The sequence below is a fragment of the Dama dama genome, chromosome 29, assembly GCF_033118175.1.
Source record: "Dama dama isolate Ldn47 chromosome 29, ASM3311817v1, whole genome shotgun sequence".
Classification (NCBI taxonomy): domain Eukaryota; kingdom Metazoa; phylum Chordata; class Mammalia; order Artiodactyla; family Cervidae; genus Dama; species Dama dama.
Window position 1 is genome coordinate 8,539,229 of NC_083709.1, and position 143,353 is coordinate 8,682,581.

Here is a 143,353-nt window from a genome sequence, read left to right on the forward strand (position 1 = left end):
GACTTGAGAAAGTGATCTTCGGTTTTCTCTGGAGTGCCATCAAGGAAATCAAGGCTCCTTTCACGTTTGATGTGGAACACGGAATTGCTCTGCACGCCGTGCAGGGGAATCGGACCTCATCTCATGGCGAGGGGCAAGTCTCATGGTTTTTCTCGAGTTGCAGCAGGAACCTGGGGTATATTCTCAAGTTAGGACGGGGAGGGCCCTTCCAGACACGTGTTTGTTCAGCGATGTCAGGACTCCTGCCTAGGTGCGAGGGACACTTCGGGATTCTCCTCGAGTCTTGGCATGGCAATTGGGACGCGTCTCCACGTGAGGTGGGAGACCCAGGGTCCCTTTGCACGTGCCACAGGGATCCTGGGACTCCTATCCAATTTCAAGAAGAGTCAGGCATCGTCTCCTTTGGAAGCATTGATTTCCGCAGACCTCTCGAGTTTTCAAAGGATGTGAGGCCTCCGGTCGTGTTGAGGCGGAGGACCAGGTCTTTCTCTGTCGTCTCCACAGGGGATTCAGACATCCCTTCGTCTTGGGAGATGCAAGACGAGCCTGCATTCAATTCACTGCAGGGATATCCGGCCTTACTTTGAGTCAGAGCATCTCGGTGTCCATTCCACTTGAGGCCACAAACTCAGGGTCCCTCTCACATACCTGTAGCTGAGAGAAGCCTCCTCTTGAGGTGCTTGTGGAAAGTTGGTATTCCTCTTGAGTCAAAGCCAGGGACTTGGCTCTCATCTCGAGTTGATTTGGGGTCCACGGAGCACTTTCGTGTTGCTCCAGTGACCTCAGGATCCCTCTAGACTTGAGACAGTGATCTTGGGTTTTCTCTGGAGTGCCATCAAGGAAATCAAGGCTCCTTTCACATTTGATGTGGAACACGGAATTGGTCTGAACGCAGTGCAGGGGAATCGGGCCTCTTCCAGCGGCGAGGGGGAAGTTTCATGGTTTTTCTCAAGTTGCGGCCGGAACCTGGGGTATATTCTCGAGTTACGACGGGGAGGGCCCTTCCAGACACGTGTTTGTTCAGCGACGTCAGGACTCCTGCCTAGGTGCGAGGGACACCTCGGGATTCTCCTCGAGTCTTGGATGGCAATTGGGACGCGTCTCCACGTGAGGCGGGAGACCCAGAGTCCCTTTCCACGTGCCACAGGGATCCTGGGACTCCTATCCATTTTCAGGAGGAGTCAGGCAGCGTCTCCTTTGGAAGCATTGATCTCCGCGGACCTCTCGAATTTTCAAAGGATGTGAGGCCTCCGGTCGCGATGAGGCGGAAAATTAGGTCTTTCTCTGTGGTCTCCACAGGGGATTCAGACATCCCTTCGTCTTGGGAGATGCAAGACGAGCCTGCATTCAATTCACTGCAGGGATATCCGGCCTTACTTCGAGTCAGAGCATCTCGGTGTCCATTCCACTTGAGGCCACAAACTCAGGGTCCCTCTCACATAACTGTAGCTGAGAGAAGCCTCCTCTTGAGGTGCTTGTGGAAAGTTGGTATTCCTCTTGAGTCGAAGCCAGGGACTAAGCTCTGATCTCGAGTTGATTTGGGGTCCACGGAGAAATTTCGTGTTGCTCCAGTGACCTCAGGATCCCTCTAGACTTGAGACAGTGATCTTGGGTTTTCTCTGGAGTGCCATCAAGGAAATCAAGGCTCCTTTCACGTTTGATGTGGAAAACGGAATTGCTCTGCACGCAGTGCAGGGAAATCGGGCCTCATCTCGCGGCGAGGGGGAAGTGTCATGGTTTTTCTCGAGTTGCGGCCGGAACCTGCGGTATATTCTCGAGTTACGACGTGGAGGGCCCTTCCAGACACGTGTTTGTTCAGCCACGTCAGGACTCCTGCCTAGGTGCGAGGGACACTTTGGTATTCTCCTCGAGTCTTCGCATGGCAATTGGGACGCGTCTCCACGTCAGGCGCGAGACCCAGGGTCCCTTTGCACGTGCCACAGTGATCCTGGGACTCCTATCCATTTTCAAGAAGAGTCAGGCATCGTCTCCTTTGGAAGCATTGATTTCCACAGACCTCTCGAGTTTTCAAAGGATGTGAGCCCTCCGGTCGTGTTGAGGCGGAGCACCAGGTCTTTCTCTGTCGTCTCCACAGGGGATTCAGACATCCCTTCAACTTGGGAGATGGAAGACGAGCCTGCATTCAAATCACTGCAGGGATATTGTGCCTTACTTCGAGTCAGAGCATCTCGGTGTCCATTCCACTTGAGGCCACAATCTCAGGGTCCCTCTCACCTACCTGTAGCTGAGAGAAGCCCCCTCTTGAAGTGCTTGTGGAAAGTTGGTATTCCTCTTGAGTCGAAGCCAGGGACTAAGCTCTCATCTCGAGCTGATTTGGGTTCCACGGAGCCCTTTCTTGTTGCTACAGTGACCTCAGGATCCCTCTAGACTTGAGACAGTGATCTTCGGTTTTCTCTGGAGTGCCATCAAGGAAATCAAGGCTCCTTTCACGTTTGATGTGGAACTCGGAATTGCTCTGCACGCAGTGCAGGGGAATCGGGCCTCATCTCGCGGCGAGGGGGAAGTCTCATGGTTTTTCTCGAGTTGCGGCCGGAACCTGGGGTATATTCTCGAGTTACGACGGGGAGGGCCCTTCCAGACACGTGTTTGTTCAGGGAAGTCAGGACTCCTGCCTAGGTGCGAGGGACACCTCGGGATTCTCCTCGAGTCTTGGCATGGCAATTTTGACACGTCTCCACGTGAGGCGGGAGACCCAGGGTCCCTTTCCACGTGCCACAGGGATCCTGACACTCCTATCCATTTTCAAGAGGAATCAGGCATCGTCTCCTTTGGAAGCTTTGATCTCCGCAGACCTCTCGATTTTTCAAAGGATGTGATGTCTCCGGTCGCGATGAGTCGGAGGACTAGGTCTTTCTCTGTCGTCTCCACAGGGGATTCAGACATCCCTTCGTCTTGGGAGATGCAAGACGAGCCTGCATTCAATTCACTGCAGGGATATCCGGCCTTACTTTGAGTCAGAGCATCTCGGTGTCCATTCCACTTGAGGCCACAAACTCAGGGTCCCTCTCACATACCTGTAGCTGAGAGAAGCCTCCTCTTGAGGTGCTTGTGGAAAGTTGGTATTCTTCTTGAGTCAAAGCCAGGGACTTGGCTCTCATCTCGAGTTGATTTGGGGTCCACGGAGCACTTTCGTGTTGCTCCAGTGACCTCAGGATCCCTCTAGACTTGAGACAGTGATCTTGGGTTTTCTCTGGAGTGCCATCAAGGAAATCAAGGCTCCTTTCACATTTGATGTGGAACACGGAATTGGTCTGAACGCAGTGCAGGGGAATCGGGCCTCTTCCAGCGGCGAGGGGGAAGTTTCATGGTTTTTCTCAAGTTGCGGCCGGAACCTGGGGTATATTCTCGAGTTACGACGGGGAGGGCCCTTCCAGACACGTGTTTGTTCAGCGACATCAGAACTCCTGCCTAGGTGCGAGGGACACCTCGGGATTCTCCTCGAGTCTTGGCATGGCAATTGCGACGCGTCTCCACGTGAGTCGGGAGAACCAGGGTCCCTTTACTCGTGCCACAGTGATCCTGGGACTCCTATCCATTTTCAAGAAGAGTCAGGCATCGTCTCCTTTGGAAGCATTGATTTCCGCAGACCTCTCGAGTTTTCAAAGGATGTGAGGCCTCTGGTCGCGATGAGGCGGAGGACTAGGTCTTTCTCTGTTGTCTCCACAGGGGATTCAGACATCCCTTCGTCTTGGGAGATGCAAGACGAGCCTGCATTCAATTCACTGCAGGAATATCCAGCCTTACTTCGAGTCAGAGCATCTCAGTGTCCATTCCACTTGAGGCCAAAGACTCAGGGTCCCTCTCATATACCTGTAGCTGAGAGAAGCCTCCTCTTGAGGTGCTTGTGAAAAGTTGGTATTCCTCTTGAGTCGAAGCCAGGGACTAAGCTCTCATCTCGAGTTGATTTGGGTTCCACGGAGCCCTTTCGTGTTGCTACAGTGACCTCAGGATCCCTCTGGACTTGAGAAAGTGATCTTCGGTTTTCTCTGGAGTGCCATCAAGGAAATCAAGGCTCCTTTCACGTTTGATGTGGAACACGGAATTGCTCTGCATGCCGTGCAGGGGAATCGGGCCTCATCTCATGGCGAGGGGCAAGTCTCATGGTTTTTCTCGAGTTGCAGCAGGAACCTGGGGTATATTCTCGAGTTAGGACGGGGAGGGCCCTTCCAGACACGTGTTTGTTCAGCGATGTCAGGACTCCTGCCTAGGTGAGAGGGACACTTCGGGATTCTCCTCGAGTCTTGGCATGGCAATTGGGACGCGTCTCCACGTGAGGCGGGAGACCCAGGGTCCCTTTCCACGTGCCACAGGGATCCTGGGACTCCTATCCATTTTCAAGAAGAGTCAGGCATCGTCTCCTTTGGAAGCATTGATCTCCGCGGACCTCTCGAGTTTTCAAAGGATGTGAGGCCTCCGGTCGCGATGAGGCGGAGAACTAGGTCTTTCTCTGTGTTCTGCACAGGGGATTCAGACATCCCTTCGTCTTGGGAGATGCAAGACGAGCATGCATTCAATTCACTGCAGGGATATCCGGCCTTACTTCGAGTCAGAGCATCTCGGTGTCCATTGCACTTGAGGCCACAATCACAGGGTCCCTCTCACATACCTGTAGCTGAGAGAAGCCTCCTCTTGAGGTGCTTGTGGAAAGTTGGTATTCCTCTTGAGTCGAAGCCAGGGACTAAGCTCTCATCTCGAGTTGATTTGGGGTCCACGGAGACCTTTCGTGTTGCTCCAGTGACCTCAGGATCCCTCTAGACTTGAGACAGTGATCTTGGGTTTTCTCTGGAGTGCCATCAAGGAAATCAAGGCTCCTTTCACGTTTGATGTTGAACACGGAACTGCTCTGCATGCAGTGCAGGGGAATCGGGCCTCAACTCGCGGCGAGGGGGAAATCTCATGGTTTTTCTCGAGTTGCGGCCGGAACCTGGGGTATATTCTCGAGTTACGACGGGGAGGGCCCTTCCAGACACGTGTTTGTTCAGCGACGTCAGGACTCCTGCCTAGGTGCGAGGGACACCTCGGGATTCTCCTCGAGTCTTGGCATGGCAATTGGGACGCGTCTCCACGTGAGGCGGGAGACCCAGGGTCCCTTTCCACGTGCAACAGGGATCCTGGATCTCCTATCCATTTTCAAGAAGAGTCAGGCATCGTCTCCTTTGGAAGCATTGATCTCCGCAGACCTCTCGACTTTTCAAAGGAAGTGAGGCCTCCGGTCGCGATGAGGCTGAGAATTAGGTCTTTCTCTGTGGTCTCCACAGGGGATTCAGACATCCCTTCGTCTTGGGAGATGCAAGTCGAGCCTGCATTCAATTCACTGCAGGGATATCCGGCCTTACTTCGAGTCAGACCATCTCGGTGTCCATTTCATTTGAGGACACAAACTCAGGGGCCCTCTCACATACCTGTAGCTGAGAGAAGCCTCCTCTTGAGGTGCTTGTGGAAAGTTGGTATTCCTCTTGAGTCGAAGCCAGGGACTAAGCTCTCATATCGAGTTGATTTGGGGTCCACGGAGCCCTTTCGTGTTGCTCCAGTGACCTCAGGATCCCTCTAGACTTGAAACAGTGATCTTGGGTTTTCTCTGGAGTGCCATCAAGGAAATCAAGGCTCCTTTCACGTTTGATGTGGAAGACGGAATTGCTCTGCATGCAGTGCAGGGGATCGGGCCTCAACTCGCGGCGAGGGGGAAATCTCATGGTTTTTCTCGAGTTGCGGCCGGAACCTGGGGTATATTCTCGAGTTACGACGGGGAGGGCCCTTCCAGACACGTGTTTGTTCAGCGACGTCAGGACTCCTGCTAGGTGCGAGGGACACCTCGGGATTCTCCTCGAGTCTTGGCATGGCAATTGGGACGCTTCTCCACCTTAGGCGGGAGACCCAGGGTCCCTTTCCACGTGCCACAGGGATCCTGGGTCTCCTATCCATTTTCAAGAGGAGTCAGGCATCGTCTCCTTTGGAAGCATTGATCTCCGCGGACCTCTTGAGTTTTCCAAGGATGTGAGGACTCCGGTCGCGATGAGGCAGAGAACTAGGTCTTTCTCTGTGGTCTCCACAGGGGATTCAGACATCCCTTCGTTTTGGGAGATGCAAGACGAGCCTGCATTCAATTCACTGCAGGGATATCCGGCCTTACGTCGAGTCAGAACATCTCGGTGTCCATTCCACTTGAGGCCACAAACTCAGGGTCCCTCTCACATACCTGTAGCTGAGAGAAGCCTCCTCTTGAGGTGCTTGTGGAAAGTTGGTATTCCTCTTGAGTCGAAGCCAGGGACTAAGCTCTCATCTCGAGTTGATTTGGGGTCCACGGAGCCCTTTCGTGTTGCTCCAGTGACCTCAGGATCCCTTTAGACTTGAGACAGTGATCTTGGGGTTTCTCTGGAGTGCCATCAAGGAAATCAAAGCTCCTTTCACGTTTGATGTGGAATACGGAATTGCTCTGCACGCAGGGCAAGGGAATCGGGCCTCATCTCGCGGCGAGGGGGAAGTCTCATGTTTTTTCTCGAGTTGCGGCCGGAACCTGGGGTATATTCTCGAGTTACGACGGGGAGGGCCCTTCCAGACACGTGTTTGTTCAGCGACGTCAGGACTCCTGCCTAGGTGCGAGGGACTCCTCGGGATTATCCTGGAGTCTTGGCATGGCAATTGGGACACGTCTCCACGTGAGGCGGGAGACCCAGTGTCCCTTTCCACGTGCCACAGGGATCCTGGGACTCCTATCTATTTTCAAGAGGAGTCAGGCATTGTCTCCTTTGGAAGCATTGATCTCCGCGGACCTCTCGAGTTTTCAAAGGATGTGAGGCCTCCGGTCGCGATGAGGCGGAGGACTAGGTCTTTCTCTGTGGTCTCCACAGGGGATTCAGACATCCCTTCGTCTAGGGAGATGCAAGACGAGCCTGCATTCAATTCACTGCAGGGATATCCGGCCTTCCTTCGAGTCAGAGCATCTCGGTGTCCATTCCACTTGAGGCCACACACTGGGGGTACCTCAAATATACCTGTAGCTGAGAGAAACCTCCTCTTGAGGTGCTTGTGGAAAGTTGGTATTCCTCTTGAGTCTAAGCCAGGGACTAAGCTCTCATCTCGAGGTGATTTGGGGTCCACGGAGCCCTTTCGTGTTGCTCCAGTGACCTCAGGATCCCTCTAGGCTTGAGACAGTGATCTTGGGTTTTCTCTGGAGTGCCATCAAGGAAATCAAGGCTCCTTTAACGTTTGATGTGGAAAACGGAATTGCTCTGCACGCAGTGCAGGGGAATCGGGCCTCATCTCGCGGCGAGGGGGAAGTCTCATGGTTTTTCTCGAGTTGCGGCCGGAACCTGGGGTATATTCTCGAGTTACGACGGGGAGGGCCCTTCCAGACACGCGTTTGTTCAGCGATGTCAGGACTCCTGCCTAGGTGCGAGGGACACCTCGGGATTCTCCTCGAGTCTTGGCATGGCAATTGGGACGTGTCTCCACGTGAGGCGGGAGACCCAGGGTCCCTTTCCACGTGCCACAGGGATCCTGGGACTCCTATTCATTTTTAAGAGGAGTCAGGCATCGTCTCCTTTGGAAGCATTGATCTCCGCGGACATCTCGAGTTTTCAAAGGATGTGAGGCCTCAGGTCGCGATGAGGCGGAGGACTAGGTCTTTGTCTGTGGTCTCCACAGCAGATTCAGACATCCCTTCGTCTTGGGAGATGCAAGACGAGCCTGCATTCAATTCACTGCAGGGATATCCGGCCTTACTTTGAGTCAGAGCATCTCGGTGTCCATTCCACTTGAGGCCTCACTCTGGGGGTCCCTCAAATATACCTGTAGCTGAGAGAAGCCTACTCTTGAGGTGCTGGTGGAAAGTTGGTATTCCTCTTGAGTCTAAGCCAGGGACTAAGCTCTCATCTCGAGGTGATTTGTGGTCCACGGAGCCCTTTCGTGTTGCTCCAGTGACCTCAGGATCCCTCTAGGCTTGAGACAGTGATCTTGGGTTTTCTCTGGAGTGCCATCAAGGAAATCAAGGCTCCTTTCACGTTTGATGTGGAAAACGGAATTGCTCTGCACGCAGTGCAGGGGAATCGGGCCTCATCTCGCGGCGAGGGGGAAGTCTCATGGTTTTTCTCGAGTTGCGGCCCGAACCTGGGGTATATTCTCGAGTTACGACGGGGAGGGCCCTTCCAGACACATGTTTTTTCAGCGACGTCAGGACTACTGCCTAGGTGCGAGGGACACCTCAGGATTCTCCTCGAGTCTTGGCATGGCAATTTGGGCGCGTCTCCACGTGAGGCGGGAGACCCAGGGTCCCTTTCCACGTGCCACAGGGATCCTGGGACTCCTATCCATTTTCATGAGGTGTCAGGCATCGTCTCCTTTGGAAGCATTGATCTCCGCGGACCTCTCGAGTTTTCAAAGGATGTGAGGCCTCCGGTCGCCATGAGGCGGAGATCTCGGTCTTTCTCTGTGGTCTCCATAGCGGATTCAGAAATCCCTTCGTCTTGGGAGATGCAAGACGAGCCTGCATTCAATTCACTGCAGGGATATCCGGCCTTACTTTGAGTCAGAGCATCTCGGTGTCCATTCCACTTGAGGCCCCAAACTCAGGGGCCCTCTCACATACCTGTAGCTGAGAGAAGCCTCCTCTTGATGTGCTTGTGGAAAGTTGGTATTCCTCTTGATTCGAACCCAGGGACTAAGCTCTCATCTCGAGTTGATTTGGGGTCCACGGAGCCCTTTCCTGTTGCTCCAGTGACCTCAGGATCCCTCTAGCCTTGAGATAGTGATTTTGGGTTTTCTCTGGAGTGCCAACAAGGAAATCAAGGCTACTTCCACGTTTGATGGGGAACACGGAATTGCTCTGCACGCAGTGCAGGGGAATCGGGCCTCATTTCGCGGCGAGGGGGAAATCTCATGGTTTTTCTCGAGTTGCGGCTGGAACCTGGGGTATATTCTCGAGTTACGACGGGGAGGGCCCTTCCAGACACGTGTTTGTTCAGCAACGTCAGGACTCCTGCCTAGGAGCGATTGACACTTCGGGATTCTCCTCGAGTATTGGCATGGCAATTGGCCGCGTCTCCACGTGAGGCGGGAGACCCAGGGTCACATTCCACGTATCACAGGGACCCTGCGACTCCTATCCATTTTAACGAGGAGTCAGGCATCGTCTCCTTTGGAAGCATTGATCTCCGCGGTCCTCTCGAGTTTTCAAAGATGTGAGGCCTCCAGTCGCGATGTGGCGAGAACTAGGTCTTTCTCTGTGGTCTCCACAGGGGATTCAGACATCCCATCTTCTTGGGAGATGCAAGACGAGCCTGCATTCAATTCACTGCAGGGATATCCGGCCTTACTTCGCGGCAGAGTATCTCGGTGTCCATTCCACTTGAGGCCACAAACTCAGGGTCCCTCTCTCATACCTGTAGCTGAGAGAAGCCTCCTCTTGAGGTGCTTGTGGAAAGTTGGAATTCCTCTTGAGTCGAAGCCAGGGAATAAGCTCTCATCTCGAGTTGATTTGGTTTCCTCGAAGCCCTTTCGTGTTGCTACAGTGACCTCAGGATTCCTCTAGACTTGAGACAGTGATCTTGGGTTTTCTCTGCAAGGCATGAAGGAAATCAATGCTCCTTTCACGTTTGATGTGGAAGACGGAATAGCTCTGCACGCAGTGCAGGTGAATCGGGCCTCATCGCCTGGCGAGGGGTAGTCTCATGGTTTTTCTCGAATTGCGGCCGGAACCTGGGGTATATTCTCGAGTTATGCCGGGGAGGTCCCTTCCAGACACGTGTTTGTTCAGCGACGTCAGGACTCCTGCCTAGGTGCTAGGGACACCTCGGGATTCTCCTCGAGTCTTGGCAGGGCAATTGGGACGCGGCTCCACGTGAGGCGGGAGACCCAGGGTCCCTTTCCACGTGCCACAGGGATCCTGGGACTCCTATCCATTTTCAAGAGGAGTCAGGCATCGTCTCCTTTGGAAGCATTGATCTCCGCAGACCTCTCGAGTTTTCAAAGCATGTGAGGCCTCCGGTCGCGTTGAGGCGGAGGACTAGGTCTTTCTCTGTGGTCTCCACAGGGGATTCAGACATCCCTTCGTCTTGGGAGATGCAAGACGAGCCTGCATTCAATTCACTGCAGGGATATCAGGCCTTACTTCGAGTCAGAGCATCTCGGTGTCCATTCCACTTGAGGCCACAAACTCAGGGGCCCTCTCACATACCTGTAGCTGAGAGAGGCCTCCTCTTGAGGTGCTTGTGGAAAGTTGGTATTCCTCTTGAGTCGAAGCCAGGGACTAAGCTCTCATCTCGAGTTGATTTGGTGTCCACGGAGCACTTTCCTGTTGCTACAGTGACCTCAGGATCCCTCTAGACTTGAGACAGTGATCTTGGGTTTTATCTGGAGTGCTATCAAGGAAATCAAGGCTCCTTTCACGTTTGATGTGGAACACGGAATTGCTCTGCACGCAGTGCAGGGGAATCGGGCCTCATCTCGAGGCGAGGCGGAAGTCTCATGGTTTTTCTCGAGTTGCGGACGGAACCTGGGGTATATTCTTGAGTTACGACATGGAGGGCCCTTCCAGACACGTGATAGGTGCGAAGGACACCTCCGGATTCTCCTAAAGTCTTGGCATGGCAATTTGGACGCGTCTCCACATGAGGCGGGAGACCCAGGGTCCCTTTCGACGTGCCAAGGGATCCTGGTACTCCTATCCATTTTCAAGAGGAGTCAGGCATCGTCTCCTTTGGAAGCATTGATCTCCGTGGACCTCTCGAGTTTTCAAAGGATGTGAGGCCTCCGGTCGCGATGAGGCGGAGAACTAGGTCTTTCTCTGTGGTCTCCACAGGGGATTCAGACATCCCTTCGTCTTGGGAGGTGCAAGACGAGCCTGCATTCAATTCACTGCAGGGATATCCGGCCTTACTTAGAATCAGTGCATCTCGTTGTCCAGTCCACATGAGGCCACAATCTCAGCGTTCCTCTCACATACCTGTAGCTGAGAGAAGACTCCTCTTGAGGTGCTTGTGGAAAGTTGGTATTCCTCTTGAGTCGAAGCCAGGGACTAAGCTCTCATCTCGAGTTGATTTGGAGTCCACCGAAACTTTTCTTGTTGCTACAGTGACCTCAGGATCCCCCTAGACTTGAGACAGTGATATGGGTTTTCTCTGGAGTGCCATCAAGGAAATCATGTCTCCTTTCATCTTTGATGTGGAACATGGCATTGCTCTGCACGCAGTGCAGGGGAATCAGGCCTCATCTCGTGGGAGGGGGAAGTCTCATGGTTTTTCTCCACTTGTGGCTGCAACCTGGGGAATATACTCGAGTTACGATGGGGGGTCTCTTCCAGACACGTGTTTTTTCAGCGAAGTCAGGACTCCTGCCTAACTGCGAGGGACAGCTCGGGATTCTCCTCGAGTCTTGGCATGGCAATTGGGACGCGTCTCCACCTTAGGCGGGAGACCCAGGGTCCCTTTCCACGTGCCACAGGGATCCTGGGACTCCTATCCATTTTCAAGAGGAGTCAGGCATCGTCTCCTTTGGAAGCATTGATCTCCGCGGACCTCTCAAGCTTTCAAAGGATGTGAGGCCTCCGGTCGCGATGAGGCGGAGAAGTAGGTCTTTCTCTGTGGTCTCCACATGGGATTCAGACATCCCTTCACCTTGGGAGATGCAAGACGAGCCTGCATTCAATTCACTGCAGGGATATCCGGCCTTACTTCGAGTCAGAGCATCTCGGTGTCCATTCCACTTGAGGCCACAAACTCAGGGTCCCTCTCACATACATATAGCTGAGAGAAGCCTCCTCTTGAGGTGCTTGTGGAAAGCTCGTATTCCTCTTGAGTCGAATCCAGTGACTAAGCTCTCATCTCGAGTTGATTTGGGGTCCACGGAGCCCTTTTATGTTGTTACGGTGACCTCAGGATCCCTCTAGATTTGAGACAGTGATCTTGGGTTTTCTCTGGAGTGCCATCAAGGAAATCAAGGCTCCTTTCAGGCTTGATGTGGAACACGGAATTGCTCTGCCCGCAGTGCAGGGGAATCGGGCCTCATCTCGCGGCGAGGGGGAAGTCTCTTGGTTTTTCTCGAGTTGCGGCCGGAACCTGGGATATATTCTCGAGTAACGACGGGGAGGGCCCTTCCAGACACGTGTTTGTTCAGCGAAGTCAGGACTCCTGCCTAGGTGAGAGGGACACCTCGGGATTCTCCTCGAGTCTTGGCATGGCAATTGGGACGCGTCTCCACGTGAGGCGGGAGACCCAGGGTCCCTTTCCACGTGCCACAGGGATCCTGGGACTCCTATCCATTTTCAAGAGGAGTCAGGCATCGTCTCCTTTGGAAGCATAGATCTCCGAGGACCTCTCGAGTTTTCAAAGGATATGAGGCCTCCGGTCGCGTTGAGGCGGAGGACTAGGTCTTTCTCTGTGGTCTCCACAGGGGATTCAGACAACCGTGCGTCTTGGGAGATGCAAGACGAGCCTGCATTCAATTCACTGCAGGGATATCCGGCCTTACTTCGAGTCAGAGCATCTCGGTGTCCATTCCCCTTGAGGCCACAAACTCAGGGTCCCTCTCACATACCTGTAGCTGAGAGAAGCCTCCTCTTGAGGTGCTTGTGGAAAGTTGGTATTCCTCTTGAGTCGAAGCCAGGGACTAAGCTCTCATCTAGAGTTGATTTGGGGTCCACGGAGCCTTTTCCTGTTGGTCCAGTGACCTCAGGATCCCTCTAGACTTAGAAAGTGATCTTGGGTTTTCTCTGGAGTGCCATCAAGGAAATCAAGGCTCCTTTCACGTTTGATGTGGAACACGGAATTGCTCTGCATGCAGTGCAGGGGAATCGGGCCTCAACTCGCGGCGAGGGGGAAATCTCATGGTTTTTCTCGAGTTGCGGCCCGAACCTGGGGTATATTCACCAGTTACGACGGGGAGGGCCCTTCCAGACACATGTTTGTTCAGCGACGTCAGGACTACTGCCTAGGTGCGAGGGACACCTCAGGATTCTCCTCGAGTCTTGGCATGGCAATTTGGGCGCGTCTCCACGTGAGGCGGGAGACCCAGGGTCCCTTTCCACGTGCCACAGGGATCCTGGGACTCCTATCCATTTTCATGAGGTGTCAGGCATCGTCTCCTTTGGAAGCATTGATCTCCGCGGACCTCTCGAGTTTTCAAAGGATGTGAGGCCTCCGGTCGCCATGAGGCGGAGATCTCGGTCTTTCTCTGTGGTCTCCATAGCGGATTCAGAAATCCCTTCGTCTTGGGAGATGCAAGACGAGCCTGCATTCAATTCACTGCAGGGATATCCGGCCTTACTTTGAGTCAGAGCATCTCGGTGTCCATTCCACTTGAGGCCACAAACTCAGGGGCCCTCTCACATACCTGTAGCTGAGAGAAGCCTCCTCTTGATGTGCTTGTGGAAAGTTGGTATTCCTCTTGATTCGAACCCAGGGACTAAGCTCTCATCTCGAGTTGATTTGGGGTCCACGGAGCCCTTTCCTGTTGCTCCAGTGACCTCAGGATCCCTCTAGCCTTGAGATAGTGATTTTGGGTTTTCTCTGGAGTGCCAACAAGGAAATCAAGGCTACTTCCACGTTTGATGGGGAACACGGAATTGCTCTGCACGCAGTGCAGGGGAATCGGGCCTCATTTCGTGGCGAGGGGGAAATCTCATGGTTTTTCTCGAGTTGCGGCTGGAACCTGGGGTATATTCTCGATTTACGACGGGGAGGGCCCTTCCAGACACGTGTTTGTTCAGCAACGTCAGGACTCCTGCCTAGGAGCGATTGACATTTCGGGATTCTCCTCGAGTATTGGCATGGCAATTGGCCGCGTCTCCACGTGAGGCGGGAGACCCAGGGTCACATTCCACGTATCACAGGGACCCTGCGACTCCTATCCATTTTCAAGAGGAGTCAGGCATCGTCTCCTTTGGAAGCATTGATCTCCGCGGTCCTCTCGAGTTTTCAAAGATGTGAGGCCTCCAGTCGCGATGTGGCGAGAACTAGGTCTTTCTCTGTGGTCTCCACAGGGGATTCAGACATCCCATCTTCTTGGGAGATGCAAGACGAGCCTGCATTCAATTCACTGCAGGGATATCCGGCCTTACTTCGCGGCAGAGTATCTCGGTGTCCATTCCACTTGAGGCCACAAACTCAGGGTCCCTGTCTCATACCTGTAGCTGAGAGAAGCCTCCTCTTGAGGTGCTTGTGGAAAGTTGGAATTCCTCTTGAGTCGAAGCCAGGGAATAAGCTCTCATCTCGAGTTGATTTGGTTTCCTCGAAGCCCTTTCGTGTTGCTACAGTGACCTCAGGATTCCTCTAGACTTGAGACAGTGATCTTGGGTTTTCTCTGCAAGGCATGAAGGAAATCAATGCTCCTTTCACGTTTGATGTGGAAGACGGAATAGCTCTGCACGCAGTGCAGGTGAATCGGGCCTCATCGCCTGGCGAGGGGTAGTCTCATGGTTTTTCTCGAATTGCGGCCGGAACCTGGGGTATATTCTCGAGTTATGCCGGGGAGGTCCCTTCCAGACACGTGTTTGTTCAGCGACGTCAGGACTCCTGCCTAGGTGCTAGGGACACCTCGGGATTCTCCTCGAGTCTTGGCAGGGCAATTGGGACGCGGCTCCACGTGAGGCTGGAGACCCAGGGTCCCTTTCCACGTGCCACAGGGATCCTGGGACTCCTATCCATTTTCAAGAGGAGTCAGGCATCGTCTCCTTTGGAAGCATTGATCTCCGCAGACCTCTCGAGTTTTCAAAGCATGTGAGGCCTCCGGTCGCGTTGAGGCGGAGGACTAGGTCTTTCTCTGTGGTCTCCACAGGGGATTCAGACATCCCTTCGTCTTGGGAGATGCAAGACGAGCCTGCATTCAATTCACTGCAGGGATATCAGGCCTTACTTCGAGTCAGAGCATCTCGGTGTCCATTCCACTTGAGGCCACAAACTCAGGGTCCCTCTCACATACCTGTAGCTGAGAGAAGCCTCCTCTTGAAGTGCTTGTGGAAAGTTGGTATTCCTCTTGAGTCGAAGCCAGGGACTAAGCTCTCATCTCGAGTTGATTTGGTGTCCACGGAGCACTTTCCTGTTGCTACAGTGACCTCAGGATCCCTCTAGACTTGAGACAGTGATCTTGGGTTTTATCTGGAGTGCTATCAAGGAAATCAAGGCTCCTTTCACGTTTGATGTGGAACACGGAATTGCTCTGCACGCAGTGCAGGGGAATCGGGCCTCATCTCGAGGCGAGGCGGAAGTCTCATGGTTTTTCTCGAGTTGCGGCCGGAACCTGGGGTATATTCTTGAGTTACGACATGGAGGGCCCTTCCAGACACGTGATAGGTGCGAAGGACACCTCCGGATTCTCCTAAAGTCTTGGCATGGCAATTTGGACGCGTCTCCACATGAGGCGGGAGACCCAGGGTCCCTTTCGACGTGCCAAGGGATCCTTGTACTCCTATCCATTTTCAAGAGGAGTCAGGCATCGTCTCCTTTGGAAGCATTGATCTCCGTGGACCTCTCGAGTTTTCAAAGGATGTGAGGCCTCCGGTCGCGATGAGGCGGAGAACTAGGTCTTTCTCTGTGGTCTCCACAGGGGATTCAGACATCCCTTCGTCTTGGGAGGTGCAAGACGAGCCTGCATTCAATTCACTGCAGGGATATCCGGCCTTACTTAGAATCAGTGCATCTCGTTGTCCAGTCCACATGAGGCCACAATCTCAGCGTTCCTCTCACATACCTGTAGCTGAGAGAAGACTCCTCTTGAGGTGCTTGTGGAAAGTTGGTATTCCTCTTGAGTCGAAGCCAGGGACTAAGCTCTCATCTCGAGTTGATTTGGAGTCCACCGAACCTTTTCTTGTTGCTACAGTGACCTCAGGATCCCCCTAGACTTGAGACAGTGATATGGGTTTTCTCTGGAGTGCCATCAAGGAAATCATGTCTCCTTTCACCTTTGATGTGGAACATGGCATTGCTCTGCACGCAGTGCAGGGGAATCAGGCCTCATCTCGCGGGAGGGGGAAGTCTCATGGTTTTTCTCCACTTGTGGCTGCAACCTGGGGTATATTCTCGAGTTACGACGGGGGGTCTCTTCCAGACACGTGTTTTTTCAGCGAAGTCAGGACTCCTGCCTAACTGCGAGGGACAGCTCGGGATTCTCCTCGAGTCTTGGCATGGCAATTGGGACGTGTCTCCACCTTAGGCGGGAGACCCAGGGTCCCTTTCCACGTGCCACAGGGATCCTGGGACTCCTATCCATTTTCAAGAGGAGTCAGGCATCGTCTCCTTTGGAAGCATTGATCTCCGCGGACCTCTCAAGCTTTCAAAGGATGTGAGGCCTCCGGTCGCGATGAGGCGGAGAAGTAGGTCTTTCTCTGTGGTCTCCACATGGGATTCAGACATCCCTTCACCTTGGGAGATGCAAGACGAGCCTGCATTCAATTCACTGCAGGGATATCCGGCCTTACTTCGAGTCAGAGCATCTCGGTGTCCATTCCACTTGAGGCCACAAACTCAGGGTCCCTCTCACATACATATAGCTGAGAGAAGCCTCCTCTTGAGGTGCTTGTGGAAAGCTCGTATTCCTCTTGAGTCGAATCCAGTGACTAAGCTCTCATCTCGAGTTGATTTGGGGTCCACGGAGCCCTTTTATGTTGTTACGGTGACCTCAGGATCCCTCTAGATTTGAGACAGTGATCTTGGGTTTTCTCTGGAGTGCCATCAAGGAAATCAAGGCTCCTTTCAGGCTTGATGTGGAACACGGAATTGCTCTGCCCGCAGTGCAGGGGAATCGGGCCTCATCTCGCGGCGAGGGGGAAGTCTCTTGGTTTTTCTCGAGTTGCGGCCGGAACCTGGGATATATTCTCGAGTAACGACGGGGAGGGCCCTTCCAGACACGTGTTTGTTCAGCGACGTCAGGACTCCTGCCTAGGTGCGAGGGACACCTCGGGATTCTCCTCGAGTCTTGGCATGGCAATTGGGACGCGTCTCCACGTGAGGCGGGAGACCCAGGGTCCCTTTCCACGTGCCACAGGGATCCTGGGACTCCTATCCATTTTCAAGAGGAGTCAGGCATCGTCTCCTTTGGAAGCATAGATCTCCGAGGACCTCTCGAGTTTTCAAAGGATATGAGGCCTCCGGTCGCGTTGAGGCGGAGGACTAGGTCTTTCTCTGTGGTCTCCACAGGGGATTCAGACAACCCTGCGTCTTGGGAGATGCAAGACGAGCCTGCATTCAATTCACTGCAGGGATATCCGGCCTTACTTCGAGTCAGAGCATCTCGGTGTCCATTCCCCTTGAGGCCACAAACTCAGGGTCCCTCTCACATACCTGTAGCTGAGAGAAGCCTCCTCTTGAGGTGCTTGTGGAAAGTTGGTATTCCTCTTGAGTCGAAGCCAGGGACTAAGCTCTCATCTAGAGTTGATTTGGGGTCCACGGAGCCTTTTCCTGTTGGTCCAGTGACCTCAGGATCCCTCTAGACTTGAGACAGTGATCTTGGGTTTTCTCTGGAGTGCCATCAAGGAAATCAAGGCTCCTTTCACGTTTGATGTGGAACACGGAATTGCTCTGCATGCAGTGCAGGGGAATCGGGCCTCAACTCGCGGCGAGGGGGAAATCTCATGGTTTTTCTCGAGTTGCGGCCGGAACCTGGGGTATATTCTCGAGTTACGACGGGGAGGGCCCTTCCAGACACATGTTTGTTCAGCGACGTCAGGACTACTGCCTAGGTGCCAGGGACACCTCAGGATTCTCCTCGAGTCTTGGCATGGCAATTTGGGCGCGTCTCCACGTGAGGCGGGAGACCCAGGGTCCCTTTCCACGTGCCACAGGGATCCTGGGACTCCTATCCATTTTCATGAGGTGTCAGGCATCGTCTCCTTTGGAAGCATTGATCTCCGCGGACCTCTCGAGTTTTCAAAGGATGTGAGGCCTCCAGTCGCCATGAGGCGGAGATCTCGGTCTTTCTCTGTGGTCTCCATAGCGGATTCAGAAATCCCTTCGTCTTGGGAGATGCAAGACGAGCCTGCATTCAATTCACTGCAGGGATATCCGGCCTTACTTTGAGTCAGAGCATCTCGGTGTCCATTCCACTTGAGGCCACAAACTCAGGGGCCCTCTCACATACCTGTAGCTGAGAGAAGCCTCCTCTTGATGTGCTTGTGGAAAGTTGGTATTCCTCTTGATTCGAACCCAGGGACTAAGCTCTCATCTCGAGTTGATTTGGGGTCCACGGAGCCCTTTCCTGTTGCTCCAGTGACCTCAGGATCCCTCTAGCCTTGAGATAGTGATTTTGGGTTTTCTCTGGAGTGCCAACAAGGAAATCAAGGCTACTTCCACGTTTGATGGGGAACACGGAATTGCTCTGCACGCAGTGCAGGGGAATCGGGCCTCATTTCGTGGCGAGGGGGAAATCTCATGGTTTTTCTCGAGTTGCGGCTGGAACCTGGGGTATATTCTCGAGTTACGACGGGGAGGGCCCTTCCAGACACGTGTTTGTTCAGCAACGTCAGGACTCCTGCCTAGGAGCGATTGACACTTCGGGATTCTCCTCGAGTATTGGCATGGCAATTGGCCGCATCTCCACGTGAGGCGGGAGACCCAGGGTCACATTCCACGTATCACAGGGACCCTGCGACTCCTATCCATTTTCAAGAGGAGTCAGGCATCGTCTCCTTTGGAAGCATTGATCTCCGCGGTCCTCTCGAGTTTTCAAAGATGTGAGGCCTCCAGTCGCGATGTGGCGAGAACTAGGTCTTTCTCTGTGGTCTCCACAGGGGATTCAGACATCCCATCTTCTTGGGAGATGCAAGACGAGCCTGCATTCAATTCACTGCAGGGATATCCGGCCTTACTTCGCGGCAGAGTATCTCGGTGTCCATTCCACTTGAGGCCACAAACTCAGGGTCCCTGTCTCATACCTGTAGCTGAGAGAAGCCTCCTCTTGAGGTGCTTGTGGAAAGTTGGAATTCCTCTTGAGTCGAAGCCAGGGAATAAGCTCTCATCTCGAGTTGATTTGGTTTCCTCGAAGCCCTTTCGTGTTGCTACAGTGACCTCAGGATTCCTCTAGACTTGAGACAGTGATCTTGGGTTTTCTCTGCAAGGCATGAAGGAAATCAATGCTCCTTTCACGTTTGATGTGGAAGACGGAATAGCTCTGCACGCAGTGCAGGTGAATCGGGCCTCATCGCCTGGCGAGGGGTAGTCTCATGGTTTTTCTCGAATTGCGGCCGGAACCTGGGGTATATTCTCGAGTTATGCCGGGGAGGTCCCTTCCAGACACGTGTTTGTTCAGCGACGTCAGGACTCCTGCCTAGGTGCTAGGGACACCTCGGGATTCTCCTCGAGTCTTGGCAGGGCAATTGGGACGCGGCTCCACGTGAGGCGGGAGACCCAGGGTCCCTTTCCACGTGCCACAGGGATCCTGGGACTCCTATCCATTTTCAAGAGGAGTCAGGCATCGTCTCCTTTGGAAGCATTGATCTCCGCAGACCTCTCGAGTTTTCAAAGCATGTGAGGCCTCCGGTCGCGTTGAGGCGGAGGACTAGGTCTTTCTCTATGGTCTCCACAGGGGATTCAGACATCCCTTCGTCTTGGGAGATGCAAGACGAGCCTGCATTCAATTCACTGCAGGGATATCAGGCCTTACTTCGAGTCAGAGCATCTCGGTGTCCATTCCACTTGAGGCCACAAACTCAGGGGCCCTCTCACATACCTGTAGCTGAGAGAAGCCTCCTCTTGAGGTGCTTGTGGAAAGTTGGTATTCCTCTTGAGTCGAAGCCAGGGACTAAGCTCTCATCTCGAGTTGATTTGGTGTCCACGGAGCACTTTCCTGTTGCTACAGTGACCTCAGGATCCCTCTAGACTTGAGACAGTGATCTTGGGTTTTATCTGGAGTGCTATCAAGGAAATCAAGGCTCCTTTCACGTTTGATGTGGAACACGGAATTGCTCTGCACGCAGTGCAGGGGAATCGGGCCTCATCTCGAGGCGAGGCGGAAGTCTCATGGTTTTTCTCGAGTTGCGGCCGGAACCTGGGGTATATTCTTGAGTTACGACATGGAGGGCCCTTCCAGACACGTGACAGGTGCGAAGGACACCTCCGGATTCTCCTAAAGTCTTGGCATGGCAATTTGGGCGCGTCTCCACATGCGGCGGGAGACCCAGGGTCCCTTTCTACGTGCCAAGGGATCCTGGTACTCCTATCCATTTTCAAGAGGAGTCAGGCATCGTCTCCTTTGGAAGCATTGATCTCCGTGGACCTCTCGAGTTTTCAAAGGATGTGAGGCCTCCGGTCGCGATGAGGCGGAGAACTAGGTCTTTCTCTGTGGTCTCCACAGGGGATTCAGACATCCCTTCGTCTTGGGAGGTGCAAGACGAGCCTGCATTCAATTCACTGCAGGGATATCCGGCCTTACTTAGAATCAGTGCATCTCGTTGTCCAGTCCACATGAGGCCACAATCTCAGCGTTCCTCTCACATACCTGTAGCTGAGAGAAGCCTCCTCTTGAGGTGCTTGTGGAAAGTTGGTATTCCTCTTGAGTCGAAGCCAGGGACTAAGCTCTCATCTCGAGTTGATTTGGAGTCCACCGAACCTTTTCTTGTTGCTACAGTGACCTCAGGATCCCCCTAGACTTGAGACAGTGATATGGGTTTTCTCTGGAGTGCCATCAAGGAAATCATTTCTCCTTTCACCTTTGATGTGGAACATGGCATTGCTCTGCACGCAGTGCAGGGGAATCAGGCCTCATCTCGTGGGAGGGGGAAGTCTCATGGTTTTTCTCCAATTGTGGCTGCAACCTGGGGTATATTCTCGAGTTACGACGGGGGGTCTCTTCCAGACACGTGTTTTTTCAGCGAAGTCAGGACTCCTGCCTAACTGCGAGGGACAGCTCGGGATTCTCCTCGAGTCTTGGCATGGCAATTGGGACGCGTCTCCACCTTAGGCGGGAGACCCAGGGTCCCTTTCCACGTGCCACAGGGATCCTGGGACTCCTATCCATTTTCAAGAGGAGTCAGGCATCGTCTCCTTTGGAAGCATTGATCTCCGCGGACCTCTCAAGCTTTCAAAGGATGTGAGGCCTCCGGTCGCGATGAGGCGGAGAAGTAGGTCTTTCTCTGTGGTCTCCACATGGGATTCAGACATCCCTTCACCTTGGGAGATGCAAGACGAGCCTGCATTCAATTCACTGCAGGGATATCCGGCCTTACTTCGAGTCAGAGCATCTCGGTGTCCATTCCACTTGAGGCCACAAACTCAGGGTCCCTCTCACATACATATAGCTGAGAGAAGCCTCCTCTTGAGGTGCTTGTGGAAAGCTCGTATTCCGCTTGAGTCGAATCCAGTGACTAAGCTCTCATCTCGAGTTGATTTGGGGTCCACGGAGCCCTTTTATGTTGTTACGGTGACCTCAGGATCCCTCTAGATTTGAGACAGTGATCTTGGGTTTTCTCTGGAGTGCCATCAAGGAAATCAAGGCTCCTTTCAGGCTTGATGTGGAACACGGAATTGCTCTGCCCGCAGTGCAGGGGAATCGGGCCTCATCTCGCGGCGAGGGGGAAGTCTCTTGGTTTTTCTCGAGTTGCGGCCGGAACCTGGGGTATATTCTCGAGTAAAGACGGGGAGGGCCCTTCCAGACACGTGTTGGTTCAGCGACGTCAGGACTCCTGCCTAGGTGCGAGGGACACCTCGGGATTCTCCTCGAGTCTTGGCATGGCAATTGGGACGCGTCTCCACGTGAGCCGGGAGACCCAGGGTCCCTTTCCACGTGCCACAGGGATCCTGGGACTCCTATCCATTTTCAAGAGGAGTCAGGCATCGTCTGCTTTGGAAGCATAGATCTCCGAGGACCTCTCGAGTTTTCAAAGGATATGAGGCCTCCAGTCGCGTTGAGGCGGAGGACTAGGTCTGTCTCTGTGGTCTCCACAGGGGATTCAGACAACCCTGCGTCTTGGGAGATGCAAGACGAGCCTGCATTCAATTCACTGCAGGGATATCCGGCCTTACTTCGAGTCAGAGCATCTCGGTGTCCATTCCCCTTGAGGCCACAAACTCAGGGTCCCTCTCACATACCTGTAGCTGAGAGAAGCCTCCTCTTGAGGTGCTTGTGGAAAGTTGGTATTCACTTGAGTCTAAGCCAGGGACTAAGCTCTCATCTCGAGGTGATTTGGGGTCCACGGAGCCCTTTCGTGTTGCTCCAGTGACCTCAGGATCCCTCTAGGCTTGAGACAGTGATCTTGGGTTTTCTCTGGAGTGCATTCAAGGAAATCAAGCCTCCTTTCAAGTTTGATGTGGAACACGGAATTGCTCTGCATGCAGTGCAGGGGATCGGGCCTCAACTCGCGGCGAGGGGGAAATCTCATGGTTTTTCTCGAGTTGCGGCCGGAACCTGGGGTATATTCTCGAGTTACGACGGGGAGGGCCCTTCCAGACACGTGTTTGTTCAGCGACGTCAGGACTCCTGCCTAGGTGGGAGGGACACCTCGGGATTCTCCTCGAGTCTTGGCATGGCAATCGGAACGTGTCTCCACGTGAGGCGGGAGACCCAGTGTCCCTTTCCACGTGCCACGGGGATCCTGGGACTCCTATCCATTTTCAAGAGGAGTCAGGCATCGTCTCCTTTGGAAGCACTGATCTCCGCGGACCTCTCGAGTTTTCAAAGGATGTGAGGCCTCCGCTCGCGATGAGGCGGAGAACTCGGTCTTTCCCTGTGGTCTCCACAGGGGATTCAGACATCCCTTCTTCTTTTGAGACGCAAGACGAGCCTGCATTCAATTCACAGCAGGGATATCCGGCCTTACTTCGAGTCAGAGCATCTCGGTGTCCATTCCACTTGAGGCCACAAACTCAGGGTCCCTCTCACATACCTGTACCTGAGAGAAGCCCCCTCTTGAGGTGCTTGTGGAAAGTTGGTATTCCTCTTGAGTCTAAGACAGGGACTAAGCTCTCATCTCGAGTTGATTTGGGGTCCACGGAGCCCTTTCGTGTTGCTCTAGTGACCTCAGGATCCCTCTAGACTTGAGACAGTGATCTTGGGTTTTCTCTGGATGCCATCAAGGAAATCAAGGCTCCTTTCACGTTTGATGTGGAACACGGAATTGCTCTGCACGCAGTGCAGGGGAATCCGGTCTCTTCTCGCGGCGAGGGGGAAGTCTCATGGTTTTTCTCGAGTTGCGGCCGGAACCTGGGGTATATTCTCGAGTTACGACGGGGAGGGCCCTTCCAGACACGTGTTTGTTCAGCGACGTCAGGACTCCTGCCTAGGTGCGAGGGACACCTTGGGATTCTCCTCGAGTCTTGGCATGGCAATTGGGACGCATATCCACATGAGGCGGGAGACCCAGGGTCCCTTTCCACGTGCCACAGGGATCCTGGGACTCCTATTCATTTTCAAGAGGAGTCAGGCATCGTCTCCTTTGGAAGCATTGATCTCCGCGGACCTCTCGAGTTTTCAAAGGATGTGATGCCTCCCGTCTCGATGAGGCGGAGGACTAGGTCTTTCTCTGTGGTCTCCACAGGGGATTCAGACATCCCTTCATCTTGGGAGATGCAAGACGAGCGTGCATTCAATTCACTGCAGGGATATCCGGCCTTACTTCGAGGCAGAGCATCTCGGTGTCCATTCCACTTGAGGCCACAAACTCAGGGTCCCTCTCACATACCTGTAGCAGAGAGAAGCCTCCTCTTGAGGTGCTTGTGGAAAGTTGGCATTCATATTGAGTCGAAGCCAGGGACTAAGCTCTCATCTCGAGTTGATTTGGGGTCCACGGAGCCCTTTCGTGTTGGTACAGTGACCTCAGAATCCCTCTAGACTTGAGACAGTGATCTTGGGTTTTCTCTGGAGTGCCATCAAGGAAATCAAGTCTCCTTTCACGTTTGATGTGGAACACGGAATTGCTCTGCACGCAGTCCAGGGGAATCGGGCCTCATCTCGCGGCGAGGGGGAAGTCTCATGGTTTTTCTCGAGTTGCGGCCGGAACCTGGGGTATATTCTCGAGTTACGACGGGGAGGGCCCTTCCAGACACGTGTTTGTTCAGCGACTTTAGGACTCCTGCCTAGGAGCGAGGGACACCTCGGGATTGTCCTCGAGTCTTGGCATGGCAATTGGGAGGCGTCTCCACGTGAGGCGGGAGTCCCAGGGTCCCTTTCAACGTGCCACAGGGATCCTGGGACTCCTATCCATTTTCAAGAGGAGTCAGGCATCGTCTCCTTTGGAAGCATTGATCTCCGCGGACCTCTCGAGTTTTCAAAGGATGTGAGGCCTCCGCTCGCGATGAGGCGGAGAACTCGGTCTTTCTCTGTCATCTCCACAGGGGATTCAAACATCCCTTCGTCTTGGGAGATGCAAGACGAGCCTGCATTCAATTCACTGCAGGGATATCCAGCCTTACTTCGAGCCAGAGCATCTCGGTGTCCATTCCACTTGAGGCCACAAACTCAGGGTCCGTCTCACATAACTGTAGCTGAGAGAAGCCCCTCTTGAGGTGGTTGTGGAAAGTTGGTATTCCTCTTGAGTCGAAGCCAGTGACGAAGCTCTCATATCGAGTTGATTTGGGGTCCATGGAGCCCTTTCGTCTTGCTCCAGTAACCTCAAGAAGCCCTCTATACTTGAGACAGTGATCTTCGGTTTTCTCTGCAGTGCCATGAAGGAAATCAAGGCTCCTTTCACGTTTGATGTGTAAGACGGAATTGGTCTGCACGCAGTGCAAGGGAATCCGGCCTCATCTCGCAGCGAGGGGGATGTCTCATGGTTTTTCTCGAGTTGCGGCCGGAACCTGGGGTATATTCTCGAGTTACGACGGTGAGGGCCCTTCCAGACACGTGTTTGTTCAGCGACGTCAGGACTCGGGCCTAGGTGCGAGCGACACCTCAGGATTCTCCTCGAGTCTTGGCATGGCAATTGGGACTCGTCTCCACGTGTGGCGGGAGACCCAGGGTCCCTTTCCACGTGCCACAGGGATCCTGGGACTCCTATCCATTTTCAAGAGGAGTCAGGCATCGTCTCCTTTGGAAGCATTGATCTCCTCGGACCTCTCGAGTTTTCAAAGGATGTGAGGCCTCTGCTCGCGATGAAGCAGAGAACTAGGTCTTTCTCTGTGGTCTCCACAGGGGACTCAGACATCCCTTCATCTTGGGAGATGCAAGACGAGCCTGCATTCAATTCACTGTTGGGATATCCGGCTTTACTTCGAGTCAGAGCATCTCGGTGTCCATTCCACTTGAGGCCACAAATTCAGGGTCCCTCTCAGATACCTATAGCTGAGAGAAGCCTCCTCTTGAGGTGCTTGTGGAAAGTTGGTATTCCTCTTTAGTCGAAGCCAGGGACTAAGCTCTCATCTCGAGTGGATTTCGGGTCCACGGAGCCCATTTGTGTTGCTACAGTGACCTCAGGATCCCTCTAGACTTGAGACAGTGATCTTGGGTTTTCTCTGGAGTGCCATCAAGGAAATCAAGGCTCCTTTAACGTTTGATGTGGAACACGGAATTGCTCTGCACACAGGGCAGGGGAATCGGGCCTCATCTCGCGGCGAGGGGGAAGTCTCATGGTTTTTCTCGAGTTGCGGCCGGAACCTGGGGTATATTCTCGAGTTACGACTGGGAGGGCCCTTCCAGACACGTGTTTGTTCAGCGACGTCAGGACTCCTGCCGAGGTGCGAGGGACACCTCGGGATTCTCCTCGAGTCTTGGCATGGCAATTGGGACGCGTCTCCACGTGAGGCGGGAGACCCAGGGTCCCTTTCCACGTGCCACAGGGATCCTGGGACTCCTATCCATTTTCAAGAATAGTCAGGCATCTTCTCCTTTGGAAGCATTGATCTCCGCGGACCTCTCGAGTTTTCAAAGGATGTGAGGCCTCCGGTCTCGATGAGGCGGAGAACGAGGTCTTTCTCTGTGGTCTCCACAGGGGATTCAGACAACCCTTCGTCTTGGGAGATGCAAGACGAGCCTGCATTCAATTCACTGCAGGGATATCCAGCCTTACTTCGAGTCAGAGCATCTCGGTGTCCATTCCACTTGAGGCCACAAACTCGGGGTCCCTCAAATATACTTGTAGCTGAGAGAAGCCTCCTCTTGAGGTGCTTGTGGAAAGTTGGTATTCCTCTTGAGTCTAAGCCAGGGACTAAGCTCTCATCTAGAGTTGATTTGTGGTCCACGGAGCCTTTTCCTGTTGGTCCAGTGACCTCAGGATCCCTCTAGACTTGAGACAGTGATCTTGGGTTTTCTCTGGAGTGCCATCAAGGAAATCAAGGCTCCTTTCACGTTTGATGTGGAACACGGAATTGCTCTGCATGCAGTGCAGGGGAATCGGGCCTCAACTCGCGGCGAGGGGGAAATCTCATGGTTTTTCTCGAGGTGCGGCCCGAACCTGGGGTATATTCTCGAGTTACGACGGGGAGGGCCCTTCCAGACACATGTTTGTTCAGCGACGTCAGGACTACTGCCTAGGTGCGAGGGACACCTCAGGATTCTCCTCGAGTCTTGGCATGGCAATTTGGGCGCGTCTCCACGTGAGGCGGGAGACCCAGGGTCCCTTTCCACGTGCCACAGGGATCCTGGGACTCCTATCCATTTTCATGAGGTGTCAGGCATCGTCTCCTTTGGAAGCATTGATCTCCGCGGACCTCTCGAGTTTTCAAAGGATGTGAGGCCTCCGGTCGCCATGAGACGGAGATCTCGGTCTTTCTCTGTGGTCTCCATAGCGGATTCAGAAATCCCTTCGTCTTGGGAGATGCAAGACGAGCCTGCATTCAATTCACTGCAGGGATATCCGGCCTTACTTTGAGTCAGAGCATCTCGGTGTCCACTCCACTTGAGGCCACAAACTCAGGGGCCCTCTCACATACCTGGAGCTGAGAGAAGCCTCCTCTTGATGTGCTTGTGGAAAGTTGGTATTCCTCTTGATTCGAACCCAGGGACTAAGCTCTCATCTCGAGTTGATTTGGGGTCCACGGAGCCCTTTCCTGTTGCTCCAGTGACCTCAGGATCCCTCTAGCCTTGAGATAGTGATTTTGGGTTTTCTCTGGAGTGCCAACAAGGAAATCAAGGCTACTTCCACGTTTGATGGGGAACACGGAATTGCTCTGCACGCAGTGCAGGGGAATCGGGCCTCATTTCGCGGCGAGGGGGAAATCTCATGGTTTTTCTCGAGTTGCGGCTGGAACCTGGGGTATATTCTCGAGTTACGACGGGGAGGGCCCTTCCAGACACGTGTTTGTTCAGCAACGTCAGGACTCCTGCCTAGGAGCGATTGACACTTCGGGATTCTCCTCGAGTATTGGCATGGCAATTGGCCGCGTCTCCACGTGAGGCGGGAGACCCAGGGTCACATTCCACGTATCACAGGGACCCTGCGACTCCTATCCATTTTAAAGAGGAGTCAGGCATCGTCTCCTTTGGAAGCATTGATCTCCGCGGTCCTCTCGAGTTTTCAAAGATGTGAGGCCTCCAGTCGCGATGTGGCGAGAACTAGGTCTTTCTCTGTGGTCTCCACAGGGGATTCAGACATCCCATCTTCTTGGGAGATGCAAGACGAGCCTGCATTCAATTCACTGCAGGGATATCCGGCCTTACTTCGAGTCAGAGCATCTCGGTGTCCATTCCACTTGAGGCCACAAACTCAGGGTCCCTCTCACATACCTGTACCTGAGAGAAGCCCCCTCTTGAGGTGCTTGTGGAAAGTTGGTATTCCTCTTGAGTCTAAGACAGGGACTAAGCTCTCATCTCGAGTTGATTTGGGGTCCACGGAGCCCTTTCGTGTTGCTCTAGTGACCTCAGGATCCCTCTAGACTTGAGACAGTGATCTTGGGTTTTCTCTGGATGCCATCAAGGAAATCAAGGCTCCTTTCACGTTTGATGTGGAACACGGAATTGCTCTGCACGCAGTGCAGGGGAATCCGGTCTCTTCTCGCGGCGAGGGGGAAGTCTCATGGTTTTTCTCGAGTTGCGGCCGGAACCTGGGGTATATTCTCGAGTTACGACGGGGTGGGCCCTTCCAGACACGTGTTTGTTCAGCGACGTCAGGACTCCTGCCTAGGTGCGAGGGACACCTTGGGATTCTCCTCGAGTCTTGGCATGGCAATTGGGACGCATATCCACATGAGGCGGGAGACCCAGGGTCCCTTTCCACGTGCCACAGGGATCCTGGGACTCCTATTCATTTTCAAGAGGAGTCAGGCATCGTCTCCTTTGGAAGCATTGATCTCCGCGGACCTCTCGAGTTTTCAAAGGATGTGATGCCTCCCGTCTCGATGAGGCGGAGGACTAGGTCTTTCTCTGTGGTCTCCACAGGGGATTCAGACATCCCTTCATCTTGGGAGATGCAAGACGAGCGTGCATTCAATTCACTGCAGGGATATCCGGCCTTACTTCGAGGCAGAGCATCTCGGTGTCCATTCCACTTGAGGCCACAAACTCAGGGTCCCTCTCACATACCTGTAGCAGAGAGAAGCCTCCTCTTGAGGTGCTTGTGGAAAGTTGGCATTCATATTGAGTCGAAGCCAGGGACTAAGCTCTCATCTCGATTTGATTTGGGGTCCACGGAGCCCTTTCGTGTTGGTACAGTGACCTCAGAATCCCTCTAGACTTGAGACAGTGATCTTGGGTTTTCTCTGGAGTGCCATCAAGGAAATCAAGTCTCCTTTCACGTTTGATGTGGAACACGGAATTGCTCTGCACGCAGTCCAGGGGAATCGGGCCTCATCTCGCGGCGAGGGGGAAGTCTCATGGTTTTTCTCGAGTTGCGGCCGGAACCTGGGGTATATTCTCGAGTTACGACGGGGAGGGCCCTTCCAGACACGTGTTTGTTCAGCGACTTTAGGACTCCTGCCTAGGAGCGAGGGACACCTCGGGATTGTCCTCGAGTCTTGGCATGGCAATTGGGAGGCGTCTCCACGTGAGGCGGGAGTCCCAGGGTCCCTTTCAACGTGCCACAGGGATCCTGGGACTCCTATCCATTTTCAAGAGGAGTCAGGCATCGTCTAATTTGGAAGCATTGATCTCCGCGGACCTCTCGAGTTTTCAAAGGATGTGAGGCCTCCGCTCGCGATGAGGCGGAGAACTCGGTCTTTCTCTGTCATCTCCACAGGGGATTCAAACATCCCTTCGTCTTGGGAGATGCAAGACGAGCCTGCATTCAATTCACTGCAGGGATATCCAGCCTTACTTCGAGCCAGAGCATCTCGGTGTCCATTCCACTTGAGGCCACAAACTCAGGGTCCGTCTCACATAACTGTAGCTGAGAGAAGCCCCTCTTGAGGTGGTTGTGGAAAGTTGGTATTCCTCTTGAGTCGAAGCCAGTGACGAAGCTCTCATATCGAGTTGATTTGGGGTCCATGGAGCCCTTTCGTCTTGCTCCAGTAACCTCAAGAAGCCCTCTATACTTGAGACAGTGATCTTCGGTTTTCTCTGCAGTGCCATGAAGGAAATCAAGGCTCCTTTCACGTTTGATGTGTAAGACGGAATTGGTCTGCACGCAGTGCAAGGGAATCCGGCCTCATCTCGCAGCGAGGGGGATGTCTCATGGTTTTTCTCGAGTTGCGGCCGGAACCTGGGGTATATTCTCGAGTTACGACGGTGAGGGCCCTTCCAGACACGTGTTTGTTCAGCGACGTCAGGACTCGGGCCTAGGTGCGAGCGACACCTCAGGATTCTCCTCGAGTCTTGGCATGGCAATTGGGACTCGTCTCCACGTGTGGCGGGAGACCCAGGGTCCCTTTCCACGTGCCACAGGGATCCTGGGACTCCTATCCATTTTCAAGAGGAGTCAGGCATCGTCTCCTTTGGAAGCATTGATCTCCTCGGACCTCTCGAGTTTTCAAAGGATGTGAGGCCTCTGCTCGCGATGAAGCAGAGAACTAGGTCTTTCTCTGTGGTCTCCACAGGGGACTCAGACATCCCTTCATCTTGGGAGATGCAAGACGAGCCTGCATTCAATTCACTGTTGGGATATCCGGCTTTACTTCGAGTCAGAGCATCTCGGTGTCCATTCCACTTGAGGCCACAAATTCAGGGTCCCTCTCAGATACCTATAGCTGAGAGAAGCCTCCTCTTGAGGTGCTTGTGGAAAGTTGGTATTCCTCTTTAGTCGAAGCCAGGGACTAAGCTCTCATCTCGAGTGGATTTCGGGTCCACGGAGCCCATTCGTGTTGCTACAGTGACCTCAGGATCCCTCTAGACTTGAGACAGTGATCTTGGGTTTTCTCTGGAGTGCCATCAAGGAAATCAAGGCTCCTTTAACGTTTGATGTGGAACACGGAATTGCTCTGCACACAGGGCAGGGGAATCGGGCCTCATCTCGCGGCGAGGGGGAAGTCTCATGGTTTTTCTCGAGTTGCGGCCGGAACCTGGGGTATATTCTCGAGTTACGACTGGGAGGGCCCTTCCAGACACGTGTTTGTTCAGCGACGTCAGGACTCCTGCCGAGGTGCGAGGGACACCTCGGGATTCTCCTCGAGTCTTGGCATGGCAATTGGGACGCGTCTCCACGTGAGGCGGGAGACCCAGGGTCCCTTTCCACGTGCCACAGGGATCCTGGGACTCCTATCCATTTTCAAGAATAGTCAGGCATCTTCTCCTTTGGAAGCATTGATCTCCGCGGACCTCTCGAGTTTTCAAAGGATGTGAGGCCTCCGGTCTCGATGAGGCGGAGAACGAGGTCTTTCTCTGTGGTCTCCACAGGGGATTCAGACAACCCTTCGTCTTGGGAGATGCAAGACGAGCCTGCATTCAATTCACTGCAGGGATATCCAGCCTTACTTCGAGTCAGAGCATCTCGGTGTCCATTCCACTTGAGGCCACAAACTCGGGGTCCCTCAAATATACTTGTAGCTGAGAGAAGCCTCCTCTTGAGGTGCTTGTGGAAAGTTGGTATTCCTCTTGAGTCTAAGCCAGGGACTAAGCTCTCATCTAGAGTTGATTTGGGGTCCACGGAGCCTTTTCCTGTTGGTCCAGTGACCTCAGGATCCCTCTAGACTTGAGACAGTGATCTTGGGTTTTCTCTGGAGTGCCATCAAGGAAATCAAGGCTCCTTTCACGTTTGATGTGGAACACGGAATTGCTCTGCATGCAGTGCAGGGGAATCGGGCCTCAACTCGCGGCGAGGGGGAAATCTCATGGTTTTTCTCGAGGTGCGGCCCGAACCTGGGGTATATTCTCGAGTTACGACGGGGAGGGCCCTTCCAGACACATGTTTGTTCAGCGACGTCAGGACTACTGCCTAGGTGCGAGGGACACCTCAGGATTCTCCTCGAGTCTTGGCATGGCAATTTGGGCGCGTCTCCACGTGAGGCGGGAGACCCAGGGTCCCTTTCCACGTGCCACAGGGATCCTGGGACTCCTATCCATTTTCATGAGGTGTCAGGCATCGTCTCCTTTGGAAGCATTGATCTCCGCGGACCTCTCGAGTTTTCAAAGGATGTGAGGCCTCCGGTCGCCATGAGACGGAGATCTCGGTCTTTCTCTGTGGTCTCCATAGCGGATTCAGAAATCCCTTCGTCTTGGGAGATGCAAGACGAGCCTGCATTCAATTCACTGCAGGGATATCCGGCCTTACTTTGAGTCAGAGCATCTCGGTGTCCACTCCACTTGAGGCCACAAACTCAGGGGCCCTCTCACATACCTGGAGCTGAGAGAAGCCTCCTCTTGATGTGCTTGTGGAAAGTTGGTATTCCTCTTGATTCGAACCCAGGGACTAAGCTCTCATCTCGAGTTGATTTGGGGTCCACGGAGCCCTTTCCTGTTGCTCCAGTGACCTCAGGATCCCTCTAGCCTTGAGATAGTGATTTTGGGTTTTCTCTGGAGTGCCAACAAGGAAATCAAGGCTACTTCCACGTTTGATGGGGAACACGGAATTGCTCTGCACGCAGTGCAGGGGAATCGGGCCTCATTTCGCGGCGAGGGGGAAATCTCATGGTTTTTCTCGAGTTGCGGCTGGAACCTGGGGTATATTCTCGAGTTACGACGGGGAGGGCCCTTCCAGACACGTGTTTGTTCAGCAACGTCAGGACTCCTGCCTAGGAGCGATTGACACTTCGGGATTCTCCTCGAGTATTGGCATGGCAATTGGCCGCGTCTCCACGTGAGGCGGGAGACCCAGGGTCACATTCCACGTATCACAGGGACCCTGCGACTCCTATCCATTTTAAAGAGGAGTCAGGCATCGTCTCCTTTGGAAGCATTGATCTCCGCGGTCCTCTCGAGTTTTCAAAGATGTGAGGCCTCCAGTCGCGATGTGGCGAGAACTAGGTCTTTCTCTGTGGTCTCCACAGGGTATTCAGACATCCCATCTTCTTGGGAGATGCAAGACGAGCCTGCATTCAATTCACTGCAGGGATATCCGGCCTTACTTCGCGGCAGAGTATCTCGGTGTCCATTCCACTTGAGGCCACAAACTCAGGGTCCCTCTCTCATACCTGTAGCTGAGAGAAACCTCCTCTTGAGGTGCTTGTGGAAAGTTGGTATTCCTCTTGAGTCGAAGCCAGGGAATAAGCTCTCATCTCGAGTTGATTTGGTTTCCTCGAAGCCCTTTCGTGTTGCTACAGTGACCTCAGGATTCCTCTAGACTTGAGACAGTGATCTTGGGTTTTCTCTGCAAGGCATGAAGGAAATCAATGCTCCTTTCACGTTTGATGTGGAAGACGGAATAGCTCTGCACGCAGTGCAGGTGAATCGGGCCTCATCGCCTGGCGAGGGGTAGTCTCATGGTTTTTCTCGAATTGCGGCCGGAACCTGGGGTATATTCTCGAGTTATGCCGGGGAGGTCCCTTCCAGACACGTGTTTGTTCAGCGACGTCAGGACTCCTGCCTAGGTGCTAGGGACACCTCGGGATTCTCCTCGAGTCTTGGCAGGGCAATTGGGACGCGGCTCCACGTGAGGCGGGAGACCCAGGGTCCCTTTCCACGTGCCACAGGGATCCTGGGACTCCTATCCATTTTCAAGAGGAGTCAGGCATCGTCTCCTTTGGAAGCATTGATCTCCGCAGACCTCTCGAGTTTTCAAAGCATGTGAGGCCTCCGGTCGCGTTGAGGCGGAGGACTAGGTCTTTCTCTGTGGTCTCCACAGGAGATTCAGACATCTCTTCGTCTTGGGAGATGCAAGACGAGCCTGCATTCAATTCACTGCAGGGATATCAGGCCTTACTTCGAGTCAGAGCATCTCGGTGTCCATTCCACTTGAGGCCACAAACTCAGGGGCCCTCTCACATACCTGTAGCTGAGAGAAGCCTCCTCTTGAGGTGCTTGTGGAAAGTTGGTATTCCTCTTGAGTCGAAGCCAGGGACTAAGCTCTCATCTCGAGTTGATTTGGTGTCCACGGAGCACTTTCCTGTTGCTACAGTGACCTCAGGATCCCTCTAGACTTGAGACAGTGATCTTGGGTTTTATCTGGAGTGCTATCAAGGAAATCAAGGCTCCTTTCACGTTTGATGTGGAACACGGAATTGCTCTGCACGCAGTGCAGGGGAATCGGGCCTCATCTCGAGGCGAGGCGGAAGTCTCATGGTTTTTCTCGAGTTGCGGCCGGAACCTGGGGTATATTCTTGAGTTACGACATGGAGGGCCCTTCCAGACACGTGATAGGTGCGAAGGACACCTCCGGATTCTCCTAAAGTCTTGGCATGGCAATTTGGACGCGTCTCCACATGAGGCGGGAGACCCAGGGTCCCTTTCGACGTGCCAAGGGATCCTGGTACTCCTATCCATTTTCAAGAGGAGTCAGGCATCGTTTCCTTTGGAAGCATTGATCTCCGTGGACCTCTCGAGTTTTCAAAGGATGTGAGGCCTCCGGTCGCGATGAGGCGGAGAACTAGGTCTTTCTCTGTGGTCTCCACAGGGGATTCAGACATCCCTTCGTCTTGGGAGGTGCAAGACGAGCCTGCATTCAATTCACTGCAGGGATATCCAGCCTTACTTAGAATCAGTGCATCTCGTTGTCCAGTCCACATGAGGCCACAATCTCAGCGTTCCTCTCACATACCTGTAGCTGAGAGAAGACTCTTCTTGAGGTGCTTGTGGAAAGTTGGTATTCCTCTTGAGTCGAAGCCAGGGACTAAGCTCTCATCTCGAGTTGATTTGGAGTCCACCGAACCTTTTCTTGTTGCTACAGTGACCTCAGGATCCCCCTAGACTTGAGACAGTGATATGGGTTTTCTCTGGAGTGCCATCAAGGAAATCATGTCTCCTTTCACCTTTGATGTGGAACATGGCATTGCTCTGCACGCAGTGCAGGGGAATCAGGCCTCATCTCGCGGGAGGGGGAAGTCTCATGGTTTTTCTCCACTTGTGGCTGCAACCTGGGGTATATTCTCGAGTTACGACGGGGGGTCTCTTCCAGACACGTGTTTTTTCAGCGAAGTCAGGACTCCTGCCTAACTGCGAGGGACAGCTAGGGATTCTCCTCGAGTCTTGGCATGGCAATTGGGACGCGTCTCCACCTTAGGCGGGAGACCCAGGGTCCCTTTCCACGTGCCACAGGGATCCTGGGACTCCTATCCATTTTCAAGAGGAGTCAGGCATCGTCTCCTTTGGAAGCATTGATCTCCGCGGACCTCTCAAGCTTTCAAAGGATGTGAGGCCTCCGGTCGCGATGAGGCGGAGAAGTAGGTCTTTCTCTCTGGTCTCCACATGGGATTCAGACATCCCTTCACCTTGGGAGATGCAAGACGAGCCTGCATTCAATTCACTGCAGGGATATCCGGCCTTACTTCGAGTCAGAGCATCTCGGTGTCCATTCCACTTGAGGCCACAAACTCAGGGTCCCTCTCACATACATATAGCTGAGAGAAGCCTCCTCTTGAGGTGCTTGTGGAAAGCTCGTATTCCTCTTGAGTCGAATCCAGTGACTAAGCTCTCATCTCGAGTTGATTTGGGGTCCACGGAGCCCTTTTATGTTGTTACGGTGACCTCAGGATCCCTCTAGATTTGAGACAGTGATCTTGGGTTTTCTCTGGAGTGCCATCAAGGAAATCAAGGCTCCTTTCAGGCTTGATGTGGAACACGGAATTGCTCTGCCCGCAGTGCAGGGGAATCGGGCCTCATCTCGCGGCGAGGGGGAAGTCTCTTGGTTTTTCTCGAGTTGCGGCCGGAACCTGGGGTATATTCTCGAGTAACGACGGGGAGGGCCCTTCCAGACACGTGTTTGTTCAGCGACGTCAGGACTTCTGCCTAGGTGCGAGGGACACCTCGGGATTCTCCTCGAGTCTTGGCATGGCAATTGGGACGCGTCTACACGTGAGGCGGGAGACCCAGGGTCCCTTTCCACGTGCCACAGGGATCCTGGGACTCCTATCCATTTGCAAGAGGAGTCAGGCATCGTCTCCTTTGGAAGCATAGATCTCCGAGGACCTCTCGAGTTTTCAAAGGATATGAGGCCTCCGGTCGCGTTGAGGCGGAGGACTAGGTCTTTCTCTGTGGTCTCCACAGGGGATTCAGACAACCCTGCGTCTTGGGAGATGCAAGACGAGCCTGCATTCAATTCACTGCAGGGATATCCGGCCTTACTTCGAGTCAGAGCATCTCGGTGTCCATTCCCCTTGAGGCCACAAACTCAGGGTCCCTCTCACATACCTGTAGCTGAGAGAAGCCTCCTCTTGAGGTGCTTGTGGAAAGTTGGTATTCCTCTTGAGTCGAAGCCAGGGACTAAGCTCTCATCTAGAGTTGATTTGGGGTCCACGGAGCCTTTTCCTGTTGGTCCAGTGACCTCAGGATCCCTCTAGACTTGAGACAGTGATCTTGGGTTTTCTCTGGAGTGCCATCAAGGAAATCAAGGCTCCTTTCACGTTTGATGTGGAACACGGAATTGCTCTGCATGCAGTGCAGGGGAATCGGGCCTCAACTCGCGGCGAGGGGGAAATCTCATGGTTTTTCCCGAGTTGCGGCCCGAACCTGGGGTATATTCTCGAGTTACGACGGGGAGGGCCCTTCCAGACACATGTTTGTTCAGCGACGTCAGGACTACTGCCTAGGTGCGAGGGACACCTCAGGATTCTCCTCGAGTCTTGGCATGGCAATTTGGGCGCGTCTCCACATGAGGCGGGAGACCCAGGGTCCCTTTCCACGTGCCACAGGGATCCTGGGACTCCTATCCATTTTCATGAGGTGTCAGGCATCGTCTCCTTTGGAAGCATTGATCTCCGCGGACCTCTCGAGTTTTCAAAGGATGTGAGGCCTCCGGTCGCGATGAGGCGGAGATCTCGGTCTTTCTCTGTGGTCTCCACAGGGGATTCAGACATCCTTCGTCTTGGGAGATGCAAGACGAGCCTGCATTCAATTCACTGCAGGGATATCTGGCCTTACTTCGAGTCAGAGCGTCTCGGTGTCCATTCCACTTGAGGCCACAAACTCGGGGTCCCTCAAATATACCTGTAGCTGAGAGAAGCCTCCTCTTGAGGTGCTTGTGGAAAGTTGGTATTCCTCTTTAGTCGAAATCAGGGACCAAGCTCTCATCTCGAGATGATTTGGGGTACACGGAGCCTTTTCGTGTTGCTCCAGTGACCTCAGGATCCCTCTAGACTTGAGACAGTGATCTTGGGTTTTCTCTGGAGTGCCATCAAGGAAATCAAGGCTCCTTTCACTTTTGATGTGGAACACGGAATTGCTCTGTACGCAGGGCAGGGGAATCGGGCCTCATCTCGCGGCGAGGGGGAAGTCTCATGGTTTTTCTCCAGTTGCGGCCGGAACCTGGGGTATATTCTCGAGTTACGACGGGGAGGGCCCTTCCAGACACGTGTTTGTTCAGCGACGTCAGGACTCCTGCCTAGGTGCGAGGGACAACTCGGGATTCTCCTTGAGTCTTGGCATGGCAATTGGGACGCATATCCACGTGAGGCGGGAGACCCAGGGTCCCTTTCCACGTGCCACAGGGATCCTGGGACTCCTATCCATTTTCAAGAGGAGTCAGGCATCGTCTCCTTTGGAAGCACTGTTCTCCGCGGACCTCTCGAGTTTTCAAAGGATGTGAGGCCTCCGGTCAATTTAGGCGGAGGACTAGGTCTTTCTCTGTGGCCTCCACAGGGGATTCAGACATCCCTTCGTCTTGGGAGATGGAAGACGAGCCTGCTTTCAAATCACTGCAGGGATATCCGGCCTTACTTCGAGTCAGAGCATCTCGGTGTCCATTCCACTTGAGGGCACAAACTCAGGGTCCCTCTCACATACCTGTAGCTGAGAGAAGCCTCCTCCTGAGGTGCTTGTGGAAAGTTGGTATTCCTCTTAAGTCGAAGCCAGGGACTAAGCTCTCATCTCGAGTTGATTTGGGGTCCACGGAGCCCTTTCATGCTGCTACAGTGGCCTCAGGATCCCTCTAGACTTGAGACAGTGTCTTTGGGTTTTCTCTGGAGTGCCATCAAGGAAATCAAGGCTCCTTTCAGGCTTGATATGGAACACGGATTTGCTCTGCACGCAGTGCAGGGAAATCGAGCCTCATCTAGCGGCGAGGGGGAAGTCTCATGGTTTTTCTCGAGTTGCGGCCGGAACCTGGGGTATATTCTCGAGTTACGACGGGGAGGGCCCTTCCAGGCACGTGTTTGTTCAGCGACGTCAGGACTCCTGCCTAGGTGCGAGGGACACCTCTGGATTCTCCTCGAGTCTTGGCATGGCAATTGGGACGCGTCTCCACGTGAGGCGGGAGACCCAGGGTTCCTTTCTACGTGCCACAGGGATCCTGGGACTCCTATAAATTTTCAAGCGGAGACAGGCATCGTCTCCTTTGGAAGCATTGATCTCTGCGGACCTCTAGAGTTTTCAAAGGATGTGAGGCCTCCAGTCGCAATGAAGCGGAGATTAGGTCTTTCTCTGTGGTCTCCACCGGGGATTCAGACATCCCTTCGTCTTGGGAGATGCAAGACGAGCCTGCATTCAATTCACTGCAGGGATATCAGGCCTTACTTCGAGTTAGAGCATCTCGGTGTCCATTCCACTTGAGGCCACAAACTCAGGGTCCCTCTCACATAACTGTAGCTGAGAGAAGCCTCCTCTTGAGGTGCTTGTGAAAAGTTGGTATTCCTCTTGAGTCGAACCCAGGGACTAAGCTCTCATCTCGATTTGATTTGGGTTCCACGGAGCCCTTTCTTGTTGCTCCAGTGACCTCAGGATCCCTCTAGACTTGAGACAGTGATCTTGGGTTTTCCCTGGAGTGCCATCAAGGAAATCAAGGCTCCTTTCAAGTTTGATGTGGAACACGGAATTGCTCTCCACACAGTGCAGGGGAATGGGGCCTCATCTCGCGGCGAGGGGGAAGTCTCATGGTTTTTCTCGAGTTGCGGCCGGAACCTGTGGTATATTCTCGAGTTACGAAGGGGAGGGCCCTTCCAGACACGTGTTTGTTCAGCGACGTCAGGACTCCTGCCTAGGTGCGAAGGACAACTCGGGATTCTCCACGAGTCTTGGCATGGCAATTGGGACGCGTCTCCACGTGAGGCGGGAGACCCAGGGTCCCTTTCCACGTGCCACAGGGATCCTGGGACTCCTATCCATTTTCAAGAGGAGTCAGGCATCTTCTCCTTTGGAAGCATTGATATCCGCGGACCTCTCGAGTTTTCAAAGTATGTGAGGTCTCCGGTCGCGATGAGGCGGAGGACTAGGTCTTTCTCTCTGGTCTCCACAGGGGATTCAGACATCCCTTCGTCTTGGGAGATGCAAGACGAGCCTGCATTCAATTCACTGCAGGGATATCCGGCCTTACTTCGAGTCAGAGCATCTCGGTGTCCATTCCACTTGAGGCCACAAACTCAGGGTCCCTCTCACATACCTGTAGCTGAGAGAAGCCTCCTCTTGAGGTGCTTGTGGAAAGTTGGTATTCCTCTTGAGTTGAAGCCAGGGACTAAGCTCTCATCTCGAGTTGATTTGGGGTCCACGGAGCCCTTTCTTGTTGCTCCAGTGACCTCAGGATCCCTCTAGACTTGAGACAGTGATCTTGGGTTTTCTCTGGAGTGCCATCAAGGAAATCAAGGCTCCTTTCACGTTTGATGTGGAACTCGGAATTACTCTTCATGCAGTGCAGGGGAATCAGGCCTCATCTCGCAGCGAGGGGGAAGTCTCATGGTTTTTCTCGAGTTGCGGCCGGAACCTGTGGTATATTCTCGAGTTACGACGGGGAGGGCCCTTCCAGACACGTGTTTGTTCAGCGATGTCAGGACTCCTGCCTAGGTGCGAGGGACAACTCGGGATTCTCCACGAGTCTTGGCATGGCAATTGGGACGCGTCTCCACGTGAGGCGGGAGACCCAGTGTCCCTTTCCACGTGCCACAGGGATCCTGGGACTCCTATCCATTTTCAAGAGGAGTCAGGCATCGTCTCCTTTTTAAGCATAGATCTCCGTGGACCTCTCGTGTTTTCAAAGGATGTGAGGCCTCCGTTCCCGTTGAGGCGGAGGACTAGGTCTTTCTCTGTGGTCTCCACAGGGGATTCAGACATCCCTTCGTCTTGGGAGATGCAAGACGAGCCTGCATTAAATTCACTGCAGGGATATCCGGCCTTACTTCGAGTCAGAGCATCTCGGTGTCCATTCCACTTGAGGCCACAAACTCAGGGTCCCTCTCACATACCTGTAGCTTAGAGAAGCCTCCTCTTGAGGTGCTTGTGGAAAGTTGGTATTCCTCTTGAGTCGAAGCCAAGGACTAAGCTCTCATCTCGAGTTGATTTGGGGTCCACGGAGCCCTTTCGTGTTGCTCCAGTGACCTCAGGATCCCTCTAGACTTGAGACAGTGATCTTGGGTTTTCTCTGGAGTGCCATGAAGGAAATCAAGGCTCCTTTCACGTTTGATGTGGAACACGGAATTGCTCTGCACGCATTGCAGGGGAATCGGGCCTCATCTAGCGGCGAGGAGGAAGTCTCATGGTTTTTCTCGAGTTGCGGCCGGAACCTGGGGTATATTCTCGAGTTACGATTGGGAGGATCCTTCCAGACACGTGTTTGTTCAGCGACGTCAGGACTCCTGCCTTGGTGCGAGGACACCTCGGGATTCTCCTCGAGTCTTGGCATGGCAATTGGGACGCGTCTCCACGTGAGGCGGGAGACCCGGGGCCCTTTCCACGTGCCACAGGGATCCTGGGACACCTATCCATTTTCAAGAGGAGTCAGGCATCGTCTCCTTTGGAAGCATTGATCTCCGCGGACCTCTCGAGTTTTCAAAAATGTGAGGCCTCTGGTCGCGATGAGGCGGAGAACTAGGTCTTTCTCTGTGGTCTCCAAAGGGGATTCAGACATCCCTTCTTCTTGGGAGATACAAGAAAAGCCTGCTTTCAATTCACTGCAGGGATATCCGGCCTTACTTCGAGTCAGAGCATCTCGGTGTCCATTCCACTTGAGGCCACAAACTCAGGGTCCCTCTCACATACCTGTAGCTGAGAGAAGCCTCCTCTTGAGGTGCTTGTGGAAAGTTGGTATTCCTCTTGAGTCGAAGCCAGGGACTAAGCTCTCATCTCGAGTTGATTTGGGGTCCACGCAGACCTTTCGTGTTGCTTCAGAGACCTCAGGATCCCTCTAGACTTGAGACAGTGATCTTAGGTTTTCTCTAGAGTGCCATCAAGGAAATCAAGGCTCCTTTCACGTTTGATGTGGAACACGGAATTGTTCTGCATGCAGTTCATGGGAATCGGGCCTCATCTCGCGGCGAGGGGGAAGTCTCATGGTTTTTCTCGAGTTGCGGCCGGAACCTGGGGTATAATCTCGAGTTACGACGGCGAGGGCCCTTCCAGACACGTGTTTGTTCAGCGACGTCAGGACTCCTGCCTAGGTGCGAGGGACACCTCGGGATTCTACTCGAGTCTTGGCATGGCAATTGGGACGCGTCTCCACTTTAGGCGGGAGACCCAGTGTCCCTTTCCACGTGCCACAGGGATCCTGGGACTCCTATCCATTTTCAAGAGGAGTCAGGCATCGTCTCCTTTGGAAGCATTGATCTCCGCGGACCTCTCGTGTTTTCAAAGGATGTGAGGCCTCCGGTCGCGATGAGGCGGAGAACTCGGTCTTTCTCTGTCATCTCCACAGGGGATTCAGACATCCCTTCGTCTTGGGAGATGCAAGACGAGCCTGCATTCAATTCATTGCAGAGATATCCGTCCTTACTTCGAGTCAGAGCATCTCGGTGTCCATTCCACTTGAGGCAACAAACTCAGGGGCCCTCTCACATACCTGTAGGTGAGAGAAGCCTCCTCTTGAGGTGCTTGTGGAAAGTTGGTATTCCTCTTGAGTCGAAGCCTGGGACTAAGCTCTCATCTTGAGTTGATTTGTGGTCCACGGAGCCCTATCGTGTTGCTCCAGTGACCTCAGGATCCCTCTACACTTGAGACAGTGAACTTGGGATTTCTCTGGAGTGCCGTCAAGGAAATCAAGGTTCCTTTCACGTTTGATGTGGAAAACGGAATAGTTCTGCACGCAGGGCAGGGGAATCGGGCCTCATCTCGCAGCGAGGGGGAAGTCTCATGGTTTTTCTCGAGTTGCGGCCGGAATCTGGGGTATATTCTCGAGTTACGACGGGGAGGGCCCTTCCAGACACGTGTTTGTTCAGCGACGTCAGGACTCCTGCCTAGGTGCGAGGGACACCTCGGGATTCTCCTCGAGTCTTTTCATGGCAATTGGGACGTGTCTCCACGTGAGGCGGGAGACCCAGGGTCCCTTTCCACGTGCCACAGGGATCCTAGGACTCCTATCCATTTTCAAAAGGAGTCAGGCATCGTCTCCTTCCGAGGTACTGATCTCCGCAGACCTCTCGAGTTTCCAAAGGATATGAGGCCTCCGGTTGCGTTGAGGTGGAGGAAGGCCTTTCTCTGTGGTCTCCACAGGGGATTCAGACAACCCTTCGTCTTGGGAGATGCAAGAAGAGCCTGCATTCAATTCACTGCAGAGATATCCTGCCTTACTTCGAGTCAGAGCATATCGGTGTCCATTCCACTTGAGGCCACAAACTCAGGGTCCCTCTCACATACCTGTAGCTGAGAGAAGCCTCCTCTTGAGGTGCTTGTGGAAAGTTGGTATTCCTCTTGAGTCGAAGCCAGGGACTAAGCTCTCATCTCGAGTTGATTTGTGGTCCACGGAGCCCTTTCGTGTTGCTCCAGTGACCTCAGGATCCCTCTACACTTGAGACAGTGAACTTGGGTTTTCTCTGGAGTGCCATCAAGGAAATCAAGGCTCCTTTCACGTTTGATGTGGAATACGGAATAGCTCTGCACGCAGGGCAGGGGAATCGGGCCTCATCTCGCGCCGAGGGGGATGTCTCATGGTTTTTCTCGAGTTGCGGCCGGAACCTGGGGTATATTCTCGAGTTACGACGGGGAGGGCCCTTACAGACACATGTTTGTTCAGCGACGTCAGGACTCCTGCCTAGGTGCGAGGGACACCTCGGGATTCTCCTCGAGTCTTGGCATGGCAATTGGGACGTGTCTCCACGTGAGGCGGGAGACCCAGTGTCCCTTTCCACGTGCCACAGGGATCCTGGGACTCCTATCCATTTCCAAGAGGAGTCAGGCATCGTCTCCTTCGGAGGTACTGATCTCCGCAGACCTCTCGAGTTTTCAAAGGATATGAGGCCTCCGGTTGCATTGAGGTGGAGGACTAGGCCTTTCTCTGTGGTCTCCACAGGGGATTCAGACAACCCTTCGTCTTGGGAGATGGAAGACGAGCCTGCATTCAATTCACTGCAGGGATATCCGGACTTACTTCGAGTCAGAGCATCTCGGTGTCCATTCCACTTGAGGCCACAAACTCAGGGCCCTCTCACATACCTGTAGCTGAGAGAAGCCTCCTCTTGAGGTGCTTTTGGAAAGTTGGTATTCCTCTTGACTCGAAGCCAGGGACTAAACTCTCATCTCGAGTTGATTTGGGGTCCATGGAGCCCTTTCGTGTTGCTCCAGTGACCTCAGGATCCCTCTAGAATTGAGACAGTGATCTTGGGTTTTCTCTGGAGTGCCATCAAAGAAATCAAGGCTCCTTTCACGTTTGATGTGGAACACGGAATTGCTCTGCACGCATTGCAGGGGAATCGGGCCTCATCTCGCGGCGAGGGGGAAGTCTCATGATTTTTCTCGAGTTGCGGCCGGAACCTGGGGTATATTCTCGGATTACGAAGGGGAGGGCCCTTCCAGACACGTGTTTGTTCAGCGAAGTCAGGACTCCTGCCTAGGTGCGAGGGACACCTCGGGATTCTCCTCGAGTCTTGGCATGGCAATTGGGACGCGTCTCCACGTGAGGCGGGAGACCCAGGGTCCCTTTCCACGTGCCACAGGGATCCTGGGACTCCTATCCATTTTCAAGAGGAGTCAGGCATCGTCTCCTTTGGAAGCATTGATCTCCGCGGACCTCTCTAGTTTTCAAAGGATATGAGGCCACCGCTCGCGATGAGGCGGAGAACTCGGTCTTTCTCTGTCATCTCCACAGGGGATTCAGACATCCCTTCGGATTGGGAGATGCAAGACGAGCCTGCATTCAATTCACTGCAGGGATATCCGGCCTTACTTCGAGTCAGAGCATCTCGGTGTCCATTCCACTTGAGGCCACAAACTCAGGGTCCCTCTCACATACCTGTAGCTGAGAGAAGCCTCCTCTTGAGGTGCTTGTGGAAAGTTGGTATTCCTCTTGAGTCGAAGCCAGGGACTAAGCTCTCATCTCGAGTTGATTTGGGGTCCACGCAGACCTTTCGTGTTGCTTCAGAGACCTCAGGATCCCTCTAGACTTGAGACAGTGATCTTAGGTTTTCTCTAGAGTGCCATCAAGGAAATCAAGGCTCCTTTCACGTTTGATGTGGAACACGGAATTGCTCTGCACGCATTGCAGGGGAATCTGGCCTCATGTCGCGGCGAGGGGGAAGTCTCATGATTTTTCTCGAGTTGCGGCCGGAACCTGGGGTATATTCTCGAGTTACGATGGGGAGGGCCCTTCCAGACAAGTGTTTGTTCCGCGACGTCACGACTCCTGCCTAGGTGCGAGGGACACCTCGGGATTCTCCTCGATTCTTGGCATGGCAATTGGGAGGCATCTCCACGTGAGGCGGAGACCCAGGGTCCCTTTCCACGTGCCACAGGGATCCTGGGACTCCTATCCATTTTCAAGAGGAGTCAGGCATCGTCTCCTTTGGAAGCATTGATCTCCGCGGACCTCTCGAGTTTTCAAAGGATGTGAGGCCTCCGCTCGCGATGAGGCGGAGAACTCGGTCTTTCTCTGTCATCTCCACAGGGGATTCAGACATCCCTTCGTCTTGGGAGATGCAAGACGAGCCTGCATTCAATTCATTGCAGAGATATCCGGCCTTACTTCGAGTCAGAGCATCTCGGTGTCCATTCCACTTGAGGCCACAAACTCAGGGTCCCTCTCACATACCTGTAGCTGAGAGAAGCCTCCTCTTGAGGTGCTTGTGGAAAGTTGGTATTCCTCTTGAGTCGAAACCAGGGACTAAGCTCTCATCTCGAGTTGATTTGTGGTCCACGGAGCCCTTTCGTGTTGCTCCAGTGACCTCAGGATCCCTCTACACTTGAGACAGTGAACTTGGGTTTTCTCTGGAGTGCCATCAAGGAAATCAAGGCTCCTTTCATGTTTGATGTGGAAAACGGAATAGCTCTGCACGCAGGGCAGGGGAATCGGGCCTCATCTCGCGCCGAGGGGGATGTCTCATGGTTTTTCTCGAGTTGAGGCCGGAACCTGGGGTATATTCTCGAGTTACGACGGGGAGGGCCCTTCCAGACACGTGTTTGTTCAGCGACGTCAGGACTCCTGCCTAGGTGCGAGGGACACCTCGGGATTCTCCTCGAGTCTTGGCATGGCAATTGGGACGTGTCTCCACGTGAGGCGGGAGACCCAGGGTCCCTTTCCACGTGCCACAGGGATCCTGGGACTCCTATCCATTTCCAAGAGGAGTCAGGCATCGTCTCCTTCGGAGGTAGTGATCTCCGCAGACCTCTCGAGTTTTCAAAGGATATGAGGCCTCCGGTTGCATTGAGGTGGAGGACTAGGCCTTTCTCTGTGGTCTCCACAGGGGATTCAGACAACCCTTCGTCTTGGGAGATGCAAGACGAGCCTGCATTCAATTCACTGCAGGGATATCCGGCCTCACTTCGAGTCAGAGCATCTCGGTGTCCATTCCACTTGAGGCCACAAACTCAGGGCCCTCTCACATACCTGTAGCTGAGAGAAGCCTCCTCTTGAGGTGCTTTTGGAAAGTTGGTATTCCTCTTGACTCGAAGCCAGGGACTAAACTCTCATCTCGAGTTGATTTGGGGTCCATGGAGCCCTTTCTTGTTGCTCCAGTGACCTCAGGATCCCTCTAGAATTGAGACAGTGATCTTGGGTTTTCTCTGGAGTGCCATCAAGGAAATCAAGGCTCCTTTCACGTTTGATGTGGAACACGGAATTGCTCTGCACGCATTGCAGGGGAATCGGGCCTCATCTCGCGGCGAGGGGGAAGTCTCATGATTTTTCTCGAGTTGCGGCCGGAACCTGGGGTATATTCTCGAGTTACGACGGGGAGGGCCCTTCCAGACACGTGTTTGTTCAGCGACGTCAGGACTCCTGCCTAGGTGCGAGGGACACCTCGGGATTCTCCTCGAGTCTTGGCATGGCAATTGGAACGCGTCTCCACGTGAGGCGGGAGACCCAGGGTCCCTTTCCACGTGCCACAGGGATCCTGGGACTCCTATCCATTTTCAAGAGGAGTCAGGCATCGTGTCCTTTGGAAGCATTGATCTCCGCGGACCTCTCGAGTTTTCAAAGGATATGAGGCCACCGCTCGTGATGAGGCGGAGAACTCGGTCTTTCTCTGTCATCTCCACAGGGGATTCAGACATCTCTTCATCTTGGGAGATGCAAGACGAGCCTGCATTCAATTCACTGCAGGGAATCCGGCCTTACATCGAGTCAGAGAATCTCGGTGTCCATTCCACTTGAGGCCACAAACTCAGGGTCCTTCTCACATACCTGTAGCTGAGAGAAGCCACCCCTTGAGGTGCTTGTGGAAAGTTGGTATTCCTCTTGACTCGAAGCCAGGGACTAAGCTCTAATCTCCAGTTGATTTGGGGTCCACGGAGGCCTTTCGTGTTGCTCCAGTGACCTCAGGATCCCTCTAGACTTGAGACAGTGATCTTGGGTTTTCTCTGGAGTGCCATGAAGGAAATCAAGGCTCCTTTCACGTTTGATGTGGAACACGGAATTGCTCTGCACGCATTACAGGGGAATCGGGCCTCATCTCGCGGCGAGGAGGAAGTCTCATGGTTTTTCTCGAGTTGCGGCCGGAACCTGGGGTATATTCTCGAGTTACGACGGGGAGGGCCCTTCCAGACACGTGGTTGTTCAGCGACGTCAGGACTCCTGCCTAGGAGTGAGGAACACCTCGGGATACTCCTCGAGTCTTGGCATGGCAATTGGGAGGCATCTCCACGTGAGGCGGGAGACCCAGGGTCCCTTTCCACGTTCCACAGGGATCCTGGGACTCCTATCCATTTTGAAGAGGAGTCTGGCATCGTCTCCTTTGGAAGCATTGATCTCCGCGGACCTCTCGAGTTTTCAAAGGATGTGAGGCCTCCGCTCCCAATGAGGCGGAGTACTCGGTCTTTCTCTGTCATCTCCACAGGGGATTCAGACATCCCTTCGTCTTGGGAGATGCAAGACGAGCCTGCATTCAATTCACTGCAGGGATATCCGGCCTTACTTCGAGTCAGAGCATCTCGGTGTCCATTCCACGTGAGGCCACAAACTCAGGGTCCCTCTCACACACCTATAGCTGAGAGAAGCCTCCTCTTGAGTAGCTTGTGGAAAGTTGGTATTCCTCTTGACTCGAAGCCAGGGACTAAGCTCTCATCTAGAGTTGATTTGGGGTCCACGGAGCCCTTTCCTGTTGGTCGAGTGACCTCAGGATCCCTCTAGACTTGAGACAGTGATCTTGGGTTTTCTCTGGAGTGCCATCAAGGAAATCAAGGCTCCTTTCACGTTTGATGTGGAACACGGAATTGCTCTGCATGCAGTGCAGGGGAATCGGGCCTCAACTCGCGGCGAGGGGGTAATCTCATGGTTTTTCTCGATTTGCGGCCGGAACCTGGGGTATATTCTCGAGTTACGATTGGGAGGATCCTTCCAGACACGTGTTTGTTCAGCGACGTCAGGACTCCTGCCTTGGTGCGAGGACACCTCGGGATTCTCCTCGAGTCTTGGCATGTCAATTGGGACGCGTCTCCACGTGAGGCGGGAGACACGGGGCCCTTTCCACGTGCCACAGGGATCCTGGGACTCCTATCCATTTTCAAGAGGAGTCAGGCATCGTCTCCTTTGGAAGCATTGATCTCCGCAGACCTCTCGAGTTTTCAAAGGATGTGAGGCCTCTGGTCGCGATGAGGCGGAGAACTAGGTCTTTTTCTGTGGTCTCCAACGGGGATTCAGACATCCCTTCTTCTTGGGAGATACAAGAAAAGCCTGCTTTCATTTCACTGCAGGGATATCCGGCCTTACGTCGAGTCAGAGCATCTCGGTGTCCATTCCACTTGAGGTCACAAACTCAGGGTCCCTCTCACATACCTGTAGCTGAGAGAAGCCTCCTCTTGAGGTGCTTGTGGAAAGTTTGTATTCCTCTTGAGTCGAAGCCAGGGACTAAGCTCTCATCTCGAGTTGATTTGGGGTCCACGCAGACTTTTCGTGTTGCTTCAGAGACCTCAGGATCCCTCTAGACTTGAGACAGTGATCTTGGGTTTTCTCTAGAGTGCCATCAAGGAAATCAAGGCTCTTTTCACGTTTGATGTGGAACACGGAATTGTTCTGCATGCAGTTCATGGGAATCGGGCCTCATCTCGCGGCGAGGGGGAAGTCTCATGGTTTTTCTCGAGTTGCGGCCAGAACCTGGGGTATAATCTCGAGTTACGACGGGGAGGGCCCTTCCAGACACGTGTTTGTTCAGCGACGTCAGGACTCCTGCCTAGGTGCGAGGGACACCTCGGGATTCTCCTCGAGTCTTGGCATGGCAATTGGGACGCGTCTCCACTTGAGGCGGGAGAACCAGTGTCCCTTTCCACGTGCCACAGGGATCCTGGGACTCTTATCCATTTTAAAGAGGAGTCAGGCCTCGTCTCCTTGGGAAGCGTTGACTCCGCAGACCTCTCGAGTTTTCAAAAGATGTGAGGCCTCCGGTCGCAATGAGGCGGAGGACTAGGTCTTTCTCTGTGGTCTCCACAGGGGATCCAGACAGCCTTTCGTCTTGGGAAATGCAAGACGAGCGTGCATTCAATTCACTGCAGGGATATCCGGCCTCACTTCGAGTCAGAGCATCTCGGTGTCCATTCCACCTGAGGCCACAAACTCAGGGTCCCTCTCACATACCTGTAGCTGAGAGAAGCCTGCTCTTGAGGTGCTTATGGAAAGTTGGTATTCCTCTTTAGTCGAAGCCAGGGACGAAGCTCTCATCTCGAGTTGATTTGGGGTCCACGGAGCCCTTTCGTGTTGCTCCAGTGACCTCAGGATCCCTCTAGACTTGAGACAGTGATCTTGGGTTTTCTCTGGAGTGCCATCAAGGAAATCAAGGCTCCTTTCCCGTTTGATGTGGAACACGGAATTGCTCTGCACGCAGTGCAGGGGAATCGGGCCTCATCTCGCGGCGAGGGGGAAGTCTCATGGTTTTTCTCGAGTTGCGGCCAGAACCTGGAGTATATTCTCGAGTTACGACGGGGAGGGCCCTTCCAGACACGTGTTTGTTCAGCGAGGTCAGGACTCCTGCCTAGGTGCGAGGGACACCTCGGGATTCTTCTCGAGGCTTGACATGGCATTTGGGTCGCGTCTCCACGTGAGGCGGGAGACCTAGGGTCCCTTTCCACGTGCCACAGGGATCCTGGGACTCCTATCCATTTTCAAGAGGAGTCAGGCATCGTCTCCTTTGGAAGCATTGATCTCTGCAGACCTCTCGAGTTTTAATGGATGTGAGGCCTCCGGTCGCGATGAGGCGGAGGACTAGGTCTTTCTCTGTGGTCTCCACAGGGGATTCAGATATCCCTTCGTCTTGGGAGATGCAAGACGAGCCTGCATTCAATTCACTGCAGGGATATCCGGCCTTATTTCGAGTCAGAGCATCTCGGTGATCATTCCACTTGAGGCCACAAAATCAGGGTCCCTCTCACATACCTGTAGCTGAGGTAATCCTCCACTTGAGGTGCTTGTGGAAAGTTGGTATGACTCTTGAGTCGAAGCCAGGGATTAAGCTCTCATCTCGAGTTGATTTGGGGTCCACGGAGCCCTTTCGTGTTGCTACAGTGACCTCAGGATCCCTCTAGAATTGAGACAGTGATTTTGGGTTTTCTCTGGAGTGCCATCAAGGAAATCAAGGCTCCTTTCACGTTTGATGTGGAAAACGGAATTGCTCTGCACGCAGTGCAGGGGAATCAGGCCTCATCTCGCGGCGAGGGGGAAGTCTCATTGTTTTTCTCGAGTTGCGGCCGGAACCTGGGGTATATTCTCGAGTTACGACGGGGAGGGACCATCCAGACACGTGTTTGTTCAGCGACGTCAGGATTCCTGCCTAGGTGCGAGGGACACTTTGGGATTCTCCTCGAGTCTTGGCATGGCAATTGGGACGTGTCTCCACGTGAGGCGGGAGACCCAGGGTCCCTTTCCACGTGCCACAGGGATCCTGTTACTCCTATCCATTTTCAAGAAGAGTCAGGCATCGTCTCCTTTGGAAGCATTGATTTCCACAGACCTCTCGAGTTTTCAAAGAATGTGAGGCCTCCGGTCGTGGTGAGGCGGAGGACCAGGTCTTTCTCTGTCGCCTCCACAGGGGATTCAGACATCCCTTCGTCTTGGGAGATGGAAGACGAGCCTGCATTCAATTCACTGCAGGGTTATTGTGCCTTACTTCGAGTCAGAGCATCTCGGTGTCCATTCCACTTGAGGCCACAAACTCAGGGTCCCTCTCACCTACCTGTAGCTGAGAGAAGCCCCCTCTTGAAGTGCTTGTGGAAAGTTGGTATTCCTCTTGAGTCGAAGCCAGGGACTAAGCTCTCATCTCGAGTTGATTTCGGTTCCACGGAGACCTTTCTTGTTGCTACAGTGACCTCAGGATCCCTCTAGACTTGAGACAGTGATCTTCGGTTTTCTCTGGAGTGCCAACAAGGAAATCAAGGCTCCTTTCACGTTTGATGTGGAACTCGGAATTGCTCTGCACGCAGTGCAGGGCAATCGGGCCTCATCTCGCGGCGAGGGGGAAGTCTCATGGTTTTTCTAGAGTTGCGGCTGGAACCTGGGGTATATTCTCGAGTTACGACGGGGAGGGCCCTTCCAGACACGTGTTTGTTCAGCGAAGTCAGGACTCCTGCATAGGTGCGAGGGACACCTCGGGATTCTCCTGGAGTCTTGGCATGGCAATTTTGACACGTCTCCACGTGAGGCGGGAGACCCAGGGTCCCTTTCCACGTGCCACAGGGATCCTGACACTCCTATCCATTTTCAAGAGAAATCAGGCTTCGTCTCCTTTGAAGCATTGATCTCCGCAGACCTCTCGATTTTTCAACGGATGTGAGGTCTCCGGTCGCGATGAGGCGGAGGACTAGGTCTTTCTCTGTCGTCTCCACAGGGGATTCAGACATCCCTTCGTCTTGGGAGATGCAAGATGAGCCTGCATTCAATTCACTGCAGGGATATCCGGCCTTACTTCGAGTCAGAGCATCTCGGTGTCCATTCGACTTGAGGCCACAAACTCAGGGTCCCTCTCACATACGTGTAGCTGAGAGAAGCCTCCTCTTGAGGTGCTTGTGGAAAGTTGGTATTCCTCTTGAGTCGAAGCCAGGGACTTAGCTCTCATCTCGAGTTGATTTGGGGTCCACGGAGCCCTTTCGTGTTGCTCCAATGACCTCAGGATCCCTCTAGACTTGAGACAGTGATCTTGGGTTTTCTCTGGAGTGCCATCAAGGAAATCAAGGCTCCTTTCGTGTTTGATGTGGAACACAGAATTGCTCTGCACGCACTGCAGGGAATCGGGCCTCATCTCGCGGCGAGGGGGAAGTCTCATGGTTTTCCTCGAGTTGAGGCCAGAACCTGGGGTATATTCTCGAGTTACGACGGGGAGGGCCCTTCCAGACATGTGTTTGTTCAGCGACGTCAGGACTCCTGCCTAGGTGCGAGGGACACCTCGGGATTCTCCTCGAGTCTTGGCATGGAAATTGGGACGCGTCTCCACGTGAGGCGGGAGACCCAGCGTCCCATTCCACGTGCCACAGGGATCCTGGGACTCCTATCCATTTTCAACAGGAGTCAGGCATCGTCTCCTTCAGAAGCATTGATCTTCGCGGACCTCTCGAGTTTTCAAAGGATGTGAGGACTCCGGTCGCGATGAGGCGGAGAACTAGGTCTTTCTCTGTGGTCTCCACAGGGAATCCAGACAGCCTTTCGTCTTGGGAAATGCAAGACGAGCGTGCATTCAATTCACTGCAGGGATATCCGGCCTCACTTCGAGTCAGAGCATCTCGGTGTCCATTCCACTTGAGGCCACAAACTCAGGGTCCCTCTCACATACCTGTAGCTGAGAGAAGCCTGCTCTTGAGGTGCTTATGGAAAGTTGGTATTCCTCTTGAGTCGAAGCCAGGGACGAAGCTCTCATCTCGAGTTGATTTGGGGTCCACGGAGCCCTTTCGTGTTGCTCCAGTGACCTCAGGATCCCTCTAGACTTGAGACAGTGATCTTGGGTTTTCTCTGGAGTGCCATCAAGGAAATCAAGGCTCCTTTCCCGTTTGATGTGGAACACGGAATTGCTCTGCACGCAGTGCAGGGGAATCGGGCCTCATCTCGCGGCGAGGGGGAAGTCTCATGGTTTTTCTCGAGTTGCGGCCAGAACCTGGAGTATATTCTCGAGTTACGACGGGGAGGGCCCTTCCAGACACGTGTTTGTTCAGCAACGTCAGGACTCCTGCCTAGGTGCGAGGGACACCTCGGGATTCTTCTCGAGTCTTGACATGGCATTTGGGTCGCGTCTCCACGTGAGGCGGAGTCCCAGGGTCCCTTTCCACGTGCCACAGGGATCCTGGGACTCCTATCCATTTTCAAGAGGAGTCAGGCATCGTCTCCTTTGGAAGCATTGATCTCCGCGGACCTCTCGAGTTTTCTAAGGATGTGAGGCCTCCGGTCGCGTTGAGGTGGAGGACTAGTTCTTTCTCTGTGTTCTGCACAGGGGATTCTGACATCCCTTCGTCTTGGGAGATGCAAGATGAGCCTTCTTTCAATTCACTGCAGGGATATCCGGCCTTACTTCGAGTCAGAGCATCTCGGTGTCCATTCCACTTGAGGCCACATACTCAGGGTCCCTCTCACATACCTGTAGGTGAGAGAAGCCTCCTCTTGAGGGGCTTGTGGAAAGTTGGTATTCCTCTTGAGTCGAAGCCAGGGACTAAGTTCTCATCTCGAGTTGATTTGGGGTCCACGGAGCTCTTTCGTGTTGCACCAGTGACCTCAGGATCCCTCTAGACTTGAGACAGTGATCTTGGGTTTTCTCTGGAGTGCCATCAAGGAAATCAAAGCTCCTTTCACATTTGATGTGGAACACGGAATTGCTCTGCACGCAGGGCAGGGGAATCGGGCCTCATCTCGCGGCGAGGGGGAAGTCTCATGGTTTTCTCGAGTTGCGGCCGGAACCTGGGGTATATTCTCGAGTTGCGACGGGGAGGGCCCTTCCAGACTCGTGTTTGTTCAGCGACGTCAGGACTCCTGCCTAGGTGCGAGGGACACCTCGGGATTCTCCTCGAGTCTTGGCATGGCAATTTGGACGCGTCTCCATGTGAGGCGGGAGACCCAGTGTCCCTTTCCACGTGCAACAGGGATCCTGGGACTCCTATCCATTTTCAAGAGGAGTCAGGCATCGTCTCCTTTGGAAGCCTTGATCTCTGCATACCTCTCGAATTTTCAAAGAATGTGAGGCCTCCGGTCGCGATGAAGCGGAGGACTAGGTCTTTCTCTGTCGTCTCCACAGAGGATTCAGACATCCCTTCGACATGGGAGATGCAAGACGAGCCTGCATTCAATTCACTGCAGGGATATCCGGCCTTACTTCGAGTCACAGCATCTCGGTGTCCATTCTACTTGAGGCCACAAACTCAGGGTCCCTCTCACATACCTGTAGCTGAGAGAAGCCTCCTCTTGAGGTGCTTTTGGAAAGTTGGTATTCCTCTTGAGTCGAAGCCAGGGACTAAGTTCTCATCTCTAGTTGATTTGGGGTCCACGGAGCCCTTTCGTGTTGCTCCAGTGACCTCAGGATCCCTCTAGACTTGAGACAGTGATCTTGGGTTTTCTCTGGAGTGCCATCAAGGAAATCAAGCCTCCTCTGACGTTTGATGTGGAACACGGAAAGGCTCTGCATGCAGTGCAGGGGAATCGGGACTCAACTCGCGGCGAGGGGGAAATCTCATGGTTTTTCTCGAGTTGCGGCCCGAACCTGGGGTATATTCTCGAGTAACGACGGGGAGGGCCCTTCCAGACACGTGTTTCGTCAGCGACGTCAGGACTCCTGCCTAGGTGCGAGGGACACCTCGGGATTCTCCTCTAGTCTTGGAATGGCAATTGGGACGCGTCTCCACGTGAGGCGGGAGACCCAGTGTCCCTTTCCACGTGCCACAGGGATCCTGGGACTCCTATCTATTTTCAAGAGGAGTCAGGCATCGTCTCCTTTGGAAGCATTGATCTCCCCGGACTTCTCGAGTTTTCAAAGGATGTGAGGCCTCCGGTCGCGATGAGGCGGAGAACTAGGTCTTTCTCTGTGGTCTCCACAGGGGATTCAGACATCCCTTCGTCTTGGCAGATGCAAACGAGCCTGCATTCAATTCACTGCAGGGATATCCGGCCTTACTTCGAGTCAGAGCATCTCGGTGTCCATTCTACTTGAGGCCACAAACTCAGGGTCCCTCTCACATACCTGTAGCTGAGAGAAGCCTCCTCTTGAGGTGCTTGTGAAAAGTGTGTATTCCTCTTGAGTCGAAGCCAGGGACTTAGCTCTCATCTCGAGTTGATTTGGGGTCCACGGAGCCCTTTCGTGTTGCTCCAGTGACCTCAGGATCCCTCTAGACTTGATACAGTGATCTTGGGTTTTCTCTGGAGTGCCATCAAGGAAATCAAGGCTCCTTTCCCGTTTGATGTGGAACACGGAATTGCTCTGCACGCAGTGCAGGGGAATCGGGCCTCATCTCGCGGCGAGGGGGAAGTCTCATGGTTTTTCTTGAGTTCAGGCCGGAACCTGGGGTATATTCTCGAGTTACGACGGGGAGGGCCCTTCCAGACACGTGTTTGTTCAGCGACGTCAGGACTCCTGCCTAGGTGCGAGGGACACCTCGGGATTCTCCTCGAGTCTTGGCATGGCAATTGACACCCGTTTCCACGTGAAGCGGGAGACCCAGGGTCCCCGTCCATGTGGATAGGGATCCTGGGAATTCTAACCATTTTAAAGAGGAGTCAGGCAACGTCTTCTTTGGAAGCATTGATCTTCCCGGACCTCTCGAGTTTTCAAAGGATGTGAGGCCTCCAGTCGCGATGAGGCGGAGAACTAGGTCTTTCTCTGTGGTCTCCACAGGCGATTCAGACATCCCTTCGTCTTGGGAGATGCAAGACGAGCCTGCATTTAATTCACTGCAGGGATATCCGGCCTTACTTCGATTCAGAGCATCTCGGTGTCCATTCCACTTGAGGCCACAAACTCAGGGTCCCTCTCACATAAATGTAGCTGAGAGAAGCCTCCTCTTGAGGTGCTTGTGGAAAGTTGGTATTCCTCTTGAGTCGAATCCAGGGACTAAGCTCTCATCTCGAGTTGATTTGGGGTCCACGGAGCCCTTTCCTGTTGCTCCAGTGACCTCAGGATCTCTCTAGACTTGAGACAGTGATCTTGGGTTTTCTCTGGAGTGCCATCAAGGAAATCAAGGCTCCTTTCACGTTTGATGTGGAACACGGAATTGCTCTGCACGCAGTGCCGGGGAATCGGGCCTCATGTCGCTGCGAGGGGGAAGTCTCATGGTTTTTCTCGAGTTGCGGCCGGAACCTGGGGTATATTCTCGAGGTACGACGGGTAGGAACCTTCCAGACACGTGTTTGTTCAGCGACGTCAGGACTCCTGCCTAGGTGCGAGTGACACCTCGGGATTCTCCTCGAGTCTTGGCATGGCAATTTGGACGCGTGTCCACGTGAGGCGGGAGACCCAGGGTCCCTTTCCACGTGCCACAGGGATCCTGGGACTCCTATCCATTTTCAAGCGGAGTCAGGCATCGTCTCCTTTGGAAGCATTAATCTCCGTGGACCTCTCGAGTTTTCAAAGGATGTGAGGCCTCCGGTCGCGATGAGGTGGAGAATTAGGTCTTTCTCTGTGGTCTCCACAGGGGATTCAGACATCCCTTCGTCTTGGGAGATGCAAGACGAGCCTGAATTCAATTCACTGCAGGGATAGCCGACCTTACTTCGAGTCAGAGCATCTCGGTGTCCATTCCACTTGAGGCCACAAACTCAGGGTCCCTCTCACATACCTGTAGCTGAGAGAAGCCTCCTCTTGAGGTGCTTGTGGAAAGTTGGTATTCCTCTTGAGTCGAAGCCAGGGACTAAGCTCTCATCTCGAGTTGATTTGGGGTCCACGGAGCCCTTTCATGCTGCTACAGTGGCCTCAGGATCCCTCTAGACTTGAGACAGTGATCTTGCGTGTTCTCTGGAGTGCCATCAAGGAAATCAAGGCTCCTTTCACGTTTTATGTGGAACATGGAATTGCTCTGCACGCAGTGCAGGGGAATCGGGCCTCATGTCGCGGGGAGGGGGAATTCTCATGGTTTTTCTCGAGTTGCGGCCGGAACCTGGGGTATATTCTCGAGTTACGCCGGGGAGGGCCCTTCCAGACACGTGTTTGTTCAGAGACGTCAGGACTCCTGCCTAGGTGCGAGGGACACTTCGGGATTCTCCGCGAGTCTTGGCATGGCAATTGGGACGTGTCTCCACGTGAGGCGGGAGACCCAGGGGCCCTTTCCACGTGCCACAGGGATCCTGGGACTCGATCCATTTTCAAGAGGAGTCAGGCATCGTCTCCTTTGGAAGCATTGATCTCCGCGGACCTCTCGAGTTTTCAAAGGATGTGAGGCCTCCGGTCGCGATGAGGCGGAGGACTAGGTCTTTCTCTGTGGTCTCCACAGGGGATTCAGACATCCCTTCGTCTTGGGAGATGCAAGACGAGCCTGCATTCAATTCACTGCAGGGATATCCGGCCTTACTTCGAGTCAGAGCATCTCGGTGTCCATTCCACTTGAGGCCACAAACTCAGGGTCCCTCTCACATACCTGTAGCTGAGAGAAGCCTCCTCTTGAGGTGCTTGTGGAAAGTTGGTATTCCAGTTGACTTGAAGCCAGGGACTAAGCTCTCATCTCGAGTTGATTTGGGGTCCACGGAGCCCTTTCGTGTTGCTCCAGTGACCTCAGGATCCCTCTAGACTTGAGACAGTGATCTTGGGTTTTCTCTGGAGTGCCATCAAGGAAATCAAGGCTCCTTTCATGTTTGATGTGGAACACGGAATTGCTCTGCACGCAGTGCAGGGGAATCGGGCCTCATCTCGTGGCGAGGGGGAAGTCTCATGGTTTTTCTCGAGTTGCGGCCGGACCCTGGGGTATATTCTCGAGTTACGATGGGGAGGGCCCTTCCAGACACGTGTTTGTTCAGCGACGTCAGGACTCCTGCCTAGGTGCGAGGGACACCTCGGGATTCTCCTCGAGCCTTGGCATGGCAATTGGCTCGCGTCTCCAAGTGAAGCGGGAGACCCAGGGTCCCCGTACATGTGGACAGGGATCCTGGGAATTCTAATCATTTTCAAGAGGAGTCAGGCATCGTCTCCTTTGGAAGCATTGATCTCCCCAGACCTCTCGAGTTTTCCAAGGATGTGAGGCCTCCGGTCGCGAAGAGGCGGAAAATGAGGTCTTTCTCTGTGGTCTCCACAGGGGATTCAGACATCCCTTCATATTGGGAGATGCAAGAAGAGCCTGCATTCAATTCACTGCAGGGATATCCGGCCTTACTTCTAGTCAGAGCATCTCGGTGTCCATTCCACTTGAGGCCACAAACTCAGGGTCCCTCTCACATACCTGTAGCTGAGAGAAGCCTCCTCTTGAGGTGCTTGCGGAAAGTTGGTATTCCTCTTGAGTCAAAGCCAGTGACGAAGCTCTCATCTCGAGTTGATTTGGGGTTCATGGAGCCCTTTCGTCTTGCTCCAGTAACCTCAAGATCCCTCTAGACTTGAGACAGTGATCTTCGGTTTTCTCTGCAGTGCCATGAAGGAAATCAAGGCTCCTTTCACGTTTGATGTGTAAGACGGAATTGGTCTGCACGCATTGCAAGGGAATCCGGCCTCATCTCGCAGCGAGGGGGAAGTCTCATGGTTTTTCTCGAGTTGCGGCCGAAACCTGGGGTATATTCTCGAGTTACGACGGGGAGGGCCCTTCCAGACACGTGTTTGTTCAGCGACGTCAGGACTCGGGCCTAGGTGCGAGCAACACCTCGGTATTCTCCTCGAGTCTTGGCATGGCAATTGGGACGCGTCTCCACGTGTGGCGGGAGACCCAGGGTCCCTTTCCACGTGCCACAGGGATCCTGGGACTCCTATCCATTTGCAAGAGGAGTCAGGCATCGTCTCCTTTGGAAGCATTGATCTCCGCGAACCTCTCGAGTTTTCAAAGGATGTGAGGCCTCTGCTCGCGATGAAGCAGAGAACTAGGTCTTTCTCTGTGGTCTCCACTGGGGACTCAGACATCCCTTCGTCTTGGGAGATGCAAGACGAGCCTGCATTCAATTCACTGTTGGGATATCCGGCCTTACTCCGAGTCAGAGCATCTCGGTGTCCATTCCACTTGAGGCCACAAATTCAGGGTCCCTCTCAGATACCTGTAGCTGAGAGAAGCCTCCTCTTGAGGTTCTTGTGGAAAGTTGGTATTCCTCTTTAGTCGAAGCCAGGGACTAAGCTCTCATCTCGAGTGGATTTCGGGTCCACGGAGCACATTCGTGTTGCTACAGTGACCTCAGGATCCCTCTAGACTTGAAACAGTGATCTTAGGTTTTCTCTGGAGTGCCATCAAGGAAATCAAGGCTCCTTTCACGTTTGATGCGGTACACAGAATTGCTCTGCACGCAGTGCAGGGGAATCGGGCCTCATCTCGCAGCGAGGGGGAAGTCTCATGGTTTTTCTCGAGTTGCGGCCGGAACTTGGGGTATATTCTGGAGTTAGAAGTGGAGGGCCCTTCCTGACACGTGTTTGTTCAGCGACGTCAGGACTCCTGCCTAGGTGCGAGGGACACCTCGGGATTCTCCTCGAGTCTTGGCATGGCAATTGGGACACGTCTCCACGTGAGGCGGGAGACCCAGGGTCCCTTTCCAAGTTCCACAGGAGTCCTGGAACTCCTATCCATTTTCAAGAGGAGTCAGGCATCGTCTCCTTTGGAAGCATTGATCTCTGCGGACCTCTCGAGTTTTTAAAGGATGTGAGGCCTCCGGCCGCGATGAGGCGGAGAACTAGGTCTTTCTCTGTGGTCTCCACAGGGGATTCAGACATCCCTTTGTCTTGGGAGATGCAAGACGAGCCTGCATTCAATTCACTGCAGGGATATCCGGCCTTACTTCGAGTCAGAGCATCTCTGTGTCCATTCCACTTGAGGCCACAAAATCAGCGTCCCTCTCACATACCTGTAGCTGAGAGAAGCCTCCTCTTGAGGTGCTTGTGGAAAGTTGGCATTCCTCTTGAGTCGAAGCCAGGGACTAAGCTCTCATCTCGAGTTGATTTGGCGTCCACGGAGCCCTTTCGTGTTGCTCCAGTGACCTCAGGATCCCTCTAGACTTGAGACAGTGATCTTGGGGTTTCTGTGGAGTGCCATCAAGGAAATCAAGGCTCCTTTCACGTTTGATGTGGAACACGGAATTGCTCTGCACGCAGTCCAGGGGAATCGGGCCTCATCTCGCGGCGAGGGGGAAGTCTCATGTTTTTTCTCGAGTTGCGGCCGGAACCTGGGGTATATTCTCGAGTTACGACGGGGAGGGCCCTTCCAGACACGTGTTTGTTCAGCGACGTCAGGACTCCTGCCTAGGTGCGAGGGACACCTCGGGATTCTCCTGGAGTCTTGGCATGGCAATTGGGACGCGTCTCCACGTGAGGCGGGAGACCCAGTGTCCCTTTCCACGTGCAACAGGGATCCTGGGACTCCTATCTATTTTCAAGAGGAGTCAGGCATTGTCTCCTTTGGAAGCATTGATCTCCGCGGACCTCTCGAGTTTTCAAAGGATGTGAGGCCTCCGGTCGCGATGAGGCGGAGAACTAGGTCTTTCTCTGTGTTCTGCACAGGGGATTCAGACATCCCTTCGTCTTGGGAGATGCAAGACGAGCCTGCATTCAATTCACTGCAGGGATATCCGGCCTTACTTCGAGTCACAGCATCTCGGTGTCCATTCTACTTGAGGCCACAAACTCAGGGTCCCTCTCACATACCTGTAGCTGAGAGAAGCCTCCTCTTGAGGTGCTTTTGGAAAGTTGGTATTCCTCTTGAGTCGAAGCCAGGGACTAAGTTCTCATCTCTAGTTGATTTGGGGTCCACGGAGCCCTTTCGTGTTGCTCCAGTGACCTCAGGATCCCTCTAGACTTGAGACAGTGATCTTGGGTTTTCTCTGGAGTGCCATCAAGGAAATCAAGGCTCCTTTCACGTTTGATGTGGAACACGGAATTGCTCTGCACGCAGTGCAGGGGAATCGGGTCTCATCTCGCGGCGAGGGGGAAGTCTCATGGTTTTTCTCGAGTTGCGGCCGGAACCTGGGGTATATTCTCGAGTTACGATGGGGAGGGCCCTTCCAGACACTTGTTTGTTCATCGACGTCAGGACTCCTGCGTAGGTGCGAGGGACACCTCGGGATTCTCCTCGAGTCTTGGCATGGCAATTGGGACGCGTCTCCACGTGAGGCGGGAAACCCAGGGTCCCTTTCCACGTGCCACAGGGATCCTGGGACTCCTATCCATTTTCAAGAGGAGTCAGGCATCGTCTTCTTTGGAAGCATTGATCTCCGCGGACCTCTCGAGTTTTCAAAGGATGTGAGGCCTCCGGTCTCGATAAGGCGGAGGACTAGGTCTTTCTCTGTGGTCTCCACAGCAGATTCAGACATCCCTTCGTCTTGGGAGATGCAAGACGAGCCTGCATTCAATTTACTGCAGGGATATCCAGCCTTACTTCGAGTCAGAGCATCTCGGTGTCCATTCAACTTGAGGCCACAAACTCAGGGTCCCTCTCACATACCTGTCGCTGCGAGAAGCCTCCTCTTGAGGTGCTTGTGGAAAGTTGGTATTCCTCTTGAGTCGAAGCCAGGGACTAAGCTCTCATCTCGAGTTGATTTGGGGTCCACGGAGCCCTTTCGTGTTCTTCCAGTGACCTCAGGATTCCTCTAGGCTTGAAACAGTGATCTTGGGTTTTCTCTGGAGTGCCATCAAGGAAATCAAGGCTCCTTTCACGTTTCATGTGGAACACGGAATTGTTCTGCACCCAGTGCAGGGGAATCGGGCTTCATCCAGCGGCGAGGGGGAAGTCTCATGGTTTTTCTCGAGTTGCGGCCGGAACCTGGGGTATATTCTCGAGTTACGACTGGGACGGCCCTTCCAGACACGTGTTTGTTCAGGGACGTCAGGACTCCTGCCTAGGTGCGAGGGACACCTTGGGATTCTCCTCGAGTCTTGGCATGACAATGGGGACGCGTCTCCACGTGAGGCGGGAGACCCAGGGTCCCTTTCCACGTGCCACAGGGATCCTGGGACTCCTATCCATTTTCAAGAGGAGTCAGGCGTCGTCTCCTTTGGAAGCATTGATCTCTGCAGACGTCTCGAATTTTCAAAGGATGTGAGGCCTCCGATCGCCTTGAGGTGGAAAATTAGGTCTTTCTCTGTGGTCTCCACAGGGGATTCAGACATCCTTTCATCTTGGGAGATGGAAGACGAGCCTGCATTCAATTCACTGCAGGGATATCCGGCCTTACTTCGAGTCAGAGCATCTCGGTGTCCATTGCACTTGAGGCCACAAACTCAGGGTTCCTCTCACATACCTGTAGCTGAGAGAAACCTCCTCTTGAGGGGCTTGTGGAAAGTTGGTATTCCTCTTGAGTCGAAGCCAGGGACTAAGTTCTCATCTCGAGTTGATTTGGGGTCCACGGAGCCCTTTCGTGTTGCTCCAGTGACCTCAGGATCCCTCTAAACTTGAGACAGTGATCTTGGGTTTTCTCTGGAGTGCCATCAAGGAAATCAAAGCTCCTTTCACGTTTGATGTGGAACACGGAATTGCTCTGCACGCAGTGCAGGGGAATCGGGCCTCATCTCGCTGCGAGGGGGAAATCTCATGGTTTTCTCGAGTTGCGGCCGGAACCTGGGGTATATTCTCGAGTTACGACGGGGAGGGCCCTTCCAGACTCGTGTTTGTTCAGCGACGTCAGGACTCCTGCCTAGGTGCGAGGGACACCTCGGGATTCTCCTCGAGTCATGGCATGGCAATTTGGACGGGTCTCCACGTGAGGCGGGAGACCCAGTGTCCCTTTCCACGTGCAAAAGGGATCCTGGGACTCCTATCCATTTTCAAGAGGAGTCAGGCATCGTCTCCTTTGGAAGCATTGATCTCCGCATACCTCTCGAATTTTCAAAGAATGTGAGGCCTCCGGTCGCGATGAGGCGGAGGACTAGGTCTTTCTCTGTGGTCTCCAAAGCGGATTCAGACATCCCTTCGTCTTGGGAGATGCAAGACGAGCCTGCATTCAATTTACTGCAGGGATATCCGGCCTTACTTCGAGTCAGAGCATCTCGGTGTCCATTCAACTTGAGGCCACAAACTCAGGGTCCCTCTCACATACCTGTAGCTGAGAGAAGCCTCCTCTTGAGGTGCTTGTGGAAAGTTGGTATTCCTCTTGAGTTGAAGCCAGGGACTAAGCTCTCATCTCTAGTTGATTTGGGGTCCACGGAGCCCTTTCGTGTTGCTCCAGTGACCTCAGGATCCCTCTAGACCTGAGACAGTGTCTTTGGGTTTTCTCTGGAGTGCCATCAAGGAAATCAAGGCTCCTTTCACGTTTGATGTGGAACACGGAATTGCTCTGCTCGCAGTCCAGGGGAATCGGGCCTCATGTCGCGGCGAGGGGGAAGTCTCATGGTTTTTCTCGAGTTGCGGGCGGAACCTCGGGTATATTCTCGAGTAACGGCGGGGAGGGTCCTTCAAGACACGTGTTTGTTCAGCGACGTCACGACTCCAGCCTAGGTGCGAGGGACACCTTGGTATTCTCCTCGAGTCTTGGCATGGCAATTGGGACGCGTCTCCACGTGAGGCGGGAGACCCAGGGTCCCTTTCCACGTGCCACAGGGATCCTGGGACTCCTATCCATTTTCAAGAGGAGTCAGGCATCGTCTCCTTTGGAAGCATTGATCTCCGCGGACCTCTTGAGTTTTCAAAGGATGTGAGGCCCCGGTCGCGTTGAGTCGGAGAACTAGGTCTTTCTCTGTGTTCTGCACAGGGGATTCAGACATCCCTTCGTCTTGGGAGATGTAAGACGAGCCTGCATTCAATTCACTGCAGGGATATCCGGCCTTACTTGGAGTCAGAGCATCTCGGTGTCCATTGCACTTGAGGCCACAAACTCAGGGTTCCTCTCACATACCTGTAGCTGAGAGAAGCCTCCCCTTGAGGTGCTTATGGAAAGTTGGTATTCCTCTTGAGTCGAAGTCAGGGACTAAGCTCTCATCTCGAGTTGATTTGGGGTTCACGGAGCCCTTTCGTGTTGCTCCAGTGACCTCAGGATCCCTCTAGACTTGAGACAGTGATCTTGGGTTTTCTCTGGAGTGCCATCAAGGAAATCAAGCCTCCTCTGACGTTTGATGTGGAACACGGAAATGCTCTGCATGCAGTGCAGGGGAATCGGGACTCAACTCGCGGCGAGGGGGAAATCTCATGGTTTTTCTCGAGTTGCGGCCCGAACCTGGGGTATATTCTCGAGTAACGACGGGGAGGGCCCTTCCAGACACGTGTTTCGTCAGCGACGTCAGGACTCCTGCCTAGGTGCGAGGGACACCTCGGGATTCTCCTCTAGTCTTGGAATGGCAATTGGGACGCGTCTCCACGTGAGGCGGGAGACCCAGTGTCCCTTTCCACGTGCCACAGGGATCCTGGGACTCCTATCTATTTTCAAGAGGAGTCAGGCATCGTCTCCTTTGGAAGCATTGATTTCCCCGGACTTCTCGAGTTTTCAAAGGATGTGAGGCCTCCGGTCGCGATGAGGCGGAGAACTAGGTCTTTCTCTGTGGTCTCCACAGGGGATTCAGACATCCCTTCGTCTTGGCAGATGCAAACGAGCCTGCATTCAATTCACTGCAGGGATATCCGGCCTTACTTCGAGTCAGAGCATCTCGGTGTCCATTCTACTTGAGGCCACAAACTCAGGGTCCCTCTCACATACCTGTAGCTGAGAGAAGCCTCCTCTTGAGGTGCTTGTGAAAAGTGTGTATTCCTCTTGAGTCGAAGCCAGGGACTTAGCTCTCATCTCGAGTTGATTTGGGGTCCACGGAGCCCTTTCGTGTTGCTCCAGTGACCTCAGGATCCCTCTAGACTTGATACAGTGATCTTGGGTTTTCTCTGGAGTGCCATCAAGGAAATCAAGGCTCCTTTCCCGTTTGATGTGGAACACGGAATTGCTCTGCACGCAGTGCAAGGGAATCGGGCCTCATCTCGCGGCGAGGGGGAAGTCTCATGGTTTTTCTCGAGTTGCGGCCGGAACCTGGGGTATATTCTCAAGTTAGGACGGGTAGGGCCCTTCCAGACACGTGTTTGTTCAGCGACGTCAGGACTCCTGCCTAGGTGCGAGGGACACCTCGGGATTCTCCTCGAGCCTTGGCATGGTAATTGGCTCGCGTCTCCACGTGAAGCGGGAGACCCAGGGTCCCCGTACGTGTGGACAGGGATCCTGGGAATTCTAACCATTTTCAAGAGGAGTCAGTCATCTTCTCCTTTGGAAGCTTTGATCTCCCCGGACTTCTCGAGTTTTCAAAGGATGTGAGGCCTCCGGTCGCGATGAGGCGGAGAACTAGGTCTTTCTCTGTGGTCTCCACAGGGGATTCAGACATCCCTTCGTCTTGGGAGATGCAAGACGAGCCTGCATTCAATTCACTGCAGGGATATCCGGCCTTACTTCGAGTCAGAGCATCTCGGTGTCCATTCCACTTGAGGCCACAAACTCAGGGTCCCTCCCACATACCTGTAGCTGACAGAAGCCTCCTCTTGAGGTGCTTGTGGAAAGTTGGTATTCCTCTTGAGTCGAAGCCAGGGACTAAGCTCTCATCTCGAGTTGATTTGGGGTCCACGGAGCCCTTTCGTGTTGCTCCAGTGACCTCAGGATCCCTCTAGACTTGAGACAGTGATCTTGGGTTTTCTCTGGAGTGCCATCAAGGAAATCAAGGCTTCTTTCCCATTTGATGTGGAACACGGAATTGCTCTGCACGCAGTGCAGGGGAATCGGGCCTCATCTCGCGGCGAGGGGGAAGTCTCATGGTTTTTCTTGAGTTCCGGCCGGAACCTGGGGTATATTCTCGAGTTACGACGGGGAGGGCCCTTCCAGACACGTGTTTGTTCAGCGACGTCAGGACTCCTGCCTAGGTGCGAGGGACACCTCGGGATTCTCCTCGAGTCTTGGCATGGCAATTGACACCCGTTTCCACGTGAAGCGGGAGACCCAGGGTCCCCGTCCATGTGGATAGGGATCCTGGGAATTCTAACCATTTTAAAGAGGAGTCAGGCAACGTCTTCTTTGGAAGCATTGATCTTCCCGGACCTCTCGAGTTTTCAAAGGATGTGAGGCCTCCAGTCGCGATGAGGCGGAGAACTAGGTCTTTCTCTGTGGTCTCCACAGGCGATTCAGACATCCCTTCGTCTTGGGAGATGCAAGACGAGCCTGCATTTAATTCACTGCAGGGATATCCGGCCTTACTTCGATTCAGAGCATCTCGGTGTCCATTCCACTTGAGGCCACAAACTCAGGGTCCCTCTCACATAAATGTAGCTGAGAGAAGCCTCCTCTTGAGGTGCTTGTGGAAAGTTGGTATTCCTCTTGAGTCGAATCCAGGGACTAAGCTCTCATCTCGAGTTGATTTGGGGTCCACGGAGCCCTTTCCTGTTGCTCCAGTGACCTCAGGATCTCTCTAGCCTTGAGACAGTGATCTTGGGTTTTCTCTGGAGTGCCATCAAGGAAATCAAGGCTCCTTTCACGTTTGATGTGGAACACGGAATTGCTCTGCACGCAGTGCCGGGGAATCGGGCCTCATGTCGCTGCGAGGGGGAAGTCTCATGGTTTTTCTCGAGTTGCGGCCGGAACCTGGGGTATATTCTCGAGGTACGACGGGGAGGAACCTTCCAGACACGTGTTTGTTCAGCGACGTCAGGACTCCTGCCTAGGTGCGAGTGACACCTCGGGATTCTCCTCGAGTCTTGGCATGGCAATTTGGACGCGTGTCCACGTGAGGCGGGAGACCCAGGGTCCCTTTCCACGTGCCACAGGGATCCTGGGACTCCTATCCATTTTCAAGCGGAGTCAGGCATCGTCTCCTTTGGAAGCATTAATCTCCGTGGACCTCTCGAGTTTTCAAAGGATGTGAGGCCTCCGGTCGCGATGAGGTGGAGAATTAGGTCTTTCTCTGTGGTCTCCACAGGGGATTCAGACATCCCTTCGTCTTGGGAGATGCAAGACGAGCCTGAATTCAATTCACTGCAGGGATAGCCGACCTTACTTCGAGTCAGAGCATCTCGGTGTCCATTCCACTTGAGGCCACAAACCCAGGGTCCCTCTCACATACCTGTAGCTGAGAGAAGCCTCCTCTTGAGGTGCTTGTGGAAAGTTGGTATTCCTCTTGAGTCGAAGCCAGGGACTAAGCTCTCATCTCGAGTTGATTTGGGGTCCACGGAGCCCTTTCATGCTGCTACAGTGGCCTCAGGATCCCTCTAGACTTGAGACAGTGATCTTGCGTGTTCTCTGGAGTGCCATCAAGGAAATCAAGGCTCCTTTCACGTTTTATGTGGAACATGGAATTGCTCTGCACGCAGTGCAGGGGAATCGGGCCTCATGTCGCGGGGAGGGGGAATTCTCATGGTTTTTCTCGAGTTGCGGCCGGAACCTGGGGTATATTCTCGAGTTACGACGGGGAGGGCCCTTCCAGACACGTGTTTGTTCAGAGACGTCAGGACTCCTGCCTAGGTGCGAGGGACACTTCGGGATTCTCCGCGAGTCTTGGCATGGCAATTGGGACGTGTCTCCACGTGAGGCGGGAGACCCAGGGTCCCTTTCCACGTGCCACAGGGATCCTGGGACTCCTATCCATTTTCAAGAGGAGTCAGGCATCGTCTCCTTTGGAAGCATTGATCTCCGCGGACCTCTCGAGTTTTCAAAGGATGTGAGGCCTCCGATCGCGATGAGGCGGAGGACTAGGTCTTTCTCTTTGGTCTCCACAGGGGATTCAGACATCCCTTCGTCTTGGGAGATGCAAGACGAGCCTGCATTCAATTCACTGCAGGGATATCCGGCCTTACTTCGAGTCAGAGCATCTCGGTGTCCATTCCACTTGAGGCCACAAACTCAGGGTCCCTCTCACATACCTGTAGCTGAGAGAAGCCTCCTCTTGAGGTGCTTGTGGAAAGTTGGTATTCCAGTTGACTTGAAGCCAGGGACTAAGCTCTCATCTCGAGTTGATTTGGGGTCCACGGAGCCCTTTCGTGTTGCTCCAGTGACCTCAGGATCCCTCTAGACTTGAGACAGTGATCTTGGGTTTTCTCTGGAGTGCCATCAAGGAAATCAAGGCTCCTTTCATGTTTGATGTGGAACACGGAATTGCTCTGCACGCAATGCAGGGGAATCGGGCCTCATCTCGTGGCGAGGGGGAAGTCTCATGGTTTTTCTCGAGTTGCGGCCGGACCCTGGGGTATATTCTCGAGTTACGATGGGGAGGGCCCTTCCAGACACGTGTTTGTTCAGCGACGTCAGGACTCCTGCCTAGGTGCGAGGGACACCTCGGGATTCTCCTCGAGCCTTGGCATGGCAATTGGCTCGCGTCTCCAAGTGAAGCGGGAGACCCAGGGTCCCCGTACATGTGGACAGGGATCCTGGGAATTCTAATCATTTTCAAGAGGAGTCAGGCATCGTCTCCTTTGGAAGCATTGATCTCCCCGGACCTCTCGAGTTTTCCAAGGATGTGAGGCCTCCGGTCGCGAAGAGGCGGAAAATGAGGTCTTTCTCTGTGGTCTCCACAGGGGATTCAGACATCCCTTCATATTGGGAGATGCAAGAAGAGCCTGCATTCAATTCACTGCAGGGATATCCGGCCTTACTTCTAGTCAGAGCATCTCGGTGTCCATTCCACTTGTGGCCACAAACTCAGGGTCCCTCTCACATACCTGTAGCTGAGAGAAGCCTCCTCTTGAGGTGCTTGTGAAAAGTTGGTATTCCTCTTGAGTCGAAGCCAGGGACTAAGCTCTCATCTCGAGTTGATTTGGGGTCCACGGAGCCCTTTCGTGTTGCAACAGTGACCTCAGGATCCCTCTAGATTTGAGACAGTGATCTTGGGTTTTCTCTGGAGTGCCATCAAGGAAATCAAGGCTCCTTTCCCGTTTGATGTGGAACACGGAATTGCTCTGCACGCAGTGAAGGGGAATCGGGCCTCATCTCGCGGCGAGGGGGAAGTCTCATGGTTTTTCTCGAGTTGCGGCCGGAACCTGGGGTATATTCTCGAGTTACGACGGGGAGGGCCCTTCCAGACACGTGTTTGTTCAGAGACGTCAGGACTCCTGCCTAGGTGCGAGGGACACTTCGGGATTCTCCGCGAGTCTTGGCATGGCAATTGGGACGCGTCTCCACGTGAGGCGGGAGACCCAGGGTCCCTTTCCACGTGCCACAGGGATCCTGGGACTCCTATCCATTTTAAAGAGGAGTCAGGCATCGTCTCCTTTGGAAGCATTGATCTCCGTGGACCTCTCGAGTTTTCAAAGGATGTGAGGCCTCCGATCGCGATGAGGCGGAGGACTAGGTCTTTCTCTTTGGTCTCCACAGGGGATTCAGACATCCCTTCGTCTTGGGAGATGCAAGACGAGCCTGCATTTAATTCACTGCAGGGATATGCGGCCTTACTTCGAGCCAGAGCATCTCGGTGTCCATTCCACTTGAGGCCACAAACTCAGGGTCCCTCTCACATACCTGTAGCTGAGAGAAGCCTCCTCTTGAGGTGCTTGCGGAAAGTTGGTATTCCTCTTGAGTCGAAGCCAGTGACGAAGCTCTCATCTCGAGTTGATTTGGGGTCCATGGAGCCCTTTCGTCTTGCTCCAGTAACCTCAAGATCTCTCTAGACTTGAGAGAGTGATCTTGGGTTTTCTCTGGAGTGCCATCAAGGAAATCAAGGCTCCTTACATGTTTGCTGGGGAACACGGAATTGCTCTGCACGCAGTGCAGGGGAATCGAGCCTCATCTCGCGGCGAGGGGGAAGTCTCATGGTTTTTCTCGAGTTGCGGCCGAAACCTGGGGTATATTATCGAGTTACGACGGGGAGGGCCCTTCCAGACACGTGTTTGTTCACCGACGTCAGGACTCCTGCCTAGGTGCGAGGGACACCTCGGGATTCTCCTCGAGTCTTGGCATGGCAATTGGGACGCGTCTCCACGTGAGCCGGGAGGCCCAGGGTCCCTTTCCACGTGCGACAGCGATCCTGGGACTCCTATCCATTTTCAAGAGGAGTCAGGCATCGTCTCCTTTGGAAGCATTGATCTCGCCGGACCTCTCCAGTTTTGAAAGGATGTGAGGCCTCTGGTCGCGATGAGGCGGAGAACTAGGTCTTTCTCTGTGGTCTCCACAGGGGATTCAGACATCCCTTCGTCTTGGGAGATGCAAGACAAGCCTGCATTCAATTCACTGCAGGGATATCCGGCCTTACTTCGAGTCAGAGAATCTCTGTGTCCATTCCACTTGAGACCACAAACTCAGGGTCCCTCTCACATACCTGTAGCTGAGAGAAGCCTCCTCTTGAGGTGCTTGCGGAAAGTTGGTATTCCTCTTGAGTCAAAGCCAGTGACGAAGCTCTCATCTCGAGTTGATTTGGGGTTCATGGAGCCCTTTCGTCTTGCTCCAGTAACCTCAAGATCCCTCTAGACTTGAGACAGTGATCTTCGGTTTTCTCTGCAGTGCCATGAAGGAAATCAAGGCTCCTTTCACGTTTGATGTGTAAGACGGAATTGGTCTGCACGCATTGCAAGGGAATCCGGCCTCACATCGCAGCGAGGGGGAAGTCTCATGGTTTTTCTCGAGTTGCGGCCGAAACCTGGGGTATATTCTCGAGTTACGACGGGGAGGGCCCTTCCAGACACGTGTTTGTTCAGCGACGTCAGGACTCGGGCCTAGGTGCGAGCAACACCTCGGTATTCTCCTCGAGTCTTGGCATGGCAATTGGGACGCGTCTCCACGTGTGGCGGGAGACCCAGGGTCCCTTTCCACGTGCCACAGGGATCCTGGGACTCCTATCCATTTGCAAGAGGAGTCAGGCATCGTCTCCTTTGGAAGCATTGATCTCCGCGAACCTCTCGAGTTTTCAAAGGATGTGAGGCCTCTGCTCGCGATGAAGCAGAGAACTAGGTCTTTCTCTGTGGTCTCCACAGGGGACTCAGACATCCCTTCGTCTTGGGAGATGCAAGACGAGCCTGCATTCAATTCACTGTTGGGATATCCGGCCTTACTCCGAGTCAGAGCATCTCGGTGTCCATTCCACTTGAGGCCACAAATTCAGGGTCCCTCTCAGATACCTGTAGCTGAGAGAAGCCTCCTCTTGAGGTTCTTGTGGAAAGTTGGTATTCCTCTTTAGTCGAAGCCAGGGACTAAGCTCTCATCTCGAGTGGATTTCGGGTCCACGGAGCACATTCGTGTTGCTACAGTGACCTCAGGATCCCTCTAGACTTGAAACAGTGATCTTAGGTTTTCTCTGGAGTGCCATCAAGGAAATCAAGGCTCCTTTCACGTTTGATGTGGTACACAGAATTGCTCTGAACACAGTGCAGGGGAATCGGGCCTCATCTCGCAGCGAGGGGGAAGTCTCATGGTTTTTCTCGAGTTGCGGCCGGAACTTGGGGTATATTCTGGAGTTAGAAGTGGAGGGCCCTTCCTGACACGTGTTTGTTCAGCGACGTCAGGACTCCTGCCTAGGTGCAAGGGACACCTCGGGATTCTCCTCGAGTCTTGGCATGGCAATTGGGACGCGTCTCCACGTGAGGCGGGAGACCCAGGGTCCCTTTCCAAGTTCCACAGGAGTCCTGGAACTCCTATCCATTTTCAAGAGGAGTCAGGCATCGTCTCCTTTGGAAGCATTGATCTCTGCGGACCTCTCGAGTTTTTAAAGGATGTGAGGCCTCCGGCCGCGATGAGGCGGAGAACTAGGTCTTTCTCTGTGGTCTCCACAGGGGATTCAGACATCCCTTTGTCTTGGGAGATGCAAGACGAGCCTGCATTCAATTCACTGCAGGGATATCCGGCCTTACTTCGAGTCAGAGCATCTCTGTGTCCATTCCACTTGAGGCCACAAAATCAGCGTCCCTCTCACATACCTGTAGCTGAGAGAAGCCTCCTCTTGAGGTGCTTGTGGAAAGTTGGCATTCCTCTTGAGTCGAAGCCAGGGGCTAAGCTCTCATCTCGAGTTGATTTGGGGTCCACGGAGCCCTTTCGTGTTGGTACAGTGACCTCAGGATCCCTCTAGACTTGAGACAGTGATCTTGGGTTTTCTCTGGAGTGCCATCAAGGAAATCAAGGCTCCTTTCACGTTTGATGTGGAACACGGAATTGCTCTGCACGCAGTCCAGGGGAATCGGGCCTCATGTCGCGGCGAGGGGGAAGTCTCATGGTTTTTCTCGAGTTGCGGCCGGAACCTGGGGTATATTCTCGAGTTACGACGGGGAGGGCCCTTCCAGACACGTGTTTGTTCAGCGACGTCAGGACTCCTGCCTAGGTGCGAGGGACACCTCGGTATTCTCCTCGAGTCTTGGCATGGCAATTGGGACGCGTCTCCACGTGAGGCGGGAGACCCAGGGTCCCTTTCCACGTGCCACAGGGATCCTGGGACTCCTATCCATTTTCAAGTGGAGTCAGGCATCGTCTCCTTTCGAAGCATTGATCTCCGTGGACCTCTCGAGTTTTCAAAGGATGTGAGGCCTCCGGTCGCGATGAGGCGGAGGACTAGGTCTTTCTCTGTCGTCTCCACAGCAGATTCAGACATCCCTTCGTCTTGGGAGATGCAAGACGAGCCTGCATTCTATTCACTGCAGGGATATCCGGCCTTACTTCGAGTCAGAGCATCTCGGTGTCCATTCCACTTGAGGCCACAAACTCAGGGTCCCTCTCACATACCTGTAGCTCAGAGAAGCCTCCTCTTGAGGTGCTTGTGGAAAGTTGGTATTCCTCTTGAGTCGAAGCCAGGGTCTAAGCCCTCATCTCGAGTAGATTTGGGGTCCACGGAGCCCTTTCGTGTTGCTCCAGTGACCTCAGGATCCCTCTAGACTTGAGACAGTGATCTTGGGTTTTCTCTGGAGTGCCATCAAGGAAATCAAGGCTCCTTTCACGTTTGATGTGGAACACGGAATTGCTCTGTACGCAGTGCAGGGAAATCGGGCCTCATCTCGCGGCAAGGGGGATGTCTCATGGTTTTTCTCAAGTTGCGGGCGGAACCTGGGGTATATTCTCGAGTTACGACAGGGAGGGCCCTTCCTGACACGTGTTTGTTCAGCGACGTCAGGAATCCTGCCTACGTGCGAGGGATACCTCGGGATTCTCCTCGAGTCTTGGCATGGCAATTGGGACGCGTCTCCACGTGAGGCGGGAGACCCAGTGTCCCTTTCCACGTGCCAAAGGGATCCTGGGAATCCTATCCATTTTCAAGAGGAGTCAGGCATCGTCTCCTTTGGAAGCATTGATCTCCGCGGACCTCTCGAGTTTTCAAAGGATGTGAGGCCTCCGTCAGCGATGAGGCGGAGAACTAGGTCTTTCTCTGTGGCCTCCACAGGGGATTCAGACATCCCTTCGGATTGGGAGATGCAAGACGAGCCTGCATTCAATTCACTGCAGGGATATCCGGCCTTACTTCGAGCCAAAGCATCTCGGTGTCCATTCCACTTGAGGCCACAAACTCAGGGTCCCTCTCACATAACTGTAGCTGAGAGAAGCCCCTCTTGAGGTGGTTTTGGAAAGTTGGTATTCCTCTTGAGTCGAAGCCAGGGACTAAGCTCTCATCTCGATTTGATTTGGGGTCCACGTAGCCCTTTCTTGTTGCCCCACTGACCTCAGGATCCCTTTAGACTTGAGAGAGTGATCTTGGGTTTTCTTTGGAATGCCATCAAGGAAATCAAGGCTCCTTTTACGTTTAATGGGGAACACGGCATTGCTCTGCACGCAGTGCAGGGGAATCGAGCCTCATATCGCGGCGAGGGGGATGTCTCATGGTTTTTCTCGAGTTGCGGCCCGAACCTGGGGTATATTCTCGAGTTACGACGGGGAGGTCCCTTCCAGACACGTATTTGTTCAGCGACTTTAGGACTCCTGCCTAGGAGCGAGGGACACCTCGGGATTATCCTCGAGTCTTGGCATGGCAATTGGGAGGCGTCTCCACGTGAGGCGGGAGACCCAGGGTCCCTTTCCACGTGCCACAGGGATCCTGGGACTCCTATCCATTTTCAAGAGGAGTCAGGCATCGTCCCCTTTGGAAGCATTGATCTCCGCGGACCTCTCGAGTTTTCAAAGGATGTGAGGCCTCCGGTCGAGAAGATTCAGAAAACTAGGTCTTTCTCTGTGCTCTCGACAGGGGATTCAGTCATCCCTTCGTCTTGGGAGATGCAAGACGAGCCTGCATTCAATTCACTGCAATGTATCCGGCCTTCGAGTCAGAGCATCTCCGTGTCCATTCCACTTGAGGCCACAAGCTCAGGGTCCTTCTCACATACCTGTAGCTGAGAGAAGCCTCCTCTTGCGGTGCTTGTGGAAAGTTGGTATTCCTCTTGAGTCAAAGCCAGGGACTAAGCTCTCATCTCGAGTTGATTTGGGGTCCACGGAGCCCTTTCGTGTTGCTCCAGTGACGTCAGGATCCCTCTTCACTTGAGAGAGTGATCTTGGGTTTTCTCTGGAGTGCCATCAAGGAAATCAAGGCTCCTTTCAAGTTTGATGTGGAACCCGGAATTGCTCTGCATGCAGTGCAAGGGAATCGGGTCCCAACTCGCGGCGAGGGGGAAATCTCATGTTTTTTCTCGATTTGCTGCCGGAACCTGGGGTATATTCTCGATATACGATTGCGAGGACCCTTCCAGACACGTGTTTGTTCAGCGACGTCAGGACTCCTGCCTAGGTGCAAGGGGCACCTCGGGATTCTCCTCGAGTCTTGGCATGGCAATTGGGACGTGTCTCCACGTGAGGCGTGAGACCCAGGGTCCCTTTCCACGTGCCACAGGGATCCTGGGACTCCTATCCATTTTCGAGAAGAGTCAGGAATCGTCTTCTTTGGAAGCATTGATCTCCGCCGAACTCTCGAGTTTTCAAAGGATGTGAGGCCTCCGGTCGCGATGAGGCGGAGAACTAGGTCTTTCTCTGTGGTCTCCACAGGGGATTCAGACATCCCTTCGTCTTGGGAGATGCAAGCCGAGCCTGCATTCAATTCACTGCAGGGATATCCGGCCTTACTTCAAGTCAGAGCATCTCGGTGTCTATTCCACTTGAGGCCACAATCTCAGGGTCCCTCTCACATACCTGTAGCTGAGAGAAGCCTCCTCTTGAGGTGCTTGTGGAAAGTTGGTATTCCTCTTGAGTCGAAGCCAGGGACTAAGCTCTCATCTCGAGTTGATTTGGGGTACACGGAGCCCTTTCGTGTTGCTCCAGTGACCTCAGGATCCGTCTAGACGTGGACAGTGATCATGGGTTTTCTCTGGAGTGCCATCAAGGAAGTTAATGGCTCCTTTCACGTTTGATGTGGAACACGGAATTGCTCTGCACGCAGTGCAGGGGAATCGGGCCTCATCTCGCGGCGAGGGGGAAGTCTCATGGTTTTTCTCGAGTTGCAGCCGGACCTGGGGTATATTCTCGAGTTACGACGTGGAGGGCCCTTCCAGACACGTGTTTGTTCAGCGACGGCAGGACTCCTGCCTAGGTGCGAGGGACACCTCGGGATTCTCCTCGAGTCTTGGCATGGCAATTGGCACGCATCTCCACGTGAGGAGGGAGACCCAGGGTCCCTTTCCACGTGCCACAGGGATCCTGGGACTCCTATCCATTTTGAAGAGGAGTCAGGCATCGTCTCCTTTGGAAGCATTGATCTCCGCAGACCTCTCGAGTTTTCAAAGGATGTGAGGCCTCCGGTCGCGTTGAGGCAGAGGACTAGGTCTTTCTCTGTGGTCTCCACAGGGGATTCAGACATCCCTTCGTATTGGGCGATGCAAGACGAGCCTGCATTCAATTCACTGCAGGGATATCCGGACTTACTTCGAGTCAGAGCATCTCGGTGTCCATTCCACTTGAGGCCACAAACTCAGGGTCCCTCTCACATACCTGTAGCTGAGAGAAGGCTCCTCTTGAGGTGCTTGTGGAGCGTTGGTATTCCTCTTGAGTCGAAGCCAGGGAATAAGCTCTCATCTCGAGTTGATTTGGGGTTCTCGGAGCACTTTCGTGTTGCTCCAGTGACCTCAGGATCCCTCTAGACTTGAGACAGTGATCTTGGGTTTTCTCTGGAGTGCCATCAAGGAAATCAAGGCTCCTTTCACGTTTGATGTGGAACACGGAATTGCTCTGCATGCAGTGCAGGGGAATTGGGCCTCATCTCACGTCGAGGGGGAAGTCTCATGGTTTTTCTCGAGTGGCGGCCGGAACCTGGGGTATATTCTCTAGTTACGACGGGGAGGGCCCTTCCAGACACGTGTTTGTTCAGCGACGTCAGGACTCCTGCCTAGGTGCGAGGGACACCTCGGGATTCTCCTCGAGTCTTGGCATGGCAATTGGGACGCGTCTCCACGTGAGGCGGGAGACCCAGGGTCCCTTTCCACGTGCCACAGTGATCCTGGGACTCCTATCCATTTTTAAGAGGAGTCAGGCATCGTCTCCTTTGGAAGCATTGATCTCCGCGGACCTCTCGAGTTTTCAAAGGATGTGAGGCCTCCGGTCGCGTGGAGGCGGAGAATTAGGTCTTTCTCTGTGGTCTCCACAGGGGATTCAGACACCCCCTTCGTCTTGGGAGATGCAAGACGAGCCTGCATTCAATTCACTGCAGGGATATCCGGCCGTACTTCGAGTCAGAGCATCTCGGTGTCCATTCCACTTGAGGCCACTAACTCCGGGTCCCTCTCACATACCTGTAGCTGAGAGAAGCCTCCTCTTGAGGTGCTTGTGGAAAGTTGGCAGTCCTCTTGAGTCGAAGCCAGGGACTAAGCTCTCATCTCGAGTTGATTTGGGGTCCACGGAGCCCTTTCGTGTTGCTCCAGTGACCTCAGGATTCCTCTAGACTTGAGACAGTGATCTTGGGTTTTCTCTGGAGTGCCATCAAGGAAATCAAGGCTCCTTTCACGTTTAATGTGGAACACGAAATTGCTCTGCACGCAGTGCAGGGGAATTGGGCCTCATCTCACGGCGAGGGGGAAATCTCATGGTTTTTCTCGAGTTGTGGCCGGAACCTGGGGTATATTCTCGAGTTACGACGGGGAGGGCCCTTCCAGACACGTGTTTGTTCAGCGACGGCAGGACTCCTGCCAGGTGCGAGGGACACCTCGGGATTATCCTCGAGTCTTGGCATGGCAATTGGGACGCGTCTCCACGTGTGGCGGGAGACCCAGTGTCCCTTTCAACGTGCCACAGGGATCCTGGGACTCCTATCTATTTTCAAGAGGAGTCAGGCATCGTCTCCTTTGGAAGCATTGATCTCCGCGGACCTCTCTGCCGGGCCAGCCGGAAGATTTCAGCGAGCAACACTACGCGTTCCTTTAGGCTAAGAAATAAAGGAGACAGAACAGATGGCGTCGAGAGGATCGCTGCAGTCAACGATGATTCTTTATTTCTCAGGGTTACATATATACTAAACCAAGAAGAGAGGCATCACAAAGAAAATTCTTCCCCATGTACATCATCTTTAAGATAACAATAACCAAAGCTCTCTCATGGCGCCAAAGGCATCCTACTTATCTTAAGGGCAGTCGTGCAAAGCCATCTATCTGCACCTTGTGTACATTCAAGGCTCACTAATGGTCTGTTAGGAGTTAACTTGGATAGTAAATTTCAGAGGGGTGGCGGGACAGAGAGCTATGTCTGCGAACAGACCCTTGATAATCAATCAAGGCAGCTCCCAGAGTCAGCTTTTTCAAGCCGCTCCCCGCAGCTCCCCCTCTTTTATTAAATAAAATGGCACGCCTGATTCTTTTGGCGTAAATAATTACTGTGTAGGACAGCCTTGATGTCCCACAACTCTTTGACAAATTTCTTTATGATACAAGGAGTAATGCACACAAAAAGCGCTAATACCAGAAGCATGGCCACGACCCCTGAAAAAAGATGCCAAAGTGAGGTTATTGAAGGAAAATTGGAAAACAAACTTTTAACAAACTCTTCAGCATTTTCTGCCAAATCCATACTAGCCCGAGGAGCATTTTCTATATCAAGAATTTCCTGATGAAGTTGTAATAGATCTAAGGAAATGTTTTCATTATGCCAAATACCATCTAAATGTAATTTTATCTTATTCCAAGGGGTCTCAGTATTATTATAAATTTTTGGAGTTACACAAATCCAACGATAGTTAGCATGACACCTGATTTTTGCCCTCAGTTTCAAGCCTAATATTTCTTCTCCCAAAATCTCACGGTATCATAGAGGGCATTTAGCCTATCTTCTAGTTTTCTATCTATATCTTCCTGAATTCCTAAAGCTTTTGAAGTGTTCTTTGCTAAATCATCTACAATATTAGCAGTATGTACAGATTGAGCTAAGGATACAGAAGTAGTAGTAGCAGAAGCAATTAAAGTTATAAGCGTTACTACTCCTAGAATTATTAATCCTATCCCCCTTCGTGGCCTAGCAAGGGCTGTACGCACTTTATTCCACAGCTCAAGCCCTGACTCTTCATACCAGGGCTCAGTAAGATTTACAGGCATCATGACGAAGGGTGGTTGTTTAACTATCAGAGCCCCAGAATTATTTTCCATACCTCTTATACAATTAGTCAGGGTACAATTAAAACAATGAACATGATATAGGCCAGCATTTTTAGAAAGAGTCACAGAGCCAACAAGGATCATAAAGGGATAGGGTACGCAGGCCCGAGGATATCTCCAAGTCTCATTCCACCAATACGCTCTCCAGGATAGTACTCCTTTGGTCTTTCCTCCAGTCCGTAAAAGGGACCCATCTGTTCTGAAAGCAGCCAACAGCTTCCATATCTCAGTCTGATACACCGTGGTGCCACCAAGATTCCAAATTCTAGCTGCAAGTTGTCTGCCGCCTTCCTTTCCGGGGTTCCTGTTGGAGTCTGGCGACCAGTCCCAAAGTGAATGTGTGTCATTAGTAATAGAATATACAGTAGCAGTCTCATCTCTACAAAGTTTCCATGGCACAGCTATATATCGTCCTTTTACCCCCAGGCCACAAAATGGAATGTCTTTAGGTCCGGTTCCATTGACTCATCGTGCATATCCTGTAGATTTCGTAATGCTAGGAATATCCACTATCCAATTACGGTGGTCATGGTCATAATCATAACCAAAGTATTCTGCATCTGTAACAGTAAGACATCCTGAAACATTACGATTTCGGAAAAAGCACATTGGTAATTGTGAAGAGGATCCCGAATAAGAAATACTGGCATTCTGTGGAAAAATATGCTTATCAGAAAACCCCCCCAAAAGTATTGTGTCATTCACATACACAGGAACAGAACTCATTTCCCATCCAACAGGCTGTAAAAGAGGGGGATCAGGAACATACGCCCAGAAGATACTGGCTTCCATGGAACTTATCTGGTTTAAAAGAAGTAATAATGAAATTAATATACTAGTAGGAGAGGCAGGGGAAGGGTTGGAAGCATTCTCACATGCCATCTGTAACAGTGCCTGTATCTGCTGAGCTGTCGGCAGCGGGACCGTCTCCTGGATTGTGAGCTGTCTCATTCGCTCCACCAGTGAACTCCTCTGCCGTGCGTACCAACCTTTCCGGGAGCCAGCGTGGCGCTTCAGCATTCTACGGGAAAACACAAACATGACCTCTCCCCCATATTAGAACTGGATCCGGCCCATGCCATCTGCCTTCCAGCGGGTCTTTCCATCTGACTAATGGCCGTGCCTTTTTATTATCATAGTGCCAAAAACGTTGAGCTGCTGATTTTCCATTTTTATCGAGGCTCAGAAAATTTAAAACAAACAAAGCATGACTAAGAAGATTGTTAGGCGTAATAGCATACAAACTCCCCCTTTTTAATTTTTTCAGTTGGTGCTGAAGGGTTTGATGTGCCCGCTCAACAATTCCTTGGCCCTGTGGATTATATGGGATTCCAGTCTTGTGTACGATGTGCAGCTGGGCACAAAAGGTTTGAAAATTGCGGCCAACATATCCAGGGCCATTGTCTGTTTTGATGCATTTAGGTAGGCCCATAGCAGAAAAACTCCGTAAGCAATGCTGAATACAATGCTTGCTAGCCTCTCCAGATTGAAGTGTGGCCATGATAAAACCAGAGAAAGTATCAATAGTAACATGCACATATTTCAGTTTTCCAAAATCAGAAATATGTGTAACATCCATTTGCCACAAATCATTGGGGAGTAAACCCCGAGGATTGACTCCATATGTTGGGAGCACAAAAAACTGTGGACAAGTAGGACAAGCTTTTACAATTTGACGAGCGGCTTCCCGAGAAATTCCAAATTGCAGCCGTAATGAATTGCTATTCTGATGGTGTATTGCATGAGAGGCCTGTGCTGCAGAGGTAAGGGTTAAGGAAGAATAACATACCGTACGGGTGACTTCATCAGCCAGAGCATTCCCAGCCGCTAAAGGCCCAGGAAGGGCAGTGTGAGCACGTATGTGCCCAAAAAAGCAAGGATGAGTTCGGGCTCGAATGAGATTCTGAATTTTCAAAAACAAGGTTTGAATAGAGGCCTTAGCAGCTCCAATGAGGGGTACTGTTTCAATGACTGAGAGAGCTCTGACAACATAATGACTGTCAGAGTATAAATTAAAACTTTGAGGAACACGTTGCAGAGCCTGGAGTACTGCAAAAAGCTCTACTTCCTGAGCTGATGAATATGAGGTTTGACAATAATAAGATTCATTTTCGATTATCAAACTGGCTATGCCATTGGAAGATCCATCAGTAAAGACAGTTGTCCCCTTTTCCAAAGGGCATTGTTGCACGACTTTTGGAAAAATAAACTGATGCAGCTGTGCAAATTGTAACAATTTATTAGCAGGGTAATGTTGTTTAATCTCCCCTGCATACTGTGCAAGCGCAATTGCCCAATCATCAGAAAATTGAGAGAGCCATAGTTGCTGTTCAGTTGAAAAAGGGATACAGATAAAGTGGGGATCTCTTCCCAAATAAGTCACAGATTCCTGTCTTCCTTTTGCTATTACTTTGGCTACAAGAACATGGTAAGGACTTAATACCCGTAGGGGAGAGACTGATAGATAAATCCACCTTAAAGGATTATCTTGAAACAACACACCGGTAGGTGAATGTTCTGAGGCAAGAATATAAAGTCCCCAAGGCCTTTCATAGTCACAGTAACTGGAGTGCTGCTGTGATAAGGCAGTTTCTACTTTCTGAAGAGCTCGCTCTCCAGCTTCTGTGAGGCTGCGTGGGGAGGTAGGATTCTTATCCCCCTTTAAGATATCAAAAAGAGGCTTCAATTCGTATGTAGCAAGATGTAGGTAGGGTCTAATCCAATTAATGTCCCCGAGCAACTTTTGAAAATCATTAAGTGTTTTCAGATTATCCCTTCGTAATGCAATGGGCTGAACTCCAAATGTTTCTCTTTCTAAACGAAAGCCAAGATAGGAATAAGGAGGAAAGGTTTGCACCTTTTCTTTGGATATTATTAGCCCTACTGCTTTTAAGGCAGGTTCCATGAAGGCATAAACTGCTAATAAATACTCTTTATCAATATGTGCTAGCAGTATATCATCCATGTAATGCAGAATATAAGCATCGGAGTATTTTGTCCGAGTTTCCTGCAATGCTGCTGCAACAAACTTCTGGCACAAGGTGGGGCTATTGGCCATACCCTGTGGCAAAACTTTCCAATGATACCTGAGCATTGGTTGGGAAAAGTTAACAGATGGAACACTAAAAGCAAATCGAGGGCAATCTTGAGGTGCTAGAGGAATAGTATAAAAGCAGTCTTTTAAATCTAAGATTATTATGTGGGCATCCCTCGGAATAGCCATGGGAGAAGGCAATCCTGGTTGTAATGCTCCCATGACTTCCATAGTTTCATTAACCTTTCGCAGATCCTGTAAAAGCCTCCATTTCCCAGATTTTTTCTTAATAACGAAAATGGGTGAATTCCAAGGTGAATTAGACTGTTCAATATGTCCCAGTTCCAACTGTTCCTGCACCAGTTGTTGGGCAGTGTCAATTTTCTCTTTGGAAAGGGGCCACTGATCAACCCACACAGGCTCCCCAGACTTCCAAGTAATAGGATCTGCGTGAATTACAGGAGGATCAGAGGTCCCTTCTAAAAATACCCAAGTCCACTTCTTTTTGGTAACCTTTTTGTCTGAACAGGCGCAACAGTTCCCTGATTATTTCTTCCAAGTCCCGAGGTGGGAAGAAGCCCTTGATCTAAAAGCTGATTGCTAACCTGATCACTGGGGCTGTATAAATATACTCCCATATGAGTCATAACATCTCGTCCCCACAAATTTACAGGGAGGTTTGGGAGGACATAAGGTCTAATGTCTCCTTCGTGACCCTCATGGTCAGTCCAATGTAACAGCTCTGTACTTTGTTCAGGGTTATTAGTTTGACCAATTCCTTGCAATGTTGATATAGCTATCTGTTTAGGCCATTCTCGGGGCCAGTGTCTCTCAGCAATAACAGAAACATCAGCTCCTGTGTCCAGAATGCCTGTAAAGAACTTTCCATTTATTCTTAACGTGAACTCAGGACGATTATTAGTTATTGCCTGGACCCAGTAGGCGTCAGAGGATCCAAAGGCACCTTCCCCTCTCCTGGAAGCCAATGCTTTTCCTGTTTGCACCGCAGGGACCAATATTAATTGAGCTATACGCTGTCCGCTAGCTATGGTGGTAATGCATTGTGGAGAATGGGCCATAATTTTGATTTCTCCTGTATAATCAGCATCAATTACTCCAGGAGCTATGAGCAGCCCTTTTATGGTAGAGCTACTGCGTCCGAGTAAAAGTCCCACGGTTCCATCAGGCAAAGGGCCGTATACCCCAGTGGGCAGAGCCTGCATTCCCATTTCGGGAGTCAGTACTGTGTAGGAGGAGGAACAGAGGTCCAAGCCTGCACTCCCTGAGGTGGCTCTGAACAAGTCTGTAACTCTCCTTCTACCATCTGATTTCCCTGCATTGCCCCATAACATTGTTTCGGTGCCAGGGGCTGGCCCCTCACCCAGTTTCCCGACTGCGAGGGAAGTGGGTTGCCCTGGACATCAATTTTAGATTTACAATCTTTTGCCCAATGTCTTCCTTTTTTACACCTAGGGCATAAATTAGGAGTTTTATTATTCCCTGAATTGGCTCGTTGGGAGCAAAAGGCAGCACGATGTCCAGGCTGGCCACAAACAAAACAGCCAGCATTTCCTCTACTAGGTAATCCTCGTTTATTTTTCATTTGCTGTTGATATAATACTTCTTTTATGCTTTTCCCTTGTAAAGCTGCAGCCAGGGTAATACCCTGCATATAGGAAGGTCCGATATCAGCACATATACGAATGTAATCTGATAGACCTCCCTTTTTTCTGTACGGTCTAAGTGCAGCCTGACAGGCAGAATTTGCATTTTCATAGGCTAATTGTTTAGTAAGCACTATTCCAGCCTGCTCATCAGCTATAATCTTACCTACTGCTTCAAGAAGACGAGCCACAAAATCTTGATATGGTTCATCAGGCCCCTGACGAATTTTTGAAAGATCCTCAGTCTTATTACTAGAGCAAGGGAGCTTTTTCCAAGCCTGCCGGGCAGCATTAGAAATTTGAGCATATGCTCCAGGCAAATAGTTCAATTGAGCATTGGTATTTTGGTAGGCCCCTTCCCCTACCAACATTTCATATGTAGTATTGATCCCTTGTCGCTGGTTTAGTTCAGCTATATGGCCACATTGTTCTGTAAATTCTGATTTCCATAATAAATAGTCCCCTCCTGATAAGCAAGCTCTTGCAATTTGTTTCCAATCACTAGGTGGCAAATTTTGACCTCCTAGGCTCTCTATCATGGTCTGGGTAAAAGGAGCCGTAGGTCCATATTGAGCACAGGCAATTTTTAATTCCTTTAGTTTTTTGAAAGGTAAAGCTTCATAATACCTTTGGTTTTCATGTTCGAATACCGGGAAAGTAGCAGAGAATCCCTGAACAGTTTCTCCAGCTCTTTGGGCTTGTTGCATAGCCTTTTGCAAGGGGGACAAACTGTGTGATTCACGAGTTATATTCAACAAATTTTCAGGTTTGGAAATAGGTGGAGGATCTAATCCAGCAATAGTTGAGGGTGCATAAGCAGGAGGCGCAGTAGAGATTGCACCAGCGCCTTCATCCCTACCTTCCCTTTTTATTTCTTCCTTTATTGTTATTAATAATTTCTGCATGAGTGCCTCCAGACCCTTTGTCGGAGGGGCAGCTGCTGCCTGCACATTCGAATTGTCAGTTACAAGTAATTCCCGATGATCATCCTTATGATAAGCAGCTGCCTGTTCTTCTAAACTTTCCTCATCCTCTGAAGTCAGCGTTCCCTCATTTTCCTTCAAAGGTTTTGCATATTCTAATTCAAAGGTTGTGGGTCCTTTCCCTTCAGGAGTAGCATAAACTTTAGGAGTAGCATAAATTGGTTCTTTGGGTGGGAGCATGTGTTTTAATTTACTCCCTTCCTCATGTTCAAAATCAAGGCAGTCTCTTATTAAAGACCATAATGAAAATGTTTCCACAGGAACCTTATTAGGTCCGTGGAGAGTATAATATGTTTGAATCTGTTTCCCTATCTTTTTCCATATCTCTAAACTCATAGTCCCTTCCTGTGGAAACCAGGGACATACTTCCTCAACAAAACTAAGAAAAGTCTGCAATTTTGTTTTAGTAACCTGAATTCCCCGATCCTTCAACATTATCTGTAACATATGCACAAACAACTGACGACTATTATCTTGTCCCATGGTTTATACTCTCGACAATATTCCTTCCTGCCCCTCAATATACAAATACACACACTCTTACTTACCTTAATAGTTTCAACGGGCAGCGGCCGCAAGGAACTTTCGTCGAGCTCCACGCTGTTGGGCGCCACTTGCCGGGCCAGCCGGAAGATTTCAGCGAGCAACACTACGCGTTCCTTTAGGCTAAGAAATAAAGGAGACAGAACAGATGGGGTCGAGAGGATCGCTGCAGTCAACGATGATTCTTTATTTCTCAGGGTTACATATATACTAAACCAAGAAGAGAGGCATCACAAAGAAAATTCTTCCCCATGTACATCATCTTTAAGATAACAATAACCAGAGCTCTCTCATGGCGCCAAAGGCATCCTACTTATCTTAAGGGCAGTCGTGCAAAGCCATCTATCTGCACCTTGTGTACATTCAAGGCTCACTAATGGTCTGTTAGGAGTTAACTTGGATAGTAAATTTCAGAGGGGTGGCGGGACAGAGAGCTATGTCTGCGAACAGACCCCTGATAATCAATCAAGGCAGCTCCCAGAGTCAGCTTTTTCAAGCCGCTCCCCGCACCTCTCGAGTTTTCAAAGGATGTGAGGCCTCCGGTCGCATTGAGGCGGAGGACTAGGTCTTTCTCTGTGGTCTCCACAGGGGATTCAGACATCCCTTCATCTTGGGAGATGCAAGACGAGCCTGCATTCAATTCACTGCAGTGATATCCAGCCTTACTTCGAGTCAGAGCATCTCGGTGTCCATTCCACTTGAGGACACAAACTCAGGGTCCCTCTCACATACCTGTAGCTGAGAGAAGCCTCCTCTTGAGGTGCTTATGGAAAGTTGGTATTCCTCTTGAGTCGAAGCCAGGGACTAAGCTCTCATCTCGAGTTGATTTGGGGTACACGGAGCCTTTTCGTGTTGCTCCAGTGACCTCTGGATCCCTCTAGACTTGAGACAGTGATCTTGGGTATTCCCTGGAGTGCCATCAAGGAAATCAAGGCTCCTTTCACGTTTGATGTGGAACACGGAATTGCTCTGCCCGCAGTGCAGGGGAATCGGGCCTCATCTCGCGGTGAAGGGGAAATCTCATGGTTTTTCTCGAGTTGCGGCCGGAACCTGGGGTATATTCTCGAGTTACGATGGGGAGGGCCCTTCCAGACACGTGTTTGTTCAGCGATGTCAGGACTCCTGCCTAGGTGCGAGGGACACCTCGGGATTCTCCTCGAGTCTTGGCATGGCAATTGGCACGCATCTCCACGTGAGGAGGGAGACCCAGGGTCCCTTTCCACGTGCCACAGGGATCCTGGGACTCCTATCCATTTTCAAGAGGAGTCAGGCATCGTCTCCTTTGGAAGCATTGATCTCCGCGGACCTCTCAAGTTCTCAAAGGATGTGAGGCCTCCGCTCGCGATGAGGCGGAGGACTAGTTCTTTCTCTGTCGTCTCCACAGGGGATTCAGACATCCCTTCGTCTTGGGAGATGCAAGACGAGCCTGCATTCAATTCACTGCAGGGATATCCGGCCTTACTTCGAGTCAGAGCATCTCGGTGTCCATTCCACTTGAGGCCACAAACTCAGGGTCCCTCTCACATACCTGTAGCTGAGAGAAGCCTCCTCTTCAGGGGCTTGTGGAAAGTTGGTATTCCTCTTGAGTCGAAGCCAGGGACTAAGCTCTCATCTCGAGTTGATTTGGGGTCCACGGAGCCCTTTCCTGTTGCTACAGTGAGCTCAGGATCCCTCTAGACTTGAGACAGTGATCTTGGGATTTCTCTGGTGTGCCATCAAGGAAATCAAGGCTCCTTTCACGTTTGATGTTGAACGCGGAATTGCTCTGCAGGCAGTGAAGGGGAATCGGGCCTCATCTCGTGGTGACGGGGAAGTCTCATGGTTTTTCTGGAGTTGCGGCCGGAACCTGGGGTATATTCTCGAGTTACGACGGGGAGGGCCCTTCCAGACACGTGTTTGTTCAGCGACGTCAGGACTCCTGCCTAGGTGCGAGGGACACCTCCGGATTCTCCTCGAGTCTTGGCATGGCAATTGGGACGTGTCTCCATGTGAGGCGGGAGACCCAGGGTCCCTTTCCACGTGCCACAGGGATCCTGGGACTCCTATCCATTTTCAAGAGGAGTCAGGCATCGTCCCCTTTGGAAGCATTGATCTCCGCGGACCTCTCGAGTTTTCAAAGGATGTGAGGCCTCCGGTCGAGAAGATTCAGAAAACTAGGTCTTTCTCTGTGCTCTCGACAGGGGATTCAGTCATCCCTTCGTCTTGGGAGATGCAAGACGAGCCTGCATTCAATTCACTGCAATGTATCCGGCCTTCGAGTCAGAGCATCTCCGTGTCCATTCCACTTGAGGCCACAAGCTCAGGGTCCCTCTCAAATACCTGTAGCTGAGAGAAGCCTCCTCTTGAGGTGCTTGTGGAAAGTTGGTATTCCTCTTGAGTCGAAGCCAGGAACTAAGCTCTCATCTCGAGTTGATTTGGGGTCCACGGAGCCCTTTCGTGTTGCTCCAGTGACCTCAGGATCCCTCTTCACTTGAGAGAGTGATCTTGGGTTTTCTCTGGAGTGCCATCAAGGAAATCAAGGCTCCTTTCAAGTTTGATGTGGAACCCGGAATTGCTCTGCATGCAGTGCAAGGGAATCGGGCCCCAACTCGCGGCGAGGGGGAAATCTCATGTTTTTTCTCGATTTGCTGCCGGAACCTGGGGTATATTCTCGAGATACGATTGCGAGGACCCTTCCAGACACGTGTTTGTTCAGCGATGTCAGGACTCCTGCCTAGGTGCGAGGGGCACCTCGGGATTCTCCTCGAGTCTTGGCATGGCAATTGGGACGTGTCTCCACGTGAGGCGTGAGTCCCAGGGTCCCTTTCCACGTGCCACAGGGATCCTGGGACTCCTATCCATTTTCGAGAAGAGTCAGGAATCGTCTTCTTTGAAAGCATTGATCTCCGCCGAACTCTCGAGTTTTCAAAGGATGTGAGGCCTCCGGTCGCGATGAGGCGGAGAACTAGGTCTTTCTCTGTGGTCTCCACAGGGGATTCAGACATCCCTTCGTCTTGGGAGATGCAAGCCGAGCCTGCATTCAATTCACTGCAGGGATATCCGGCCTTACTTCAAGTCAGAGCATCTCGGTGTCTATTCCACTTGAGGCCACAATCTCAGGGTCCCTCTCACATACCTGTAGCTGAGAGAAGCCTCCTCTTGAGGTGCTTGTGGAAAGTTGGTATTCCTCTTGAGTCGAAGCCAGGGACTAAGCTCTCATCTCAAGTTGATTTGGGGTCCACGGAGCCCTTTCGTGTTGCTCCAGTGACCTCAGGATCTGTCTAGACGTGGACAGTGATCATGGGTTTTCTCTGGAGTGCCATCAAGGAAGTTAATGGCTCCTTTCATGTTTGATGTGGAACACGGAATTGCTCTGCACGCAGTGCAGGGGAATCGGGCCTCATCTCGCGGCGAGGGGGAAGTCTCATGGTTTTTCTCGAGTTGCGGCCGGACCTGGGGTATATTCTCGAGTTAACACGTGGAGGGCCCTTCCAGACACGTGTTTGTTCAGCGACGGCAGGACTCCTGCCTAGGTGCGAGGGACACCTCGTGATTCTCCTCGAGTCTTGGCATGGCAATTGGGACGCGTCTCCACGTGAGGCGGGAGACCCAGGGTCCCTTTCCACGTGCCACAGGGATCCTGGGACTCCTATCCATTTTCAAGAGGAGTCAGGCATCGTCTCCTTTGGAAGCATTGATCTCCGCGGACCTCTCTGCCGGGCCAGCCGGAAGATTTCAGCGAGCAACACTACGCGTTCCTTTAGGCTAAGAAATAAAGGAGACAGAACAGATGGGGTCGAGAGGATCGCTGCAGTCAACGATGATTCTTTATTTCTCAGGGTTACATATATACTAAACCAAGAAGAGAGGCATCACAAAGAAAATTCTTCCCCATGTACATCATCTTTAAGATAACAATAACCAGAGCTCTCTCATGGCGCCAAAGGCATCCTACTTATCTTAAGGGCAGTCGTGCAAAGCCATCTATCTGCACCTTGTGTACATTCAAGGCTCACTAATGGTCTGTTAGGAGTTAACTTGGATAGTAAATTTCAGAGGGGTGGCGGGACAGAGAGCTATGTCTGCGAACAGACCCTTGATAATCAATCAAGGCAGCTCCCAGAGTCAGCTTTTTCAAGCCGCTCCCCGCAGCTCCCCCTCTTTTATTAAATAAAATGGCACGCCTGATTCTTTTGGCGTAAATAATTACTGTGTAGGACAGCCTTGATGTCCCACAACTCTTTGACAAATTTCTTTATGATACAAGGAGTAATGCACACAAAAAGCGCTAATACCAGAAGCATGGCCACGACCCCTGAAAAAAGATGCCAAAGTGAGGTTATTGAAGGAAAATTGGAAAACAAACTTTCAACAAACTCTTCAGCATTTTCTGCCAAATCCATACTAGCCCGAGGAGAATTTTCTATATCAAGAATTTCCTGATGAAGTTGTAATAGATCTAAGGAAATGTTTTCATTATGCCAAATACCATCTAAATGTAATTTTATCTTATTCCAAGGGGTCTCAGTATTATTATAAATTTTTGGAGTTACACAAATCCAACGATAGTTAGCATGACACCTGATTTTTGCCCTCAGTTTCAAGCCTAATATTTCTTCTCCCAAAATCTCACGGTATCATAGAGGGCATTTAGCCTATCTTCTAGTTTTCTATCTATATCTTCCTGAATTCCTAAAGCTTTTGAAGTGTTCTTTGCTAAATCATCTACAATATTAGCAGTATGTACAGATTGAGCTAAGGATACAGAAGTAGTAGTAGCAGAAGCAATTAAAGTTATAAGCGTTACTACTCCTAGAATTATTAATCCTATCCCCCTTCGTGGCCTAGCAAGGGCTGTACGCACTTTATTCCACAGCTCAAGCCCTGACTCTTCATACCAGGGCTCAGTAAGATTTACAGGCATCATGACGAAGGGTGGTTGTTTAACTATCAGAGCCCCAGAATTATTTTCCATACCTCTTATACAATTAGTCAGGGTACAATTAAAACAATGAACATGATATAGGCCAGCATTTTTAGAAAGAGTCACAGAGCCAACAAGGATCATAAAGGGATAGGGTACGCAGGCCCGAGGATATCTCCAAGTCTCATTCCACCAATACGCTCTCCAGGATAGTACTCCTTTGGTCTTTCCTCCAGTCCGTAAAAGGGACCCATCTGTTCTGAAAGCAGCCAACAGCTTCCATATCTCAGTCTGATACACCGTGGTGCCACCAAGATTCCAAATTCTAGCTGCAAGTTGTCTGCCGCCTTCCTTTCCGGGGTTCCTGTTGGAGTCTGGCGACCAGTCCCAAAGTGAATGTGTGTCATTAGTAATAGAATATACAGTAGCAGTCTCATCTCTACAAAGTTTCCATGGCACAGCTATATATCGTCCTTTTACCCCCAGGCCACAAAATGGAATGTCTTTAGGTCCGGTTCCATTGACTCGTCGTGCATATCCTGTAGATTTCGTAATGCTAGGAATATCCACTATCCAATTACGGTGGTCATGGTCATAATCATAACCAAAGTATTCTGCATCTGTAACAGTAAGACATCCTGAAACATTACGATTTCGGAAAAAGCACATTGGTAATTGTGAAGAGGATCCCGAATAAGAAATACTGGCATTCTGTGGAAAAATATGCTTATCAGAAAACCCCCCCAAAAGTATTGTGTCATTCACATACACAGGAACAGAACTCATTTCCCATCCAACAGGCTGTAAAAGAGGGGGATCAGGAACATACGCCCAGAAGATACTGGCTTCCATGGAACTTATCTGGTTTAAAAGAAGTAATAATGAAATTAATATACTAGTAGGAGAGGCAGGGGAAGGGTTGGAAGCATTCTCACATGCCATCTGTAACAGTGCCTGTATCTGCTGAGCTGTCGGCAGCGGGACCGTCTCCTGGATTGTGAGCTGTCTCATTCGCTCCACCAGTGAACTCCTCTGCCGTGCGTACCAAACTTTCCGGGAGCCAGCGCGGCGCTTCAGCATTCTACGGGAAAACACAAACATGACCTCTCCCCCATATTAGAACTGGATCCGGCCCATGCCATCTGCCTTCCAGCGGGTCTTTCCATCTGACTAATGGCCGTGCCTTTTTATTATCATAGTGCCAAAAACGTTGAGCTGCTGATTTTCCATTTTTATCGAGGCTCAGAAAATTTAAAACAAACAAAGCATGACTAAGAAGATTGTTAGGCGTAATAGCATACAAACTCCCCCTTTTTAATTTTTTCAGTTGGTGCTGAAGGGTTTGATGTGCCCGCTCAACAATTCCTTGGCCCTGTGGATTATATGGGATTCCAGTCTTGTGTACGATGTGCAGCTGGGCACAAAAGGTTTGAAAATTGCGGCCAACATATCCAGGGCCATTGTCTGTTTTGATGCATTTAGGTAGGCCCATAGCAGAAAAACTCCGTAAGCAATGCTGAATACAATGCTTGCTAGCCTCTCCAGATTGAAGTGTGGCCATGATAAAACCAGAGAAAGTATCAATAGTAACATGCACATATTTCAGTTTTCCAAAATCAGAAATATGTGTAACATCCATTTGCCACAAATCATTGGGGAGTAAACCCCGAGGATTGACTCCATATGTTGGGAGCACAAAAAACTGTGGACAAGTAGGACAAGCTTTTACAATTTGACGAGCGGCTTCCCGAGAAATTCCAAATTGCAGCCGTAATGAATTGCTATTCTGATGGTGTATTGCATGAGAGGCCTGTGCTGCAGAGGTAAGGGTTAAGGAAGAATAACATACCGTACGGGTGACTTCATCAGCCAGAGCATTCCCAGCCGCTAAAGGCCCAGGAAGGGCAGTGTGAGCACGTATGTGCCCAAAAAAGCAAGGATGAGTTCGGGCTCGAATGAGATTCTGAATTTTCAAAAACAAGGTTTGAATAGAGGCCTTAGCAGCTCCAATGAGGGGTACTGTTTCAATGACTGAGAGAGCTCTGACAACATAATGACTGTCAGAGTATAAATTAAAACTTTGAGGAACACGTTGCAGAGCCTGGAGTACTGCAAAAAGCTCTACTTCCTGAGCTGATGAATATGAGGTTTGACAATAATAAGATTCATTTTCGATTATCAAACTGGCTATGCCATTGGAAGATCCATCAGTAAAGACAGTTGTCCCCTTTTCCAAAGGGCATTGTTGCACGACTTTTGGAAAAATAAACTGATGCAGCTGTGCAAATTGTAACAATTTATTAGCAGGGTAATGTTGTTTAATCTCCCCTGCATACTGTGCAAGCGCAATTGCCCAATCATCAGAAAATTGAGAGAGCCATAGTTGCTGTTCAGTTGAAAAAGGGATACAGATAAAGTGGGGATCTCTTCCCAAATAAGTCACAGATTCCTGTCTTCCTTTTGCTATTACTTTGGCTACAAGAACATGGTAAGGACTTAATACCCGTAGGGGAGAGACTGATAGATAAATCCACCTTAAAGGATTATCTTGAAACAACACACCGGTAGGTGAATGTTCTGAGGCAAGAATATAAAGTCCCCAAGGCCTTTCATAGTCACAGTAACTGGAGTGCTGCTGTGATAAGGCAGTTTCTACTTTCTGAAGAGCTCGCTCTCCAGCTTCTGTGAGGCTGCGTGGGGAGGTAGGATTCTTATCCCCCTTTAAGATATCAAAAAGAGGCTTCAATTCGTATGTAGCAAGATGTAGGTAGGGTCTAATCCAATTAATGTCCCCGAGCAACTTTTGAAAATCATTAAGTGTTTTCAGATTATCCCTTCGTAATGCAATGGGCTGAACTCCAAATGTTTCTCTTTCTAAACGAAAGCCAAGATAGGAATAAGGAGGAAAGGTTTGCACCTTTTCTTTGGATATTATTAGCCCTACTGCTTTTAAGGCAGGTTCCATGAAGGCATAAACTGCTAATAAATACTCTTTATCAATATGTGCTAGCAGTATATCATCCATGTAATGCAGAATATAAGCATCGGAGTATTTTGTCCGAGTTTCCTGCAATGCTGCTGCAACAAACTTCTGGCACAAGGTGGGGCTATTGGCCATACCCTGTGGCAAAACTTTCCAATGATACCTGAGCATTGGTTGGGAAAAGTTAACAGATGGAACACTAAAAGCAAATCGAGGGCAATCTTGAGGTGCTAGAGGAATAGTATAAAAGCAGTCTTTTAAATCTAAGATTATTATGTGGGCATCCCTCGGAATAGCCATGGGAGAAGGCAATCCTGGTTGTAATGCTCCCATGACTTCCATAGTTTCATTAACCTTTCGCAGATCCTGTAAAAGCCTCCATTTCCCAGATTTTTTCTTAATAACGAAAATGGGTGAATTCCAAGGTGAATTAGACTGTTCAATATGTCCCAGTTCCAACTGTTCCTGCACCAGTTGTTGGGCAGTGTCAATTTTCTCTTTGGAAAGGGGCCACTGATCAACCCACACAGGCTCCCCAGACTTCCAAGTAATAGGATCTGCGTGAATTACAGGAGGATCAGAGGTCCCTTCTAAAAATACCCAAGTCCACTTCTTTTTGGTAACCTTTTTGTCTGAACAGGCGCAACAGTTCCCTGATTATTTCTTCCAAGTCCCGAGGTGGGAAGAAGCCCTTGATCTAAAAGCTGATTGCTAACCTGATCACTGGGGCTGTATAAATATACTCCCATATGAGTCATAACATCTCGTCCCCACAAATTTACAGGGAGGTTTGGGAGGACATAAGGTCTAATGTCTCCTTCGTGACCCTCATGGTCAGTCCAATGTAACAGCTCTGTACTTTGTTCAGGGTTATTAGTTTGACCAATTCCTTGCAATGTTGATATAGCTATCTGTTTAGGCCATTCTCGGGGCCAGTGTCTCTCAGCAATAACAGAAACATCAGCTCCTGTGTCCAGAATGCCTGTAAAGAACTTTCCATTTATTCTTAACGTGAACTCAGGACGATTATTAGTTATTGCCTGGACCCAGTAGGCGTCAGAGGATCCAAAGGCACCTTCCCCTCTCCTGGAAGCCAATGCTTTTCCTGTTTGCACCGCAGGGACCAATATTAATTGAGCTATACGCTGTCCGCTAGCTATGGTGGTAATGCATTGTGGAGAATGGGCCATAATTTTGATTTCTCCTGTATAATCAGCATCAATTACTCCAGGAGCTATGAGCAGCCCTTTTATGGTAGAGCTACTGCGTCCGAGTAAAAGTCCCACGGTTCCATCAGGCAAAGGGCCGTATACCCCAGTGGGCAGAGCCTGCATTCCCATTTCGGGAGTCAGTACTGTGTAGGAGGAGGAACAGAGGTCCAAGCCTGCACTCCCTGAGGTGGCTCTGAACAAGTCTGTAACTCTCCTTCTACCATCTGATTTCCCTGCATTGCCCCATAACATTGTTTCGGTGCCAGGGGCTGGCCCCTCACCCAGTTTCCCGACTGCGAGGGAAGTGGGTTGCCCTGGACATCAATTTTAGATTTACAATCTTTTGCCCAATGTCTTCCTTTTTTACACCTAGGGCATAAATTAGGAGTTTTATTATTCCCTGAATTGGCTCGTTGGGAGCAAAAGGCAGCACGATGTCCAGGCTGGCCACAAACAAAACAGCCAGCATTTCCTCTACTAGGTAATCCTCGTTTATTTTTCATTTGCTGTTGATATAATACTTCTTTTATGCTTTTCCCTTGTAAAGCTGCAGCCAGGGTAATACCCTGCATATAGGAAGGTCCGATATCAGCACATATACGAATGTAATCTGATAGACCTCCCTTTTTTCTGTACGGTCTAAGTGCAGCCTGACAGGCAGAATTTGCATTTTCATAGGCTAATTGTTTAGTAAGCACTATTCCAGCCTGCTCATCAGCTATAATCTTACCTACTGCTTCAAGAAGACGAGCCACAAAATCTTGATATGGTTCATCAGGCCCCTGACGAATTTTTGAAAGATCCTCAGTCTTATTACTAGAGCAAGGGAGCTTTTTCCAAGCCTGCCGGGCAGCATTAGAAATTTGAGCATATGCTCCAGGCAAATAGTTCAATTGAGCATTGGTATTTTGGTAGGCCCCTTCCCCTACCAACATTTCATATGTAGTATTGATCCCTTGTCGCTGGTTTAGTTCAGCTATATGGCCACATTGTTCTGTAAATTCTGATTTCCATAATAAATAGTCCCCTCCTGATAAGCAAGCTCTTGCAATTTGTTTCCAATCACTAGGTGGCAAATTTTGACCTCCTAGGCTCTCTATCATGGTCTGGGTAAAAGGAGCCGTAGGTCCATATTGAGCACAGGCAATTTTTAATTCCTTTAGTTTTTTGAAAGGTAAAGCTTCATAATACCTTTGGTTTTCATGTTCGAATACCGGGAAAGTAGCAGAGAATCCCTGAACAGTTTCTCCAGCTCTTTGGGCTTGTTGCATAGCCTTTTGCAAGGGGGACAAACTGTGTGATTCACGAGTTATATTCAACAAATTTTCAGGTTTGGAAATAGGTGGAGGATCTAATCCAGCAATAGTTGAGGGTGCATAAGCAGGAGGCGCAGTAGAGATTGCACCAGCGCCTTCATCCCTACCTTCCCTTTTTATTTCTTCCTTTATTGTTATTAATAATTTCTGCATGAGTGCCTCCAGACCCTTTGTCGGAGGGGCAGCTGCTGCCTGCACATTCGAATTGTCAGTTACAAGTAATTCCCGATGATCATCCTTATGATAAGCAGCTGCCTGTTCTTCTAAACTTTCCTCATCCTCTGAAGTCAGCGTTCCCTCATTTTCCTTCAAAGGTTTTGCATATTCTAATTCAAAGGTTGTGGGTCCTTTCCCTTCAGGAGTAGCATAAACTTTAGGAGTAGCATAAATTGGTTCTTTGGGTGGGAGCATGTGTTTTAATTTACTCCCTTCCTCATGTTCAAAATCAAGGCAGTCTCTTATTAAAGACCATAATGAAAATGTTTCCACAGGAACCTTATTAGGTCCGTGGAGAGTATAATATGTTTGAATCTGTTTCCCTATCTTTTTCCATATCTCTAAACTCATAGTCCCTTCCTGTGGAAACCAGGGACATACTTCCTCAACAAAACTAAGAAAAGTCTGCAATTTTGTTTTAGTAACCTGAATTCCCCGATCCTTCAACATTATCTGTAACATATGCACAAACAACTGACGACTATTATCTTGTCCCATGGTTTATACTCTCGACAATATTCCTTCCTGCCCCTCAATATACAAATACACACACTCTTACTTACCTTAATAGTTTCAACGGGCAGCGGCCGCAAGGAACTTTCGTCGAGCTCCACGCTGTTGGGCGCCACTTGCCGGGCCAGCCGGAAGATTTCAGCGAGCAACACTACGCGTTCCTTTAGGCTAAGAAATAAAGGAGACAGAACAGATGGGGTCGAGAGGATCGCTGCAGTCAACGATGATTCTTTATTTCTCAGGGTTACATATATACTAAACCAAGAAGAGAGGCATCACAAAGAAAATTCTTCCCCATGTACATCATCTTTAAGATAACAATAACCAGAGCTCTCTCATGGCGCCAAAGGCATCCTACTTATCTTAAGGGCAGTCGTGCAAAGCCATCTATCTGCACCTTGTGTACATTCAAGGCTCACTAATGGTCTGTTAGGAGTTAACTTGGATAGTAAATTTCAGAGGGGTGGCGGGACAGAGAGCTATGTCTGCGAACAGACCCCTGATAATCAATCAAGGCAGCTCCCAGAGTCAGCTTTTTCAAGCCGCTCCCCGCACCTCTCGAGTTTTCAAAGGATGTGAGGCCTCCGGTCGCATTGAGGCGGAGGACTAGGTCTTTCTCTGTGGTCTCCACAGGGGATTCAGACATCCCTTCATCTTGGGAGATGCAAGACGAGCCTGCATTCAATTCACTGCAGTGATATCCAGCCTTACTTCGAGTCAGAGCATCTCGGTGTCCATTCCACTTGAGGACACAAACTCAGGGTCCCTCTCACATACCTGTAGCTGAGAGAAGCCTCCTCTTGAGGTGCTTATGGAAAGTTGGTATTCCTCTTGAGTCGAAGCCAGGGACTAAGCTCTCATCTCGAGTTGATTTGGGGTACACGGAGCCTTTTCGTGTTGCTCCAGTGACCTCTGGATCCCTCTAGACTTGAGACAGTGATCTTGGGTATTCCCTGGAGTGCCATCAAGGAAATCAAGGCTCCTTTCACGTTTGATGTGGAACACGGAATTGCTCTGCCCGCAGTGCAGGGGAATCGGGCCTCATCTCGCGGTGAAGGGGAAATCTCATGGTTTTTCTCGAGTTGCGGCCGGAACCTGGGGTATATTCTCGAGTTACGATGGGGAGGGCCCTTCCAGACACGTGTTTGTTCAGCGATGTCAGGACTCCTGCCTAGGTGCGAGGGACACCTCGGGATTCTCCTCGAGTCTTGGCATGGCAATTGGCACGCATCTCCACGTGAGGAGGGAGACCCAGGGTCCCTTTCCACGTGCCACAGGGATCCTGGGACTCCTATCCATTTTCAAGAGGAGTCAGGCATCGTCTCCTTTGGAAGCATTGATCTCCGCGGACCTCTCAAGTTCTCAAAGGATGTGAGGCCTCCGGTCGCGATGAGGCGGAGGACTAGTTCTTTCTCTGTCGTCTCCACAGGGGATTCAGACATCCCTTCGTCTTGGGAGATGCAAGACGAGCCTGCATTCAATTCACTGCAGGGATATCCGGCCTTACTTCGAGTCAGAGCATCTCGGTGTCCATTCCACTTGAGGCCACAAACTCAGGGTCCCTCTCACATACCTGTAGCTGAGAGAAGCCTCCTCTTGAGGTGCTTGTGGAAAGTTGGTATTCCTCTTGAGTCGAAGCCAGGGACTAAGCTCTCATCTCGAGATGATTTCGGGTCCACGGAGCCCTTTCGTGTTGCTCCAGTGACCTCAGGATCCCTCTAGTCTAGGGACAGTGATCTTGGGTTTTCTCTGGAGTGCCATCAAGGAAACCAAGGCTTCTTTCACGTTTTATGTGGAACACGGAATTGCTCTGCACGCAGTGAAGGGGAATCGGGCCTCATGTCGCGGCGAGGGGGAAGTCTAATGGTTTTTCTCGAGTTGCGGCCGGAACCTGGGGTATATTCTCGAGTTACGACGGGGAGGGCCCTTCCAGACACGTGTTTGTTCAGCGACGTCAGGACTCCTGCCTAGGTGCGAGGGACACCTCAGGATTCTCCTCGATTCTTGGCATGGCAATTGGGACACGTCTCCATGTGAGGCGGGAGACCCAGGGTCCCTTTCCACGTGCCACAGGGATCCTGGGACTCCTATCCATTTTCCAGAGGAGTCAGGCATCGTCCCCTTTGGCAGCATTGATCTCCGCGGACCTCTCGAGTTTTCAAAGGATGTGAGGCCTCCTGTCGCGATGAGGCGGAGAACTTGGTCTTTCTCTGTGGTCCCCACAGGGGATTCAGACATCGCTTCGTCTTGGGAGATGCAAGACGACCCTGAATGCATTTCACTGCAGGGATATCCGGCCTTACTTCGAGTCAGCGCATCTCAGTGTCCATTCAACTTGAGGCCACAAACTCAGGGTACCTCTCACATACCTGTAGCTGAGAGAAGCCTCTTCTTGAGGTGCTTGTGGAAAGTTGGTATTCATCTTGAGTCAAAGCCCAGGACTAAGCTCTCATCTCGAGTTGATTTGGGGTCCACGGAGCCCTTTCGTGTTGCTCCAGTGACCTCAGGATCCCTGTAGACTTGAAACAGTGATCTTGGGTTTTCTCTGGAGTGCCATCAAGGAAATCAAGGCTCCTTTCACGTTTGATGTGGAACACGGAATTGCACTGCACGCAGTGAAGGGGAATCGGGCCTCATCTCGCGGCGAGGGGGATGTCTCATGGTTTTTCTCGATTTGCGGCTGGAACCTGGGGTATATTCTCGAGTTACGACGGGGAGGGCCTTTCCAGACACGTGTTTGTTCAGCGACGCCAGGACTCCTGCCTAGGTGCGAGGGACACCTCCGGATTCTCCTCGAGTCTTGGCATGGCAATTGGGACACGTCTCCATGTGAGGCGGGAGACCCAGGGTCCCTTTCCACGTGCCACAGGGATCCTGGGACTCCTATCCATTTTCAAGAGGAGTCAGGCATCGTCCCCTTTGGAAGCATTGATCTCCGCGGACCTCTCGAGTTTTCAAAGGATGTGAGGCCTCCGGTCGAGAAGATTCAGAAAACTAGGTCTTTCTCTGTGCTCTCGACAGGGGATTCAGTCATCCCTTCGTCTTGGGAGATGCAAGACGAGCCTGCATTCAATTCACTGCAATGTATCCGGCCTTCGAGTCAGAGCATCTCCGTGTCCATTCCACTTGAGGCCACAAGCTCAGGGTCCCTGTCAAATACCTGTAGCTGAGAGAAGCCTCCTCTTGAAGTGCTTGTGGAAAGTTGGTATTCCTCTTGAGTCGAAGCCAGGGACTAAGCTCTCATCTCGAGTTGATTTGGGGTCCACGGAGCCCTTTCGTGTTGCTCCAGTGACCTCAGGATCCCTCTTCACTTGAGAGAGTGATCTTGGGTTTTCTCTGGAGTGCCATCAAGGAAATCAAGGCTCCTTTCAAGTTTGATGTGGAACCCGGAATTGCTCTGCATGCAGTGCAAGGGAATCGGGCCCCAACTCGCGGCGAGGGGGAAATCTCATGTTTTTTCTCGATTTGCTGCGGGAACCTGGGGTATATTCTCGAGATACGATTGCGAGGACCCTTCCAGACACGTGTTTGTTCAGCGACGTCAGGACTCCTGCCTAGGTGCGAGGGGCACCTCGGGATTCTCCTCGAGTCTTGGCATGGCAATTGGGACGTGTCTCCACGTGAGGCGTGAGTCCAAGGGTCCCTTTCCACGTGCCACAGGGATCCTGGGACTCCTATCCATTTTCGAGAAGAGTCAGGAATCGTCTTCTTTGGAAGCATTGATCTCTGCCGAACTCTCGAGTTTTCAAAGGATGTGAGGCCTCCGGTCGCGATGAGGCGGAGAACTAGGTCTTTCTCTGTGGTCTCCACAGGGGATTCAGACATCCCTTCGTCTTGGGAGATGCAAGCCGAGCCTGCATTCAATTCACTGCAGGGATATCCGGCCTTACTTCAAGTCAGAGCATCTCGGTGTTTATTCCACTTGAGGCCACAATCTCAGGGTCCCTGTCACATACCTGTAGCTGAGAGAAGCCTCCTCTTGAGGTGCTTGTGCAAAGTTGGTATTCCTCTTGAGTCGAAGCCAGGGACTAAGCTCTCATCTCGAGTTGATTTGGGGTCCACGGAGCCCTTTCGTGTTGCTCCAGTGACCTCAGGATCCGTCTAGACGTGGACAGTGATCATGGGTTTTCTCTGGAGTGCCATCAAGGAAGTTAATGGCTCCTTTCATGTTTGATGTGGAACACGGAATTGCTCTGCACGCAGTGCAGGGGAATCGGGCCTCATCTCGCGGCGAGGGGGAAGTCTCATGATTTTTCTCGAGTTGCGGCCGGACCTGGGGTATATTCTCGAGTTACCACGTGGAGGGCCCTTCCAGACACGTGTTTGTTCAGCGACGGCAGGACTCCTGCCTAGGTGCGAGGGACACCTCGGGATTCTCCTCGAGTCTTGGCATGGCAATTGGGACGCGTCTCCACGTGAGGCGGGAGACCCAGGGTCCCTTTCCACGTGCCACAGGGATCCTGGGACTCCTATCCATTTTCAAGAGTAGTCAGGCATCGTCTCCTTTGGAAGCATTGATCTCCGCAGACCTCTCGAGTTTTCAAAGGATGTGAGGCCTCCGGTCGCGATGAGGCGGAGGACTAGGTCTTTCTCTGTGGTCTCCACAGGGGATTCAGACATCCCTTCGTCTTGGGAGATGCAAGACGAGCCTGCATTCAATTCACTGCAGGGATATCCGGCCTTACTTCGAGTCAGAGCATCTCGGTGTCCATTCCACTTGAGTCCACAAACTCAGGGTCCCTCTCATATACCTGTAGCTGAGAGAAGCCTCCTCTTCAGGTGCTTGTGAAAAGTGTGTATTCCTCTTGAGTCGAAGCCAGGGACTAAGCTGTCATCTCGAGTTGATTTGGGGTCCACGGAGCCCTTTTGTGTTGCTCCAGTGACCTCAGGATCCCTCTAGACTTGAGACAGTGATCTTGGGTTTTCTCTGGAGTGCCATCAAGGAAATCAAGGCTCCTTTCACGTTTGATGTGGAACACGGAATTGCTCTGCACGCAGTGCAGGGGAATCGGGCCTCATCTCGCGGCGAGGGGGAAGTCTCATGGTTTTACTCGAGTTGCGGCCGGAACCTGGGGTATATTCTTGAGTTACGACGGGGAGGGCCCTTCGAGACACGTGTTTGTTCAGCGAAATCAGGACTCCTGCCTAGGTGCGAGGGACACCTCGGGATTCTCCTCGAGTCTTGACATGGCAATGGGGACGCGTCTCCACGTGAGGCGGGAGACCCAGGGTCCCATTCCACGTGCCACAGGGATCCTGGGACTCCTATCCATTTTCAAGAGGAGTCAGGAATCGTCTCCTTTGGAAGCATTGATCTCCGCGGTCCTCTTGAATTTTCAAAGGATGTGAGGCCTCCGGTCGCGATGAGGCGGAGGACTAGGTCTTTCTCTGTGGTCTCCACAGGGGATTCAGACATCCCTTCATCTTGGGAAATGCAAGACGAGCCTGCATTCAATTCACTGCAGGGATATCCGGCCTTACTTCGAGTCAGAGCATCTCGGTGTCCATTCCACTTGAGGCCACAAACTCAGGGGCCCTCTCACATACCTGGAGCTGAGAGAAGCCTCCTCTTGAGGTGATTGTGGAAAGTTGGTATTCCTCATGAGTCGAAGCCAGGGACTACGCTATCATCTCGAGTTGATTTGGGGTCCACGGAGCCCTTTCCTGTTTCTCCAGTGACCTCAGGATTCCTCTAGACTTGAGACAGTGACCTTGGGTTTTCTCTGGAGTGCCATCAAGGAAACCAAGGCTCCTTTCACGTTTTATGTGGAACACGGAATTGCTCTGCACGCAGTGAAGGGGAATCGGGCCTCATGTCGCGGCGAGGGGGAAGTCTCATGGTTTTTCTCGAGTTGCGGCCGGAACCTGGGGTATATTCTCGAGTTACGACGGGGAGGGCCCTTCCAGACACGTGTTTGTTCAGCGACGTCAGGACTCCTGCCTAGGTGCGAGGGACACCTCAGGATTCTCCTCGATTCTTGGCATGACAATTGGGACACGTCTCCATGTGAGGCGGGAGACCCAGGGTCCCTTTCCACGTGCCACAGGGATCCTGGGACTCCTATCCATTTTCAAGAGGAGTCAGGCATCGTCCCCTTTGGCAGCATTGATCTCCGCGGACCTCTCGAGTTTTCAAAGGATGTGAGGCCTCCTGTCGCGATGAGGCGGAGAACTTGGTCTTTCTCTGTGGTCCCCACAGGGGTTTCAGACATCGCTTCGTCTTGGGAGATGCAAGACGACCCTGAATGCATTTCACTGCAGGGATATCCGGCCTTACTTCGAGTCAGCGCATCTCAGTGTCCATTCAACTTGAGGCCTCAAACTCAGGGTACCTCTCACATACCTGTAGCTGAGAGAAGCCTCTTCTTGAGGTGCTTGTGGAAAGTTGGTATTCATCTTGAGTCAAAGCCCAGGACTAAGCTCTCATCTCGAGTTGATTTGGGGTCCACGGAGCCCTTTCGTGTTGCTCCAGTGACCTCAGGATCCCTGTAGACTTGAAACAGTGATCTTGGGTTTTCTCTGGAGTGCCATCAAGGAAATCAAGGCTCCTTTCACGTTTGATGTGGAACACGGAATTGCACTGCACGCAGTGAAGGGGAATCGGGCCTCATCTCGCGGCGAGGGGGATGTCTCATGGTTTTTCTCGATTTGCGGCCGGAACCTGGGGTATATTCTCGAGTTACGACGGGGAGGGCCTTTCCAGACACGTGTTTGTTCAGCGACGCCAGGACTCCTGCCTAGGTGCGAGGGACACCTCGGGATTCTCCTCGAGTCTTGGCATGGCAATTGGGATGCGTCTCCACCTGAGCCGGGAGAACCAGGGTCCCTTTCCACGTGCCACAGGGATCCTGGGACTCCTATCCATTTTCAAGAAGAGTCAGGCATCGTCTCCTTTGGAAGCATTGATCTCTGCAGACCTCTCGAGTTTTCAAAGGATGTGAGGCATCCGGTCACGATGAGGAGGAGGACTAGGTCTTTCTCTGTGGTCTCCACAAGGGATTCAGACATCCCTTCGTCTTGGGAGATGCAAGACGAGCCTGCATTCAATTCACAGCAGGGATATCTGGCCTTACTTCGAGTCAGAGCACCTCGGTGTCCATTCCACTTGAGGCCACAAACTCAGGGTCCCTCTCACATACCTGTAGCTGAGAGAAGCCTCCTCTTGAGGTGCTTGTGGAAAGTTAGTATTCCTCTTGAGTCGAAGCCAGGGACTAATCTCTCATCACGAGTTCATTTGGGGTCCACGGAGCACTTTGTGTTGCTCTAGTGACCTCAGGATCCCTCTAGACTTGAGACAGTGATCTTGGGTATTCTCTGGAGTGCCATCATGGAAATCAAGGCTCCTTTCACGTTTAATGTGGAACACGGAATTGCTCTGCACGCAGTGCAGGGGAATCGGGCCTCATCTCGCGGCGAGGGGGAAGTCTCATGGTTTTTCTCGAGTTGTGGCCGGAACCTGGGGTATATTCTCGAGTTACGACGGGGAGGGCCTTCGAGACACGTGTTTGTTCAGCGATGTCAGGACTCCTGCCTAGGTGTGAGGGACACCTCCGGATTCTCCTCGAGTCTTGGCATGGCAATTGGGACGCGTCTCCACGTGAGGCGGGAGACCCAGTGTCCCTTTCGATGTGCCACAGGGATCCTGGGACTCCTATCTATTTTCAAGAGGAGTCAGGCATCGTCTCCTTTGGAAGCATTGATCTCCGCGGACCTCTCTGCCGGGCCAGCCGGAAGATTTCAGCGAGCAACACTACACGTTCCTTTAGGCTAAGAAATAAAGGAGACAGAACAGATGGGGTCGAGAGGATCGCTGCAGTCAACGATGATTCTTTATTTCTCAGGTTTACATATATACTAAACCAAGAAGAGAGGCATCACAAAGAAAATTCTTCCCCATGTACATCATCTTTAAGATAACAATAACCAGAGCTCTCTCATGGCGCCAAAGGCATCCTACTTATCTTAAGGGCAGTCGTGCAAAGCCATCTATCTGCACCTTGTGTACATTCAAGGCTCACTAATGGTCTGTTAGGAGTTAACTTGGATAGTAAATTTCAGAGGGGTGGCGGGACAGAGAGCTATGTCTGCGAACAGACCCTTGATAATCAATCAAGGCAGCTCCCAGAGTCAGCTTTTTCAAGCCGCTCCCCGCAGCTCCCCCTCTTTTATTAAATAAAATGGCACGCCTGATTCTTTTGGCGTAAATAATTACTGTGTAGGACAGCCTTGATGTCCCACAACTCTTTGACAAATTTCTTTATGATACAAGGAGTAATGCACACAAAAAGCGCTAATACCAGAAGCATGGCCACGACCCCTGAAAAAAGATGCCAAAGTGAGGTTATTGAAGGAAAATTGGAAAACAAACTTTTAACAAACTCTTCAGCATTTTCTGCCAAATCCATACTAGCCCGAGGAGCATTTTCTATATCAAGAATTTCCTGATGAAGTTGTAATAGATCTAAGGAAATGTTTTCATTATGCCAAATACCATCTAAATGTAATTTTATCTTATTCCAAGGGGTCTCAGTATTATTATAAATTTTTGGAGTTACACAAATCCAACGATAGTTAGCATGACACCTGATTTTTGCCCTCAGTTTCAAGCCTAATATTTCTTCTCCCAAAATCTCACGGTATCATAGAGGGCATTTAGCCTATCTTCTAGTTTTCTATCTATATCTTCCTGAATTCCTAAAGCTTTTGAAGTGTTCTTTGCTAAATCATCTACAATATTAGCAGTATGTACAGATTGAGCTAAGGATACAGAAGTAGTAGTAGCAGAAGCAATTAAAGTTATAAGCGTTACTACTCCTAGAATTATTAATCCTATCCCCCTTCGTGGCCTAGCAAGGGCTGTACGCACTTTATTCCACAGCTCAAGCCCTGACTCTTCATACCAGGGCTCAGTAAGATTTACAGGCATCATGACGAAGGGTGGTTGTTTAACTATCAGAGCCCCAGAATTATTTTCCATACCTCTTATACAATTAGTCAGGGTACAATTAAAACAATGAACATGATATAGGCCAGCATTTTTAGAAAGAGTCACAGAGCCAACAAGGATCATAAAGGGATAGGGTACGCAGGCCCGAGGATATCTCCAAGTCTCATTCCACCAATACGCTCTCCAGGATAGTACTCCTTTGGTCTTTCCCCCAGTCCGTAAAAGGGACCCATCTGTTCTGAAAGCAGCCAACAGCTTCCATATCTCAGTCTGATACACCGTGGTGCCACCAAGATTCCAAATTCTAGCTGCAAGTTGTCTGCCGCCTTCCTTTCCGGGGTTCCTGTTGGAGTCTGGCGACCAGTCCCAAAGTGAATGTGTGTCATTAGTAATAGAATATACAGTAGCAGTCTCATCTCTACAAAGTTTCCATGGCACAGCTATATATCGTCCTTTTACCCCCAGGCCACAAAATGGAATGTCTTTAGGTCCGGTTCCATTGACTCGTCGTGCATATCCTGTAGATTTCGTAATGCTAGGAATATCCACTATCCAATTACGGTGGTCATGGTCATAATCATAACCAAAGTATTCTGCATCTGTAACAGTAAGACATCCTGAAACATTACGATTTCGGAAAAAGCACATTGGTAATTGTGAAGAGGATCCCGAATAAGAAATACTGGCATTCTGTGGAAAAATATGCTTATCAGAAAACCCCCCCAAAAGTATTGTGTCATTCACATACACAGGAACAGAACTCATTTCCCATCCAACAGGCTGTAAAAGAGGGGGATCAGGAACATACGCCCAGAAGATACTGGCTTCCATGGAACTTATCTGGTTTAAAAGAAGTAATAATGAAATTAATATACTAGTAGGAGAGGCAGGGGAAGGGTTGGAAGCATTCTCACATGCCATCTGTAACAGTGCCTGTATCTGCTGAGCTGTCGGCAGCGGGACCGTCTCCTGGATTGTGAGCTGTCTCATTCGCTCCACCAGTGAACTCCTCTGCCGTGCGTACCAACCTTTCCGGGAGCCAGCGTGGCGCTTCAGCATTCTACGGGAAAACACAAACATGACCTCTCCCCCATATTAGAACTGGATCCGGCCCATGCCATCTGCCTTCCAGCGGGTCTTTCCATCTGACTAATGGCCGTGCCTTTTTATTATCATAGTGCCAAAAACGTTGAGCTGCTGATTTTCCATTTTTATCGAGGCTCAGAAAATTTAAAACAAACAAAGCATGACTAAGAAGATTGTTAGGCGTAATAGCATACAAACTCCCCCTTTTTAATTTTTTCAGTTGGTGCTGAAGGGTTTGATGTGCCCGCTCAACAATTCCTTGGCCCTGTGGATTATATGGGATTCCAGTCTTGTGTACGATGTGCAGCTGGGCACAAAAGGTTTGAAAATTGCGGCCAACATATCCAGGGCCATTGTCTGTTTTGATGCATTTAGGTAGGCCCATAGCAGAAAAACTCCGTAAGCAATGCTGAATACAATGCTTGCTAGCCTCTCCAGATTGAAGTGTGGCCATGATAAAACCAGAGAAAGTATCAATAGTAACATGCACATATTTCAGTTTTCCAAAATCAGAAATATGTGTAACATCCATTTGCCACAAATCATTGGGGAGTAAACCCCGAGGATTGACTCCATATGTTGGGAGCACAAAAAACTGTGGACAAGTAGGACAAGCTTTTACAATTTGACGAGCGGCTTCCCGAGAAATTCCAAATTGCAGCCGTAATGAATTGCTATTCTGATGGTGTATTGCATGAGAGGCCTGTGCTGCAGAGGTAAGGGTTAAGGAAGAATAACATACCGTACGGGTGACTTCATCAGCCAGAGCATTCCCAGCCGCTAAAGGCCCAGGAAGGGCAGTGTGAGCACGTATGTGCCCAAAAAAGCAAGGATGAGTTCGGGCTCGAATGAGATTCTGAATTTTCAAAAACAAGGTTTGAATAGAGGCCTTAGCAGCTCCAATGAGGGGTACTGTTTCAATGACTGAGAGAGCTCTGACAACATAATGACTGTCAGAGTATAAATTAAAACTTTGAGGAACACGTTGCAGAGCCTGGAGTACTGCAAAAAGCTCTACTTCCTGAGCTGATGAATATGAGGTTTGACAATAATAAGATTCATTTTCGATTATCAAACTGGCTATGCCATTGGAAGATCCATCAGTAAAGACAGTTGTCCCCTTTTCCAAAGGGCATTGTTGCACGACTTTTGGAAAAATAAACTGATGCAGCTGTGCAAATTGTAACAATTTATTAGCAGGGTAATGTTGTTTAATCTCCCCTGCATACTGTGCAAGCGCAATTGCCCAATCATCAGAAAATTGAGAGAGCCATAGTTGCTGTTCAGTTGAAAAAGGGATACAGATAAAGTGGGGATCTCTTCCCAAATAAGTCACAGATTCCTGTCTTCCTTTTGCTATTACTTTGGCTACAAGAACATGGTAAGGACTTAATACCCGTAGGGGAGAGACTGATAGATAAATCCACCTTAAAGGATTATCTTGAAACAACACACCGGTAGGTGAATGTTCTGAGGCAAGAATATAAAGTCCCCAAGGCCTTTCATAGTCACAGTAACTGGAGTGCTGCTGTGATAAGGCAGTTTCTACTTTCTGAAGAGCTCGCTCTCCAGCTTCTGTGAGGCTGCGTGGGGAGGTAGGATTCTTATCCCCCTTTAAGATATCAAAAAGAGGCTTCAATTCGTATGTAGCAAGATGTAGGTAGGGTCTAATCCAATTAATGTCCCCGAGCAACTTTTGAAAATCATTAAGTGTTTTCAGATTATCCCTTCGTAATGCAATGGGCTGAACTCCAAATGTTTCTCTTTCTAAACGAAAGCCAAGATAGGAATAAGGAGGAAAGGTTTGCACCTTTTCTTTGGATATTATTAGCCCTACTGCTTTTAAGGCAGGTTCCATGAAGGCATAAACTGCTAATAAATACTCTTTATCAATATGTGCTAGCAGTATATCATCCATGTAATGCAGAATATAAGCATCGGAGTATTTTGTCCGAGTTTCCTGCAATGCTGCTGCAACAAACTTCTGGCACAAGGTGGGGCTATTGGCCATACCCTGTGGCAAAACTTTCCAATGATACCTGAGCATTGGTTGGGAAAAGTTAACAGATGGAACACTAAAAGCAAATCGAGGGCAATCTTGAGGTGCTAGAGGAATAGTATAAAAGCAGTCTTTTAAATCTAAGATTATTATGTGGGCATCCCTCGGAATAGCCATGGGAGAAGGCAATCCTGGTTGTAATGCTCCCATGACTTCCATAGTTTCATTAACCTTTCGCAGATCCTGTAAAAGCCTCCATTTCCCAGATTTTTTCTTAATAACGAAAATGGGTGAATTCCAAGGTGAATTAGACTGTTCAATATGTCCCAGTTCCAACTGTTCCTGCACCAGTTGTTGGGCAGTGTCAATTTTCTCTTTGGAAAGGGGCCACTGATCAACCCACACAGGCTCCCCAGACTTCCAAGTAATAGGATCTGCGTGAATTACAGGAGGATCAGAGGTCCCTTCTAAAAATACCCAAGTCCACTTCTTTTTGGTAACCTTTTTGTCTGAACAGGCGCAACAGTTCCCTGATTATTTCTTCCAAGTCCCGAGGTGGGAAGAAGCCCTTGATCTAAAAGCTGATTGCTAACCTGATCACTGGGGCTGTATAAATATACTCCCATATGAGTCATAACATCTCGTCCCCACAAATTTACAGGGAGGTTTGGGAGGACATAAGGTCTAATGTCTCCTTCGTGACCCTCATGGTCAGTCCAATGTAACAGCTCTGTACTTTGTTCAGGGTTATTAGTTTGACCAATTCCTTGCAATGTTGATATAGCTATCTGTTTAGGCCATTCTCGGGGCCAGTGTCTCTCAGCAATAACAGAAACATCAGCTCCTGTGTCCAGAATGCCTGTAAAGAACTTTCCATTTATTCTTAACGTGAACTCAGGACGATTATTAGTTATTGCCTGGACCCAGTAGGCATCAGAGGATCCAAAGGCACCTTCCCCTCTCCTGGAAGCCAATGCTTTTCCTGTTTGCACCGCAGGGACCAATATTAATTGAGCTATACGCTGTCCGCTAGCTATGGTGGTAATGCATTGTGGAGAATGGGCCATAATTTTGATTTCTCCTGTATAATCAGCATCAATTACTCCAGGAGCTATGAGCAGCCCTTTTATGGTAGAGCTACTGCGTCCGAGTAAAAGTCCCACGGTTCCATCAGGCAAAGGGCCGTATACCCCAGTGGGCAGAGCCTGCATTCCCATTTCGGGAGTCAGTACTGTGTAGGAGGAGGAACAGAGGTCCAAGCCTGCACTCCCTGAGGTGGCTCTGAACAAGTCTGTAACTCTCCTTCTACCATCTGATTTCCCTGCATTGCCCCATAACATTGTTTCGGTGCCAGGGGCTGGCCCCTCACCCAGTTTCCCGACTGCGAGGGAAGTGGGTTGCCCTGGACATCAATTTTAGATTTACAATCTTTTGCCCAATGTCTTCCTTTTTTACACCTAGGGCATAAATTAGGAGTTTTATTATTCCCTGAATTGGCTCGTTGGGAGCAAAAGGCAGCACGATGTCCAGGCTGGCCACAAACAAAACAGCCAGCATTTCCTCTACTAGGTAATCCTCGTTTATTTTTCATTTGCTGTTGATATAATACTTCTTTTATGCTTTTCCCTTGTAAAGCTGCAGCCAGGGTAATACCCTGCATATAGGAAGGTCCGATATCAGCACATATACGAATGTAATCTGATAGACCTCCCTTTTTTCTGTACGGTCTAAGTGCAGCCTGACAGGCAGAATTTGCATTTTCATAGGCTAATTGTTTAGTAAGCACTATTCCAGCCTGCTCATCAGCTATAATCTTACCTACTGCTTCAAGAAGACGAGCCACAAAATCTTGATATGGTTCATCAGGCCCCTGACGAATTTTTGAAAGATCCTCAGTCTTATTACTAGAGCAAGGGAGCTTTTTCCAAGCCTGCCGGGCAGCATTAGAAATTTGAGCATATGCTCCAGGCAAATAGTTCAATTGAGCATTGGTATTTTGGTAGGCCCCTTCCCCTACCAACATTTCATATGTAGTATTGATCCCTTGTCGCTGGTTTAGTTCAGCTATATGGCCATATTGTTCTGTAAATTCTGATTTCCATAATAAATAGTCCCCTCCTGATAAGCAAGCTCTTGCAATTTGTTTCCAATCACTAGGTGGCAAATTTTGACCTCCTAGGCTCTCTATCATGGTCTGGGTAAAAGGAGCCGTAGGTCCATATTGAGCACAGGCAATTTTTAATTCCTTTAGTTTTTTGAAAGGTAAAGCTTCATAATACCTTTGGTTTTCATGTTCGAATACCGGGAAAGTAGCAGAGAATCCCTGAACAGTTTCTCCAGCTCTTTGGGCTTGTTGCATAGCCTTTTGCAAGGGGGACAAACTGTGTGATTCACGAGTTATATTCAACAAATTTTCAGGTTTGGAAATAGGTGGAGGATCTAATCCAGCAATAGTTGAGGGTGCATAAGCAGGAGGCGCAGTAGAGATTGCACCAGCGCCTTCATCCCTACCTTCCCTTTTTATTTCTTCCTTTATTGTTATTAATAATTTCTGCATGAGTGCCTCCAGACCCTTTGTCGGAGGGGCAGCTGCTGCCTGCACATTCGAATTGTCAGTTACAAGTAATTCCCGATGATCATCCTTATGATAAGCAGCTGCCTGTTCTTCTAAACTTTCCTCATCCTCTGAAGTCAGCGTTCCCTCATTTTCCTTCAAAGGTTTTGCATATTCTAATTCAAAGGTTGTGGGTCCTTTCCCTTCAGGAGTAGCATAAACTTTAGGAGTAGCATAAATTGGTTCTTTGGGTGGGAGCATGTGTTTTAATTTACTCCCTTCCTCATGTTCAAAATCAAGGCAGTCTCTTATTAAAGACCATAATGAAAATGTTTCCACAGGAACCTTATTAGGTCCGTGGAGAGTATAATATGTTTGAATCTGTTTCCCTATCTTTTTCCATATCTCTAAACTCATAGTCCCTTCCTGTGGAAACCAGGGACATACTTCCTCAACAAAACTAAGAAAAGTCTGCAATTTTGTTTTAGTAACCTGAATTCCCCGATCCTTCAACATTATCTGTAACATATGCACAAACAACTGACGACTATTATCTTGTCCCATGGTTTATACTCTCGACAATATTCCTTCCTGCCCCTCAATATACAAATACACACACTCTTACTTACCTTAATAGTTTCAACGGGCAGCGGCCGCAAGGAACTTTCGTCGAGCTCCACGCTGTTGGGCGCCACTTGCCGGGCCAGCCGGAAGATTTCAGCGAGCAACACTACGCGTTCCTTTAGGCTAAGAAATAAAGGAGACAGAACAGATGGGGTCGAGAGGATCGCTGCAGTCAACGATGATTCTTTATTTCTCAGGGTTACATATATACTAAACCAAGAAGAGAGGCATCACAAAGAAAATTCTTCCCCATGTACATCATCTTTAAGATAACAATAACCAGAGCTCTCTCATGGCGCCAAAGGCATCCTACTTATCTTAAGGGCAGTCGTGCAAAGCCATCTATCTGCACCTTGTGTACATTCAAGGCTCACTAATGGTCTGTTAGGAGTTAACTTGGATAGTAAATTTCAGAGGGGTGGCGGGACAGAGAGCTATGTCTGCGAACAGACCCCTGATAATCAATCAAGGCAGCTCCCAGAGTCAGCATTTTCAAGCCGCTCCCCGCACCTCTCGAGTTTTCAAAGGATGTGAGGCCTCCGGTCGCATTGAGGCGGAGGACTAGGTCTTTCTCTGTGGTCTCCACAGGGGATTCAGACATCCCTTCATCTTGGGAGATGCAAGACGAGCCTGCATTCAATTCACTGCAGTGATATCCAGCCTTACTACGAGTCAGAGCATCTCGGTGTCCATTCCACTTGAGGACACAAACTCAGGGTCCCTCTCACATACCTGTAGCTGAGAGAAGCCTCCTCTTGAGGTGCTTATGGAAAGTTGGTATTCCTCTTGAGTCGAAGCCAGGGACTAAGCTCTCATCTCCAGTTGATTTGGGGTACACGGAGCCTTTTTGTGTTGCTCCAGTGACCTCTGGATCCCTCTAGACTTGAGACAGTGATCTTGGGTATTCCCTGGAGTGCCATCAAGGAAATCAAGGCTCCTTTCACGTTTGATGTGGAACGCGGAATTGCTCTGCCCGCAGTGCAGGGGAATCGGGCCTCATCTCGCGGTGAAGGGGAAATCTCATGGTTTTTCTCGAGTTGCGGCCGGAACCTGGGGTATATTCTCGAGTTACGATGGGGAGGGCCCTTCCAGACACGTGTTTGTTCAGCGATGTCAGGACTCCTGCCTAGGTGCGAGGGACACCTCGGGATTCTCCTCGAGTCTTGGCATGGCAATTGGCACGCATCTCCACGTGAGGAGGGAGACCCAGGGTCCCTTTCCACGTGCCACAGGGATCCTGGGACTCCTATCCATTTTCAAGAGGAGTCAGGCATCGTCTCCTTTGGAAGCATTGATCTCCGCGGACCTCTCAAGTTCTCAAAGGATGTGAGGCCTCCGGTCGCGATGAGGCGGAGGACTAGTTCTTTCTCTGTCGTCTCCACAGGGGATTCAGACATCCCTTCGTCTTGGGAGATGCAAGACGAGCCTGCATTCAATTCACTGCAGGGATATCCGGCCTTACTTCGAGTCAGAGCATCTCGGTGTCCATTCCACTTGAGGCCACAAACTCAGGGTCCCTCTCACATACCTGTAGCTGAGAGAAGCCTCCTCTTGAGGTGCTTGTGGAAAGTTGGTATTCCTCTTGAGTCGAAGCCAGGGACTAAGCTCTCATCTCGAGATGATTTCGGGTCCACGGAGCCCTTTCGTTTTGCTCCAGTGACCTCAGGATCCCTCTAGTCTAGGGACAGTGATCTTGGGTTTTCTCTGGAGTGCCATCAAGGAAACCAAGGCTCCTTTCACGTTTTATGTGGAACACGGAATTGCTCTGCACGCAGTGAAGGGGAATCGGGCCTCATGTCGCGGCGAGGGGGAAGTCTCATGGTTTTTCTCGAGTTGCGGCCGGAACCTGGGGTATATTCTCGAGTTACGACGGGGAGGGCCCTTCCAGACACGTGTTTGTTCAGCGACGTCAGGACTCCTGCCTAGGTGCGAGGGACACCTCAGGATTCTCCTCGATTCTTGGCATGGCAATTGCGACGCGTATCCATGTGAGGCGGGAGACCCAGGGTCCCTTTCCACGTGCCACAGGGATCCTGGGACTCCTATCCATTTTCAAGAGGAGTCAGGCATCGTCCCCTTTGGCAGCATTGATCTCCGCGGACCTCTCGAGTTTTCAAAGGATGTGAGACCTCCCGTCGCGATGAGGCGGAGAACTTGGTCTTTCTCTGTGGTCCCCACAGGGGATTCAGACATCGCTTCGTCTTGGGAGATGCAAGACGACCCTGAATGCATTTCACTGCAGGGATATCCGGCCTTACTTCGAGTCAGCGCATCTCAGTGTCCATTCAACTTGAGGCCACAAACTCAGGGTACCTCTCACATACCTGTAGCTGAGAGAAGCCTCTTCTTGAGGTGCTTGTGGAAAGTTGGTATTCATCTTGAGTCAAAGCTCAGGACTAAGCTCTCATCTCGAGTTGATTTGGGGTCCACGGAGCCCTTTCGTGTTGCTCCAGTGACCTCAGGATCCCTGTAGACTTGAAACAGTGATCTTGGGTTTTCTCTGGAGGGCCATCAAGGAAATCAAGGCTCCTTTCACGTTTGATGTGGAACACGGAATTGCACTGCACGCAGTGAAGGGGAATCGGGCCTCATCTCGCGGCGAGGGGGATGTCTCATGGTTTTTCTCGATTTGCGGCCGGAACCTGGGGTATATTCTCGAATTACGATGGGGAGGGCCTTTCCAGACACGTGTTTGTTCAGCGACGCCAGGACTCCTGCCTAGGTGCGAGGGACACCTCGGGATTCTCCTCGAGTCTTGGCATGGCAATTGGGATGCGTCTCCACGTGAGGCGGGAGCCCCAGGGTCCCTTTCCACGTGCCACAGGGATCCTGGGACTCCTATCCATTTTCAAGAAGAGTCAGGCATCTTCTCCTTTGGAAGCATTGATCTCCGCGGAACTCTCGAATTTTCAAAGGATGTGAGGCCTCCGGTCGCGATGAGGCGGAGAACTAGGTCTTTTTCTGTGCTCTCCACAGGGGATTCAAACATCCCTTCGTCTTGGGAGATGCAAGACGAGCCTGCATTCAATTCACTGCAGGGATATCCGGCCTTACTTCGAGTGAGAGCATCTCGGTGTCCATTCCACTTGAGGCCACAAACTCAGGGTCCCTCTCACATACATGTAGCTGAGAGAAGCCTCCTCTTGAGGGGCTTGTGGAAAGTTCGTATTCCTCTTGAGTCGAAGCCAGGGACTAAGCTCTCATCTCGAGTTGATTTGGGGTCCACGGAGCCCTTTCGTGTTGCTCCAGTGACCTCAGGATCCCTCTAGACTTGAGACAGTGATCTTGGGTTTTCTCTGGAGTGCCATCAAGGAAATCAAGGCTCCTTTCACGTTTGATGTGGAACACGGAATTGCACTGCACGCAGTGAAGGGGAATCGGGCCTCATCTCGCGGCGAGGGGGATGTCTCATGGTTTTTCTCGAGTTGCGGCCGGAACCTGGGGTATATTCTCGAGTTACGACGGGGAGGGCCTTTCCAGACACGTGTTTGTTCAGCGACGCCAGGACTCCTGCCTAGGTGCGAGGGACACCTCGTGATTCTCCTCGAGTCTTGGCATGGCAATTGGGACGAGTCTCCACGTGAGGCGGGTGACCCAGTGTCCCTTTCCACGTGCCACAGGGATCCTGGGACTCCTATCCATTTTCAAGAGGAGTCAGGCATCGTCTCCTTTGGAAGCATTGATCTCTGCAGACCTCTCGAGTTTTCAAAGGATGTGAGGCATCCGGTCACGATGAGGAGGAGGACTAGGTCTTTCTCTGTGGTCTCCACAAGGGATTCAGACATCCCTTCGTCTTGGGAGATGCAAGACGAGCCTGCATTCAATTCACAGCAGGGATATCTGGCCTTACTTCGAGTCAGAGCACCTCGGTGTCCATTCCACTTGAGGCCACAAACTCAGGGTCCCTCTCACATACCTGTAGCTGAGAGAAGCCTCCTCTTGAGGTGCTTGTGGAAAGTTAGTATTCCTCTTGAGTCGAAGCCAGGGACTAATCTCTCATCACGAGTTCATTTGGGGTCCACGGAGCACTTTGTGTTGCTCTAGTGACCTCAGGATCCCTCTAGACTTGAGACAGTGATCTTGGGTATTCTCTGGAGTGCCATCATGGAAATCAAGGCTCCTTTCACGTTTAATGTGGAACACGGAATTGCTCTGCACGCAGTGCAGGGGAATCGGGCCTCATCTCGCGGCGAGGGGGAAGTCTCATGGTTTTTCTCGAGTTGTGGCCGGAACCTGGGGTATATTCTCGAGTTACGACGGGGAGGGCCTTCCAGACACGTGTTTGTTCAGCGACGTCAGGACTCCTGCCTAGGTGTGAGGGACACCTCCGGATTCTCCTCGAGTCTTGGCATGGCAATTGGGACGCGTCTCCACGTGAGGCGGGAGACCCAGTGTCCCTTTCGATGTGCCACAGGGATCCTGGGACTCCTATCCATTTTCAAGAGGAGTCAGGCATCGTCTCCTTTGGAAGCATTGATCTCCGCGGACCTCTCGACTTTTCAAAGGATGTGAGGCCTCTGGTCGCGAGGAGGCGGAGAACTAGGTCTTTCTCTGTGGTCTCCACAGGGGATTCAGACATCCCTTCGTCTTGGGAGATGCAAGACGAGCCTGCATTCAATTCACTGCACGGATATCCAGCCTTACTTCGATTCAGAGCATCTCGGTGTCCAGTTCAATTGAGGCCACAACTCAGGGTCCCTCTCACATACCTGTAGCTGAGAGAAGCCTCCTCTTGAGGTGCTTGTGGAAAGTTGGTATTCCTCTTGAGTCGAAGCCAGGGACTAAGCTCTCATCTCGAGATGATTTCGGGTCCACGGAGCCCTTTCGTGTTGCTCCAGTGACCTCAGGATCCCTCTAGACTTGAGACAGTGATCTTGGGTTTTCTCTGGAGTGCCATCAAGGAAATCAAGGCTCCTTTCACGTTTGATGTGGAACACGGAATTGCTCTGCACGCAGTGCAGGGGAATCGGGCCTCATCTCGCGGCGAGGGGGAAGTTCATGGTTTTTCTCGAGTTGCGGCCGGAACCTGGGGTATATTCTCGAGTTACGACGGGGAGGGCCCTTCCAGACACGTGATTGTTCAGCGACGTAAGGACTCCTGCCTAGGTGCGAGGGACACCTCCGGATTCTCCTCGAGTCTTGGCATGGCAATTGGGACACGTCTCCATGTGAGGCGGGAGACCCAGGGTCCCTTTCCACGTGCCACAGGGATCCTGGGACTCCTATCCATTTTCAAGAGGAGTCAGGCATCGTCCCCTTTGGAAGCATTGATCTCCGCGGACCTCTCGAGTTTTCAAAGGATGTGAGGCCTCCGGTCGAGAAGATTCAGAAAACTAGGTCTTTCTCTGTGCTCTCGACAGGGGATTCAGTCATCCCTTCGTCTTGGGAGATGCAAGACGAGCCTGCATTCAATTCACTGCAATGTATCCGGCCTTCGAGTCAGAGCATCTCCGTGTCCATTCCACTTGAGGCCACAAGCTCAGGGTCCCTGTCAAATACCTGTAGCTGAGAGAAGCCTCCTCTTGAAGTGCTTGTGGAAAGTTGGTATTCCTCTTGAGTCGAAGCCAGGGACTAAGCTCTCATCTCGAGTTGATTTGGGGTCCACGGAGCCCTTTCGTGTTGCTCCAGTGACCTCAGGATCCCTCTTCACTTGAGAGAGTGATCTTGGGTTTTCTCTGGAGTGCCATCAAGGAAATCAAGGCTCCTTTCAAGTTTGATGTGGAACCCGGAATTGCTCTGCATGCAGTGCAAGGGAATCGGGCCCCAACTCGCGGCGAGGGGGAAATCTCATGTTTTTTCTCGATTTGCTGCCAGAACCAGGGGTATATTCTCGAGATACGATTGCGAGGACCCTTCCAGACACGTGTTTGTTCAGCGACGTCAGGACTCCTGCCTAGGTGCGAGGGGCACCTCGGGATTCTCCTCGAGTCTTGGCATGGCAATTGGGACGTGTCTCCACGTGAGGCGTGAGTCCAAGGGTCCCTTTCCACGTGCCACAGGGATCGAGGGACTCCTATCCATTTTCGAGAAGAGTCAGGAATCGTCTTCTTTGGAAGCATTGATCTCTGCCGAACTCTCGAGTTTTCAAAGGATGTGAGGCCTCCGGTCGCGATGAGGCGGAGAACTAAGTCTTTCTCTGTGGTCTCCACAGGGGATTCAGACATCCCTTCGTCTTGGGAGATGCAAGCCGAGCCTGCATTCAATTCACTGCAGGGATATCCGGCCTTACTTCAAGTCAGAGCATCTCGGTGTCTATTCCACTTGAGGCCACAATCTCAGGGTCCCTGTCACATACCTGTAGCTGAGAGAAGCCTCCTCTTGAGGTGCTTGTGGAAAGTTGGTATTCCTCTTGAGTCGAAGCCAGGGACTAAGCTCTCATCTCGAGTTGATTTGGGGTCCACGGAGCCCTTTCGTGTTGCTCCAGTGACCTCAGGATCCCTCTAGACTTGAGACAGTGAACTTGGGTCTTCTCTGGTGTGCCATCAAGGAAATCAAGGCTCCTTTCACGTTTGATGTGGAACACGGAATTGCTCTGCACGCAGTGCAGGGGAATCGGGCCTCATCTCGCGGCGAGGGGGAAGTCTCATGGTTTTTCTCGAGTTGCGGTCGGAACCTGGGCTATATTCTCGAGTTACGACGGGGAGGGCCCTTCCAGACACGTGTTTGTTCAGCGACGTCAGGACCCCTGCCTAGGTGCGAGGGACACCTCGGAATTGTCCTCGAGTCTTGGCATGGCAATTGGGAGGCGTTTCCACGTGAGGTGGGAGATCAAGGGTCCCTTTCCACGTGCCACAGGGATCCTGGGATTCCTATCCATTTTCAAGAGGAGTCTGGCATCGTCTCCTTTGGAAGCATTGATCTCTGCGGACCTCTCGAGTTTTCAAAGGATGTGAGGCCTCCGGTCGCGATGGGGCGGAGAACTCAGTCTTTCTCTGTCATCTCCACAGGGGATTCAGACATCCCTTCGTCTTGGGAGATGCAAGACGAGCCTGCATTCAATTCACTGCAGGGATATCCGGCCTTACCTCGAGTCAGAGCATCTCGGTCTCCATTCCACTTGAGCCAACAACCTCAAGGTCCCTCTCACATACCTGTAGCTGAGAGAAGCCTCCTCTTGAGGTGCTTGTGGAAAGTTGGTATTCCTCTTGAGTCGAAGCCAGGGACTAAGCTCTCATCTCGAGTTGATTTGGGGTCCACGGAGAACTTTCATGTTGCTCCAGTGACCTCAGGATCCCTCTAGACTTGAGACAGTGATCTTGGGTTTTCTCTGGAGTGCCATCAAGGAAATCAAGGCTCCTTTCACGTTTGATGTGGAACTCGGAATTGCTCTGCACGCAGTGCAGGGGAATCGGGCCTCATCTCGCGGCGAGGGGGATGTCTCATGGTTTTTCTCCAGTTGCGGCCGGAACCTGGGCTATATTCTCGAGTTACGACGGGGAGGGCCCTTCCAGACACCTGTTTGTTCAGCGACGTCAGGACCCCTGCCTAGGTGCGAGGGACACCTCGGGATTCTCCTCGAGTCTTGGCATGGCAATTGGGATGCGTCTCCACGTGAGGCGGGAGACCCAGTGTCCCTTTCCACGTGCCACAGGGTTCCTGGGACTCCTATCCATTTTCAAGAGGAGTCAGACATCGTCTCCGTCGGAAGTATTGATCTCCGCGGTCCTCTCGAGTTTTCAAAGGATATGAGGCCTCCGGTTGCGTTGAGGTGTTGGACTAGGTCTTTCTCTGTGGTCTCCACAGGGGATTCAGACAACCATTCGTCTTGGTAGATGCAAGACGAGCCTGCATTCAATTCACTGCAGGGATATCCGTCCTTACTTCGAGTCAGAGCATCTCGGTGTCCATTCCACTTGAGGCCACAAACTCGGGGTCCCTCAAATATACCTGTAGCTGAGAGAAGCCTCCTCTTGAGGTTCTTGTGGAAAGTTGATATTCCTCTTGAGTCTAAGCCAGGGACTAAGCTCTCATCTCGAGTTGATTTAGGGTCCACGGAGCCCTTTCCTGTTGGTCCAGTGACCTCAGGATCCCTCTAGGCTTGAGACAGTGATCTTGGGTTTTCTCTGGAGTGCCATCAAGGAAATCAAGGCTCCTTTCACGTTTGATGTGGAACACGGAATTGCTCTGCATGCAGTGCAGGGGAATCGGGCCTCAACTCGCGGCAAGGGGGAAATCTCATGGTTTTTCTCGAGTTGCGGCCGGAACCTGGGGTATATTCTCGAGTTACGACTGGGAGGGCCATGACAGACACGTGTTTGTTCAGCGACGTCAGGACTCCTGCCTAGGTGCGAGGGACACCTCGTGATTCTCCTCGAGTCTTGGCATGGCAATTGGGACGCGTCTCCACGTGAGGCGTGAGACCCAGTGTCCCTTTCCACGTGCCACAGTGATCCTGGGACTCCTATCCATTTTCAAGAAGAGTCAGACATTGTCTCCTTTGGAAGCATTGATCTCTGCAGACGTCTCGAGTTTTCAAAGGATGTGAGGCCTCCGGTCATGATGAGGCGGAGGACTAGGTCTTTCTCTGTGGTCTCCACAGGGGATTCAGACATCCCTTCGTCTTGGGAGATGCAAGACGAGCCTGCATTCAATTCACTGCAGGGATATCCGGCCTTATTTCGAGTCAGAGCATCTCGGTGTCCATTCCACTTGAGGCCACAAACTCATGGTTCCTCTCACATACCTGTAGCTGAGAGAAGCCTCCTCTTGAGGTGCTTGTGGAAAGTTGGTATTCCTCTTGAGTCGAAGCCAGGGACTAAGCTCTCATCTCGAGTTGATTTGGGGTCCACGGAGCCCTTTCGTGTTGCTCCAGTGACCTCAGGATCCCTCTAGACTTGAGACAGTGATCTTGGCTTTTCTCTGTAGTGCCATCAAGGAAATCAAGGCTCCTTTCATTTTTGATGTGGAATACGGAATTGCTCTGCACGCAGGGCAGGGGAATCGGGCCTCATCTCGCAGCGAGGGGGAAGTCTCATTGTTTTTCTCAAGTTGCGGCCGGAACCTGGGGTATATTCTCGAGTTACGACGGGGAGGGCCCTTCCAGACACGTGTTTGTTCAGCATCGTCAGGACTCCTGCCTACGTGCGAGGGACACCTCGGGGTACTCCTCGAGTCTTTGCATGGCAATTGCGACACGTCTCCACGTGAGGCGGGAGACCCAGGGTCCCTTTCCACGTGCCACAGGTATCCTGGGACTCCTATCCATTTGCAAGAGGAGTCAGGCATCGTCTCCTTTGGAAGCATTGATCTCCGCGGACCTCTCGAGTTTTCAAAGGATGTGAGGCCTCCGGTCGCGATGAGGCGGAGAACTAGGTCTTTCTCTCTGGTCTCCACAGGGGATGCAGACATCACTTTGTCTTGGAGATGCAAGACGAGCCTGCATTCAATTCACTGCAGGGATATCCGGCCTTACTTCGAGTCAGAGCATCTCGGTGTCCATTCCACTTGAGGCCACAAACTCAGGGTCCCTCTCACATACCTGTAGCTGAGAGAAGCCTCCTCTTGAGGTGCTTGTGGAAAGTTGGTATTCCTCTTGAGTCGAAGCCAGGGACTAAGCTCCCCTCTCGAGTTGATTTGGGGTCCACGGAGCCCTTTTCTTTTGCTCCAGTGACCTCAGGATCCCTCTAGACTTGAGACAGTGAACTTGGGTTTTCTCTGGAGTGCCATCAAGGAAATCAAGGCTCCTTTCACGTTTGATGTGGAACACGGAATTGCTCTGCACGCAGTGCAGGGGAATCGGGCCTCATCTCGCGGCGAGGGGGAAGTCTCATGGTTTTTCTCGAGTTGCGTCCGGAACCTGGGGTATATTCTCGAGTTACGACGGGGAGGGCCCTTCCCGACACGTGTTTGTTCAGCGACGTCAGGACTCCTGCCTAGGTGCGAGGGACACCTCGGGATTCTCCTCGGGTCTTGGCATGGCAATTGGGACGCGTCTCCTCGTGAGGCAGGAGACCCAGGGTCCCTTTCCACGTGCCACAGGGATCCTGGGACTCCTATCCATTTTCTTTTTTTTTTTTTTTATTTTTTTTTTTATTTTTTTTTTTAATTTTTATTATTATTATTTTTTTTTCCAGTGGGTTTTGTCATACATTGATATGAATCAGCCATGGATTTACATGTATTCCCAATCCCGATCCCCCCTCCAACCTCCCTCTCCACCCGATTCCTCTGGGTCTTCCCAGTGCACCAGGCCGGAGCACTTGTCTCGTGCATCCCACCTGGGCTGGTGATCTGTTTCACCATAGATAGTATACATGCTGTTCTTTTGAAATATCCCACCCTCACATTCTCCCACAAAGTTCAAAAGTCTGTTCTGTATTTCTGTGTCTCTTTTTCTGTTCTGCATATAGGGTTATCGTTATCACCTTTCTAAATTCCATATACATGTGTCAGTATGCTGTAATGTTCTTTATCTTTCTGGCTTACTTCACTCTGTATAAGGGGCTCCAGCTTCATCCATCTCATTAGGACTGGTTCAAATGAATTCTTTTTAATGGCTGAGTAATATTCCATGGTATATATGTACCACAGCTTCCTTATCCATTCATCTGCTGATGGGCATCTAGGTTGCTTCCATGTCCTGGCTATTATAAACAGTGCTGCAATGAACATTGGGGTGCACGTGTCTCTTTCAGATCTGGTTTCCTCAGTGTGTATGCCCAGAAGTGGGATTGCTGGGTCATATGGCAGTTCTATGTCCAGTTTTTTAAGAAATCTCCACACTGTTTTCCATAGCGGCTGTACTAGTTTGCATTCCCACCAACAGTGTAAGAGTGTTCCCTTTTCTCCACACCCTCTCCAGCATTTATTGCTTGTAGACTTTTGGATAGCAGCCATCCTGACTGGCGTGTAATGGTACCTCATTGTGGTTTTGATTTGCATTTCTCTAATAATGAGTGATGTTGAGCATCTTTTCATGTGTTTGTTAGCCATCTGTATGTCTTCCTTGGAGAAATGTCTGTTTAGTTCTTTGGCCCATTTTTTGATTGGGTCATTTATTTTTCTGGAATTGAGCTGCAGGAGTTGCTTGTATATTTTTGAGATTAGTCCTTTGTCTGTTTCTTCATTTGCTATTATTTTCTCCCAATCTGAGGGCTGTCTTTTCATCTTACTTATAGTTTCCTTTGTAGTGCAAAAGCTTTTAAGTTTCATTAGGTCCCATTTGTTTAGTTTTGCTTTTATTTCCAATATTCTGGGAGGTGGGTCATAGAGGATCTTGCTTTGATTTATGTCGGAGAGTGTTTTGCCTATGTTCTCCTCTAGGAGTTTTATAGTTTCTGGTCTTACATTTAGATCTTTAATCCATTTTGAGTTTATTTTTGTGTATGGTGTTAGAAAGTGTTCTAGTTTCATTCTTTTACAAGTGGTTGACCAGTTTTCCCAGCACCACTTGTTAAAGAGGTTGTCTTTTTTCCATTGTATATCCTTGCCTCCTTTGTCAAAGATAAGGTGTCCATAGGTTCGTGGATTTATCTCTGGGCTTTCTATTCTGTTCCATTGATCTATATTTCTGTCTTTGTGCCAGTACCATACTGTCTTGATGACTGTGGCTTTGTAGTAGAGTCTGAAGTCAGGCAGGTTGATTCCTCCAGTTCCATTCTTCTTTCTCAAGATTACTTTGGCTATTCGAGGTTTTTTGTATTTCCATACAAATTGTGAAATTCTTTGGTCTAGTTCTGTGAAAAATACCGTTGGTAGCTTGATAGGGATTGCATTGAATCTATAGACTGCTTTGGGTAGAATAGCCATTTTGACAATATTAATTCTTCCAATCCATGAACACGGTATGTTTCTCCATCTGTTTGTGTCCTCTTTGATTTCTTTCATCAGTGTTTTATAGTTTTCTATGTATAGGTCCTTTGTTTCTTTAGGTAGATATACTCCTAAGTATTTTATTCTTTTTGTTGCAATGGTGAATGGTATTGTTTCCTTAATTTCTCTGTCTGTTTTTTCATTGTTAGTATATAGGAATGCAAGGGATTTCTGTGTGTTAATTTTATATCCTGCAACTTTACTATATTCATTGATTAGCTCTAGTAATTTTCTGGTAGAATCTTTAGGGTTTTCTATGTAGAGGATCATGTCATCTGCAAACAGTGAGAGTTTTACTTCTTCTTTTCCTATCTGGATTCCTTTTACTTCTTTTTCTGCTCTGATTGCTGTGGCCAGCACTTCCAACACTATGTTGAATAGTAGTGGTGAGAGTGGGCACCCTTGTCTTGTTCCTGATTTCAGGGGAAATGCCTTCAATATTTCACCATTGAGGGTGATGCTTGCTGTGGGTTTGTCATATATAGCTTTTATTATGTTGAGGTATGTTCCTTCTATTCCTGCTTTTTGGAGAGTTTTAATCATAAATGAGTGTTGAATTTTGTCAAAGGCTTTCTCTGCATCTATTGAGATAATCATATGGTTTTTATCTTTCAATTTGTTAATGTGGTGTATTACATTGATTGATTTGCGGATATTAAAGAATCCTTGCATTCCTGGGATAAAGCCCACTTGGTCATGGTGTATGATTTTTTTAATATGTTGTTGGATTCTGTTTGCTAGAATTTTGTTAAGGATTTTTGCATCTATGTTCATCAGTGATATTGGCCTGTAGTTTTCTTTTTTTGTGGCATCTTTGTCTGGTTTTGGAATTAGGGTGATGGTGGCCTCATAGAATGAGTTTGGAAGCTTACCTTCTTCTGCAATTTTCTGGAAGAGTTTGAGTAAGATAGGTGTTAGCTCTTCTCTAAATTTTTGGTAGAATTCAGCTGTGAAGCCATCTGGTCCTGGGCTTTTGTTTGCTGGAAGATTTTTGATGACAGTTTCGATTTCCTTGCTTGTGATGGGTCTGTTAAGATCTTCTATTTCTTCCTGGTTCAGTTTTGGAAAGTTATACTTTTCTAAGAATTTGTCCATTTCATCCAAGTTGTCCATTTTATTGGCATAGAGCTGCTGGTAGTAGTCTCTTATGATCCTTTGTATTTCAGTGTTGTCTGTTGTGATCTCTCCATTTTCATTTCTAATTTTGTTAATTTGGTTTTTCTCTCTTTGTTTCTTAATGAGTCTTGCTAATGGTTTGTCAATTTTGTTTATTTTTTCAAAAAACCAGCTTTTAGCTTTGTTGATTTTTGCTATGGTCTCTTTAGTTTCTTTTGCATTTATTTCTGCCCTGATTTTTAAGATTCCTTTCCTTCTGCTAACTCTGGGGTTCTTCATTTCTTCCTTCTCTAATTGCTTTAGGTGTAGAGTTAGGTTATTTAATTGGTTTTTTTCCTGTTTCTTGATGTAAGCCTGTAATGCTATGAACCTTCCCCTTAGCACTGCTTTTACAGTGTCCCATAGGTTTTGGGTTGTTGTGTTTTCATTTTCATTCATTTCTATACATATTTTGATTTCTTTTTTGATTTCTTCTATGATTTGTTGGTTATTCAGAAGCGTGTTATTTAGCCTCCATATGTTTGAAGTTTTAACAATTTTTTCCCTGTAATTGAGATCTAATCTTACTGCACTGTGGTCAGAAAAGATAACTGGAATGATTTCAATTTTTTTGAATTTTCCAAGACCAGATTTATGGCCCAGGATGTGATCTATTCTGGAGAATGTTCCGTGTGCACTTGAGAAAAAGGTGAAGTTGATTGTTTTGGGGTGAAATGTCCTATAGATATCAATTAGGTCTAGCTGGTCCATTGTGTCATTTAAGGTTTGTGTTTCCTTGTTAATTTTCTGTTTAGTTGATCTATCCATAGTTGTGAGTGGGGTATTAAAGTCTCCCACTATTATTGTGTTACTATTAATTTCCTCTTTCATACTTGTTAGCGTTTGCCGTACATATTGCGGTGCTCCTATGTTGGGTGCATATATATTTATAATTGTTATATCTTCTTTTTTGATTGATCCTTTGATCATTATGTAGTGTCCTTCTTTGTCTCTTTTCACTTCCTTTATTTGAAAGTCTATTTTATCTGATATGAGTATTGCGACTCCTGCTTTCTTTTGGTCTCCGTTTGCATGAAATATTTTTTTCCAGCCCTTCACTTTTAGTCTGTATGTGTCTCTTGTTTTGAGGTGGGTCTCTTGTAGACAGCATATATAGGGGTCTTGTTTTTGTATCCATTCAGCCAATCTTTGTCTTTTGGTTGGGGCATTCAACCCATTTACATTTAGGGTAATTATTGATAGGTGTGTTCCCGTTGCCATTTACTTTGTTGTTTTGGGTTCACATTTATAAAACCTTTCTGCATTTCCTGTCTAGAGAAGATCCTTTAGCATTTGTTGAAGAGCTGGTTTGGTGGTGCTGAATTCTCTCAGCTTTTGCTTATCTGTAAAGCTTTTGAATTCTCCTTCATATCTGAATGAGATCCTTGCTGGATACAGTAATCTAGGTTGTAGGTTATTCTCTTTCATTACTTTCAGTACGTCCTGCCATTCCCTTCTGGCCTGGAGGGTTTCTATTGATAGATCAGCTGTTATCCTTATGGGAATCCCTTTGTGTGTTATTTGTTGTTTTTCCCTTGCTGCTTTTAATATTTGTTCTTTGTGTTTGATCTTTGTTAATTTGATTAATATGTGTCTTGGGGTGTTTCGCCTTGGGTTTATCCTGTTTGGGACTCTCTGGGTTTCTTGGATTTGGGTGGCTATTTCCTTCCCCATTTTAGGGAAGTTTTCAGCTATTATCTCCTCGAGTATTTTCTCATGGCCCTTCTTTTTGTCTTCTTCTTCTGGAACTCCTATGATTCGAATGTTGGGGCGTTTCACAGTGTCCCAGAGGTCCCTGAGGTTGTCCTCATTTCTTTTGATCCTTTTTTCTTTTTTCCTCTCTGCTTCATTTATTTCCACCATTTTATCTTCTACCTCACTTATCCTATCTTCTGCCTCCGTTATTCTACTCTTGGTTCCCTCCAAAGTGTTTTTGATCTCATTCATTGCATTATTCATTTGTAATTGACTCTTTTTTATTTCTTCTAGGTCTTTATTAAACAGTTCTTGAATCTTTTCAATCTTTGTTTCCAGGCTATTTATCTGTAACTCCATTTTGTTTTCAAGATTTTGGATCATTTTTATTATCATTATTCTAAATTCTTTTTCAGGTAGATTCCCTATCTCCTCCTCTTTTGTTTGACTTGGTGGGCATTTTTCATGTTCCTTTACCTGTTGGGTATTTCTTTGCCTTTTCATCTTGTTTAGATTGCTGTATCTGGAGTGGGCTTTCTGTATTCTGGAGGTCTGTGGTTCCTTTTTGTTGTGGAGGATTAACCCAGTGGATGGGGTTAGACGATTGGCTTGTCAAGGTTTCCTGGTTAGGGAAGCTTGCATCAGTGTTCTGGTGTGTGGAACTTGATTTCTTCTCTTTGGAAAGCAATGGAGTGCCCAGTAATGAGTTTTGAGATGGGTCTATGTGTTAGGTGTGACCTTGGGCAGCCTGTATGTTGATGTTCAGGGCTATGTTCCTGCGTTGCTGGAGAATTTGCATGGTATGTCTTGCTCTAAAACTTATTGGCTCTTGTGTGGTAGTTGGTTTCAGTGTAGGTATGGAGGCTTTTGGACAGTCACTTATCACTTAAAGTTCCTTGTAGTCAGGAGTTTTCTGGTGTTCTCAGGTTTTGGGCTTAAGTCTCCTGCCTCTGGATTTCAGTTTTATTCTTCCTGTAGTCTCAGGACTTCTCCAACTATGCAGCCCTGATAAGAAAACTTCTAGGTTAATGGCTAAAAGATTCTCCCCCGTTAGGGACACCCAGAGAGGTTCACAGAGTCACATGAAGAAGAGGAGAGGGAGGAGGGAGATAGAGATGAACAGGAGGAGAAAAAGGGGGACTCAAGAGGAGAGAGACAGATCTACACAGCTGTCTGTTCCCAGAGTGTTCTCCGTAGCCCAGTCACCTACAAAGATTCACAGAATTGGATTGGGAAGAGAAGGGGAAAGGAGGAAATAGAGGTGTTCTGAGGTAGAAAACAGAGAGTCAAGATTGGGAGAGAATAATCTTCAGTTTAAAAATAGGGCTTCTCTTCTTTTTTTTTTTTGTAAGGTTATAGTGCATTGAAAATGAAAATTAAGGAGTAGTAGAGGAGTACTAGAGGAATTTAAAAGAAATAAGAGAAAAAGAAAAATAGAAAATAGAAGAGAAAAAGGAAAGAAAAAAAAGAAAAAAAAAGAAAGAAAAAGAAAAAAAACAGAAAAAAAAGAAAAAAAAAAAGGAAAAAAAAATTTTTTTTTCCCTCTAAATAAAAAATCGTAAAAGTCTATGGAAATGAAAGTTAAGGAGTAATGGGGGAGTAATAGGGGATTTTAAAGGAAAATAAAAGAGAAAAAATAAAAAAGAAAAAAAGAAAAAAAAATTAAAAAAAGAGAAAAAAGTAAAATTATATCTAGGAGTTTCTCTGGAGCTGTTGCGGTCAGTGTGGGTTCGGCTCAGTTTCAGATAGCTCCTCGTTCCAGCTTACGCTTCTCGATATCTACAGGCTCCTCCGGTGTAGTCAATGTTTCCTAGAGGGATTTTAATCTGTTGCACCAGTCCCTTCTGAAGCGGTTCCCTTTGTTTATTTGGCTTCTGTTTGCCGGTCTCTTCAGAGCCTCATTTCCGCCCTGACACAGGCGGGCGGAGGTGGACTCTTATTCAGGTAGCTAGTTACGTCGCTCCGGGGGGAGGGGCTTGTGCTGCGGGGACGGGCTGGCGCTGCGGGGAGGGGCTGGCGCTGCTCTCTCCGTCTGCGCTGCTCAGGAATTGCTCTGCACGCAGTGCAGGGGAATCGGGCCTCATCTCGCGGTGAGGGGGAATTCTCATGGTTTTTCTCGAGTTGCGGCCGGAACCTGGGGTATATTCTCGAGTTACGACGGGGAGGGCCCTTCCAGACACGTGTTTGTTCAGCGACGTCAGGACTCCTGCCTAGGTGCGTGGGACACTTCGGGATTCTCCACGAGTCTTGGCATGGCAATTGGGAGGCGTCTCCACGTGAGGCGGGAGACCCAGGGTCCCTTTCCACGTGCCACAGGGATCCTGGGACTCCTATCCATTTTCAAGAGGAGTCAGGCATCGTCTCCTTTGGAAGCATTGATCTCCGCGGACCTCTCGAGTTTTCAAAGGATGTGAGGCCTCCGGTCGCGATGAGGCGGAGAACTAGGTCTTTCTCGGTGGTCTCCACAGGGGATTCAGACATCCCTTCGTCTTGGGAGATGCAAGACGAGCCTGCATTCAATTCACTGCAGGGATATCCAGCCTAACTTCGAGTCAGAGCATCTCGGTGTCCATTCGATTTGAGGCCACAAACTCAGGGTCCCTCTCACCTACCTGTAGCTGAGAGAAGCCTCCTCTTGAGGTGCTTGTGGAAAGTTGGTATTCCTCTTGAGTCGAAGCCAGGGACTAAGCTCTCATCTCGAGTTGATTTGGGGTCCACGGAGCCCTTTCGTGTTGCTCCAGTGACCTCAGGATCCCTCTAGACTTGAGACGGTGATCTTGGGTTTTCTCTGGAGTGCCATCAAGGTAATCAAGGCTCCTTTCACGTTTGATGTGAAACACGGAATTGCTCTGCACGCAGTGCAGGGGAATCGGGCCTCATCGCGCGACGAGGGGGAAGTCTCATGGTTTTTCTCGAGTTGCGGCCGGAACACAGGGTATATTCTCGACTTACCACGGGGAGGGCCCTTCCAGACAAGTGTTTGTTCAGCGACGTCAGGACTCCTCCCTAGGTGCGAGGGACACCTCGGGATTCTCCTCGAGTCTTGGCATGGCAATTGGGACGCGTCTCCACATGAAGCGGGAGACCCAGGGTCCCCGTCCATGTGGACAGGGATCCTGGGACTCCTAACCATTTTCAAGAGGAGTCAGGCATCGTCTCCTTTGGAAGCATTGATCTCCGCGGACCTCTCGAGTTTTCAAAGGATGTGAGGCCTCCGGTCGAGATGAGGCGGAGAACTAGGTCTCTCTCTGTGGTCTCCACAGGGGAGTCAGACATCCCTTCGTCTTGGGAGATGAAAGACTAGCTTGCATTCAATTAACTGCAGGGATAACCGGCCTTACGTCGAGTCAGAGCATCTCGGTGTCCATTCCACTTTAGGCCACAAACTCAGGGTACCTCTCACATACATGTAGCTGAGAGAAGCCTCCTCTTGAGGTGGTTGTGGAAACTTGGTATTCCTCTTGAGTCGAAGCCAGGGACTAAGCTCTCATCTCGAGTTGATTTGGGGTCCAAGGGGAAATTTCCTGTTGCTCCAGTGACCTCAGGATCCCTCTAGACTTGAGACAGTGATCTTGGGTTTTCTCTGGAGTGCCATCAAGGAAATCAAGGCTCCTTTCACGTTTGATGTGGAAAACGGAATTGCTCTGCATGCAGTGCAGGGGAATCGGGCCTCATCTCGCGGCGAGGGGGAAATCTCATGGTTTTTCTCGAGTTGTGGCCGGAAACTGGGGTATATTCTCGCGTTACGACGGGGAGGGCCCGTTCAGACACGTGTTTGTTCAGCGACGTCAGGACTCCTGCCTAGGTGCGAGGGACACCTCGGGATTCTCCTCGAGTCTTGGCATGGCAATTGGGACGCGTCTCCACGTGAGGCGGGAGAGCCAGTTTCCCTTTCCACGTGCCACAGGGATCCTGGGACTCCTATCCATTTTCAAGAGGAGTCAGGAATCGTCTCCTTTGGAAGCATTGATCTCCGCGGACCTCTTGGGTTTTCAAAGGATGTGAGGCCTCCGGTCGCGTTGAGGCGGAGGACTAGGTCTTACTCTGTGGTCTCCACAGGGGATTCACACAACCCTTCGTCTTGGGAGATGCAAGACGAGCCTGCATTCAATTCACTGCAGGGATATCCGGCCTTACTTCGAGTCAGAGCATCTCGGTGTCCATTCCACTTGAGGCCATAAACTCAGGGTCCCTCTCACATACATGTAGCTGAGAGAAGCCTCGTCTTGAGGTGCTTGTGAAAAGTGGGTATTCCTCTTGAGTCGAAGCCAGGGTGTAAGCTCTCATTTCGAGTTGATTTGGGGTCCACGGAGCCCTTTCGTGTTGCTCCAGTAACCTCAGTATCCCTCTAGACTTGAGACAGTGATCTTGGGTTTTCTCTGGAGTGCCATCAAGGAAATCAAGGCTCATTTCACGTTTGATGTGGAACACGGAATTGCTCTGCACGCAGTGCAGGGGAATCGGGCCTCAACTCGCGGCGAGGGGGAAGTCTCATGGTTTTTCTCGAGTTGCGGCCGGAACCTGGGGTATATTCTCGAGTTACGATGGGGAGGGCCCTTCCAGACACGTGTTTGTTCAGCGACGTCAGGACTCCTGCCTAGATGCGAGGGACACCTCGGGATTCTCCTCGAGTCTTGGCATGGCAATGGGGAAGCGTCTCCAAGTGAGGCGGGAGACCCAGGGTCCCTTTCCATGTGCCACAGGGATCCTGGGACTCCTATCCATTTTCAAGAGGAGTCAGGCATCGTCTCCTTTGGAAGCATTGATCTCCGCGGACCTCTCGAATTTTCAAAGGATGTGAGGCCCCCGGTCGCTATGAGGCGGAGAATTAGGTCTTTCTCTGTGGTCTCCACAGGGGATTCAGACATCCCTTCGTCTTGGGAGATGCAAGACGAGCCTGCATTCAATTCACTGCAGGGATATCCGGCCTTACTTCGAGTCAGAGCATCTCGGTGTCCATTCCACTTGAGGCCACAAACTCAGGGTCCCTCAAATATACCTGTAGCTGAGAGAAGCCTCCTCTTGAGGTCCTTGTGGAAAGTTGGTATTCTTCTTGAGTCTAAGCCAGGGTCTAAGCTCTCATCTCGAGGTGATTTGGGGTCCACAAAGCCCTTTCCTGTTGGTCCAGTGACTTCAGGATCCCTCTAGACTTGAGACAGTGATCTTGGGTTTTCTCTGGAGTGCCATCAAGGAAATCAAGGCTCCTTTCACGTTTGATGTGGAACACGGAATTGCTCTGCATGCAGTGCAGGGGAATCGGGCCTCAACTCACGGCGAGGGGGAAGTCTCATGGTTTTTCTCGAGTTGCGGCCGGAACCTGGGGTATATTCTCGTGTAACGATGGGGAGGGCCCTTCTAGACACGTGTTTGTTCAGCGACATTAGGACTCCTGCCTAGGTGCGAGGGACACCTCGGGATTCTCCTCGAGTCTTGGCATGGCAATTGTGACGCGTCTCCACATGAGTCGGGAGACCCAGGGTCCCTTTCCACGTGCCACAGGGATCCTGGGACTCCTATCCATTTTCAAGAGGAGTCACGCATCGTCTCCTTTGGAAGCATTGATCTCCGCGGACCTCTCGAGTTTTCAAAGGATGTGAAGCCTCCGATCGCGATGAGGCGGATAATTAGGTCTTTCTCTGTGGTCTGCACAGGGGATTCAGACATCCCTTCGTCTTGGGAGATGCAAGACGAGCCTGCATTCACTTCACTGCAGGGATATCCGGCCTTACTTCGAGTCAGAGCATCTCGGTGTCCATTCCACTTGAGGCCACAAACTCAGGGTCCCTCTCACATACCTGTAGCTGAGAGAAGCCTCCTCTTGAGGTGCTTGTGGAAAGTTGGTATTCCTCTTGAGTCGAAACCAGGGACTAAGCTCTCATCTCGAGTTGATTTGGGGTCCACGGAGCCCTTTCGTGTTGCTACAGTGACCTCAGGATCCCTCTAGACTTGAGACAGTGATCTTGGATTTTCTCTGGAGTGCCATCAAGGAAATCAAGGCTCCTTTCTCGTTTGATATGGAACACGGAATTGCTCTGCACGCAGTGCAGGGGAATCGGGCTTCATCTCGCGGCGTGGGGGAAGTCTCATGGTTTTTCTCTAGTTGCGGCCAGAACCTGGGGTATATTCTCGAGTTACGACTGGGAGGGCCCTTCCGGACACGTGTTTGTACAGCGACGTCAGCACTCTTCCCTAGGTGCGAGGGAAACCTCGGGATTCTCCTCGAGTCTTGGCATTGCAATTCGGACGCGTCTCCACGTGAGGCCGGAGACCCAGTGTCCCTTTCCACGTGCCACAGGGATCCTGGGACTCCTATCCATTTGCAAGAGGAGTCAGGCATCGTCTCCTTTGGAAGCATTGATCTCCACGGACCTCTCGAATTTTCAAAGGATGTGAGGCCTCCGGACGCCATGAGGTGGAGAACTAGGTCTTTCTTGTGGTCTCCACAGGGGATTCAGACATCCCTTCGTCTTGGGAGATGCAAGACGAGTCTGCATTCAATTTAATGCAGGGATATCCGGCCTTACTTCGGGTCAGAGCATCTCGGTGTCCATTCCACTTGAGGCCACAAACTCAGGGTCCCTCTCACATACCTGTAGCTGAGAGAAGCCTCCTCTTGAGGTGCTTGTGGAAAGTTGGTATTCCTCTTGAGTGGAAGCCAGGGACTAAGCTCTCATCTCGAGTTGATTTGTTGTCCACGGAGCCCATTCGTGTTCCTCCAGTGACCTCAGGATCCCTCTAGACTTGAGACAGTGATCTTGGGTTTTCTCTGGAGTGCCATCAAGGAAATCAAGGCTCCTTTCACGTTTGATGTGGAACACGGAATTGCTCTGCATGCAGTACAGGGGAATCAGGCCTCATCTCGCGTCGAGGGGGAAGTCTCATGGTTTTTCTCGAGTTGCGGCCAGAACCTTGGATATATTCTCGAGTTAAGACGGGGAGGGCCCTTCCAGACACCTGTTTGTTCAGCGACGTCAGGACTCCAGCCTAGGTGCGAGGGACACCTCGGGTTTCTCCTCGAGTCTTGGCATGGCAATTGGAACGCGTCTCCACGTGTGGCGGAAGACCCAGTTTCCCTTTCCACGAGCCAAAGGGATCCTGGGACTCCTATCCTTTTTCAAGAAGAGTCAGGCATCGTCTCCTTTGGAAGCATTGATCTCCGCGGACCTCTCGAGTTTTCAAAGGATTTGAGGTCTCCAGCCGCGATGAGGCGGAGAACTAGTCTTTCTCTGTGGTCTCCACAGGGGATTCAGACATCCCTTCGTCTTGGGAGATGCAAGACGAGCCTGCATTCAATTCACTGCAGGGATATCCGGCCTTACTTCGAGTCAGAGCATCTCGGTGTCCATTCCACTTGAGGCCACAAACTCAGGGTCCCTCTCACATAACTGTAGCTGAGAGAAGCCTACTCTTGAGGTGCTTGTGGAAAGTTGGTATTCCTCTTGAGTCGAAGCCATGGACTAAGCTCTCATCTCGAATTGATTTGGGGTCCACGGAGCATTTTCGTGTTGCTCCAGTGACCTCAGGATCCCTCTAGACTTGAGACAGTGATCTTGGGTTTTCTCTGTAGTGCCATCAAGGAAATCAAGGCTCCGTTCACATTTGATGTGGAACACGGAATTGCTCTGCACGCAGTGCACGGAATCGGCCCTCATCTCGGGGCGAGGGTTATGTCTCATGGTTTTTCTCGAGTTGAGGACGGACCCTGGGGTATATTCTCGAGTTACGACAGGGAGGGCACTTCCAGACACGTGTTTGTTCAGCGACGCAAGGACTCGGGCCTAGGTGCGAGGGACACCTCGGGATTCTCCTCGAGTCTTGGCATGGCAATTGAGACGCGTCTCCACGTGAGGCGGGAGACCCAGGGTCCCTTTCCACGTGCCACAGGGATCCTGGGACTCCTATCCATTTTCAAGAGGAGTCAGGCATCGTCTCCTTTGGAAGCATTGATCTCCGCGGACCTCTCGAGTTTTCAAAGGATGTGAGGCCTCCGGTCGCGATGAGGCGGAGAACTAGGTCTTTCTCTGTGGTCTCCACAGGGGATTCAGACAACCCTTCATCTTGGGAGACGCAAGACGAGCCTGCATTCAATTCACTGCAGGGATATCCGGCCTTACTTGGAGTCAGAGCATCTCGGTTTCCAGTCCACTTGAGGCCACAAACTCAGGGTCCCTCTCACATACATGTAGCTGAGAGAAGCCTCCTCTTGAGGTGCTTGTGGAAAGTTGGTAATCCTCTTGAGTCGAAGTCAGACACTAAGCTCTCATCTCGAGTTGATTTGGGGTCCACAGAGCCCTTTTGTGTTGCTCCAGTGACCTTAGGATCCCTCTAGAATTGAGACAGTGATCTTGGGTTTTCTCTGGAGTGCCATCAAGGAAATCAAGGCTCCTTTCACGTTTGATGTAGAACACGGAAATGCTCTGCACGCAGTGCAGGGGAATCGGGTCTCATCTCGCTGCGAGGGGGAAGTCTCATGGTTTTTCTCGAGTTGCGTACCGAACCTGGGGTATATTCTCGAGTTACGACGGGGAGGGCCCTTCCCGACACGTGTTTGTTCAGCGACGTCAGGACTCCTGCCTAGGTGCGAGGGACACCTCGGGATTCTCCTCGGGTCTTGGCATTGCAATTGGGACGCATCTCCACGTGAGGCAGGAGACCCAGGGTCCCTTTCCACGTGCCACAGGGATCCTGGGACTCCTATCCATTTTCTTTTTTCTTTTTTTTTATTTTTTTTTTAATTTTTATTATTATTATTTTTTTTTCCAGTGGGTTTTGTCATACATTGATATGAATCAGCCATGGATTTACATGTATTCCCAATCCCGATCCCCCCTCCATCCTCCCTCTCCACCCGATTCCTCTGGGTCTTCCCAGTGCACCAGGCCGGAGCACTTGTCTCGTGCATCCCACCTGGGCTGGTGATCTGTTTCACCATAGATAGTATACATGCTGTTCTTTTGAAATATCCCACCCTCACATTCTCCCACAAAGTTCAAAAGTCTGTTCTGTATTTCTTTGTCTCTTTTTCTGTTCTGCATATAGGGTTATCGTTATCACCTTTCTAAATTCCATATACATGTGTCAGTATGCTGTAATGTTCTTTATCTTTCTGGCTTACTTCACTCTGTATAAGGGGCTCCAGCTTCATCCATCTCATTAGGACTGGTTCAAATGAATTCTTTTTAATGGCTGAGTAATATTCCATGGTATATATGTACCACAGCTTCCTTATCCATTCTTCTGCTGATGGGCATCTAGGTTGCTTCCATGTCCTGGCTATTATAAACAGTGCTGCAATGAACATTGGGGTGCACGTGTCTCTTTCAGATCTGGTTTCCTCAGTGTGTATGCCCAGAAGTGGGATTGCTGGTTCATATGGCAGTTCTATGTCCAGTTTTTTAAGAAATCTCCACACTGTTTTCCATAGCGGCTGTACTAGTTTGCATTCCCACCAACAGTGTAAGAGGGTTCCCTTTTCTCCACACCCTCTCCAGCATTTATTGCTTGTAGACTTTTGGATAGCAGCCATCCTGACTGGCGTGTAATGGTACCTCATTGTGGTTTTGATTTGCATTTCTCTAATAATGAGTGATGTTGAGCATCTTTTCATGTGTTTGTTAGCCATCTGTATGTCTTCCTTGGAGAAATGTCTGTTTAGTTCTTTGGCCCATTTTTTGATTGGGTCATTTATTTTTCTGGAATTGAGCTGCAGGAGTTGCTTGTATATTTTTGAGATTAGTCCTTTGTCTGTTTCTTCATTTGCTATTATTTTCTCCCAATCTGAGGGCTGTCTTTTCATCTTACTTATAGTTTCCTTTGTAGTGCAAAAGCTTTTAAGTTTCATTAGGTCCCATTTGTTTAGTTTTGCTTTTATTTCCAATATTCTGGGAGGTGGGTCATAGAGGATCTTGCTTTGATTTATGTCGGAGAGTGTTTTGCCTATGTTCTCCTCTAGGAGTTTTATAGTTTCTGGTCTTACATTTAGATCTTTAATCCATTTTGAGTTTATTTTTGTGTATGGTGTTAGAAAGTGTTCTAGTTTCATTCTTTTACAAGTGGTTGACCAGTTTTCCCAGCACCACTTGTTAAAGAGGTTGTCTTTTTTCCATTGTATATCCTTGCCTCCTTTGTCAAAGATAAGGTGTCCATAGGTTCGTGGATTTATCTCTGGGCTTTCTATTCTGTTCCATTGATCTATATTTCTGTCTTTGTGCCAGTACCATACTGTCTTGATGACTGTGGCTTTGTAGTAGAGTCTGAAGTCAGGCAGGTTGATTCCTCCAGTTCCATTCTTCTTTCTCAAGATTACTTTGGCTATTCGAGGTTTTTTGTATTTCCATACAAATTGTGAAATTCTTTGGTCTAGTTCTGTGAAAAATACCGTTGGTAGCTTGATAGGGATTGCATTGAATCTATAGACTGCTTTGGGTAGAATAGCCATTTTGACAATATTAATTCTTCCAATCCATGAACACGGTATGTTTCTCCATCTGTTTGTGTCCTCTTTGATTTCTTTCATCAGTGTTTTATAGTTTTCTATGTATAGGTCCTTTGTTTCTTTAGGTAGATATACTCCTAAGTATTTTATTCTTTTTGTTGCAATGGTGAATGGTATTGTTTCCTTAATTTCTCTGTCTGTTTTTTCATTGTTAGTATATAGGAATGCAAGGGATTTCTGTGTGTTAATTTTATATCCTGCAACTTTACTATATTCATTGATTAGCTCTAGTAATTTTCTGGTAGAATCTTTAGGGTTTTCTATGTAGAGGATCATGTCATCTGCAAACAGTGAGAGTTTTACTTCTTCTTTTCCTATCTGGATTCCTTTTACTTCTTTTTCTGCTCTGATTGCTGTGGCCAGCACTTCCAACACTATGTTGAATAGTAGTGGTGAGAGTGGGCACCCTTGTCTTGTTCCTGATTTCAGGGGAAATGCCTTCAATATTTCACCATTGAGGGTGATGCTTGCTGTGGGTTTGTCATATATAGCTTTTATTATGTTGAGGTATGTTCCTTCTATTCCTGCTTTTTGGAGAGTTTTAATCATAAATGAGTGTTGAATTTTGTCAAAGGCTTTCTCTGCATCTATTGAGATAATCATATGGTTTTTATCTTTCAATTTGTTAATGTGGTGTATTACATTGATTGATTTGCGGATATTAAAGAATCCTTGCATTCCTGGGATAAAGCCCACTTGGTCATGGTGTATGATTTTTTTAATATGTTGTTGGATTCTGTTTGCTAGAATTTTGTTAAGGATTTTTGCATCTATGTTCATCAGTGATATTGGCCTGTAGTTTTCTTTTTTTGTGGCATCTTTGTCTGGTTTTGGAATTAGGGTGATGGTGGCCTCATAGAATGAGTTTGGAAGCTTACCTTCTTCTGCAATTTTCTGGAAGAGTTTGAGTAAGATAGGTGTTAGCTCTTCTCTAAATTTTTGGTAGAATTCAGCTGTGAAGCCATCTGGTCCTGGGCTTTTGTTTGCTGGAAGATTTTTGATGACAGTTTCGATTTCCTTGCTTGTGATGGGTCTGTTAAGATCTTCTATTTCTTCCTGGTTCAGTTTTGGAAAGTTATACTTTTCTAAGAATTTGTCCATTTCATCCAAGTTGTCCATTTTATTGGCATAGAGCTGCTGGTAGTAGTCTCTTATGATCCTTTGTATTTCAGTGTTGTCTGTTGTGATCTCTCCATTTTCATTTCTAATTTTGTTAATTTGGTTTTTCTCTCTTTGTTTCTTAATGAGTCTTGCTAATGGTTTGTCAATTTTGTTTATTTTTTCAAAAAACCAGCTTTTAGCTTTGTTGATTTTTGCTATGGTCTCTTTAGTTTCTTTTGCATTTATTTCTGCCCTGATTTTTAAGATTCCTTTCCTTCTGCTAACTCTGGGGTTCTTCATTTCTTCCTTCTCTAATTGCTTTAGGTGTAGAGTTAGGTTATTTAATTGGTTTTTTTCCTGTTTCTTGATGTAAGCCTGTAATGCTATGAACCTTCCCCTTAGCACTGCTTTTACAGTGTCCCATAGGTTTTGGGTTGTTGTGTTTTCATTTTCATTCATTTCTATACATATTTTGATTTCTTTTTTGATTTCTTCTATGATTTGTTGGTTATTCAGAAGCGTGTTATTTAGCCTCCATATGTTTGAAGTTTTAACAATTTTTTCCCTGTAATTGAGATCTAATCTTACTGCACTGTGGTCAGAAAAGATAACTGGAATGATTTCAATTTTTTTGAATTTTCCAAGACCAGATTTATGGCCCAGGATGTGATCTATTCTGGAGAATGTTCCGTGTGCACTTGAGAAAAAGGTGAAGTTGATTGTTTTGGGGTGAAATGTCCTATAGATATCAATTAGGTCTAGCTGGTCCATTGTGTCATTTAAGGTTTGTGTTTCCTTGTTAATTTTCTGTTTAGTTGATCTATCCATAGTTGTGAGTGGGGTATTAAAGTCTCCCACTATTATTGTGTTACTATTAATTTCCTCTTTCATACTTGTTAGCGTTTGCCGTACATATTGCGGTGCTCCTATGTTGGGTGCATATATATTTATAATTGTTATATCTTCTTTTTTGATTGATCCTTTGATCATTATGTAGTGTCCTTCTTTGTCTCTTTTCACTTCCTTTATTTGAAAGTCTATTTTATCTGATATGAGTATTGCGACTCCTGCTTTCTTTTGGTCTCCGTTTGCATGAAATATTTTTTTCCAGCCCTTCACTTTTAGTCTGTATGTGTCTCTTGTTTTGAGGTGGGTCTCTTGTAGACAGCATATATAGGGGTCTTGTTTTTGTATCCATTCAGCCAATCTTTGTCTTTTGGTTGGGGCATTCAACCCATTTACATTTAGGGTAATTATTGATAGGTGTGTTCCCGTTGCCATTTACTTTGTTGTTTTGGGTTCACATTTATAAAACCTTTCTGCATTTCCTGTCTAGAGAAGATCCTTTAGCATTTGTTGAAGAGCTGGTTTGGTGGTGCTGAATTCTCTCAGCTTTTGCTTATCTGTAAAGCTTTTGAATTCTCCTTCATATCTGAATGAGATCCTTGCTGGATACAGTAATCTAGGTTGTAGGTTATTCTCTTTCATTACTTTCAGTACGTCCTGCCATTCCCTTCTGGCCTGGAGGGTTTCTATTGATAGATCAGCTGTTATCCTTATGGGAATCCCTTTGTGTGTTATTTGTTGTTTTTCCCTTGCTGCTTTTAATATTTGTTCTTTGTGTTTGATCTTTGTTAATTTGATTAATATGTGTCTTGGGGTGTTTCGCCTTGGGTTTATCCTGTTTGGGACTCTCTGGGTTTCTTGGATTTGGGTGGCTATTTCCTTCCCCATTTTAGGGAAGTTTTCAGCTATTATCTCCTCGAGTATTTTCTCATGGCCCTTCTTTTTGTCTTCTTCTTCTGGAACTCCTATGATTCGAATGTTGGGGCGTTTCACAGTGTCCCAGAGGTCCCTGAGGTTGTCCTCATTTCTTTTGATCCTTTTTTCTTTTTTCCTCTCTGCTTCATTTATTTCCACCATTTTATCTTCTACCTCACTTATCCTATCTTCTGCCTCCGTTATTCTACTCTTGGTTCCCTCCAAAGTGTTTTTGATCTCATTCATTGCATTATTCATTTGTAATTGACTCTTTTTTATTTCTTCTAGGTCTTTATTAAACAGTTCTTGAATCTTTTCAATCTTTGTTTCCAGGCTATTTATCTGTAACTCCATTTTGTTTTCAAGATTTTGGATCATTTTTATTATCATTATTCTAAATTCTTTTTCAGGTAGATTCCCTATCTCCTCCTCTTTTGTTTGACTTGGTGGGCATTTTTCATGTTCCTTTACCTGTTGGGTATTTCTTTGCCTTTTCATCTTGTTTAGATTGCTGTATCTGGAGTGGGCTTTCTGTATTCTGGAGGTCTGTGGTTCCTTTTTGTTGTGGAGGATTAACCCAGTGGATGGGGTTAGACGATTGGCTTGTCAAGGTTTCCTGGTTAGGGAAGCTTGCATCAGTGTTCTGGTGTGTGGAACTTGATTTCTTCTCTTTGGAAAGCAATGGAGTGCCCAGTAATGAGTTTTGAGATGGGTCTATGTGTTAGGTGTGACCTTGGGCAGCCTGTATGTTGATGTTCAGGGCTATGTTCCTGCGTTGCTGGAGAATTTGCATGGTATGTCTTGCTCTAAAACTTATTGGCTCTTGTGTGGTAGTTGGTTTCAGTGTAGGTATGGAGGCTTTTGGACAGTCACTTATCACTTAAAGTTCCTTGTAGTCAGGAGTTTTCTGGTGTTCTCAGGTTTTGGGCTTAAGTCTCCTGCCTCTGGATTTCAGTTTTATTCTTCCTGTAGTCTCAGGACTTCTCCAACTATGCAGCCCTGATAAGAAAACTTCTAGGTTAATGGCTAAAAGATTCTCCCCCGTTAGGGACACCCAGAGAGGTTCACAGAGTCACATGAAGAAGAGGAGAGGGAGGAGGGAGATAGAGATGAACAGGAGGAGAAAAAGGGGGACTCAAGAGGAGAGAGACAGATCTACACAGCTGTCTGTTCCCAGAGTGTTCTCCGTAGCCCAGTCACCTACAAAGATTCACAGAATTGGATTGGGAAGAGAAGGGGAAAGGAGGAAATAGAGGTGTTCTGAGGTAGAAAACAGAGAGTCAAGATTGGGAGAGAATAATCTTCAGTTTAAAAATAGGGCTTCTCTTCTTTTTTTTTTTTGTAAGGTTATAGTGCATTGAAAATGAAAATTAAGGAGTAGTAGAGGAGTACTAGAGGAATTTAAAAGAAATAAGAGAAAAAGAAAAATAGAAAATAGAAGAGAAAAAGGAAAGAAAAAAAAGAAAAAAAAAGAAAGAAAAAGAAAAAAAACAGAAAAAAAAGAAAAAAAAAAAGGAAAAAAAAATTTTTTTTTCCCTCTAAATAAAAAATCGTAAAAGTCTATGGAAATGAAAGTTAAGGAGTAATGGGGGAGTAATAGGGGATTTTAAAGGAAAATAAAAGAGAAAAAATAAAAAAGAAAAAAAGAGAAAAAAATTAAAAAAAGAGAAAAAAGTAAAATTATATCTAGGAGTTTCTCTGGAGCTGTTGCGGTCAGTGTGGGTTCGGCTCAGTTTCAGATAGCTCCTCGTTCCAGCTTACGCTTCTCGATATCTACAGGCTCCTCCGGTGTAGTCAATGTTTCCTAGAGGGATTTTAATCTGTTGCACCAGTCCCTTCTGAAGCGGTTCCCTTTGTTTATTTGGCTTCTGTTTGCCGGTCTCTTCAGAGCCTCATTTCCGCCCTGACACAGGCGGGCGGAGGTGGACTCTTATTCAGGTAGCTAGTTACGTCGCTCCGGGGGGAGGGGCTTGTGCTGCGGGGACGGGCTGGCGCTGCGGGGAGGGGCTGGCGCTGCTCTCTCCGTCTGCGCTGCTCAGGAATTGCTCTGCACGCAGTGCAGGGGAATCGGGCCTCATCTCGCGGTGAGGGGGAATTCTCATGGTTTTTCTCGAGTTGCGGCCGGAACCTGGGGTATATTCTCGAGTTACGACGGGGAGGGCCCTTCCAGACACGTGTTTGTTCAGCGACGTCAGGACTCCTGCCTAGGTGCGTGGGACACTTCGGGATTCTCCACGAGTCTTGGCATGGCAATTGGGAGGCGTCTCCACGTGAGGCGGGAGACCCAGGGTCCCTTTCCACGTGCCACAGGGATCCTGGGACTCCTATCCATTTTCAAGAGGAGTCAGGCATCGTCTCCTTTGGAAGCATTGATCTCCGCGGACCTCTCGAGTTTTCAAAGGATGTGAGGCCTCCGGTCGCGATGAGGCGGAGAACTAGGTCTTTCTCGGTGGTCTCCACAGGGGATTCAGACATCCCTTCGTCTTGGGAGATGCAAGACGAGCCTGCATTCAATTCACTGCAGGGATATCCAGCCTAACTTCGAGTCAGAGCATCTCGGTGTCCATTCGATTTGAGGCCACAAACTCAGGGTCCCTCTCACCTACCTGTAGCTGAGAGAAGCCTCCTCTTGAGGTGCTTGTGGAAAGTTGGTATTCCTCTTGAGTCGAAGCCAGGGACTAAGCTCTCATCTCGAGTTGATTTGGGGTCCACGGAGCCCTTTCGTGTTGCTCCAGTGACCTCAGGATCCCTCTAGACTTGAGACGGTGATCTTGGGTTTTCTCTGGAGTGCCATCAAGGTAATCAAGGCTCCTTTCACGTTTGATGTGAAACACGGAATTGCTCTGCACGCAGTGCAGGGGAATCGGGCCTCATCGCGCGACGAGGGGGAAGTCTCATGGTTTTTCTCGAGTTGCGGCCGGAACACAGGGTATATTCTCGACTTACCACGGGGAGGGCCCTTCCAGACAAGTGTTTGTTCAGCGACGTCAGGACTCCTCCCTAGGTGCGAGGGACACCTCGGGATTCTCCTCGAGTCTTGGCATGGCAATTGGGACGCGTCTCCACATGAAGCGGGAGACCCAGGGTCCCCGTCCATGTGGACAGGGATCCTGGGACTCCTAACCATTTTCAAGAGGAGTCAGGCATCGTCTCCTTTGGAAGCATTGATCTCCGCGGACCTCTCGAGTTTTCAAAGGATGTGAGGCCTCCGGTCGAGATGAGGCGGAGAACTAGGTCTCTCTCTGTGGTCTCCACAGGGGAGTCAGACATCCCTTCGTCTTGGGAGATGAAAGACTAGCTTGCATTCAATTAACTGCAGGGATAACCGGCCTTACGTCGAGTCAGAGCATCTCGGTGTCCATTCCACTTTAGGCCACAAACTCAGGGTACCTCTCACATACATGTAGCTGAGAGAAGCCTCCTCTTGAGGTGGTTGTGGAAACTTGGTATTCCTCTTGAGTCGAAGCCAGGGACTAAGCTCTCATCTCGAGTTGATTTGGGGTCCAAGGGGAAATTTCCTGTTGCTCCAGTGACCTCAGGATCCCTCTAGACTTGAGACAGTGATCTTGGGTTTTCTCTGGAGTGCCATCAAGGAAGTCAAAGTTCCTTTCACGTTTGATGTGGAACACGGAATTGCTCTGCACGCAGTGCAGGGGAATCGGGCCTCATCTCGCGGCGAGGGGGAAGTCTCATTGTTTTTCTCGAGTTTCGGCCGGAACCTGGGGTATATTCTCGTTTTATGACGGGGAGGGCCCATCCAGACAGGTGTTGGTTCAGAGCCGTCAGGACTCCTGCCTAGGTGCGAGGGACACCTCGGGATTCTCCTCGAGTCTTGGCATGGCAATTGGGACGCGTCTCCACGTGAGGCGGGAGACCCAGGTTCGCTGTCCACGTGCCTCAGGGATCCTGGGACTCCTATCCATTTTCAAGAGGAGTCAGGCATCGTGTCCTTTGGAAGCATTGATCTCCACGGACCTCTCGAGTTTTCAAAGGACGTGAGGCCTACGGTCGCGATGAGGTGGAGAACTAGGTCTTTCTCTGTGGTCTCCACAGGGGATTCAGACATCCCTTCGTCGTGGGAGATGCAAGACGAGCCTGCATTCAATTCACTGCAGGGATATCCGGCCTTCCTTCGAGTCAGAGCATCTCGGTGTCCATTCCACTTGAGGCCACAAACTCAGGGTCCCTCTCACATACCTGTAGCTGAGAGAAGCCTCCTCTTGAGGTGCTTGTGGAAAGTGGGTTTTCCTCTTGAGTCGAAGCCAGGGACGAAGCTCTCATCTCGAGTTGATTTGGGGTCCACGGAGCCCTTTTGTGTTGCTACAGTGACCTCAGGATCCCTCTAGACTTGAGACAGTGATCTTGGGTGTTCTCTGGAGTGCCATCAAGGAAATCAAGGCTCCTTTCATGTTTGATGTGGAACACGGAATTGCTCTGCACGCAGTGCAGGGGAATCGGCCTCATCTCGTGGCGAGGGGGAATTCTCATGGTTTTTCTGGAGTTGCGGCCGGAACCTGGGGTATATTCTCGAGTTACGACGGGGAGGGCCCTTCCAGACACGTGTTTGTTCAGCGACGTCAGGACTCCTGCCTAGGTGCGAGGGACACCTCGGGATTCTCCTCGAGTCTTGGCATGGCCATTGGGACGCATCTCCACGTAGGCCGGAGACCCAGGGTCCCTTTCCACGTGCCACAGGGATCCTGGGACTCCTATCCATTTTCAAGAGGAGTCAGGCATCGTCTCCTTTGGAAGCATTGATCTCCGCGGACCTCTCGAGTTTTCTAAGGATGTGAGGCCTCCGGTCGCGTTGAGGTGGAGGACTAGTTCTTTCTCTGTGTTCTGCACAGGGGATTCTGACATCCCTTCATCTTGGGAGATGCAAGATGAGCCTTCTTTCAATTCACTGCAGGGATATCCGGCCTTACTTCGAGTCAGAGCATCTCGGTGTCCATTCCACTTGAGGCCACATACTCAGGGTCCCTCTCACATACCTGTAGGTGAGAGAAGCCTCCTCTTGAGGGGCTTGTGGAAAGTTGGTATTCCTCTTGAGTCGAAGCCAGGGACTAAGTTCTCATCTCGAGTTGATTTGGGGTCCACGGAGCTCTTTCGTGTTGCACCAGTGACCTCAGGATCCCTCGAGACTTGAGACAGTGATCTTGGGTTTTCTCTGGAGTGCCATCAAGGAAATCAAAGCTCCTTTCACATTTGATGTGGAACACGGAATTGCTCTGCACGCAGGGCAGGGGAATCGGGCCTCATCTCGCGGCGAGGGGGAAGTCTCATGGTTTTCTCGAGTTGCGGCCGGAACCTGGGGTATATTCTCGAGTTGCGACGGGGAGGGCCCTTCCAGACTCGTGTTTGTTCAGCGACGTCAGGACTCCTGCCTAGGTGCGAGGGACACCTCGGGATTCTCCTCGAGTCTTGGCATGGCAATTTGGACGCGTCTCCATGTGAGGCGGGAGACCCAGTGTCCCTTTCCACGTGCAACAGGGATCCTGGGACTCCTATCCATTTTCAAGAGGAGTCAGGCATCGTCTCCTTTGGAAGCCTTGATCTCTGCATACCTCTCGAATTTTCAAAGAATGTGAGGCCTCCGGTCGCGATGAGGCGCAGGACTAGGTCTTTCTCTGTC